This window comes from Quercus lobata, chromosome 12, assembly GCF_001633185.2.
Source record: "Quercus lobata isolate SW786 chromosome 12, ValleyOak3.0 Primary Assembly, whole genome shotgun sequence".
In the NCBI taxonomy this organism is placed as follows: Eukaryota; Viridiplantae; Streptophyta; class Magnoliopsida; order Fagales; family Fagaceae; genus Quercus; species Quercus lobata.
In genome coordinates, this window is record NC_044915.1 from 31,174,776 (window position 1) to 31,297,070 (window position 122,295).

The window sequence follows — 122,295 nt, forward strand, 5'->3', positions numbered from 1 at the left end:
AACTTATTAATCTAACCAGTTTCTGGATTTATTTTTTACTAGTCGAGTTCCTGCAAATCGTGCATTTTGTTAGTTTCCTCCAATATTTCAATAATTTTACTTCTAAAAAACTGTAATATTTAGTGTTCTATTTTATAAACAATCAAAAAGACAATAAAAGTAGTGTAATAATTTGATTATACTATATTTACAAATTTGAAAATTGAATGATGTTGTAATTAATATAGATAAGTTTGTTTCATACCTACTAAAAAAAATGCAAATATCATTTTGATAAATAAAAATACAATATCCTTCAATAATTTTTTTAAAAAGGTAATGTGGACCATGCCACATCAGCACTTTGTAAAAAAATTGTAAAATTGTTTGTGTTTCTAGCATTACTTTTCTTTCAAACATGGCAAAGGAAGCCATGGATAGAGAAAACATGAAAGAGATTTTTTATTCTTTTATAGTGGTTCAACAAGAGGGAGAAACTACTAAAATAGAATAGAACTTCGTAATTTATTTTAATAAATAAGAGAGAAAACACTAAAACATGCTATATTAATTAAGTAAGATAGTGTTTTCTGAATTGTTAGATTGCTTAAAGATCTACAGTGGATTAAATGTGTAATATAATTGTTTTTATATTCTTGATTGTGTGTGTGTGTCTGTGTGTGTGTTTTTTTTTTTTTTTCTTTTGTTGGACCTTGTTTCCATTCTTGCAAAAGTAACTAACTTTGTGCAAGAATGTCATATTTCTAATTATTTTTTCTCATATAAATCTTATAAAACTGATATTAAAATTTCATTATACTTAAATGATTAATACAAAAAAATATATATATTTATTTATCATATTAGTAATCTTTTTAATTACATATAATAAAAACTACAATGTTGGTTATATATAATATCACTAAAAGAAGTTAAGAAATTTAAATGGTTATAACTACTTTTAGTGATTTCACAAGTATTTAATTTTTTTTATGGCTTTTATGTCAATTGTTGTCAAAACGACTAAAAATTCTAAATAAATTATTATTATAAATATAAATATTTTCTCATATAAGTAAGAATGTCATATTTTAAATCAAGGGTTTAACTTACCTCCAGTACTTTTTTAACTAGACATCTCTAATTGTTTTAAATATACAATGACAAGTAGTAATGGGTTTTAATTTTCACCTTTTATTTAGTTAGTGAGTGATGTAGCAGTTTCTCATTAAAACAAAAGAATATTCCAATTAAAAAAGTACCGGAAGTAAGCTAAACCCTTAAATCAATTATTATAATTATAAATAAAAATATTTTCTTATATTCTATATATATATATATATAAAATATATATATATATATATATATGTAGGGGTAAGGGTAGGGGTCCAAAATTGTATATTAGGCCTTGGGCTTTGGGCTTTGGCCAAGAACGTTAATTGTTCTGAGGACGAATAAGCAGTAATGAGGGTGTTAAATTCAGAGTCCCATAAGTAACGTGCAAGTGGAAAGTTTGGGAAAGGTGGTCCGAGGAGGATTGGCTCCTCGGATAAACGAAGCACAAATTAAATGTATATCCTATCACTCAAAGTGACTTTCCAAGAAATGCCACTGAGAGGGACGTGCAATATGAACGTACTAGAAGAAGGGGAGCTCAAAAATATCTAAGGGAAAACTGCTACCACCGCATTAAATTCTCTGCAACTAACTTTCTGACTGCATTAATGTGAAGAAGACTCTTGAATAGTGCTGTCTTGACTACCCCAACTCAGAGAGGGTCTAATGAGATGTCCGATAAGACAAGCACTTAAGTAGTGGCTTAGATGATCAACAAGTGGAGGACCAAAATCGTTCAAAGAGAACTATATAACATGAGAGACCCTCCATGGTGAATGGATCAAAAATTTATAAGAGAAAGCACTGTATCATCTTGAACCAAATCTGTAACCATTCTCAATCAATATATATTAGAACAGACCTCCTCAGATTGTGCCGAGAATAAATTTACTTAGACAACTCCAGTTCTTTCCTGTTTTATTGTTAATTAAAATTCATTCTAACTGTTATCCCATTCAACAGAGCCTAATTCTCCAACCCACTTTCTACAAATTCATTGTATTAGGCTTATTGGGCTTGGATCCAATCATATTTGGGTCCAGTGTCTAAAACGTGTCCCTACAATATTATAAAAGTAATCATTTAAATTCCCCTAATGTACATATAATTAATATATACACTTACTCCATTAGTTAATTCAATAAACTAATACTATGATGTAAATGCAAACTTTTTTGAGGTATAAGCCTAAATAAAGAAAATCTCAAGGAATACACCACGTGACAGAACCTCATGTTCTCTCGCATGAAGTCTTTGCTTTTATATATATTAGTCGCTAACCCATGCGATGTACAGGAATAACTATCAGATGAATTTCGAGGGGAAAAAAAAGGTCATTAATTTTGAGTTAAAACAGTAAGTGCATTAGTATTGATGGAGACAAATAGGTAAAATGCTATATTTGGCAACTTAGCGCATTAGTATTGATGGTGCTAAAAAGCCATATTGCTATTTTTTAGCACCATCAATACTAAAAAACATGTTGCAATGGTGGAGGGAAAGCCAAAAAATTTGGCTTTTGAGCTACAGTGCACTGTAGCTAAGAAGCTAAAAAAAGTATTTTATTAAAATTTATATTATTTTATTGTGTTGATAGTGGTGGTTGTTGTTTATTGTAGTAATATTATTTTATTGTGTTATTTATATTATTTTATTGTGTTGAAAGCTAAAATAAAACCACTGATGTTGGGTGTTTTGTAAAGTGAGATGGTAAAATAGATAAGTAGTTTTTTATAGTGTCAAATTGCTAAATTTATGGCTCCACCAATATGGATGCTGCAAAAATGCACGAAATTTAAAAAATAATAATAATGATGTTGAAAGAAATAACACAGTTTTATTAGTTAGGTAGAAGAAAGCAATGTTGTTTTATGTATTAGTTTTTGTGGGAAAGAATAAAAGACAAAGTGTTGTGTCTCTAGTTTAGTTTGTGTTATATATATAAGATAAGTTGTAATATATATACCAAAATGTATCTACTGAATGAAAATATACCTATTGACGGAAAATGTGCTTATTAAATGAAAAATTGTCTATTGACCGAAAATATGCTTATTGAAAAATGAAAAGATACAACTGTACGGTGTTTTTGAATGTATGCATGGAAATATATATATATATATATATATATATACACACACATATATACACTACTATTTAAAGAGCTTCCCCTATTTGGACCGGATTTTTTTTTGTTCCAAAATACCCCTATAGTTTACGTTTAAATAGGGGCAAAACTTGAGGATAACATTGTAAAAATATATTTCTAACTCTCATCTAAAACATTTCCTACAAAATAGGATCACTCTCCCACTAACCCACTTCTTCAAAGAAACTATACATTTGCTTTTAAAAAAAAAAAAAGTTAAACAACCCTACATTGCTGTTTTTTTTTTCTTTAAAAAAAAAATCATCCTCACATTTATCTTTCTATCAAAAAAATTTATTTTAAAAAAATCCTCAAGTTTATCCCAAAAAAAAAAAAAAAAAAACTAAATAAATATATACACGTTTGATTACAATTTAAACTGCTTTTAACTTCTTTTTAAAAAAATAGAAAAATAAGTTAAACAACCTATGTTACTTTTTTTTTTTTTGTGCAAATTATTAAATTTTACCCAAAAAATAGAAGAACCTCTGAGCACGCGACTAGTGTGTGTATATATATATATATATATATATATATATATTATTGAATTGATTTTAGAACTTGATTCCTCTGATGTAATGACTTCCTGACTTGTTCAATACCTTTTTTTGTTTAATAGGAATCCCTTTCTACCAAAAGAAACAAAGGAGTAAAAGGTGCCTATTCCTCAATTTAGGGGTGTGCAAAAAACCCACCGACCCGCCCAACCCAACCCAACCCAACCCGTCGGGTTAGGTCGGTTTTTAAGACTTGGTGGGTTGGGTTGGGTTATGTGGGGCCAGAGAATTTGTAACCCCGACCCACTATACATTAGGGCCCAAGTCCCGCACCGAGGAGAGACATTGCCAAGGACAGGCAACGAAAATCCAAATGGCCTAGAAATGCAGCCGAGGACGATCCTGTCCTCGGCATCCCAAAACCTAGAAGGGAAGAACGACCCGCCATCAAAGGTAGCCCCCAAAGCACTCCCAAAAGAAAAAGACGAATACAATAGAACTCGCACGGGGGTACAGTGTGGGAGTGATTCAAGGAAAAGTTGTCACATTCGCATTGAATGCGCCAACAAACGTCCTGACCACATTGATGGGAAAAGACCCCTGAACAGTGTGGTTTCGGTTATTGCAACTAACAAAAAGTGGGGGAAGGCGGCTGATGGGACAAACACTCGAGTAGTTACCTGTCTGATCAACAGATGGAAGGTCAGGATCAACTGAGAGGGGCTATATAATGTAAGAATTCATCCACGCCAAAAAATGAGGGGGAGGAAAAAAGAGAAAGAGACAAGAGCATGATGTATCGTCTCTTGGACCATTGTAACCTAGTGTAAAAGGAATAATAAGAACATTAAGCTCCTCGGACGAGGTTCAATGACCGGCGCCACTCAAGCCGTGCCGGAGAGAAAGTCTTCTTGGACAAATTCAGTTCACCTCTGTGCAATCATCATGAACACCATAACTAACTACTACCCGATAACCAAGGTCCAGCCTTTTAGCCCACTCTCTACAAATTTTATTGTTTGGGCCTTTAACGTTCGAACCCCATACTCCTTGGAGATCGTTATAAATTGAGTCCTTACAGGTTAAAAAAAAAAATGGCAAGTCGGGTTGGGTTTGGGTTATAAAATTACTAACCCGACCCGACTCGACCCACCCATACTTAATATATATTTAAAATATATTTTATATTTAATAATTTTTTTTAAATCAATTGTAGGGCACTTATATATATATATATATATATATTATATATTTAATCATTTAAAAAAAAAAAACCAACTGTAGAGTAGCATTTCCTCAATTCCTTCTACTAATACTAATATATATATATATATAAATATATATAATATATTATATAATTAATAAATTTTTTTAAATAGCCAGTTCTTCCTATCTTATATAAAAACCAATTAGTTTACACAAATTCTAGTAAATTACTATTGTTGTTTAGTCATTAGTGTTATTTGCCTTTAAAGAGTTACATTAATACTAATCTTTAGGTTTTTTTAATATATTAATATTTTTTTTTTCTACTCAATTTAATAATAATAATAATTTATCAAACCCATGGGTTCAACCCAACCCATGTAAGTTGGGTTGGGTTGGACTTATGTGATGAGTTGGGTTAGATTGAATTTTTTTTTATCCATTATGATGAATTAGGTCAAAAAATCCCCTCAACCCAAACCATACACACCCCTACCTCAATTCACATTAACACCCTCTTATATAAGGCCAAGGTCAACCAACTGACCATAACTATTGCACAGAAATAAGCAATATATTATAGGTCCTATCATACAGCCCACCATAGAGTTACTTTTATGAGAATATGGTCCTGACCCAACAATCTTTTTTCTTTTTTGAGGACTGACAACAATCTTAAACTAATTATCGGTTCAGACGAAAGTTGATAATTTGTCTTAATAAGCCTTCGCAAGCAGTTTATGGATTTATATGAAGCATACACTGCATTTTTTTTTTTTTCCTCATTCCATAAACATATCAATCAGTGATCGTGGGTCTGTCACATTTTCACTAATATCTAGTAAACGCCAATGTTTAATTAGACAGGAAATTGTGATTCCATTCATATGGTGTTGTATTATTTGCACCAACTGCTCCTTTAATTATCGAACATTTAAAACTGAGGTTAAGGGGAGGAAAGAACCAAATAAAAAGGAAAAAAGGAAAAAATTTCTGTACAAAGATTGGCAGCCAAAATTCCATAAACCCCTATAACCTGCAGGGATCAGTACATAACTGCACTGAACAAAGAACTCATGCTGGCAAAAAAACTGGCGGTAGGAACTGGGAAATCCCACTGTTGAAGCAATTCTTTCACCTCTTTTACTGCACAGCTTCACGTTAGAAGATCATTAAGGAATCTGTGATTAATGACAAACAGCCACCACCAGTGAAAAAGTATAAACAAGATCGCTTCCAGAAAAAACAATGTTAATAGCAGGCTGAAGGAATTGGTGAATTTACAGCCCTTCATCTAATACTTCATTTGCTCATTCTATCCATCACCATTTAAGTCGTCAGAAGAAGATTTGATCGCTTCAGCAGTCATCAGAGCAACCACAGCCTTGTGAATTGCTAGATCTGCTCTGTAAAGCAACCGCTGTGCCCTCTCCCTCTTGAGCTTAGCCATGTTAACTGCATGCTGAGCAGCACCGGATGCATCACGCAACTTAAACTCATCAATGTCAGAACCATCCAACTGTTCAATGCCATGCCTCAGAGACCCATCTAAGTTATTATGCCGCTGTCTTGGCCACTCAGATGGTCCCATATTCCACCGATGAACCCCATTTCTCTTGTCTATTGTTCTCTGATTGTATGAAATCACCACCGGCTGATCATTCAATGCAAACATCCCAAATTTCTTTGATTTGTTCCTCTGAAATTTTGGGATATGATTCCTATCATAACCATCATTGCTCATAGAGAAAACTCCTGTGCTGCTGGCATCCCGCGGTGAAAACATCCTTGGCGATGCCTGTGCCAAAGGGGAATCATCTAGGGATTCATAACTATGACCCGGATATACAAACTTGTCATCCGCAAAGGCAAAACCATTCAATCTTCTTCCTGAAATAACAGATACAACTAAATTAAGGAAAAGGTTACAAGGAAAAATGAGTCTAAATAATATGGTAATAATGTAGAAGTGTAAAAAAAATACCTAAAGCATGGAAACCATCCTGATCCCCCAAGATGGCATTGCTTTGCCCAGAAACTGAAAACTTCCTATGTGACCTTTGTTTTGACCCCCTGTTGGGAACTTCCAAACCTCGTGGCTTCAAACAGAAAGCAAACATGGGTGGCTTTTCAATTGGTGCAGCCTTCTCCTGGCATCCATTAGGGATGTTGGTATTGTTTTTGTTCAAAGCTAGCTCCCACTCCTTCACTTGTTGTTGATACCTTTCCCAGAGCGGTGGCTGAATAAAGCACAATAAAATGAGCCTTGAGATACATTTAGATATAAATACAAATGAACAAGCAGATTAAATATACACAAGCAAAATATCTATCAAAATATATATAAATATACACACACACACACACAAGCAAAATAAACAGGAGTTGCATGAATTTCAAGTCCCAAAAAAAGGAACTAACAAAAGCAGATGACTCCCCCCAAATTGACAATATATATCAGCACTGAATTTTGTAAAATCTAAACGTAATTTATATATGTGAAACTACAAGAAATAAAAAGTAAGTTAAACTATTTCTTTTTCATATTGCACATCAATTCAAATCCGGAAAATATATTCCTTCCATCAGTAGATGTCCAAATCAAATTCCTCTCTTATTCTTTTATTTTATTTTATTTTATCCAGAACCCTTCACTCTCATCTCACATAACACGTGCCCCTCAGTTTCCAAGAGTGTTTAAAAACTCTAAACAATATTACTTCATATCATTTTAATTCCAAAGGTTTCCCTTCTTTGTTTACCACTGATCTTAGTGGTAACTCAGCTTTAACGATTTTTTTTTTTTTTTCTCAAACTTGTAATAGTGGCTTTGTTTACAACTAATCTAAAATTAGTATTAGCGTCTTTGTAAAAAGTAAATAAAATTAAGATTGCTTCAGCAGAAGCTGAATCCTTTAATAACTCAAGTGCACTCTCTACCTAGGGGATTACAACCACTAAATTAGCTTATATCATAGTGCTGAACATAATATCAAGAACAATAGAAAAGTGATTCAGAAGATACCTGAAGATGTCGAATTAAAGGCATTCCCTTCCTCTCTCTTTTTTGCCACCAATGCTCATAAATGGTTTTGATTAGATCCATGGGGCCAACTCCATCCATGAGGTCTTCTATTTCTTCAAATGCAAACTGATCACACTGTTGAGTATAAGCAGCCTTCTCAAACATGTCCATTATCCTTTCAAACATCTCCTCAGGGATCTTTCCAAAGCCACAGTCGTCAATTTCAGAGGAGCTTGGATTGCTCAAAACCCACTCCTCATCATCACTGTCCATGTCATATAAGACACGTGATGGATCCAAAGCCATCTCAACGTCCGTTTCAACCTGCCGGAAGTACTTAGAAGAACTGCGAACAAATGCTACTTCTGTTCCACTATCATAATTTTCCTCTATCAAGCGAACCCCAGGAATGGGAATGTTTTTTATCAAAGCAGCACGAATATTCCGATTGTAACACTCTTCATGCATCTCCTTGAAAAGAGCCCACTGACTCCTATCTGGAAACTCCAAGATCCAATCTTTTCCTCCTTTCCACATCATAGCATGAGTGTAGCGGTTTGTTGACCCAGGCTGCAGAAACTGATGTGCCTTGTATGAATACTTTGTAGTCCCTGAAAGTTTTACAGCAAGCTTCCACTCATTATGATCAAAAAGCTCTAGTACAACTTGTACCCCACATTCTCTCCATCCTCTGTCACCAAGTGTGATTAACACATTTGCATCACAAGATAAAAACTCCAAGTTTCTTTGAGAGCCTCTAGAAACATCTGCTGGTCTCTTCTCATTAGCTCTCCTAATTCGTTTGTGGGGAGGTGCTTTCTGGTGATGACTTCTATGCTTTGGGTTCACATCAAAACCTCCAAGTGGCAATGTGTATGAAACCTGAGTTCGAGGCTTTTTAGGTCCATTGCCAAAACCATTTTGAAAGATGTCAGCCTTACCATCTGACCATCCATGAGAGGGGCATCCATATGGTGATGAATTATTTTTATTTCGATGCCATGTACTCCTGGGAGCAGTGGGGTTGGGGCTGGGGATGATGCCACCATTCATATTCCAAGACAGATCTGTAGAATGTTGAGCACTAGGTAATTCCCCATCATCAGGCTTCTCAAATTGATTAAATGATGGAATTTCAACACCAAGACCATTCAAAAAAGAATGGGAACCGGTATCAGACTTATCTCTATCAACTGAAGGTCTTTGCGATAAAGCACACTGTTCTGAGTCTGAATGATGGTTTTGCCACTTCTGCGGCTGGACAATGGCATCAGTCCCAATGTTTTCAGAATCTCGGGAACCACCAGATGTGCCAGCAATGTTGACATCACCATTTTGGTACTTCCAGGGTGACTTTATCCAATCTTTCTCCCCTGATTTAGCACAAGAAAGCCATGCCTCACAAGCAGTATCCTTAGACAAAGCCTTTAAATTATTCCCAACAGCATCCTTAGAGCAGTCCTCCGCACTAGAACTTTCATCATCAAAAAGACTCCCAGAGTTTTCAGGATGCTCTACTGAATCATGGTCCTGGAAAGTGATACGAGCCGCACAATGTTCCATTAGCAGCTTCAGATGCAAACTAAGAAAGAAAGTAGGAGCAGCAGCAAAACAAAGAGAAAATGGGGGAACTTTCCCGTGCATCTCATTGGGATTAGAAGACAACTGACTAATATTCACATAGGTGCAATCCGTGGCAAAACCCATGACCCTTATACTCTGGCTAGGCCTTTTCCTTAAGCCCTGGTTGGTGGAAAAACTTACAGAAGTTAATACAAATCATAAACTAAATAAAATAAAAGTACCCAAATTTCAATGCCTAACAAGGCTATGTCAACCAAAACAAAATTTTGATTAGTAAGTTATACACACACCCAATGGGTCTTCAACCGATGACCTCACTCTCCACCTAGACTTATAAGAGGAGAAGGTGCCTATTAAGCCAGAGCTCATTGGCAAGGCTATGTCAAAAAATACTAGGGAATGTTTAAAACCTAGAGAGATGGGAAAGAGAGTTGAGGGGAAGTGAGGGCAGAATATTAGTAAATTTAGTATAATCCAGCCACCCTTCCCTCTATGCACCCCACTCCTTCCATCATCCTCCCAAAGGAATTAAAACACGGGTTAGTCTCCTTACTTTATTATTAAACTCACTTGCACTCCAAAACCAGAAGCGAGTGTGCATTGGTTTCCGCAAGGAAGGGGGGTGGATCACTTGAAAATGAAATGCATAATGAAAAAAGGCAATAGATAGCCTAGAGCTAATTACAAAAACAACAGGGAAAGCTATATATTTTTGGTAATATAAGAAGTATAACCCATAAACCACATTCAGAAAATGTAAGAAAAATAAATGGAATACCTTCATAGAGGTGGGCCGCACACAAGCAGAAGTGAGAGGTAACTGATTTCTTCCATTTTGAAATGCATGAATATTATCATAAGTGCATTCTGACAGAGGTAGTTGCCTGGTAAGCAAACAATGCCTCTTAAGTTTACAGTCCAGGTACACCCACTTTGAATTATTCAGTTCAGAGAAGTTGTAGAATGCAAACACAAGTTGTTTTGTCAGATTTTGAACACCTGAGAATTTGAACCGAACTGAAGTTACTGGCAATTGTGAGTCTAGATACTTTCCCTGATCACTAGATCGATGAAATACTCTCAGGACTAAAGAAACCAAGGCTACAGCCTCCTTGAAGCAACCTTCAAACAAGAGAAACCTCAACCCAGCCACATTGTCAACAAAAAGCATTTCCAAATGAACCTTTGGCCACATGGTCATCACAATACCATGCTGAAGAAGAAACCCAGCTCGGAACAACCAAAAGTTCTCTGCTCCAAAATAGTCATTCAAAACCAACTGCACTGGGAAGCTTAAGTCAAACCTGATTTGCCCTGATTTTATTGTTGGAAAAGAAAAATCTAACAACCCAACATTGTCAGCAGACCCCAAAGGCACATCAAAGTCCAACCTACCCAGTGAAACATCACATTCTTCAAAGCCAGCAATTCCATCAACAAGAGGGCCAAAAGAAGCAACAGAGCAAGGTGCACTGCTAGAGACATGATTGTCCTCAAATGCATTAGACAGTTCTGGTGCAGTGCTAAAGACATGATTGTCCTCAGATGCATGAGACAATTCTGGGCCTGTCTTGCGGAACCGCCGCCTAAAATAAACAATAGGCTGTTTGCTATCTTTGAAGCAAGTGGTGCTCTCCAGGGCAGACCTCTTTAGCCTTACAGTGTCACATAATCTCTCTGGCAATTTAGAACTACTAGATAATTTACTTCTATCCTTATCCCTTCTCAATGAAACCTTGTCAGAACAACCATGCAGATGGACAGCTTCATCAGACAAACCTGATGACAAAGGATGCAAAGATGAATCAGATGTCTTCTGTTTCTTTGCAGCATAGGAAGGAGAAGATTTGATTCGACGAGTAGATCGAGCCAACCATGAGATGATGGGCTCCGAGTCCAAATAGCTGCCTATACAACTATCATCCTCAGTAGTCAAGTCTCTCTTTTCCTTCTCTCTTCCAATCTTTGAACCTCCTTTTCCCCCATAAGAACTTCTATTTCTCATAACTGATTTTCTTCGCTCTGCCTTACCAGGAACTTCACTAGGGAGCAGCAAAAGTTTGAACCTCTCATTTTTTAGGTCAATCCATTCTTCATCTCGGTCATCATATTTAACATGATGAAGTTTCCTTTCTTTGTCATACTCATTTACAAGGCCAAAATACCAACTCTGGTCCAAAGGCCAGAAGACCTTAATTCGCCTATTCAAAACCCAATATGCATCCAAGTCTCCATGGAAAATTTCATAAAAGTGGCGCCTTTTCCTCTGTCCCTTCTCTTTATGCTGTTTCCTTGGTCTCAATACTCTAACAGTGGTATCAACTGATGCAGATTCTGATCCAGATAAAGATCTAGACCCACGGCCAACAAAATCCCCACCTGAAGATAGCAAAAAAGACAACCCATCGGCAGATCGCATTGCAGAAGCCTTGCTGTTTGATGAAAACCCAGTACAGCTTGGATCAAACCGGGATGATAGCATCCTTGCAGCATTCTCTTCAAGATTCTCCTCATCATCTTCTTGCGAATCATCAGAGATCCTAACAGAATTATCAGCCAAAGGCACGGCTTCCTTCACTACACTTTTACAATCTGGCGCCAAATTCTTCCTTTTTCTACTATGATTCCTCTGTGGCTTTTTCAACGGCGTATCACCATTGTTTACAACCAAATGACCAACACTCCCTTCTTCCTCCTTCAAGTGCCTATCCAAATTCGACTCACTATTTCTATTTTCCTTAAACTCATCAAAAACTTTCTTTCGTTTAACCTTCGAAGACTGAACCTGGGAGCCCGAATCATCAGGACTTGAATTGGCTACCTGATCAACAAGAGCCACTTTACTATTAGACTTCCCTGCTGGCTTCAACACTCGAGAACCATCAACTTTCTTCCGCCCAACAAAACCCCGCTTACGCTTGGGGATCTGAAATCCATTATCATTTAAACTAACGGAAACACTATTAAACTCGCTACTGCTATTCAATTTCTGACTTGAACCCGACTTCTTCGAGTCCTTCAAATCGTGGGAACCAGAACTCAACTGACCACTATACACTTCTCCATCCACACTCTTTTTGCTGCTGCTATCATTAACATTTTTTAAACTACTCAGAGACACCTCTTTCCTACTCTTCTTTTTCTTCTTCTTCCTGTCATTGTTGTCCCTCCTCTCATCACCATCCTCTCCACCACTATTCTTCCTCTTCTTCAAATTCTTAATATCACCCTCTTCTATTACTCCAGATTTATACAAACTCTTAAGATCCAAAGATCTAGATTTCTTCGGAATTTCTGCGCCATGTGAGTTTTCTACACTATTTTCCATCAACTTTTCCTCAATCCAAACACCCAAACCAAAAAACCCCAATTCTCACATTCCATCATACATGCCCCTACGCATTTCTCAGATCTGTAATACCAAAACCGTACCCAAACCAAAAAATAAATAAATAAATAAACAATCACAGAATAATCCCTCGCAAACCACTCAATAAATTAATCGATCAAACCCTATAACACACGCATTAATATCATTTCTTCAACAACAATCGAACAAACTAAACCCTAAATTTGACAAAAACGTAAAATTCGTATACGTACCTCGACAAACATGTCGCTGAGAAACCGATTCCTCGTAATAATCGAGGAGATCACGAACATGAAACATGAATTAGGGTTTGAATCTGAGCCTTCTGATTTGAAACCCTAATGAAATTCCTCGATTTTCGAAATTAAATTTGGCCAATTTTGATTTTTTCTTCTTTTTCCTTTTTTTTTTTTTTTTTACCGTAAGAGACGGACGAGAGCTAGGGTTTCATTTGGTTCCACGAGAGTAAAGGGTTTAGATCGAAAAAAAAAAATACCAAAAAAGAATTTTTGAGTAAATGAAAATGAAAATTGAAAATATATATATATGGAGGGCTAAAATTACGCTACGTGGCGCTCTGTGTAGCGTTCGATTCCGAAGTTGCGGTGGGGATTTTGTTTTGCCGATTTATAGCCCTTCGATTTATTAACATTTCGGGGTAAACGAGAGAGATCTGAACGGTTATAAGTTGGTCTGGTTCCACGTGGAGGGGTCAGATTCAAAATTGATTTGGGAGATGTATGGTAGTTAAGCATTACGGTTTTTGCAAAAATTTGATTACGATTGAAACATTGAAAAGTTCATTTTAAGCTTTTCCATTTACTCGTTAGGAAATGACGCTGATGGTTTGTCAAATATCGGAAATGCCATTGGGCTTTTTGAGCTCTCAGGCGCCATAAAGAATGGACAGTACCTATAATACTTGCGCCCAAACAAACAAAAAAAGCGCGCATCAATATCACATTCCTACGCGCTTAAGTTTTTGAGGTTGTTGAACTCGCTTTTTCTGAGAACCACGTGGCAATAAGATGGGTTTTATTAGGAAAGTGCCACTGTTCTGAGCTTAGAAGCGAGTTGGTGTTTCTACGCGGGATATACAGCGAGAAATTTTAGCAGAGCTCCAAAAAGCTGGTAGCCGTACTGTGTGACGCGATCAAAGAAATAAAATAAACAGATTGGCTAATGGCTAAAGAGACTGCGTGCTTACGGAAATGTCTGAATGTCTAACTACATTCTTCCACGTGGAAATGGATTTTCATTTTAGTAAAATACAAAGGGAGTGTTTGAAATGCTCAAAAAGTTGTTCAAAATAAGCTACCAAACAGGCCCAAAACATCCCTAGTACTGGCACAATATTTAGAACCCTTAACACCAAATTTTACGGTTAAATTGATTAAAATTTCATATTTTTGGTACGAACCCTAGCACAAAATTTTACACCTTAACATTAGCCCAAGTTTCATGAGTTTTTTTTTTTTTTTTGGTATTTTATCCTATCATAATTATTGCAAAGTTACAAACCTTATACAAAACAAGAGAAAGTTTGTGGTAATCGCATGGATTTTTAAGTTAATTAAATTCCATTGTCGGTGTAATGGTTTTTAAAGTATAATGAGGCCGTTTGGATTCAGCGTTTTTCGCTGAATCCAAGCTGCGTTTTCTGAATTTTTTTTTTTTTTTTTTTTTTACTTTAGCCGCACATTTGGACTAAATCAACTGTGAACAGTGCATTCGTGCACTGTTCACGGACCCACAAATTTCACTTTTTATCAACTTTTTCATAAAAAATGGGTCCCATGATACTATTCATATATTTAAAAATTATTTTGCTACAGTGTTTTCAGTTTCAGTTTTCAGTTTCAGCAAAAATAAGCTCAATCCAAACGGACCCAATAAGATTTAAGAGATCCTAAACTTAAAAAGCAATGCTACTAATACAAATTTTGTCCAACCAAAAATACAAATTTTTGACAACAGTTGCATTGTGAATATGAGTTTTCATCTACCACTAACGCTATGTTTGTTATGACAATAATGTTTTTCAGAAAATGAGTCATTTTCTAAAAAAAAAATATTTGTTATAAAATTATTTCATTTTTTAATATTTGGTAACAACCTTAAATGAGTTAAAAAAAACAATCACCAAACGTCCCTTGTTTAACTTGTTGTGAGATATAATTGTTTTCCAACAAAATTTAATGGAAAACAATTTCTAAAAACAAGCCATATTTTTCTATTGACCAAGTATAGTTTTCCTTTGATTAATTTTTTCTAATGCTACCAAACACTAGAAAATACAGAAAACTATCTTTACACAATATTTTTCATCGAAATAAACGGAGCGTAACAACTTGTCACATTGGTACTTATGAAATATTTGGTGAGAAAATGTTGCGGCTCTAGTGTTATTATGTGATCAAGGCTCCTAATTAGCATATTGATGTCACCCCTATATTGAACTACGCACACTTGTGGGAATAGTAAAAATGAAAGTTTGTGTTTGAAATGTAAGTCTTCCCTTCCATATAAATAAGTTTTTTTTTTTTTTAGAAACAAACTAACAGTTAAACACACACGCGCACACACACTTAATTAGACTCTTTTACCAAACTCAAACACATTACTTAACCCAAAGTATCACTACAAAAGGGGTCTAACTCTTTTAGTAGTAGAGTGGGGCTTTAACCAATGGAAAAGAGTTACACTCAAGCAACGTGGGACAACACCCACTTTATTTTTGAAAGGAACAAACTATCTGTTAAAAACACATACACACACTTAATTACACTCTCTTAGGGATGGCAATGGGGCGGGGCGGGGCCGAAGGATGAGATCTTCGCCCCCGCCCCGCATGGATTTTTCTTACCCCATCCCCGCCCCGCCCCGCCCCGCATGACGGGGAAATTTTCTTGCCCCATCCCCGCCCCTTAAGGCCCCGCGAAGACCCGCGAAACCCCGCCCTACACCGTAAAACTTTATTTCTTGTTAATTTTCCCTACAACTATTACCATTTTTTCAAATAAAATGACATGTTTCAATAATAAAAATATACTTGAAATTATAAATAAATTTATCCTATCAAATCAAACTAATTTTTAGCAAAAACTAAAATATTATCTAAAAACAAGAAAAAAATCAACAAATAAAATAAAAAGAAGTGTTGTTAAGCCAATGCCCACACAAAATTACAAAAATAATGACACAGACACATATTTAGAGCCACAGAGCCGTAACTCATTAAAAAAAAATTATATTATGTTCATGATGAAAAGTAAGTTGAGAAAGACCATATGAATCATTAATGAAATCATCAATTTAATAACATATAAATTTGTTTCCAAGAAAGACAAAAAAAAAAAAAAAAAAGTTAAAATTGGTACCTTATTTCCAACTTTGCTAGAGAGAAAAAAGAGGTAGAGCCACGTTAGGTATAATAAAATAAGCTGATGATATTTTTGTTTAAATAGTAGGGTTTTCGGGTACAATAAAATTACAATTTAACCCTTATTAATGCGGGGCGGGGCGGGGATGGGGCGGGGCGGGGTGGGTTTAAAAAGTGTAAACCCATCCCTGCCCCGCCCCGTGATGTGGGTCTAAAATCTCACCCCATCCCCGCCCCACCACCTTTGCAAGGCGGGGAAAACCCGCACGGGGTGAAGCGGGGAGGGGCGGGTCAAGCGGGGCAGGGAAAAATTGCCATCCCTACACTCTCTTACAAAACTCGAACACATTGCTTAAGTGCGTGCAATGCACAATTTAATTAATGAGTATATGTAAAATAAATAAAATATTGCAAAAATATAATTAAAATTTGATGATAAAATACACGGTAATAATTAGGGAAAAAACATAGGTTTAAATTGATACCCTAATGGTACCAATACCCTTTGTGGTGTTTGGTGTATGAGATTCAAACCTCACCAAGACACTAATTTACATGACTCTTAATTTTTAACTTTTAAAACTTTAGGGTTTAATTTTAAAACGCATCCCAAATTATATAGGATTTGGGTAGCTGTTTTTTAGAAGAGGGGAATTGTGTAATTAATGAAAATGAGGGGATTTTATTAATTAATTGTTTTTATGAAAGTTTTGATACAACTTTTATAATAAATAAATAAATAATCATTTTTTTATTTTTTATAAAAAAATTTCTAAAAGTATTTTTCTAAAAGAATGTTTGTAGTGGTATTAGGCCCAACAATATATATCTATGTATATATTGGGCCGGGTGCCCAATCCAAGGACATGAAATAGTCCGAGGAGGGGTGAACATTATCAGGGGAGTCCGTGTTAGTAAGTGAAAAGGTTAGTTTTGATCATAAGGGTCCATGAGAGTGGTCTGAAGACGAATGCCTCATCGGCTGATCAAAGCCGAGGTCCGATGAGGTGGTCTACCATTCAGGGCAACATTCCAAGAGATTCTATTGATACGGATAAGCATCACAAAAGCACAAGATAGAGGGAAGTCCTAAAATATCTAAAAATAAAGCTGCTATCACCGCATTGAATGCTCTGCACCTAACCAACTGGCTGCATTTATGTGGAGATGATACCTAAACAGTAATTTTCAGCCTTACAGCTACTACTAAGGACTTCAAGAAGGTGCAGATGAGACAATGATCAACACCAGCAATCTACCCTACACGGGGAAGGGAGGGATGAAAGAAGGAAGGTAGTATAAAACAGAAAGAATACCCTGAAAGAAGGGATTACAGAATTAAGAGAGAAACACTGTAGCAATAAAAACTATACTTGTAATCAATTTCAAGAATTATATTCAAGAATTGATCTCCTCGGACTGTGCCGAGGACGATTTTCAGTAGATACAACCAATCTATTTTTACTTTATTATCATTTGAACCCACTATAATCGTTACCTAACTCATTAAAGCCTATTTTTGCAATCCACTCTCTACAAATTTACTGTATTGAGCTCTTTAGGCCTTGATCCTTTTAACTTTTAGGCTTATGACTCAAACCGTGTCCTTACAATTAGGGCCATCTGTGGGAATTCTGGTGCTGTAGTGAGCTCAACGTTCAGTTATGGTAGGTTCAAGACCGAATCTAGAAGAATCTATGGGGTCCTAACGTCAAGATCATTTTGTTAATCTTGAGCGAAGAAGGGACCGGGAGGTTAATGTGTATACCACCCATACTAGCAGGAACTAGTCTCGATGTGGGAGTCACCTTTCTCATGAGAAGAATACCAGAGCCATGCAACTGGAGATTGATCATTTGAAGAGGAAGTTGCGCCACAAACGACAAAGGCGAACTCCCTCCAATTATGACTTCTCTTCTGACAATGAGGAGGATAGTAGTTATAGACTCAGATCAAGGACTCCTCCTAGTGAGTCTTTCTCTATGATGAGGAATACCACCATAAGCGCAGAAGCAAGAACTCATCTTCCAAAGGCTTGGGAAATGATGCAATGAGCAGAGCGCTTAACCAAATTTTCAAGTCACCTTTCACGTGCAGAATTGAGGGAGGGAAACTTTTTCGGCGGTTCACTTAGCCCACTTTCACCATGTACAATGGTCGAACAGATCCTGTAGAGCACGTAAGCCACATCAACCAGAGAATGACTATTCACTCCAAGAATGAGGCCTTGATGTGTAAGGTGTTCCCTTCCAATTTAGGGCCCGTGGCCATAAGGTGGTTTGATAGTTTAAGAGAAAGTTCCATTGATTCCTTTAAGGAACTCACTCGGACGTTTGGATCTCGCTTTATTATATGCAGTTAGGTTCCTCGACCCTTAGATTCCTTATTGTCTATGGCCATGCGAAAAGGGGAGACCCTGAAAACGTACTCAGATAGATACTGGGAGATATTCAATGAGATCGACGGGGATTTTGATGATGTGGCTATAAGGACTTTCAAGGTCAGCCTGCCTGCCGAGCATGATTTAAGAAAGTCCTTGACCAAGAAGCCGGTAAGGAGAATGCGTCAATTTATGGATCGTATTGATGAATACAAGCGGGTTGAGGAAAACCAGCAATAAGGGAAAGGAAAGGCCAAGATTATTCCTTAGGACATGAGGGATTTCAGGTCGGACAAATACAATAATAACAGACCCGAAGGGATTTTGCTAGGCAATCTAGGTCTACGGCTCCTCAGGTGGTTAACACGGTGTTTCGAGAACCAGTACATCAAGTTTTGGAGAAGATCAAGAATGAGCCTTACTTCAAATGGCCAAACAAGATGGGAGGAAACCCCATGAGGTGCAACCAAAGTCTTCATTGCCAGTACCATCAGGAACGAGGACATACCATTGAGGACTGTAGAACTTTGTGAAATCATCTGGAGCAACTGGTCAGAGATAGAAGGTTAAAACAGTTTATGTATCGGCCCAATAGGTAAGGAGACCAAGCAGGGTCAGGGGCTCAAGGGAATGCTTCTTCAAGGCCCTCTTTAGGCACAATTAATATCATTTTTACTGCTCTTGAGAGGATTAGTTCTCATCCCTCTAAGGTGATATCTGTAGCTCGGCCACCTACCGAAGACTCTAATTCTGAGCTGAAGAAAGCTAGAGTGGAGATCCGACCGACATTGATTTTTTCGGATGAGGACAAAGTTGGAACCATACAGCCACATGATGATGCTTTAGTGATCACCCTCAGGATAAGAGGGTATGATGTGAAGAGGGTGTTAGTAGACCAGGATAGCGGTGCAAGGATCATGTATCCTAATCTATACAAGGGGCTGAGTTTGAAACCTGAGGACTTGGCACATTATGATTCACCGTTGGTGAGCTTTGATGGGAAAATTGTAATTCCAAAGGGTTAGATTAAATTACCAGTACAGGCGGGGTCTGAAGTGGTGGAGGTAGACTTCATTGTAGTGGATACTTATTCCCCCTACTCCGCCATTGTGGCAAGGCCCTGGCTCCATACCTTGGGAGCCGTTTCTTCCACCTTGCATTTGAAAGTTAAGTATCCGTCTAGGAACCAGGTTGAGGAGCTAATTGAGAGCTAATCTATGGCTAGACAGTGCTTGGTGGCTGCAATTATGCATCAGCCTGGGGTTGAGTCATCGGCCTCCACTGAGAGGGGCTCATAGCAATCAAGGATCCCGGTTCTATATACGGAAGCGGTGTCAGAAGGGGCAAGGTGCGAGAAACTATAAAAAATTGTTATAGATGGTGATCCAAAGAAGTTTTTTCAGGTTGAAACTTAGCTGCCTCCTCTAGAGAAGGAGGAGCTGATCATGTTTCTGAAAAGGAATATTGATGTGTTCACATGGAATGCTTATGAAACTCCTGGGGTGGATCCAGATTTCATTTGCCATCATCTAAATGTCAACCCGGTTGTCCTCCCTAAGAAGCAACCACCTCGATGCTTATCTAAAGAGCATTCTGATATTATTAAGGATGAGGTAAACAAGTTTAAGCAGGCTGGGGCTATTAAGGAAGTCTTCTACCCTAAGTGGTTGGCCAATATAGTGGCAATGAAAAAGAAGAATGGGAAGTGGCGGGTATGTGTAGACTTCATAGATCTGAATAAAACTTGCCCCAAGGATCCTTTCCCTATGCCTCAAATAGATTAGCTGATGGATGCCATTATAGGCCATCTTCGGATGAGTTTTTTAGACGTCTTTCAAAGGTATCACTAGATACCTTTGGTTTTGGATAATCAAGAGAAGACAGCTTTTGTTACTCCTATTGGGAATTACCACTACAAGGTGATGCCCTTTGGTTTAAAGAATGCGGGATCTACCTATTAGAGGATGATGACCAAGATGTTTGAATCACAACTAAAAAAACATTGAGGTTTATATAGATGATATGGTGGTAAAGAATAAGTTAGAGTTCGAGCATGTTAACGACCTTGGCAATATCTTTAAGATATTAAGAAAACACAAGTTGCGCCTTAATACTTTTAAGTGTTCTTTTAGTGTTGGTTCAGGAAAGTTCTTAGGGTACATGGTCACTCACTGCGGAATTGAAGTCAACCCTGACCAAATTAAAGCAATTAATAGTTTACAGCCATGTTAGAATCCCAAAGAGGTCCCAAAGTTGACAGGGATGACTATTGCTCTAAACCGATTCATTTCTCAGTTAGCAAACAGGTGTAGGCCTTTCTTCTAGTTGTTGAACAAGTGGAAGGGATTTGAATGGACCGAGGAGTGTGTCCTGGCCTTCCAGCAGTTGAAGGAATACCCATCTCGGCCACCCATTATGTCTAGTTCTGAGGTGGATGAGGTTTTGTTTACTTACATCGCGGTGACTTCCTATGTAGTGAGCTTGGTGCTGGTGCAGGTTGATGGTGGTGTGCAGAGGCCGGTTTACTATGTAAGCAAATCACCGCATAAGGTCGAGGTGCATTACTTACTGCTGGAAAAGGTCATTTTGGCAGTCGTGCATGCTACACGTAAGCTCCCCCACTATTTCCGATCTCACACAATCGTTGTCTTAACTTAACTTCCGCTTAGATCCCTGCTTCGAAGCGCTGATTACATTGGAAGAATTGCCAAGTAGGGTACGATCTTAAGGGCTTTTGATATCAAGTACATGTCTCACACCTCTATCAAGGGTCAAGTTCTCGCAAATTTGGTGGCCAAGTTCACTAAATCTCCATTGGAAGAGAAAGTTGAAAAACAAAACATTAATGAAAAATCGGTTCGTGTGGTCTTCTTGCAAGAACCTTTATCCTAAAGGGTGTACGTTAATGATGCAGTGAATCAAAGAGGATCTGGAGTGGGGCTAGTTTTGATATCTCCTGAGAAGATCACCATTGAGAAATCCTCAAGATTGGGCTTCTCAGCCACAAACAATGAGGCTGAATATGAGGCTCTATTAGTAGGGATGACCATGGTTTAGAAAATGAGAGGAAAACAGTGAAGATCTTTTCGGATTCAAGATTAGTTGTAGGCCAGGTAAAAGAAGAGTTAGAGGCCAGGGATGTGAGAATGCAAAAATATTTAAATTAGGTCAGGCACTTACAATCAGGGTTTGAGTCCTTCAACTTGTTGCATGTCCTTAGGAGTGGAAACACACACGCTGATTCTTTGGTCACTCTTGCAACCTCCTCGGCACAGGGCTTACCTCGGGTTATCGTTGTTGAAGACTTGTGCAAGCCTACTAAAATGAAGAAAGAGATGGTTCATATTCATTAGATTAGGATGGGACTTAGCTGGATGGACCCTATAGTACTATTTCTTAAAGAGGATATCTTACCCGATGAAAAGTCAAAAGCTGACAAAGTGCGAAGAAAAGTCATCGATTCTGGTTGTCCAAGGATCAAAAGTTATACAAGCGCTCCTTTTCTAGACCATATTTGCTGTGCATACACTCTAAGGCAGTGAAGCTACTCTTAGAATAGTTACATGAAGGAATTTGTAGAAGCCACACTGGAGGCAGATCCTTATCTCACTGGGCCCTCACACAGGGATATTGGTGTCTAAATATGCAAAGGGAAGCACAAGAGTATGTGAAGAAATGCGATCAATGCTAAAGATTTGCCCCAAACATTCATCAACTAGGGGGAGTCCTTAATTCTCTGTCCAGCCCTTGGCCATTTGCCCAATGGGGTTTAGATATTGTTGGACATTTCCCTGAGGTAGCAAAGAATAAGAGATAGTTGTTTGTGGGCACGGATTACTTCACCAAGTGGGTTAAAACTGAACCGTTAGCAAATATCAGGGATGTGGATGCCAAGAGATTTGTTTGGAAAAACATTGTCACCCGGTTTTGGATCCCTTATACACTCATCTCGGATAATGGTCTTCAGTTTGATAGAAAGCCTTCAGGAGGTACTGTTATGACTTGAGAATTACGAATACGTATTTCACCCTGGCTTATCCACAAGGGAATGGACAAGCCGAGACTGTCAATAAGGTCATAGTAAATTGACTCAAGAAGAGATTGAATGATGCGAAGGGAAAGTGGATGGAAGAGCTGTCACACGTCCTTTGGACATATTGGACCATACCTCGTAGGTCAACGGGGGAGACCCCATTTTCAATGACTTATGGAGTCGAGGCCGTTATTCCTCTAGAGACTAGATTCCCAATATTGAGAACGAGTTCTTTCACTCCGAGCAACAATGATGGACTGTTAAGGAAGAGCTTAAACTTAATCGAAGAGCGGAGAGAGAATGCCATGGTCTAATTAGCGTATTATCAACACAAGCTCAAGTAAGGGTATGATACCAACGTGAAGCTAAGACCATTAGCGCCTGGAGACTTGGTGTTGAGGAAGGTTTTGGGTACTACAAAAAACCCAGCATGGGGATAGTTAAGGTCCAACTGGGAAGGGTCATATCGCATCACCTCGGTGGTTGGAATAGGTGTATATTATCTTGAAGATCTAGATGAAAATGTTGTACCGCATCGCTGGAATGTAAACAACCTGATAATGTATTATTATTAATGAAAGTTTTCCCTATCATATTTTCGTTTATTACATTATGCGTTATACTTCTTATTATTTATTTGCATATCAAACAGAACCTTGGTTATACTTGACTCCTTAGACCATATACTTTGGATAAATTGATATTTTCGATTATCTTTTTAAGTGTTAAATAGAACTTTAGTTATGCCTGACTCCTCGGATCACATGCTTTGGGTAAATTAATACTTAATGACATCTTTCTAAGTGTTAAAAAGAATCTTAGTCATGTCTGGCTCCTCGGACCACATGATTTGGGTAAATTAATACTTAATGACATATTTCTAAGTGTTAAACAAAATCTTAGTCATGCTTGGCTCCTCGGACCACATGCTTTGGGTAAATTAATATTTAATGACATCTTTCTAAGTGTTAAACAGAACCCTAGTCATGCTTGGTTCCTCGGACTGCATGTTTTAGGTAAATTAATACTTATTGACATCTTTCAAAGTGTTAAACAGAACCTTAGTCATGTCTGGCTCCTTGGACCACATGCTTTAGGTAAATTAATACTTAATGACATATTTTTAAGTGTTAAATAGAACCTTAGTCATGCTTGGCTCCCCGGACCACATGCTTTGGGTAAATTAATACTTAATGACATATTTCTAAGTGTTAAACAGAACCTTAGTCATGCCTGACTCCCCGAACCACATGCTTTGGGTAAATTAATACTTAATGACATCTTTCTAAGTGTTAAACAGAACCTTAGTCATGCCTAACTCCTCAGACCACATGCTTTGGGTAAATTAATACTTAATGACATATTTCTTAATGACATCTTAGAACCTTAGTTATGCCTGATTTCTCGGATCACCTACTTTGGGTATATGAATACCTTCTATCATTCTAATAAGTATGAAACAAAACCTTGGTCATGTCTGGCTCATCGGACCACATGCTTGGGGTAAATAAGTACTTCCAATTAATTATTTAAATGTCAAATAGAAGCAGCCACTCTAAATGGCAAAGATTTTCATTATAGTAACATGCTCAAATAGACACTCATGAGCATCACTTAAAGCATTTGCAGTAATACCTGTTACCTGTTTGAGAATAAGTTGTCCATCTAGTCCCTTAGACTTACTAATAAGTGAGGGATTAAGTGGAGTTGGACATGTGTGGATACTACATCATTGTGTGTTTTTAAGATTAAAGCTATACTTTACCGAGATGGTGGACTTGGTAGACTTAACCTGCTTTGCTGCTAATCATATAAGGTGTGATAACTATACTACCACTTATGCAGATAGATAAGCGGAGTTATATCTCATTGTCACATTGATTAAGTGTTAAATAAAACAAAGATTATATTTGGATCTATATAAACATCACAAGTATAAAAGGAAGACTTGCAATTATCATTGAGCCAAGCCTCTGAAAAGGGCCATTAGATTACAAAGTTTTGAAACAAAAACAACAGTAAAAAAAATAAAAAAGAAAAGAAAGACAATTTATGACTTCATTTTTATTACTAGCTTATCCTTTGAATTCTTGGAAGGTTAGGTGGAGGCCGCTATGGTGGATGCAGGTCCTTTGCCTTTGAGGTCTTCCTTGGAGGGTATGGGAAGAGTTGCCAGCACGATCTCCATGCTTTGGGAAGCCTCTTTCTCATTGGGGGGCTCTTGGGGGGTGTCTGAAGGCAGGTGGGCATCCTGGGCCACTTTGCGGTGTCTACTACCTTCTTAGCGTCCTCGGATTACTCTGCCACCTCGGAGGAGATGTTGACTGTGGGAAAAGCTTTGCTTGGGCTTCCCCTGCCTTCATCTGCCTCCTTGGAGACCGAGTCAGGCTTGGAGCCCGAGGATCCCGAGGCACGGATGGCTGGAGGGTAGTACACATTCTCTGCTCTCTTGAGGGCAGAGGAGACCTCAACCCCAGCTTGGTCGACAGTCTCATTCCACACTTGGAGGCAGTAGAATCTGCACACCTCCGCGACCTCAGCCCTGAGGGCTTCCTCGGTCTTAGTCACACCCACCTCATATCCTTCTTGCTCGACTTGCTTTTTGGCCTTCTTGGCCTCCTCCAATTTCTTGATTAAGACCTTGATCTGGCTTCTGGCAGCGAGGTCGTCCTCAGCTTGGCGGAGCAGCTTACGCTGAGCCTTTGCCTGCCTCTCCACCCCTTCCAAAGCGGCCTAGGCACTTTTCTTGTCCCGGTAAGCTTCCACTAACTTAGCAGTTAGGTCTTGTGACTTCTTCTCTGCTAGCTCGAAAGCTTTCACAGCGACAACACGCCTACCCTCCTCATCCTTCATTAACCTAAGAGAGCTGATAAAAAAAAGAAAAAAGAAAAAAAGAAAAAGAAGTGATGAAATCAGTTAAAGTACAAATATAATGGAGATTATTACTATGATAAATGGAAAAGGAAGGGCTGTTAATGGACTTACCAAGGTGAGGTCCCTCTTTAGACCGAGGAATACTTCATGCTTCCTCATCGTTCTGAGGTCAGCCATGTCCCTAGGGAGCAGTAAGACCTGCTCCACTGCATCAGCAACATAACCAACCCTCCCTTACTGGAAGTCTCTGATCTAGGCATCAACAGACAGGGGGGCTCCATCCAGTACCATGGCTGGAGTCTAAGCAGATGTCCCAACTTGAGTTTCAGCTCTCTTATCCACCAGGGTTGGTCCTATCCTAGCTTGTTTAGCTCCTCTCTAAAGCTTGGCCTCCTTAGGTAAGGGGCCCTTCCCCTTTTCCACCACTTCGTGGCCCTTTTAATCCTTCTTCCTTTTATGATCAGCAAGATCTGGTCGGAGGGGTTGAGTGGGTGGAGGGAGAGGAAGCTGGGCTTGGGTGGTCTTCTCGGGTACCTTGCCCCCAGTGGAAGACTCCATCACTTCCAGAAGGCTAGTCCTCTACTTGCATTTTATCCCTATGACTTATGGTATAAAAGAATCCCCTTGTGTTTGGCTTACTTCAGCTGAAGGGAGATGACTGAAGTCACCGGAAAGGACCTCCAGGGATTCGAGTTAGTTGAAAACCTCGAAATTGTCCTCGGAGTTAAGTACTTCAACTATTTTTTCTTTTTCTTTTTTCCTTCTTCCCCTCCGGTGGTTGGCTGTGAGGAGGTGGCTACGTCCTTGGCTTTGTATTGAACGATGGGTTCTACTTTCAATACACCTTGTGGTCTCGAACCTGGGTTGAGAAAGCCAGGCACGACGATGTTGATTAAATGCAAGCAGGGATTTCTCGCCTTTATTTGACACTTCGGTGCTTGAAAGCTGGATGAGATTAGGATGTAGTCTAGAATTAGATGGGCCAATCTCAGTTGACCATCTGTGTGGACGAACACCTCGGCTTTCAGTATCTTGTCCAAGCTCGGCTAATTGACAAGATTGGAGTTGGGGATAGCAGCGCGCTTGTCTGTAAAACCATTAGAAAAATAAGGAAAACATCATTTGCAAAAAAGAGTACAAATCAAAGGAAGAACTCAAATCACAAGCATAAACATAAGTTAATGGGAACAGAATATATCAAGGGAGGAAGAGGTGATTTTCAAATAGTAAACCTAAACCTAAAACTCCACCTGGTGTCCCCTCTCTAGTTAGGTAGGGGAGGCCATCGTGCCACTCTCTCGAAACGATCAAGAAGTCCTTGTCTATGCTCTTGTTTGAATCGGGGAGGCATGAGATAAGCTTAACCTCTGGGTGCTTAGTTTTAAGGTAATACCCCTACCCCTTTAGGTGGTGAAGATTGTAAACCCAATTGACATCATGGTGGGTAAGGTTTAAGCCCATTCTCTCGTTAAGGGTACCTACACTGCCTAAAATCCTAAACATGTTTAAGGCACATTGGGTAGGAGCCATAAGGATTCTCATCCCTCCTTCTATAAAGACAATCATTGGGATTACCACCTCTCCCTCCTGCCTAGCCTCGTGCCATTCTCCTTCCTTACAATACCTAATTGACATTCCTGGCAGAATCCTATACTGAGCTTTAAAGTTCTCTATATTCTCTGCGAAGTCTGCTAGGTAAGCAAATCTACCCATATTTAGAGAAGGGTTGGAGGTGCTAAGATAGTAAAGGAGAAACTAAAAAGTTTGAGGAGGAATAGACACAGAGAAAAAAAAAGTAAATGGAAAGATTTGTAAAGACTTACGCAAAGAAGAAAGGTCTCCTCGGACAGGCTCTTAAAATTTATGTGGGCACGAGTAGATTGAATAAGTGCGCAAGTTCAGTGTGTGAATGCTAAAGTGAGGTGAATGAGGTGTTTAGGTGATATTTATATCAAAAAGAGAGTGACAAGCGGGAAAATTCCCATCAAGTTCCAACAAAATCCTCAGCCGTTGGATTCGCATCGCACCTTAGAAAGTGGGAAACATGGAGCCATAAGAATTCAATAAAGGCGCATTTCGGATGCTGAAGCGTCAAGAGCGTGCGTTGGGTAGTTAAAAAGATACCTACGTAGACAGGAATGATGTGTGACAAGGTATAGGGTCACTGTAGTGACATCGAAATCCTCCTTTCTTCCCGATGAGCCAGAGAGGAGAATTTCGATGAGCTATTGTAGGGGTGTTAGGCCCAGCAATATATATCTATGTATATATTGGGCTGGGGGCCTAATCTGAGGACATGAAGTAGTCTGAGGAGGGGTGAACATTATCGAGGGAGTCTGTGTTAGTAAGTGAAGATGTTAGTTTTGATTATAAGGGTCCATGAGGGTGGTTCGAGAATGAATGCCTCCTCGGCTGATCAAAGCCAAGGTCCGAAGGGGTGGTCTACCATCTAGGGCAACGTTTCAGGAGATTCTATTGATACGGATAAGCATCACAGAAGCATAGGATAGAGGGATATCCTAAAATATCTAAAGTGAAAGTTGCTACCACTGTATTGAATGCTCTTAACCTAACCAACTGACCGCATTTATGTGGAGATGATACCTGAACAGTAATTTTCAGTCTTACAACTACTACTAAGGACTTCAGGAAGGTGCTGATGGGACAAATATCAACATTAGCAATCTACTCTATACGTGAAAGGTAGGGATGAAAGAAGGAAGGTAGTATAAAACAAAAAGAAGACCTTGAAGGAAAGGGATCGGAGAATTAAGAGAGAAACATTATAACAATAAGAACTATACTTGTAATCAATTTCAAGAATTATATTCAAGAACTGATCTCCTTGGACTATGCCGAGGACGATTTTCAGTAGATACAACCAATTTATTTTTACTTTATTATCATTTGAACCCACTATAAACGTTGCCTAACTCATTAAAGCCTAGTTTTGCAACTCACTCTCTACAAATTCATTGTATTGGGTTTTTTGAGTCTAGATCCTTTTAACTTTTAGGCTTAGGACTCAAACCGTGTCCGTACAATGTCCATACGACATTTGTTAAGAAAGTCAAAATTTAAATGTCTTTTTGTACAGTAAGGAAATTAATATACAATAGAAGCCAAAAAAAATGATAATACTATAAATTATATTTAATTGTACTATAATTTTATGTCCATTATTGTTCCTCCAATTTGAATATTTGAAGCACATCCTACCTTAAGGCAACTTGAAGTTGCTCCAAGCCCCTTTAAATTACCTTTAAGCCACTATAAACAAACTTGTTAATAACCAATAAACTTTGAAAGAGGTTCTCATGATCTTAGAAACAAGTTTTATATATATATATATATATATATATTTTGATCAAATTATGCTTTTATTTATATATTTTACGCATTTATAGTTATTTTACTTATATGATCATTACAAGTTATGGAGTAAAAAATGTTATCAACACCCATTCGGCACAACAACAATTTCTTAGAATCAATGATTTAAAGAGTGGAAGATAGAGTTTGAAAAAATAAGTAGAACATTATAATTTTTTAGTGTATATTGTGGAATGCATGTGGATTTAGTGTGAAGATTTCAATTATAATCATCTCAAGTAACTTTACTCCACACATTAGATTAACACTTATTACTACTTGTTTACATTATGCATCAAGAAAGTCAAAATAATGCTCATAAGCCTCGAATGCCATGTTTTGTCCTCAAGATGACCAATTTTTTTTGTTCGTTCAAAATTAAAGCATTTTGGTCATAGGACTCAAAAATTATCAACATAGTTAATTTGGGTAATTATTCATACTCCTAACATACAACGAGGGGGTAATCACTTCTCTAAAATAATACTAGGTCATACTACTTGATGATGCATGAAAATCAGTAGGCTGGAATACTTTGGGTTATGGTGATGGCTTTATGACTTGAAAGGAAGGAAAAGACTGTTAAGGGTGACCCGTGTAACTCGGCCAAGGACCCTCTGACGGTTTAGTTAGTTTTCTCTCTAGAACACAATGATAGGAAACTGTGAATGGTAGAACTTACCTTGGATGAATGTGACTTGATCCTTTTATAGAAAGTTAGGGATTTGTCTACTTGTTCGGATCCACTACCATCATGAGAGATATGTGAAGTTAATGGAGAACGTGGAGCAGATTATGAGGAATCTTCTCCACGTTTTAGAAGTAGTGAATCTTGGTCTAATTATATTGAACCCTAAAAGGTTATCTTTAAAATTCATTAAGTGTCGTCTGGTCGTCCATGCCCTTGGGCCATGGACGACTATCCTAGAACTGGATGACCTCGTTACCTATGGACAAGTCCTATTCATGCTTGCGACACTTTAGTTGGGTTTCTTTCCTTCCAAAACCTTCTAGACGTGGTCTGGTCATGGACAAACCAACACCAACTTGAACCCTATCACTACTAGATGCATAAAAACAGTTTAGACTCTCATTTATTTATTTATTTTTGGTAATCAGTTTAGACTCTTATTATTAATTATAATGATTGTTATTTCATCCAGTGTTATGAATACCGTTTCGGAACCTGTTTCGGTTTGTTCATTGGAATGAAATATTTCGGTACCGGTCAATTTCAAGTACTGTTTCAGAATTACTGCTAAAATATATATATTTATATATTATTATTACTATTATATAAAATAATAAATTTAATATAGTTTTCTATTAAAAAAAGTGGGATTATTATTTTAAAAAAATTTATTTATGATTTTTTTGTAAATAAAACTCACATTTTAGGTAATTGTACACAAATGAGCTTCCAAGAAGCTTCCTATTGACTACTTTTTCAATTTTTCCCATTTTTCAACTTCCTAAATAAATAAATATTAACAATTTTTTAGAATATTTAAGATTAAAATGTATATAAATAATGAAAGATAAAAAATAAAAGCTGAAATTTATTTTTATAAAAAAGCTAGATGACAACGTGGAGTGGAGGAGGGGCAGGGGGCTAACAAGTCAACTTAAAAAGCTGAATTATAGCTTCCCTTTCAAATACTAGTCAGGCTAGTCATGTGAAGGCTCACAAAAGTAAAAATAATATTACAAAAAACGCACAATAAAAAGTTGAACCGGGCAAAAAATAGCCACAACAAGAATTAGAAAGAAAGTTGCAGAGGATGAAACTCACAGAAAAACTGAAGAAGATGAAAAAGAAGACTACTATGATGAGATGCGTTTCTTCAGGTGACTGGTGTTGTGACAAGATGGGTTGATCGGGTTTGATTTCAATACTGGCTGGAATTGGTATACCGGCCGAAACTCACTAAAATCAACCGGAATGACTGGAATGGCTCGGAATCAATCGGAATTCAACCCGAGGTGGAACAAAGGGGTGCTTTGTGCCGGTGAAGTGACTGGTATGAAATTTTCCGGCTGTTTCGGCTAGAACGGAACAGAATCAATAACAATTATTTCATCAAAAAACTATTATGATTGTTATTGTAGATACTTACCATAGATCAAACTTTTTTACTAATAATTTCCAATGAATAATAGTATATTTTTTGAAATTATAAGAAAATCAAAATTCTACTCCATCTAAAATTATATTAATAAAAATTTATAGTAATTTAATATAAATTTTATTTTTTAAAATTATATATCATAATTTTACGTTTTTTTTAGAGAGGGTTTCAACTTATGTCATTCGCTCTTGATGATAACTTTTTATCATTAGACCAAAACACCAATCGATTTTTAGTATAGGTGGAGATTGAATCACAGATCTCTTATTTAACCATAAAATACTTTACTAGTTGAGTTAATTGGATCCTACTTTTATGTTTGAATGTATAAAATTTATATATTACACAATGTACGTATAAAGTGACTCAACATATGTTTGTATGTATTATATGTCATAATAACATTAATATGTGTTTTATCATGTGGCATGGTAATTATTAATATAACTTATAGTTATTTTTATATATCTTTTTAATTAAGTTGTACACAGTATGAGAATAATATTAGTTATTGTATGTATATTTACGTTTCCATATATAATAATATTCTAAAAAAGTATATAAAATAAAAGAATTTAATATTTGTAATTAATTTATTTATAATGTGGTCACATAAACATCTGATTTCTAAAACAAAATTCAGATTAAATCATGATAAATTATTTTTCTAAAAAAAAAAATCATGATAAATTATAATTAAATTAAATAAGTACTTTGTTATTAAATTTTTATACATTAATATTAACTAATTATCATTAAAAATAAACATTTATTTATTTTTATGGTAAAATACTATCTTAATTCCTAAAATTTATCAATTTTTTTCATCTTTAAACTTTAAAAAATTCACTTTTTTAATCTCTAGACCATTGAAAAGTTCGTTTTAGGTATCTAAGCTATTGAAATGTTTTATTTTTGGGTCTCAAAACTATTGAAAAAACTTATTTTTTATTTTTATTTTTATTTTAGACTCTAAACTATTTAAAAAAAAAAGTTAATTATAAAGTTTAAGAATGAATATATATATATTTTTTAAGTTTAGAGATAAATAACAAAATTTTGGTTAAGTTTATGGACAAAAATAATATTTTAACTCGTTACATCACGGTGTATTTAAGCAATTTCATCCAATTTTCGTAGTTCGTAGTGTCTCACGCACACTTCCATAGCCTTCTTCTCGACACAAATATTGTTCTGCCATTATTGTCTTTTTTTGTTTTTTACTTGTCCACTGGATCCATCGTCGTATCGGGACCTCTAAAATTCCAAAACCCCCCACAGCACCATTACGAATAGCTTTCGATTTCTATTTGCCACGCATGGTCACCTCGATCCAGATCTAGGTTCTCGCTCCCTCTTTTCCTCAAATTGGATCCAATTTTGAGCAATACTGATTCCGCGGCTCTAGGGTTTCAGATCTCTCTTTTTCTTGGAGGTAATTTCGTTGCTCTTTTTTTATATATCCTGTTTGGTTGATAAGAAAATGTAGGAAAAATGAAATGTTATGTTTACTGAATTTTACCAGAAAAAAAAAATTTTCAACTCGATTAAAGCTTGGTACACTAGTAGGATCAACTAGGTTTTAATTTGAAGATTTGAAATTATAATTTCGTTTTTATTATTTTGTTTTTCCCTAAGGAATTCAACAATTCGAAGATTGGGATCAACTAGGCCAAATGTGTGTGCGTGTGTGTGTTTTTGAAGCTCAATTTGGTTTTATTATTTGTTTATAAATGTATAGGGTTTATTGTTAGAATAGGTTTAATCTGTGTCTGAAGGTTTGCTGGATTTCAAATTTTGAAGATCTGAATGAATCTTTGTGATTTCAGGGGGTTATGTTATTATAGGATTTGGATTTTAAGGTAGGGTTAGGGAAAATGCATGTGAAATTGGCACCGTTTCGGGATCGGACACAGGAGTTCCAGAGTATAGCCGAGAGGCTAAAGAAGTCGTTTTCTTCAGGGTCGTCGGCTCCGAATGGGCCGAGTAGCAGCTCAAAGTCGGAGGAACAGAGGTCTGCGGTTGCAATTCAGTCTGAGTTCAACAAGAGGGCTTCCAAAATCGGGTATGGGATACACCAGACGTCGCAAAAGCTTACCAAGCTGGCAAAGTGTAAGTGATGAAATTGAAAGTCTTGTACTAAAATTTTATTTTATCTTGCTTATTGTTTGGATTTTAAAATACAATTTGGATGAGGAATTCGTTATTACAATTGTGCTGGAATTTTTGAAGTTGATCTAATAACTGTTGTAAAAAATAAATAAATAAAATTGATAAAAACCATTGTTAGAAGGGAAGAAATGTTAGGACATTCTTCTAATTGGACGGTTGGAGAGTTACTGGATACTGTTGCTATCAATAGTTTTTAGAATTATGGTAAACACATTGTGTGAAGGATGAACTTTGTCCTTTTAATGTGCTTTTATTGATTTGTAGTGGCAAAGAGGACCTCAGTTTTTGATGACCCCACCAAGGAAATCCAGGAGCTGACTGCACTTATTAAGCAAGATATTACTGCGCTAAATTCTGCAGTGGTAGATCTTCAGTTCCTCAGCAACTCTAGAAATGAGAGTGGGAATATCTCTAGTGACACCACTAGTCACTCAACCACTGTTGTAGACGACTTGAAGAATCGGTTGATGAGCACCACAAAAGAGTTCAAAGAAGTTCTTACCATGAGAACAGAGGTAAGGCCAGTGTTGCTGAGTATCTTTGCTTTTTCAGTCAGGCTGGTTATCTCAGTGGGAGTCTATTTCCACCACTGTTGCTTCATATTTTTTGTAATACTATTTCGTTGAAGACTAATGGTATTTTATTGGTTTCTTAAAGAACTTGAGGGTTCATGAGAACAGAAGACAGCTGTTTTCTTCCACTGCTTCTAAGGAATCTACAAATCCATTTGTTCGTCAACGTCCGCTGGCTACCAGGTCAGCTGCTAGTTCCTCAAATGCCCCACCTCCTCCATGGGCTAATGGGTCACCATCTTCATCCCAATTGTTTCCTGGGTAAGAGCTTGTTCGTTGTTTTGGTTTGTTGGTCAGGGACCTCTTTTACTGGGTTATTATTTAATTGATGTATCATCATATAATCCTTTAGATCTGAATCACTATGTTTTTATGATTAATCAATTATTGTGTTCGTTAATGTGTATGAAACGTATGATCTAATATATCAAGAATATGAGTTAATAAAAGACTTCTGTCTAGATTTGGTCTGAATTCTGTTTGGAATCCATTCAGTCAATGTTTCTCTTATCATTTTCCTGAGTTGCTTTCGAAGTTAGCTCTAAAATTTTGCAGTTTGTCATCCCTGCTTGTTCTCTTTATACCTCCAAAACATCCTAAGAAGTTACCTTCTTTTTTCCTCCATTCCTTATGATGCTGAAAGATTGTGAAATGCAATGTAGTTTATGTGGAAAATTGAATTGCAATATATTTATGTTGTTGTATCTACTTCTAAACCCAGTTAGAGGCTTTGTTACTTATCTTGGTTCAATCAAATTTTCCTGTAAAGCCAAGTTCTGCAGTGTTGAGTTGAATTGATTAATTATGATTTTTATTACACCTAAACGAAGATCCTAGGGCCTTCAACTTTGGAAATTATATTCAAGTGAAACTTTATTCATGCTTTTTAAAATTACAGGAAGCAAACAGATGGAGAGAGTCAGCCATTGCTGCAGCAGCAACAACATAATCCACAGCAACAGCAACAGCAACAACAACAAATGGTTCCATTGCAAGACAGTTACATGCAGAGCAGAGCTGAAGCTCTTCAAAATGTTGAGTCCACCATTCATGAGCTCAGCAGCATCTTCAACCAGCTGGCAACTCTGGTTTCTCAGCAAGGAGAGATTGCTATCAGGTTTTACTTTTTACTCTCTCACACTAAAGATATATTATAGTTGACTCTTTCTTTTCCTAACAAAAACGTGAATAACATTTAAAAGAAACATATACAACTACACAAATTGGCAGACCAAAGATTAAAAAAAGGAAGGAAGATCCTCTAGCTTAAGAATCTCAGAAAAAGAAAATTGGTTGGTCCATTGGCTAAGCTCATGTGGCACTCCATTGAAGAATCTACTAACCCAAAAGAAAACCAACCTGGGTTACTCGCCCCCAATGATGGATGCCGTGAACATGGGCATCAAACTTCCAAGAAATAGGACTTCCAGGATTTGAGATACAGCCATTTCAAAGTTTGAGCCTTTGCCACTTTAGATGAACATTAATTTAGTGAGTTTGGTCCAAGCTTTAATTCCCTGACCCTTATGGCTCCTTACAATAATATCTAGGGAAGCCTTATTTGTACCCATGGCTACATCAGCTTCACCCAGTTTTTAGGAGCCTTCTAACAAGCCATTTTAATCTCTTCATGTAGCTCATCCCTCTTTCCCAGCTTCTCTCTGAAGGCTCTCTTTACTTTTCGTGGTGTTTCTTCTATATTTAGTGGCAGAGAATTAAAGTAGACTTGGTTTCTCAACCTCCAAATAATGTGAAAGAATTATTGCTACATGATTGAAGACAAGGCGAGAACTTTGGAGCATCTAAAATGTTTACTTTTTCGTACTCTGTTTCTTTGGGCTCGTATTTGGGGGTGTACAAATTGTACTGTTGTAGCTGATTTTTTAGCTTCTATTTCTTTTAGCTCTTGATCTTCTTGTACTTGTTTCATTGTTCAAAGTGTTCACCATCGTGAACATGATGTTCAATTTTTTTTAATAAAAGTCTTATTACCTATCAAAAAAAAAAAGTGAAAGAATTATTGCTACAAATAATGTGAACTCATATTTTGTCTCTCTGCATGCAAGAAGAGTTGGTGGGGAATGCACAATGGTTTCAATTGACTCTGTGACTGTTGTTGCTATCGTAACATCAAGCTTGAAGCTCCATTTGCATCCATGTCATGCCATTCAAGCTCCTACATAAATTTTAAATGAGTGGAAAGCATTGTTAAATGTCAACTTCCTACTCTATATATATGAAGGAGTTTTGGCCTTTTGTTGTGGTGTAATAGAAGTGCTTTGGAGAGACTAAACAATGAGCTGAAACAAATTGTTGTGTTGGGCTAGAGAGTCACGGAGTTTTTTTGTTTTTTTTGTTTTTGTTTTTGTTTTTTTTGTCTTTTCATCCTTTCAATATATATATATATATATATATATTATATCTATTGCCTAGCTGTCTAGCAGCTTTTCTTTCCCCCTGCTTCTCCCAACCACTTTTGATGCTAATGGACAAAGAGAGAGAAAAAGAGGGAAGAAGAGTAATAGAGGAGAGGTTTGCTGCGGAAATCCAGGGATTGCAACCTGCTTGTGTCATGACTTGAGAAAGTGCTAGTCATATCTACGTTATACCCCAAAATGATTATTGAAGATAAATTTTAGTTCCTCCTAATCGCTTATACACCCCAATTCGACATGGTAAACACCAAATATAGAACTCTTAGCATATGCCCACACAACACACACTTATCCAATCTCTCCTACTTAAATTTCTGACATCCTCGTTTGGGCCATGTTATGCTGTAGTACCCCTAAGCGACATGGTGTAACTAGGTTGTCACAAACTTAGTTACATCTCCGCTATACCCCAAAAAGGGTGGTCAATTTATAATTGGGGCTGCTTGTAATCGTTTATATTGCCCAGTTCGACTAGTAAACACCCTATGTGGGACTAAGCACATGCCCACATAACGCACACCTATCCAATCCAATCTATATAATTTGAGTTATCATAGCTTGATTATCATAAATCGTGCGGAGAGGGCTTGGGTAGAATCAGAGAGAAAGGGGTAGCATGGGAGAGCTTAAACTCCCAACTGATTTTTTTTTAATATACTCAAGAAAAGGACATTTGGAGGAGGCTAACTGACACCAATTTGTGATCTTTAATCAAATTAGAAGGGCATCTGCAACAATTCTCCGTAAGAGCATTTTCTATCTTTCATGTAATCGAACACCCCATATTTCCTTCCATATATTGTAGTTAGCATTGATAACTGATGTTCCACTATATGTCCCGCACTTCACACGTTAGTGTTAATATCAGTTACTTGACTCTTTCGTGAATCATGTACATATTATCATCATAAAAAACTCACAATCCTACTTGACTCTTTCATGAATCATGTACATATTATCACCATAAACGACTCACTATCTCAATTCGCACTTGCTCCGCCCATAATAAATTGATGGAGGGTGAGATCGTGAGTCCAAGACCCACTAGATGCGTTTAACCTACCGTTTCTTTTTTTAAAACTATATTTTGGTTGGAACTGTTTGTATTAGGTAATGACATCAATTAACTGAGTCAAAGCTAATTAAATGATGTGTGAGCTGAGTGTGAGTCTCAAGACAAGTTTGATTAGCTAAACAATGCCAAGTAAAATTACATAGGCTACAACTTTGCTCAATGATTTGGTTCTCTAAAAGCTAGGGTGCATTTTGACAATGTTAGTCTGTCAGATTATAGGTGGAATAGTGAAGGTAGTTTTTGCTGTACTTGCTTTACATCTCATCCAAAAACTCACTGTTTTAACTAGACATGCTATATAGATCTTGAGTTGGCCATTTACCATTTTCTCCAATTTTATTTGTTCCATATCTCTATACATTGTGAGCGTTAAATTAGGTGATTACATATAAGTTTTCAGTTAGAGAAAGGATCTATATTTAAGTTTCAGAGAAATTTAAATCAAATTTCTGATATCAATATTTTGAGGTGTCATTCTCTAAGAGCCTACATCTATAAATTTGACAATTATTTCTCTTTACAAAATTTTACCATTGTCACAATATTCGTGGTGAAAGGTTACAGGCTGAATCTCAGTACCATTCCTGCCTTTAAAGCTCTCTCTCTCTCTCTCTCTTATCGTGTACACATACACATGTATGACTATCCTGTCTTCTTCTGAGAACTTGTCTATTTTTCTAATATTATAAGAACCTCTAATATTTTGTAGTGAATCTCATCAGATGATTGCTGTAGAACTTATCTTTGGTTGGCAGATGATAGTGATCTTTTAATGTCTTTTCTTCCTTCAGTTTGTCAAGACTTAAGTTGGAGATCTTTAAGAGGAACCTTATACTTCTCTGATTATTTATAGTTAAGTAATCAGTGGTTCTGCATGGTTCTTGGTATATGGGAATTGGGACAGATACATGGCCATTGAATCAGTCATAGATAATGTTTAGTGAGAGTTTTCTGCCCTTGTGCATGGATTAGCTAGATGCGTTGATGTCATAGCAACCTAGGAAGATGTTGAAATGCAGTGATTCTAGATCTTGGACCGTAACCGTTGGATTCTTCATTCTTTAGCTATGCAAGATTACACACCCAAACCCTACGACCCTCCCTCCCACAGATTACTTAATTCTTATACATGATATATGTTGGCATTTAAAAAAAAGATTAATGGTGTGCAACTATTTGAAACACTTCTAGTTTAGCAAAAAACAATTCCATGCACATGCTTCAACAGTTAAGAATGTGAGTAGGTTTTCTTGAACTACATTAATATCAATTCTTCATTGCTTTCTGACCCTTGAATTTGAATTTAAATTTGACAATTGATACTGGCATTTTTTTGTTGCAGGATTGATGAGAATATGGAAGACACATTGGCCAATGTGGAGGGGGCACAAGGGGCCTTGCTCAAGTACCTGAACAGCATATCTTCTAATAGGTGGCTGATGATTAAGATATTCTTTGTATTAATCTTTTTCCTCATGGTTTTCCTATTTTTTGTGGCATAATCACTGCAGAGACAGAATTGAAAAGAACAAAAATGTTGTGTTTCTTTGCTGGTGAATAGCCACTTATATTCGTTTCATACCCATTTTGCTTTGACCAAATATTTATGCAGGCAGAGATAAAATTAGTACCGAATTTTCCCAGTATGATACATATGTATGGATACATGTAAGTGTACAAGGTGTTGAAAACAACGATAATTGTGAAAATTCTCCCTTCATCCTCTTCTGGGATTGTTATATGTTTTGGTGTTATATATTATTGTACTTGCAATCCTCACTCTTGAGTAATGTACCTAGGGAGATCTATTGCTTAGCTCTGCTGCATTCTTTTTCTTTACACAAAGGTGTCTTACTTTCATCTCACTCTTGAGATGTGAATTTGTTAGTGTTACTTGTAGCTTTCATGGTGATACATCAAAGCAATTGAAGTTACTTTGGACTTGGGATTCTGATTTCGGAGCTGATTTTCCACATTTTCTGGGTATGTTATGGTTTTAGTACCATGTCATCGCTGCTGTACTACACTTAAAACTTCCAGTGTCTTATATTGCTGCCACCACTGTTGTAGCTGTCGCCACCATCGCCTTGTCACATCATCTTCACTATCACCACCACTACCATGATAATCAACATCCTTGAACCATTAGTATTACTTCACACACCACCATGACCACTAAAATCACTGTATTGTCCTTGCACCATCTTCATTCTCACTTATACATCACTATTCTTATTCTGGAAGTTATACTTCACACTGCCAATGTTGTCATCTCGCAGCCACCCACAACCAAAATCTTTGTTTTTGTTAGAAATGTCTTGGCAGTGGTGAAGGGATGAAGAAGAGAGTAGTTTGGTTATTATCTTAATATCAAAAAAATGAACTCCATTTTCTTATTTATAAAAATTTCGGTAGTCCATTTTTAATAAATAAAATTTGGGAAAAATAAAAACTGTTAGTTTTTTGTCTCTCTCTCTTTCTCTCTCTAATGTTAGTGTCTAGAACTCTTAATGTGATGACTATTCTCATACTAGTGTGTTGAGTTGAGATGTAAAGTTGGTGGAGATAAAACTTGTCTTTTCTCTTATTTGGTTTACGATAGAAAATTGAGAGAAAAAGGGGTGTTTCTGGGTGTTTCTTTACTGGGGCCCACCAATCATCCCCAAACCATAGAGAAAATAAAGAGGAAAAAGTCAAGTTGAATGAGAATGATGCAAATGCCCTTCTATTAATGGTTTTTTTACCTATTCAGCAAAAAAAAAATAATGGTCTTTTACCTTTCTCAATCCAAAATCACTGTCATCTTTGAATACGCGTCTCTAATATATTAATACGTGTGTATGAAGACTCACAAAAATATCTTTTGGTTAATCATTAATTTGAGGTGCTATGCCACATCAACTAGATAGTTTGAGCCTAGTATTACAAAGGATTCTTATCAAGGTAAGGAACTATGGTAATTTAAGATACAAATTGAAATCAAGCACTTTTGATTTTTGATAGAGCTATACAAGAAGACGTGTTTTTATGTTCTTATGGATGCAAAATGGATGAGTAAACAAAAATATAATAATATGGTAATATTTTTATTATATAATAATAATAATAAAAAACTAATTTTTATATACTTTGTAATATGGGTATAAGTACAAAACAATCTTTCCATCTTATTTTTCTTCTCAACCAATCAAATGAAACTTATAATTGTTTTCCATCATTCCACATTTTCATCCTCTTCAATCAATGAAAAACTAAAATCTTTTAATTTCTTCTAACATTTTTCCATCTTCAAATCAAACAAATCATTAGTGTGTAGTTGGTTTTAGGGTTTATAACTTACAACAACATTTTAACGACTATAGGTATGGAGTAATTACATTAACGCTATGTTTGTTTAGGCAAAAATATTTTCTAGAAAATAGGTCATTTTCTAAAAAGTGTTTTCTGTAAAATTATTTCATTTTTTTTATATTTGTTAATTACTTTAAATGAGTTGAAAAACAATTTTTTAACTTTCCTAATTTAGCTTGCAATAAAGTTGTTTTTTTTTTTTTTTTAAATAATGGAAAAAAATTTCTAAATATAAGTCATACATTTTATGTTGACAAAAAATATTTTTCCCTAACATTTTTTTTTTTTTTTATACTACCAAATACGTAAAAGGGTATAAAAGGGCATAAAAGGGCGACAACAAACAGAGCGAAAACAATTACAAACATAAAAGGGCATGATTAATGAAATCAAAATTTCATGAACCAAAGTGTCAATTGCTCCAAACTTAACGAAGTTTATAGAAAAATAGAAGCACCTGATTTTGCAATTTCAAGAAAATACAATATCAAAGTTAGTAATTTTAACGAGTTTGAAGCCCCATTAGATAAAAAACAAACCCTATAAAATCTCCTCTTTCGTGCTCCTCCCCATCACGTTATCTTCTCTGTCGATTTTAGCCCTACTTCCATCTCCTCCCTCTGCAAAACGTAACCAACTCTCATTTCCTTCTCTCTCTCTCTCTCTTCAAAACCAATCAAACCCTAACTTTCTCTCTATAGCTTTCTCTTTTTTGTAAATCCATTCTCAGAGAAAAAAAACCTTCAGCTTCTATTCATTTCCGTCTCTAACCTTCACAATCCTCGCCAAAATCTCTGATCTCCGTGATTTTTGAATATCTCATATATCAAATTTTGTTAAAAAACCAGAATTATAAGCTTTTCTTTTTTTCTTTTTTAATTTTTGTTCTTTTAGTAAATATATACTTACATTAGTTATATATATATATATAATAGTATTTTTGTGTTTTTTCGGATAAGATTTTGTTTGATCTTAATTTGTCGAAAACCCAAACCCTAGAGTTTATCTAAAATCCGATTCTGATTTCATTTCTTTCACACTTGAGCCCCTGAGGTTCACTGAAATTACAGTTATACCAAAACAAAAAACAAAAAATTAACCAAAATTTTTGATCTGCGAGCGATCTGAGAGAGTGAAATGGTGGGCGGCGGAAGCAGAAGAGACGAGGGGTCGTTGGTTCTCAACAACACCAACGTGTTTGCGGCCCTCGACACGCGGCGGAAGAAGAAGAAGTCAGATAAGGACCGCAAAGGCGGCAAGGGCTCTTCCAATTCGAAGGAAAACTCAGGTTCGGCTCCTAAGGAGCCGGAGCCTCAGAAGTACTGGACTCCGGCCCCATTGAATGCCAAATCCTGGGCCGATGTGGATGATGAAGATGAGGATGATTACTACGCCTCCTCAGCTCCGGCACAAGACATCTGGGCCGGGCAGGAGCACGAGGAGCAGCAGCAGCAGCAGAGTACTACTACGGACCAGCTGAGCCACGCCGAGGTTCCCCATTTCATTTGCTTTAATTTTTTGTTTTTTAATATTATTATGAGAAATAAGAATGTCTTAACATTAGGTTGAAAGTAATGCTAGAGGCTGAAAAATTTCGCTATTGTTAGGATATAAAATGCACCTTTCACAACTCTAATTTGGGGTCGCTTTTAAATAAATCGGTTCTCGACTCTTTAAAACTTGTTGTTTACACCCTTTTCAATTACAACCATGTTAATGTCAATGTGCCTTATGTATTTTAGCCTTAATATTAAGGAGGACCCCCAACGTTAGTTTTATAGATTGTAAAATGGGGGGATGAAGGGAGGCATTTTGAGAGGAAAAAAATGGTGCATTTGTTTTGAAGTGTGGATGTTGATCGAGAAAGAACATAGTTGATGATTTACCAATATGAACTTCTTTGCAACTCGGAACTCTATGATGAAAAGATCATAGTTGATGGGTGTGTGCAAAATCTTGTACCCAAGAGGCTGAAGAGGTTTTGGGTGACTTGAAGAAATGGATTAGTTATAGCCGCATGGACTTGCTAAATGATTGATGGAAGTGTTTTGAATGGAATGCTAACCGTAGAAGCATAGTCAGAATTAGTATGGTCTTTGTTGCTTGTTGATGGTGAGGTGGACAGAGCTTGTAAGGTGCTTATTATTATATTCTTGTTAAGCTGTTTACCCCTTTGGGGTGCAGGAATGCATTCATTAGTTGTTTTTTTTTTTTGGGTGTATGTTGTGTTTTCAGTCTCTATAGGCTGTACAACTTCCTGATACAGCTTTGTACAAAATGAAATTAATTGCGCGAGTCTGAAATGTTCTTTGAAATGTAAATGAGTTTTATAGATTATTGCACCCTGTAAGAGAAATAAAACTCTACCAAAGCCTTTTGAGATTACCACATTTCTAAAATTATAATTTCATTAATGTCATGCTTCTTTCAATACATTGCTTCTTATGATTAGCAATCAATTGCTGAATGGTGATGGCACGAACATTTTAGTTTTTTTTTTTTTTTTTGGGGGGGGGGGGGGGGAGCTGTTGGTCTGTAAACTGTTTAGTATTTCTTTATAGAATTAACTTTCCTTTTTAAAGGAATTTGCTTATGTGACTGCAAATAAAGTTTTTGGTTGCATGGTTGGAAATTACTGACGGTTTATAAATTGTTGTCTATCTGTGATTATAGGATAGTGAGAGTGAAGAAGATGAAGGGGATGATGATGTTGAGGAAGAGCATGAACATGAAACTGAGGTTCCAGTGCACCCTGAACCAGAGGCGAAGAAAGCTCTGGAAGTTGTCCCAGCTAAGGAGACAGAGAGGCAGCTTTCGAAAAAGGAAAGGAAGAAGAAGGAGCTTGCTGAGCTTGAGGCCCTTTTGGCTGATTTTGGAGTTTCCCAGAAAGACAGCAATGAACAAGATGAGTCACGTGGTAAATGTGACCTATATCTGTTGATGAAACTTTCCAATGCTTTCTAATTGTGTGCCTAGTTCAGTTTCCAGCTTAAAAAGGTTTTAAGTTATTTTTACCATTTCCACTTGGATTACTTTTTATTTTTACTCTAATAAACTTGAGTTTCACATAGCCAAAAAAAGCCGCAAATAATTTAATAAATGATCTCATTTCAAGAATCTAATGGAGTCTTTTCTAGGGTTGCTCTCTCTCTCTCTCTCTCTCACGTGCGTACACATATGCGCACAGAAAGGCATATATGTGCGTGTGGCACATGCATAGTGAACCACGTGTTTAGAACATTAGGCTTGGTTATTATCATTTTTGGCTGTCCTTGAATTACCACATCTATTATGCATTTTCAGAGCCAATTTACAATATGCACAATTATATGAGTACTTAGTTTATTAGGTATGAGTTGCTTCTCATCATGTTATGGATTTAGATCATTTGATTTGATTTTTATTATTATTATTATTTTAAATTTTTTAATGTGATGATAATTATGCATTCTAAGATTTATATCAGCCCACAAGCATTTACTTAAACTTGTCTTTTGAATCAATAAATATAAATATTGCCTGAACAAAATTTCTTGGCTTGCATTGTTAGTTGATGCACAAGAGAAGAAAGATGGGGAGGCTACTGCAGATGGTGAGAAAAAGGAAAATGTTTCTATGGAGTCCAAGAGCTCTAAGAAGAAGAAAAAGAAGGATAAAACTTCCAAGGAGGCAAAAGAAGCCCAGGATCAGCCCAACAATGCAGACATGACCAATGGTTCAGATGAAGCTGCTGGTACTGAACAGACAGAAGAGGATGCATCTGCTGTTGATGTGAAGGAGAGGCTAAAGAAGATGGCATCTATGAAAAAGAAGAAATCTAGTAAAGAGATGGACGCTGCTGCAAAAGCTGCTGCTCAAGAGGCTGCTGCAAGGAATGCAAGACTTGCTGCAGCAAAGAAGAAAGAGAAGAACCATTACAACCAGCAGCCAGTGCGGTAAATGACAATTTTGTTGTGGAGACTTTTCTTCAACATCTATATATGAACATGTAACTCTCATTGTTCATATGATAGTGCGAAATAAACTTGGCTGTGGTTTTGTGAAAGATGACTTTTAGTATTATTGCCATGGACTGAATGAGGTCTCTTCTTTGGCGTTTTGGATCTTATTGTTGGAAATTGTCATGGGACATATCATTTTGGCAGTTTTGCTCGTTGAATATTTTTCCTTGGAAACTAGAAAGTAGTTCAACTTGATAGGTCTGTGTATTGTTGTAGTTCTCTGGACTTCCCGTTATTGTTCTGATCTCTTATGAAATTTTTGGCACTATGAGAAATTATTGCTATTTATTTTGAATTTTGTGCTACTTGTTGAAATGGTAGTCCAAGCCTTTGCAAACCACTGGAAATTGGAGTTTTGGGAGAGCAATTGCAATATTGAAGTATGAATCTGTAATCCAAGGTAAGAAGGCTTGATAGCTCTTTTTTTTTAAAAATTTTTTAGAAGAAGAAGAAGAAAAAAAAAAAGGCTATCAAGCTATCAAGGTTGGCGGATATCGATTTATCCAAGGTAAGAAGGCTTGATAGCTCTTTTTTTTTTTTTAGAAGAAGGAAAAAAAAAAAAAAAAGAGGCTATCAAGCTATCAAGGTTGGCGAATGTCGATTTTTAACAGAAATGAATCATAAAAATATGTCCAAAATATGTTTTGGGGAGGGGGAGGGGGCAATTCATGGGATTCTGTAAATATTCACATTCCAAAAAGAGAGTTAGAGACAATAGAGATTTCTTTTTCTTTTTCTTTTTCTTTTTGGAGATTGGATGCAGATACTAATTTATAATATGCCATGTACGAAATGAAAACTTCATTCTCAATTCTACAAGAATTTGTGCATTTTGTTTGGGAGTTACTATTCATCCAGGAACGAAGTAGTTTCTACCAAGCAAGTTGGGAATATACTTAGGGAAGTTCATTATGTATGTCGTTAACTTTGTTTAGTTTATTGGGTGAAGGGAATTTGGGGAAAACTATAAGGGGGTCAACTTAGTGTGGTTTGGGTTGATTTCTAAAACCCTAAACCGCTCGCTGAGTTGATCACCATAGTTGATTTTGTTGATGGCTAATTGTTACAATTGATTTGGTTGTGTTACGATGATTTTAAGCTTTGTTTGTCCTCTTGATCAATGTATTTAATGAGCAATCTTATGAACACAACTTTTTCCACGGCCTATTTCTCAACTTTTTTTTTTTTTTTTTGGATAAAGAGCCTATTTCTTAACTTGATGAGGCGATAAGTAGTGACTTTGTGCAATATGGTGCTTTAAATTGATTGGATATTTGATTAGTTGAGTGTGTAGTGTGGTTGTGCATTTGCAAGTCCAAAATTTGATTTAAATTTTTTTTCTCTCCAATCTCGCTCTCTCTCCTAATATAATATAGCCATTTTAGACTTTGCTCTCTCACTCCCTCTCTAATTGAGAGCAGCCATTCAATACATTCACTTGATTATGAGCAACAATATCCATAATGAAGACATTACCTAAAAGTAGAATAAATACAACTCTAACACGACAATTGATGGACAAAACAATTTACACATGTGTAACACACATACCGTGGAGGAAACAAATTTTGCAAAATTCTTCGATTTGAGAGGGAGTGCAAGAGAGACATTGGAGGAAGAAGAGAGAGAGAGAAAAAAAAAGAAAAAGAATTCGAATGTTAAACATACAAAATCATTGGTTTTGAAAGGAAAAAAAAATTGGAATTAAAATGGTCAACATTCAAATTTACTTAAATGAAAATTTAAAAGATAAAATTCCGAACTTCCATGATCCAGATTCCTTATATACTATATAAATTTATTTATTATTATTATTATTCTTTGGAGAAAGTCCTAATATGTATAAATGATTGCATTTGTAATCCCAAATGTGTAGCATAAAAGTGCCAATTAGAAAGGGCTCTAGTGTTGGATTGGAATTGAAGTGACTGATCCACAATGTCCGGCATTTTAGACTAGAGATAAGGTCATTACCGTAATAAAACATATTCTCCAGTGGCATTTTCGTGAACGAAGCCAGTAATATTCCTCTCTCTCTCTCGCTCACTCTGTTCCTCTCTTTCCCACCTAGGCAGATACAAAAGACCACCGAGGTAATGTGCAAAACAACAATGCAAAAGAATTGTATATAGTTAGTTAGGCAACGTTTGAAACAATATAGGAAAGTAGCATCTCGAGTTTTAGAAACTCGAGATCCATAATAGAAACAACCAACATAAATCTCGAGTCTTTAAGACTCGAGTTTTATGCGAAAATTATTTCACCTATAGTGGCGTTTTTAAGTCTTTCAGTGACGTTTTAAAGCACTATAGCGGCGTTTTCCTGGGAAAATTTTTTTCTTAAGTACAGATTTATGGAGTCCTATAGTGGCGTTTTTAAGCCCTATAGTGACGTTTTATAGACCTATAGCGGCGTTTTTATTCAATTTATGGAAATCGAGTCTTTAAAACTCGATTTTCAGCTTATTTTTTTTCCTCTTCAATGTAATCCGCTTACAAATCGAGACTTAAAAACTCGATTTTGATCTTGGAACTCGAGTTTTAAACACTCGAGATGCTAGTTTTCAATATTGTTTTGAAATGTGACAATTAACTAAATTTTTTAATATTTATTGTTATTTAGAAAAAAAATTCAAAGACCACCCTCCACCCCAGCTATTATTCAAGCAAGCAACCGCAAAACAAAACAAAAGGCAGCCACACCACGTGCTCTCTCTCAAGCAAAAAAAAAAAAAGAAGCTCTCAAAGGATCAGAAAAATAAGCAAATCAGTGCCTAATGCTCAATCCTCTCACTTCAGGTTCAATTCTCTTCCCAATCCACCATTTTTTCAACGTATTACTTGCTGAGAAAAAAATTGATGAAAATTAGGTTTTTGTCATATTTCTGTGTTTTGTTGCCAATAAATTAGTTTGTTAAAGCTGCATGGTTGTTTTCGGCTTTCTGGAATAGAAAAATTTCAACAAAAATCTTTGAACTAGTGATTTTTTTTAAGGAAAAATGTTTTTGTTGGTTATTGTCATTGGATTAATCGACGTTGTCACTGTCGGTTACTACTGTATTTCTTTGTTTTTTTTTTTTTTGATAAGTAATGAAAAGTTATTTATTTATTTATTAAGAAACAAAGACAACCTAAGTACACTGGGAATGTAGTATGGAGGCAATACAATCAAAGTCCCCAAATTAGATTGGTCTAACAAAACAGAAATTGAAAAACATGAGTTAGTACTGTATTTCATATGTCTTTTGATATATTAATAAAGTTTCTAATATCTGTTAATGCACTCTTTTGGTTGTTTAAAAACATGATGAATTAACTAAATTTTCGAAACGTATGTATATTTTACTTGGGATCCTATGTTGAATAAGCACATGTACGGCGTACCTCCATTCAAATGAGGCTAATGTGAGAGGTGGCGTCATTTTTAATGATCAGTAGTTTACCTAAGAAGTTATCAATTTTTGAAAGTGTCATTGTTGTTCATTTTGCATTGGTGATGTGTAACGACTTTTTTTTTTTTTTTTTTTTGAATCATCTTTCCATTGAAAAGTTAAAAAAGTTGAGTTACTGAACAGAACAACATGAGTTTTATTTAAGATTCAATGTTTTAGATTTAGTTTCCTTTTGTTTGACTCATTAACTGGAGGTGGTTTGTTTTACTTTCTTAGGATTTGTATGCTTGGCCACTTTGTAATGTTGTGAATTGTTAGGGGGACTGAGAGCGGGTTCTTGGTCCCCGGTTGATGACTGTGCTGTCTGGTGGAGTTCTATGTTAAGGGGAGATAATGAGTGTAAATCTCCATTGCCCGTTTCTTGGGACTCCGCTTCATGGCTCTTTAAATGGTAGAAACAAAGGCAAGTTTGTTTATCTGGACAGAGCACAGCGGGGGAGAAGGGCCTTTCGAAGGTGTACATGTGCAAAACAGGATCCATGGATAACTCAGGTGATTAGGTTCTCAAATTTGTGTGGGCAAAATGTAGAGTTATTGAGGAGAGCCCTTAGGTCAGGATATGAGTCAAAGGTAGAATGTGATAAAGAACCGTTTTTCCAAAGCAAGGCTTTGATTAGGTCATTGTCTCCCTTGTGGGAAGAGGGATTTCTTTTAGTTAGGTGCTCTGTATTTGCAGCAGTGATATCTGGGGTATGCCTGTTGGTATGGTATGGGAAGACAAAAGCAAAGGGTTTTATAGAAGCCAAGCTTTTGCCCTCTGTTTGTTCAGCAGTCAGTGAACATATTCAGCGTGAACTTGAGTTTGGTAAGGTCCGAAGGATTTCACCTTTGAGCATTACGTTGGAGTCATGTTCATTTGGACCTCATAAGGAAGAATTCTCTTGTGGTGAGGTACCCACTGTGAAAATTCGTGTTCATCCTTTTGCAAGTCTAAGGAGGGGGAAGATTGTAATTGATATGCTTTTGTCCCACCCAAGTCTCTTTGTTGCGCAAAAGAAAGATTACACTTGGTTAGGGATACCCACTTCTGAAGGTAGTCTACAGAGGCACCCATCAACTGAAGAAGGGATTGATTATCATACTAAAACCAGGAGGCTTGTTAGAGAGGAAGCAGCTGCTCGTTGGGAAAGAAAAAGAGATGATGAAGCTAGGAAAGCTGCAGAGATGGGTTACATTGTTTCTGAGAGAAGTCCCAGTGCATCTGAAACTGACACTTTAAAAGAGGATGCAATTCATTCAACAGATTTAATCCACTCCAAGTCTTTTTTATGCATGGATGAGAAGATGCACTGGAGTGATCATCATTGCATGGACACTGGTTTTGATTATAACATGAAGCATGCAGATTTGGAGAAATCATTTGGTATTAAGATTCCTGGTTCAGGACTTAAATTCTGGTCTAGAATGATTAAACTGCCTAGAAAGCGCAAATTCAAGAGGAAGGCTAATGGAAGTGACATTTCTGCATCTACTGCTTCTGCCAAACGAAGAATTCTTGAGCACAGTGCATTAGCAGCACTTGCATATTTTCAGAATCTATCACTTGTAAAGTCTGCTGAGCTTTCTCAGTCATCTCAAGATTATAATGTTATGAAACTCAACGCTCTTTTGATGAAAAGTGAGGTTGATGGTCATGCTGGCACTTCTATAATGAGTAGTCATGAAGAAACTTTAAAAGTTGATAACCTTAATGGAAAACAATGTAGAGATTCAGGAGTCAAGGACCTTACTGTAAATAAAAATGATACTTCTCTTAGCAATTTATCTCCTACATCTGTAGGAGATCAGAAAGCCAGTGGAAGCTTACCGTTGGTTGGAGATGTTGCAGGAGCTGCTAACACTAATATGCGTAATGAAAAAAATGGGGGTTTAGGTGTTCATGATGAAAATTTCCAGAGTCAAAGGGGCCAGACAGCTGAAAATTCCACTTTTAAAAAGCTTGAGACTTGGCTTGCAAATTACCATCCAGTTCCCATTTGGCCACTAAGCCTACAATCATATTTTCCGTCTTTCTCTAGGAATGTGGGGGAGCTGTTATCTTATCTTCTCATTGGTCCCATGAAAAATCTGAAGTCAGGCATGGGTCCAAAAGTTGAAGATCTTGCTGCAGAACTTGTTGACGGGCTAGATGTTGTGCAGACTGAAGGCATTGAGAAAATTCTTCCTATTACACTGGATTCTGTTCATTTCAAAGGTGGAACGCTGATGCTTCTCGCATATGGTGACAGGGAGCCTAGGTAAGTGCCATGTCTATTATTTTTATCACTAATTTGTTTTGAAATGTCAGATTACCTTTTCACTGGCTTAGGACATCAAATGATTCATATTGGTTCTTTGTATTCTGGATTTACTTAATGTTAATACTCTTACTATCGTTATTGGATTCTTAAGGGGCTATTTCTTGGTTGGACTATGTCATCAGTGGCCCTACATAAGCATTGTAATATGAAAAACATGGAAAGCTATAATTTTGAAAAAAAAGAAAAAGAAGCTTAAATCAATCAATGAAGGAAACTAATTCACATGTTAGCAGAAAGCCATAATGATTATGCATTTTAGAATACTGATAATCAATGGATTAACCAAGTTCAATGACCTGGTAAAAGTTTCTAATTGGATCAACCATTCATTTCCTGTTTGAGATGATTATAGATAGCAGGAAAAATGTCTCTTGATTAAGGAACCAATGTAGCCAATGATGGTCTGTCTGTGTTACCATGCTGGCAAGAACAAGATTGAACCATGGTGGTCCACCTGCAACCTGGTTATGATATTTAGAGTTTACAATCACTACCAAATTTTTTTGCACATAAATTCAGGTGATATTAGGTCATTGGCCTTGGATTTTGATATAAGAGTGATGAAACAACTTATAAATTTGGTGAGCACACTTATAAAAATAAATAAATGAATAAATCTGGTGAGCACAATAAATTGTAGAATTTGCTTATAGCTTTGCCCTTGTAATGAAATGTCCTCAAATGATTTAAAATTGATAAGAACAGCTGTTGGACGTTTTAATTCAGAGTTTAGACATTCTTCTTGTCTTTGCTAGGTATTATTTTGGGGCACATACCCCACGGGTTGACTGAAACCAGAGTATGTCTGCTTTCCATTAAACTAACAGCATAATAATTATGCATCTCATTTTTATGGATGTAAAAAGTGTTGAGGCATTACAATTTTCCATATGGGCATTAAAGAAAATTAGTGCTATTGGTCTGTCTTGTACAAAATGATAATTAGTGCCAAAAGCAACATGTTCATAAAATAGCTGAATGATAATGTTTTTTTTTTTTGATAAGTAAGAAGAGAATATTATTAATAAAAGAAAAGCAAGAGAAATACAAAGAGTTTACGGTAGTGGACAAAGGAAAAAGGAACAAAAAGACAGAAGTAGCCCCTAAACTATTCTAATAGATGAAAGAAAATCCAAAAGGGTAGAACAATCCGTGAAACCCCAACATCGAGACCAATCAAAGAGGGTCCGCTGGCAAAACTCTAATAACTGAACTACAGTTTTCTCCTCAACCTCAAAAGACCGCCGATTCCGTTCAGTTCAAATAGTCCACATTAAACAGCCTGAAACCAAATCCCAAATATCAGAGTTATGCTTCCCAATCCAATGATACCAACTAAATAATGAGTCCACAGTTGAATCAGGCATGACCCAATCAATTCCGAACAACCGAAGCATATACATTCACAAAGAATGAGTTATCGGGCAAAAAAGTAATAGGTGATCCACAGACTCCGCATTGCAACAACACAAGCAACAATGATTCACCAAAGTGCGACCGTGAAGCATAAGATTATCCAAATTAAGAATCTGACCATGGGCTGCTGTCCACATGAAAAAAGCCACCCTTTTAGGAACCTTAACTTTCCAAATTCCTTTCCAAGGGAAAGTGAAAGGAGCTGCATTTCGAATCTTATGATAAAAAGACCGAGTATCAAACTTCCCACTGCTATTAAGATCCCAACAAAGCCTATCACACCCTCCACCCCTAGGAGTTCGGGTTTGGATGAAATGAAGAAGGGAAAGGGAAGCCGCCAACTCCCAATCATTGAATTCCCTATGAAATCTTAAGCTCCACACTCTGTCATTATCACCCACTGGAGGGCTTAACACATCAGAAATACTAGCCTCCTTATTAGCTGAGCACAAAAATAACTGAGGATAAAGAATTCTAAGAGGAACATCCCCAGTCCACTTATCATGCCAAAAAAGAATGCGATAACCATCCCCCACCACAAAAGAGAAATGCTTAGCGAAAGTGTCCCACCCTTCGCTAATACTCTGCCATAACCCACAACCATGAGCCCTAGAACAAGCTCTAGTGCACCAACTCCCTTTTCCCTCCCCATATTTCATGGCAATGACCCCCTGCCACGGATGCGAGGTTTCATGGCCGTACCTCCAAAACCATTTCCCTAATAGGGCTTGATTAAAAGGCGCCAATTTTCGAATACCTAAACCACCCAACTCACGCGGTAAACACACCTTTTCTCAAGCCACCAATGGATATTTGAAACTCTCAACTGATGAACCTCACAAGAAGTTCCTTTGAATGCATTCCAATCTTGTCGCCATAGCTTTAGGGATAGTAAAAAGGGAAAGATAATAAGTCGGAAGGCTTGAGAGGGTACTCTTCAGCAAGGTGAGTCTACCACCCTTTGACAAATAAAGCCGCTTCCAGCCTGAAAGCTTCTTTTCCATCCTCTCAAGGATCAGATTCCAAATAGAGGCTGTTTTGTACAAAGTTCCCAAAGGCATACCCAAATAAATCATAGGCAGACTGCCCACCTTGCACTGAAGGATATTAGCCAAAGACTGAATATTTCGCACCTCCCCAATAGGGACAATTTCACTTTTCCCCACATTCACCTTCAAACCAGTAAAGGCTTGAAAACAAGTCAAAACCAACCTAATAGAAAGAATCTGCTCTCTAGAGGCATCACAGAAAAGAATGGTATCATCAGCAAATAAAAGATGAAAAACACGGATACCAGTAGAATTAATAGGGCCTACATGAAAACCCTGAATGAAACCACCTTCCTCCGTTTTCTTCAGGATGCGACTTAAAACCTCCATGATCAAAAGAAAGAGAAGGGGAGACAAAGGATCCCCTTGTCTAAGACCTCTAGAGTTACTAAAGAAACCAGCAGGAGAACCATTAACCAGAATAGAGAAGCGAACTGTAGAGACACAAGTCTTTAGCCATCTCCTCCATCTATCCCCAAAGCCCATCCTCTCCAGCAAATAAAACAAAGCGTCCCAATTCATATGATCATATGCTTTCTTAATGTCTAACTTACACACCACCCTTGGAGTATGACATTTCAGTCTACTATCTAAACATTCATTAGCAATAAGCATTGAATCCAAAATCTGTCTGCCACCAACAAAAGAATTCTGTGACTCTGAAATAAGTTTATCCAGGAACTGCCTCAATTTGTTAGCTAACACCTTAGACAACAGCTTATACACACTGCCCACTAAGCTGATAGGCCTAAAATCTTTGATATTCAAAGCATTGTTTTTTTTGGGAATCAGAGATAGGAAAGAAGCATTCAGAGACCGTTCAAACTCAGAGCTCCTACGGAAATGATCAAAGAAAGCCATGACATCTATTTCCACTACACTCCAGCATTTTTGAAAAAAAGCCATAGTGAAACCGTCAAGACCTGGAGCTTTGTCACCCTCCATCTCTTGAAGAACCTTTACCACTTCCTCCTTAGAAAAATCCCTCTCTAAATCAAGCCGCTCGTCCTCCTCAATACTAGCAAACTCTAAACCATCCATAGAAGGGAGCCAATTATCTGACTCAGTGTACAAACTCTGATAAAAATGGACCACCTTAGATCGCACCTCTTCCTCCTCCTCATAGAGAACCCCATCCACCTCTATACCCCGAGTATGATTAGTTCTTCTATAGGAGTTTGCAACCCGATGAAAGAAACGAGTATTATTGTCCCCCTCCTTCACAAATAAAATCCGGGACTTTTGTCTCCAAGAAATCTCCTCCAAAGAGGCAAGATGAGCAATCTCACCTTTAATCTGAATACGACGAGTTTGATCTTTCTGAGAAAGACCTGACAAGTCCCCCCTAGCATCCAAACCCAACAATTCAGATAAAAGACATTTCTTCCTAAAGGACAGATCCCCAAATTCCTCCTTATTCCACTTTTTTAAGTCCTCTTTAAGAGCTTTTAATTTATGAGTCAGAATAAAGCTAGGAGAACCCGAAAAGCAATACCCATTCCACCATTGCCAAACCCTCTCTACAAAGCCCTCTTCTTTCAACCACATATTCTCAAACTTAAAGACACTCCGACCTTTATTGACACCACCCGCCACCACCAAAAGAGGGCAATGATCAGAAACAACACGAGGGAGTACCTTTTGAGACACGTTTCCAAAGTGATCTATCCAATCCATCGAAGCCATGGTTCTATCAATTCTTGACATACAAACTGTCCCCGAATCTCTAAACCAAGTAAACGAAGCCCTTTCAAAGGGTAAGTCCACTAGGTAGTTAGCCTCAATGAAGTCTGAAAAAGCAAACATAGATGGACTAAAAGCCTCACAACCAAATCTCTCACTTGGATACCGAATGGTATTGAAATCCCCAAAAACACACCATGCCGTATTCCACCTAGAGTGCATCCTTGAAAGTTCTTCCCACAGAGCACCCCGCTGATTATCCTCATTAGGCCCATACACTCCAGAACAAGCCCAAACAAAATCATCTACGACCCCCTTCAATAAAACATTAACCGAAAACAGACCAACAGCACAATCAACTTTTTCAAAAACTCTCTTGTCCCAAACTAGTAACACCCCCCCTGCAGTATTGACTGCATCTAGGACAACCCAATCAAGGAATGGACTACCCCAAAGGCTACGAACAACAAAAGAGTTTAAAGAAGACAACTTAGTTTTTTGAAAGCAAATTATATCACACTTCCACTCCTTGAGAAGATTTTTACATACCTCTCGCTTCTGAGGATTATTTAATCCCCTAACATTCCAAGATAGCAGCCGTAAACTCATTTAAAACTGGTAATCGCCCTCGTACCTACTAAGAAGTCTCTATTCCTCCCCTTAGAAGCTACCCCATCATAATTAATAGAAGAAAACAAACCTTTGAGTTCCCTAAGCCCTTTCTGCTTAGAGTTCACAAGACCTTTAGAGGACCCAACACTCACAACATCAACACAGTCTTGTTTAAGAAGACGGAACAGAGCCAGACATTGATCTTCATGCTTAACAATAGGAAAACCCACAATTCTACAAAATTTTTTCATCAGGCTACAAACCCATTTCGAATTTTTTACCTCTGACCCTTGAACCTCTCCCTCATCACCTTCCTGGATCATCTCTAACCCCTTATGATCATTGGGATCCCATTTAGATAGAGGTGAGCACTCCAAAAGACCATTCTCATCCTCTCCATGAAAACAACCACTAGGATTAACTACCCTACTCTTCCACTGAATCAAAGAATGCTCAGGCCCTTCTTGAACCAGCTCAACCCCATCCAATTGGCTCAGCGACATTGGCTGAGCAATAGGATTGCTCCATATCACTCCCTTCTCACTAGAAACCACCGTGGAGTAATCTTTCTCACCGAAACAAAGACCTTCCTCGCAACCCAGACCCAACAGAGGAGAAAAAGAGTTTTGGGCAGAAGAAACATCAAACCTAGGTCCAGTGGGCCTCGCCGTCGCCCCTACCCTCAACACACCAGCCATCGGAGTATGGGTCTCGTCCCACAACCTCCGATTGGTCCCCACCGCACCGGAAAACCCAAAAAAAGACCCTTCCATTGCACTCGCTGGCGTCGCAGTGGTCACCGGTGACTCGGGACCCACCGCCGCAGTCGCCGGCACCTCTTCTGTAACCAGCGATCCAGAAGCCGTCCTCAATGTACCTCTCGAGCTCTCCCCAGTAGCCCACAAAGATTGACTATCAACGGAAGCTTTAGAGGAACTGGGTTTGACCATAACACCCTTAAGTGATGTTACCATGTCCACTGGACGGGCTTTGACAAGCCCACCAGATTGCTTAAAAAGATCAGGCCTGTCACTTAAAACCTTGGGCCATCTAGAATCCTTAGCACCTAGAACAGACATAATACGTTTCCCGCCCTCTAGCTTACACACTCTCAAAGCCAGAATGTCAGGAGTCAGCTTAAAAGTGAAGGCCCGCGTGGGTTTACCATTTATGACTGAAACTTTGCCATTTAAAACAGAACCATTTTCTGAAGGGACTCCAGGAATCCCATGCTGCCCCAAAAATGTTCCAAAATTTTCAAAATTCCTGGACTTTTGCTGGTTGCCTAAAGTAGACAAAAGATTCCCACTCCAGTCATCACTAGCAGATTGACCTCCTCCTCTACCACCACCATTTATGGAGGAAACTTCAGCCATAGAAACCGGTTTAGCACCAGTGAAAAAATTTCTCAACTCTCTCTGAAACAGAGTCCAACCTACACAATTGGTGCTTGCTGGTATCATAACACACCCCCGACGAGCCCCACCATAGTATTCAGCTAAGACCACAAAAACACCATCCTTATTCGACCTCCCACAAAATTCCAACAACTTATTATTTTCCCGGAAACGTTTGCAGATGGGAACTTTCTCCGGCACCCAATCATGAATATCTGCAAAACAAGAAATGATCCACTCCAAACCTTTACGTCCTACCCAAATAGTGTGCTTGACATGCCGGTTGCTTTCATGTATAGCATACGAATCATGTCGCCCACCATTGAAAGAAAAAGAGAAAAACTTAGCATCAATACAGAAAGGAATCTTTCTACCCCCATGTTCTGAAACAGTTGGAGAGGTAATAAGGTTTGAAGCTGGTTTGATAGCAGTTTTAGAAAGGGAGAAATCGGGTACCAGTGGAGTGGGCACAGGAGGTTTGATAGGCAAGGTGGATGGTTGTAAGGGGTGTGACGGGATAGAGGGATGACAAAAGGTGTAAGGTGGCAATCCAAATGGTGGTAGTTGATGTGGAAAAAGAAAAGGATAGGGAGGGAAGGGAGGAAAATGTGGGACAGTCGGTGGTAGGAAGGGGAAGAGAGAGGGAGTTGGGGGAGGTTGGTGGTGAGGGTGTGGGTGAGGGTGGGGGAGGGGTGGGGGAGGGAGAGAACACATGTTCAATTAAGACACTCGGAATGATAATGTTAAGATGGTTAAGTAAAAAATACAAGCAAAGATAGGATTCAAAAGGAGGAATTTGCTTAGATAGGGGTGACCCCTATAGATGAAAAAATGAGGGAGAGTTGCTTTAGAGTTGAGATGCTTTTGGTCATGTGTAGAGGAGAGTGATTAATGCTCCGATGAAAAAGAGTTAGTCGATTCAAGTCAAGGAAACGAAAAAAGGTAGAGGAAGAATCAAAATAATATTAGTAGAAGTAGTAAAAAAGGACATGTCAATTAAGGTGGTAAAAGAGAGTATGTTTTGGATAGGATAGAATGGTGGAAAAGAAAACATGTGGCCAACTCTGATTAGTTTGTTGAGGATCCATAGTAGACCCCAAAATTTTGGGTCTAAGGCTTCTTGGGCCTGTCTTGTGGGGTTGTGCGTGTATATATATATGTCATACGTGAGTTGAATATTTATTTATTTATACATAGGAAATCATTTTTTGAAAGATTCTGGTTTTTATACTTTGGTGGGTCTCCAAGATCTTTTAGTGTTATACTTCCTTCTTTTTTATGTTTATGTGTGCAATTATTTTTATTCCTTGCTGGATTACATTGTACTTGAGGTTTGGATAAAGCTTTTATCTGTACATATTACTTGCATTTTTTTGCATTTGAAGTTCCATTACTGGGTTTCCTCCTTTCATTTCAGCATACTAATTGTTCCTCATATCAAAATAGTTGGTTATGGCTTTTAAACTTGTGCAATCATACTTTGGTAGCTTGTATATGAAATTTGGGTGAGATTTGTTGATTGAACTTTCTGAATTACATCCTCAAACTTAGAATCGTGGTTCGCGATGAAAGGCATAGTAGGATTCGATATGAAACTTAGAACTGTGGTTCATTAGTTAACTTTGTAGCTTGATTATAATTGAAGTGATTATGGATGATATGTTCTGCTAGAAAATGAAATGAAATTGATCATGCATAATGAATTCTTTTTTTGATAGGTAATCAGAGAAATATTATTAATGAAAATAGTAAGGAAAAATACAAGTTGTTCATGATGATGAACAGCAGGTAATGGAAAAAACATACAACAAAGAGAAAGAAATCAAAATGCTATTCTAAGAGAAAACATAAACTCAGAGAGAGAGGAACAATCAGTAAAACCCCAGCAATGAGACCAATCAAAAAGACTACGCTGGCGAAGAACTTTTAATTCTTCCAACATCTTCTCAGTGTCCTCAAAGGAGTGGTGATTTCGTTCCAACCATACAATCCACATCAACCTGGAATCAAGTTCCAAATATTCGAAATACGATTCCCAAGCCATTGATGCCAGCAAAATTACAATCCCACCATTGAGCTTGGCATGACCCATGTATAATGAATTCTATATAAAAGTCTGCAAAGCAATTGAACCATGTATGATTTTTATATAGAGAGATGGAGAACATGATGTAGGACAAAGGGGACGAAGCCAAATCAGATTTAGAATCCTAAAGGGGACAATGGGGATGTATGATTTTTATATGGAATTCATTGCTTCATGCATAATGAATTCTATGATGTTCCAGGGTTTTGAATAGAAATCCATGAACAATGTTAGGACTCTTTATGGGGTGTTTGGGCCTATTTGATGGATGGGTAGTTTAGGGATTTGAAATTTTGGATTTAAGGGTTTAGAGTTTGCTAGGTTTCAAGTTGGAAATCTAAGGATGAAAAAGACTCTAGGCATCATGCCTAGAATTTCCTTAGCATCACATTGATCTGCCATTGCAAGGGGGTACTTTTACTTGGTCAAATTCTCGAGAAGTTGCTTTGAAGGCTAGGCTGGACAGATTCTTGTTTTTTGCAGATTGGGAGGATAAGTTTCCTACAGTTTCTCAAAGACGAATGTCTAGGTTGTGCTCGGATCATTTTCCAATTGTCCTTGAGGGTGGATCTTTCCAGAAAGGGAGTAAGCCGTTTAGATTTGAGAATATGTGGCTTAAGGATGAGGGTTTTGTGGATAGGGTTCGGTCTTGGTGGGAATCCTATCAGTTTCATGGTGCACCAAGTTTTGTTCTAGCCAATAAATTAAAGCTCTTAAAAAATGATTTAAAAAGATGGAACGTGGGTGTGTTTAGTCATGTTGAAGATCGGATTAAAAAATTGTGGAAGGACCTGAGTGTTCTAGAGAATATGGAGGATAGTCGGGGTTTGTCAGTGGAGGAAACGATAGAAGTGGGAAGAATTCGTGATGAGTTAGAAAAAGCTACTCTGTTGGAAGAAATATGTTGGAGGTAGAAATCTAGAGTTCTCTGTGTTAGGGAAGGAGACAGGAATACTAAAATTTTCCACCGTATAGCTAACTCTCACAGGAGGGTTAATTCTATTGATAGGCTTATGGTGGATGGGGAGTTGTCTTTGGACTCGACAGCTATAGCAGATTGTATCTCTCAGTTCTATAGGCATCTTTACTTTGAGGATGTGGCTCATAGACCTGTTTTAGATGATGTGGATTTTTCTAGTATCTCAGTGGAAGATGCAAGTTGGCTGGATAGGCCTTTTGAGGAGGAAGAGGTGTTTAATGGTGATAAGGCACCTGACCCGGATGGCTTTTCCATGGCATTCTTCTAGTCTTGCTGGTGTGTTTTGAAAACAGAAATTATGGTTGTATTCCACAATTTTCATACTTAGGCAGTGTTTGAGAAGAGTCTTAATGCTTCGTTTCTTGCCCTTATTCCCAAGAAAGTGGATGTTGTGGAGGTAAAGGACTTTCGGCCTATTAGCTTAGTAGGTGGGATTTATAAGATTATTTCTAAGGTGTTGGCGAATTGGCTCTGTAGGGTGGCGCATGGGCTTATTTCAGATTCATAAAATGCCTTTGTGAAGGGTAGACAAATTTTGGATTCCGTCTTGATTACTTTTGAATGTATTGATAGTAGATTGAAGTCAGGAGTTCCAGGTGTGTTGTGTAAATTGGATGTGGAGAAGGCGTATGATCATGTAAGTTGGGACTTTTTAATGTACATGCTTCAGCGTTGTGGTTTCTTGGAGAAATGGAGAAAATGGATAAGGTATTGCATTTCAATTGTAAAGTTTTCCATTCTAATTAATGGTAGTCCATCTGATTTCTTTGGAAGTTCTAGGGGGCTTTGGCAAGGGGACTCATTATCTCCATTGCTGTTTGATATTGTGATAGAGGCATTAAGTCGTATATTGGATGTGGCTGTCTCCGCTGGGCAATTCTCAGGCTTTTTTGTGGGTAGTACGGCTCATCCATCAGTGATGGTGTCTCATTTTCTATTTGCAGATGACACTCTGATTTTTTGTGATGCTGAACCTTATCAGATTGCTAATTTGAGGGCGATTCTTGCTAGATTTGAGGAGGTGTCAGGGCTTCGTATTAATTTGGGGAAATCTGAGTTGGTACCTGTTGGTGGGGTGCACAATTTGGAGGCTTTGGTGGGTCTGTTGGGGTGTGGGCAGTCTTCTCTCCCTTTGAAATATTTGGGCATACCATTAGGTGCTAAGTTTAAAGACTTATCTGTTTGGAATCCTATCCTGGAGAGAATGGAGAGGAGATTAGCAGGCTGGAAGAGAATGTATTTATCTAAAGGGGGTAAGGTGACACTAATTAAAAGCTCACTCTCGTCTTTACCTACATATTTCCTTTTCCTTCTTCCTTTACCGGGTAAGGTGGCAAAGCATATGGAGAAATTACACAGAGATTTTCTGTGGAATGGGATTGGTGGTGAACCTAAAATTCATTTAGTTAATTGGGCCAAGGTCTGTAAGCCTTTGCAGGTTGGGGGGTTGGGTATAAGACGTTTGGGAGGCTTTAATTCTGCCTTGCTAGAAAAATGGTTGCGGAGGTATGGCATGGAGATTGATGCTTTATGAAGGAGGGTTATAGAGGCAAAATATGGGAATAGTTGGGGTGGTTGGTGTACGAAAAAGGTGACGAGTCCTTATGGGGTCAGCTTGTGGAGATACATTAGAAGTGGCTGGTTGAACTTCTCTAAACTCCTTGTATATGATGTGGGGGATGGTACTAGAGTGAAATTTTGGAAGCATGTGTGGTGCGGGAATTGTACTCTACAAGAGGCCTTTCTGGAGCTTTATTGTCTTAGTAGGTCGAAGAATTCCTCGGTGGCTGAAGTTATGGGTTGGTCTGCTGGGAGGTTTCACTGGAATGTGCAATTTCGTCGTCCACCATAGGATTGGGAAAAAGAAGCCTTTGATCTGTTTATGGGGTTGGTCTATTCTTCGACAGTGCGGGGGTTTGGCCTAGATAAGGTTTGTTGGAAGCCAGCAAAGAATAGAGGTTTTGAGGTTAGAGGATATTATAGCTTCTTCTACCCTTCTACTACTGTTTCCTTCCCATGGAGAATGATATGGCAATTGAAGGTTCCTCCACGTGTGGCTTTCTTTTCTTGGTCTGCTTCCTTAGGTAAGATCTTAACAACAAACAACTTTCGTAAAAGACGTGTGATAGTGCTTGATTGGTGCTATATGTGTAAGAGATGTGGGGAGTCGGTGGATCATCTTCTACTTCATTGCTCCATAGCTTGGGAGTTGTGGTCTTTGGTTTTCTGTTTGTTTGGTATTCAATGGGTTATGCCTTATACTGTTCTTGAGTTGTTTGAGGCTTGGCAAGGAAAGTTTGCGCGACATCGTCACATTGATGTTTGGAGATTAGTGCCTCATTGTTTGATTTGGTGCATTTGGCGTGAAAGGAATGCTAGAAGCTTTGAGGGTTGTGAATGTTCCTTGCTAGAAATTAAGTCTTTTTTCTTGCACACTCTCTTTGAATGGAGTGTGGTCTTTTCTCATTTTTCTTGTTCTTCTTTTCCTATTTTTCTTGATCGTTGTACTTTTATTTCCTGATTTGTGCCCCCATAGTACATCCCCAATGTACTCGGCTTGGCACTTTTTCTATTATTAATAATATTCTTACGTTACTTATCAAAAAAATAAAAACCCTAAATAGGCTTCATAGCTTCTAATTTAATATATATATATATATATTTCTCCTTAATAGAGAGCATTACATCCATATAAATAAATGACTAATACCTATTCCTAGTGGAACTTGGACCCTAATAATCCCAAACTAAATGACTAAACTAAATACAACCAAAATAAGACCCTATATCCCATCCCTAGAAACAAAAAAGTTACAAAATTGCCCCTTGCACTTGAAATTTAATTATAATTAGCTTGGCTTCTCTTTGCCTGTGTCAAACCATCTTTATTGAGTAGCATGTAGACCCAATATTGTGTTTGATTTCTTGGATTCTTTGGATTGATGTTTTTTGTTTAGGAGCAGCTGAGTATATAGCTTGTACGCTTCAACTGTGTCCCTGAACTTTTATACATCTTTTAAGTTTTAATACGATTACTCTTTTACTTATCAAAAAAATAGAGAGATGGAGAATGTCAATGGACATGTGACGTTTCAAAATCACTATGGTCGTGTGCATGTGCAACTGAGTGGACACTGTAAGATGTGGAAATCGGATGTAGTGTCTGAAGATGGTGGCTGGTTGTCCACAGATGTTTTTGTTGACTCTGTTGAGCAGAAATGGCATGCCAATTTAAAAATTGCTAACCTCTATGTTCCGGTAAGGTATACAGTGAATGTGATATAGTTAAAATTGTCTACATTCTGCTCTATGCATTTGGTTTAATGGATTTTTTTTATGTGCCCTGTATCCTGTTTGTCTTTTTGTGCAGCTTTTTGAGAATATTTTAGAGATTCCAATCTTGTGGTCTAAAGGGAGGGCAACTGGTGAGGTGCTTCTCTAACTTCATCATAATTCTTATCCTTTTCATGTTCCAACGTCTAATGAGGACCTATCTCATATTTTTAGATGTCTTATGACATCCCAATTACAACTCCTTTACTTTGCATCCATTCTAAATTTCAAGAGCTGCTTTGGTATTTAGTCTTTTGTTGGTTTTACTTATTTCCACCATAATTTGGACTTTAGTATGTGGAGAACGTTCTGTTGGAACTTTTTTAATGCTCCCAGGTGGGTTTTGTGTTTAACTCAAAGAGACAAGATGATTGTTCAGGTTTGGGTTTGCTGTGGGGTAGTCACTCTCTGGTTCAAAATGTGACTTTCTCAACTCAATAAAAGAAAGATGCTTCCTTGCAAAGAAAATCAGTATATACAAAAGACGAAAGCTAATTTCTTGTTTGGTTTTTAATTTGAGTTAGATATTTTTAAAATTTGTATTGTGGTACTTTAGTAGTCCGTATTTTGGTCTGCTGAAGCCTACTGAAGCTAAGCACTACATTATAAGCTTTACTCTGCTTACTTGGAAATTGGGATATTTGGACTTCTCTCTCAATAAGTACAGTAGGATGGCTATAAAAAAAACCTTGATATCTCTAATAATATGGTAAAAACCTTGAATAATATATACTATATTATTAGAGATATCAATGTTTTTTGTATAGCCAGCATACTTTATTTATCTCTTCTTTTATAGAGAGAGAATAGACCTTCTGAGATATGCCTGCATGGGGTAATTCTGACTTCAGATTTCTAGTTTAGATGTTGGCCGGGATAAATCAACAGTTGTTTAAGAAATGTAGATTCTTATTGGATGGTACTGCATATGCTGTAAAGGTTGATAATAGCTGCCTTAATGAGTGGTATATGTTACACAACTTGAGACTGTAATTTGGCCATCTATTATATATATATTGTAAAAGGAAAGCGAATATGAGAATTACTTTCACAAGGATTTTGTTTGGTTATCTTATTCACTTTCTAAATATAAGTTGGTGTAGTTTGTAATTATTTTTATTATTTTTCTATATTTTTATTTTTTTTATAAAGTAGTAGTAATTTACTGGGAACAAGGAGATACTTTCAATTTAATCACAAAAGATTCCATTTTTTCTCATAATTTGATTTACTATTGTGGATCAAATATACCATCTCTGTTTTTCAGGTTCACATGTGCATGTCAAGTGGAGAAACATTTCCTAATCTTCATGGGCAACTTGACGTGACGGGATTGGCCTTTCATATATATGATACTCCATCATCATTTTCTGTATGTCCTAGTTTCAGTTGCTGTAAAATGCTTGCCTTTTCTTATTTGAAATATTCTTGCAAAGTACCATTTTATCATATGTTTAGTTTCTCCTTGTTGCTTGTTAGCAAGAGTGCAAGACCTCTGTATTTGTTATGCAGCAGGTTCTTGAATCTCTTGCAGTATGGCTTATGTCAAGGTGATTTTTGCATTTTAGGCTATTGCTAATTTTCTTTTTTGGTTAAGTGTTGGTGGGTAGGACTTTCACTAGTGCTTGTAGGTGATTTTCAGTTTATTGAGGCTTTGGCATGAAGCAATGTATCACTTCATGAGCAAAATCATAACTCCATGAACATAAATTGATGCTTTCTTGTTTTCACAAGCCATTACTGAAATTAATTGTGCTGTTTAGTGGGTGGAGAAATATGTGGTGCTATTTCATAAATCTTTAGGTGCTGGTTCTATTTTGCTGTAGTATTTGTAACTTGACACTGATAATTGGGCTCTCAAGAGTGTCTGTTGATTTGTATTCAGCAGTAATGCTAACTCCAAGGATTGTCTCATCTTGCTTCATCTTCATATCTGTTGATTAAGTTCAGAGAAATTATGATACGGATGACTATATGAGATACTTTCATCATAGTCTTATCTACTGAAAAATGGGGTGCTCTTGATCACCTAAAAAGATTTTTAGGCAGAATTGGCGTAATTACTACCATGAAGGTTGAGGCATTGTGCTGCCAAAAGAGATTATCCTCTGCTTTTATATGCAGTCTGTAGAAAGAAAAAGGGGTTCTTGGGGGGGGGGGGGGGGGGCGCTGATGACAGGATCTTGTTACGTTTGTTTCTCTGCTCATGTTGTTTAGTCAGTTATAGTGTTAAACTTCCCTTTTGAGGTACTTGGTTGGAAAATAGTTGGTTTGAGATCATGGCAACCTTTGGTGGGAGTATCTCACTACTCTTGGGCTTTGGTATAGATTATACATGTATTTAAAAATTTCATTGTAAATGCGCATTTTGGCAGCGATATTTTTTTTCCTTATTCTTGCTGGGTAATTTAGGACTGTTTATCCCATTTGGGTTTGATTTTTGTGTTGGAGTTATATTTTAAATTTGGTGTCTTTTCTATGAAGGCTGGAGCAGGAAATTTATGCATTTCAGGGTAAGCCATATATACATACATACATATATATATATATATATATATATTTTGTTGATAATTGCACTGATTCAGGACAATGAGAAGAAATTGGCTAAGATGGGTGTGACATATCCAATGAAGATACTTATAAAAATAAGATATCCAATGAAGACCAATTTCATTACCATTTATTGGCTGAGTAGTAGGCGTTATAGAAACTAGAGGAAGGTTTTATAGATCTTGGTTTGTTTCTGTGGGAATAGATATAATGGCCTCAGGTTTAATAAAAAGACGTACTGATCTTCTAATCTAGCCCACTTAATATTTGTTGAGTTGTTACTGATCAAAAAATATTTGTTGAGTTGTTGAATGTCATCTTCATACCATGCTTTGGCAGTACACTAATTTTCTATATTTATTTTTGTTTCAGTTTGTTGCATCACGGCTGTCATTGGGTGATCATTCATACCATATCGTGCATGCTTCAGGCTTATACTGATATATTTGTTTCCATCACTGAGTTTCAATTTTGAAAGTTAAATTATTTTTACGAGTTTTAGAATATTATGGTATAGTGTGCATGTCTCTAATGCAGGACATTTCAACAAGTTTATGTTTCCGTGGTCAACGAATATTTATGCACAATGCAAGTGGCTGGTTTGGCAGTGTTCCTTTAGAAGCTTCTGGAGATTTTGGAATTCATCCTGAGGAAGGAGAGTTTCATCTAATGTGCCAGGTAATTCTTACACTTAAGATTGTTCTAGGCCTGGGAAGATGTACTCTGAGTTCAGAAATAATTTTTATCATATGTGAAGAAATTTACTAGGATCAAAATTATTTTTCAACATCTGCATAATTAAATTGTTTTGTTTAAACCTTGAAATTTGTAATCTTGATTATTGGTGTGGGCCATGTGGTGACCAACCTCTCAAAGTGACTTTCCCGGTTTTGTATGAGAATGCTCTTGATCGGGAAGCTTCAATGGAGTCTTTGTTGGTGCGACAGAATGTGGGGAAGAGGAGTTGGGATGTGAGGTTCCTTTGGGATTTTAATGATTGTTAATTGGAGATGGTTGTGGATTTTCTTCATCTTTTGGAGTCTGATTGTGGGTGGAGACTGGGTGCGGTGGAGTTGAAGAAAAATGGAGACTTTGACATTTATTCCTATTATAATGCTTTGAGGGGGGTCTTCTTCTTTCATTTTCCCTTGGAAAGGTATTTGGGGTGTGAAGGCCTTTCGGAGGGTTTCCTTTTTTGTTTGGATGGCAGCATGGGGAAAGATACTTGCTGGCGAGAATCTAAGAAGAAAAGGCTTTACTATAGTGGATTGGTGTTGCATGTGCCATAGTAGTGGGGAGATTGTGGATCACCTTTTGATTCATTGGGGAGGGGGGGGGGTCATAAGTTGTGGAGCTTTGTTTTTAGATTGTTTGGGGTCTCTCTTGGATCTGACCATGTCCTTGACCTTTTATTTGGGTGGAGGTACTGGTTGGGGAAGCATTCATTGGATATTTGGAATTTGGCTCCGTTATGTTTGATGTAGATTATTTGGTGGGAGCGTAACAGCCTTACATTTTTGGATTTAGAGAGTGTGGGGGACCAGCTTTTACCTCTTTTGTAGGAGCTTTTTTTGATTGGGCTTGAACTTGGGGATTCGCATCTAGTGATTATTGATTACATTTTGTTGTTTATAGAGTCCCTTTCTTCTTGTATATAATTGTTTTATTCTTTTTTGTAAATATCTTGGCTACATTGTGCCTTTTTTGCGAAGATTAATGGAACTCCTTTCTTATGCTCTTTTTTTTTTTATAAATAAGAAGAAAATATTATTAATAAGGGAAAAGTATGAAAATACAAAGGGTTCACGGTGGTGAACAAAAAGACACAAGCAGCCACAAAGAAAAACCAAGAAAAACTAATAGACAAAAGGAATTCCAAAAGGGTAAAACAATCCGAAAGACCCCAACACCGAGACCAATCAAAGAGGGTCCGTTGGCATAAATCTAATAACTGAACCACAGTTTTCCCCTTATCCTCAAAAGAACGCCGATTCCGTTCAGTCCAAATAGTCCACATTAAACAGCCTGGAACCAAATTCTAAGCATCGGAGCTATGCTTCCCAAGCCAATGGTACCAACAAAATAATAAGTCCGCTATTGAACCTGGCATGACCCAATTGATACCAAACAACCGAAGCATATTAGTCCACAAAGAATGAGCTATTGGACAAAAAAGTAACAGGTGATCCATAGATTCCGCATTACAACAGCACATACAACAACGATTCGTCAAAGGGCGACCACGAAGCATAAGGTTATCCAAGGTTAGAATCTGACCATGAGCTGCTGTCCACATAAAAAATGCCACCCTTTTAGGAACCTTGACTTTCCAAATGCCCTTCCAAGGGAAAGTGGAAGGAGCTACATTTCGAATCTTATGATAAAAAGACCGAATGTCAAACTTCCCACTTCCATTAAGACCCCAATGAAGCCTGTCACCCCCCATCACCACTAGGAATCCGGGATTGGATGAAATGAAGTAGGGAATAAGAAGCCGCTAACTCCTAATCATTGAAATCCCTAAAAATGCTTAAACTCCACACTCTGTCATTATTACCCACTGAAGGGCTTAACACTTCAGAAACATAAGCTTCTTTATTGGCTAAACACAAAAATAACTGGGGATAAAGAATTTTAAGAGGGACATCCTTAGTCCATTTGTCATGCTAAAAAAGAATACGAGAACCGTCCCCCACTACAAAAGACAAATGCTTAGCAAAACTTTCCCACCCTTCACTAATACTCCGCCATAAACCACAACCATGAGCCCTTCTGCAAACTCTAGAGCACCAACCCCCTTTCCCCTCCCCATATTTCATGGCTATGACCCTCCGCCATAGATGAGTGATTTCAGGCCATACCTCCAAAGCCATTTCCCTAATAGAGCCTGATTAAAAAATGCCAAATTCCGAATTACCAAACCACCAAACTCGCGTGGTAAACAAACCTTTTCCCAAGCCACCAAAGGATATTTGAAACACAACTGAAGAACCCCACAAAAAATTCCTCTGAATACATTCCAATCTAGTCGCCACAGCTTTAGGGATAGTAAAAAGGGAAAGGTAATAAGTTGGAAGGCTTGAAAGGGTACTTTTCAACAAAATGAGTCTGCCACCCTTTGACAAGTAAAGCCGCTTCCAGCCTGAAAGCTTCTTTTCCAACCTCTCAAGAATCGGATTCCAAATAGTGGCTGTTTTATACAAAGATCCCAGTGGCATACCCAAGTAAATCATAGGCAAACTGCCCACCCTACACTGAAGAATATTAGCCAATGATTGGATATTGCTCACCTCCCCAATAGGGACAATCTCACTTTTCCCCACATTCACCTTCAAACCAGTAAAAGCTTGAAAATAGATCAAAACCAGCCTAATGGAAAAGATTTGCTCTCTAGAAGCATCGCAGAAAAGAATAGTATCATCAGCAAATAATAAGTGAGAAATAAGAATACCAGTAGAATTATTAGGTCCCACATGAAAACCCTGAATGAGACCACCTTCCTCAGTTTTCTTTAGGATACAACTTAAAACCTCCATGATCAAAAGAAAGAGTAGGGGAGACAATGGGTTACCTTGTCTTAGACCTCTAGAGCTACCAAAGAAACCAGTAGGAGATCCATTAACCAAAACAGAGAATCGGACGGTAGTGACGCAAGTCTTCAGCCAACACCTCCATCTACCTCCAAAACCCATCCTCTTCAACAGATAAAACAAGGAGTCCCAATTCACATGATCATAAGCTTTCTCGATGTCTAACTTACACACCACCCTTGGAGCACAACACTTTTTAACAGTGTTCAATTAATAGAAATAGCACTTTTTCATCCACCAGGGTGCAGCCTAGTGGTTGGAGGCTTGGATGAGCTCTAGACCCAGACATCCAAGGTTCAATCCCCCACTAAGAGTTTCCTTGGATTATTTGAACAGATTTAAAAAAAAAAAAAATTTCATTTAATATTTGAACCATAATTTTTTTTAAACAACAATTTTGAAACAGCTGTAACAGAACTATCCATATCAACTCTTTAGCAAAAGGAAAAAAAAGTATCCATATAAGCTGGTTTAGATGTAAAGATTAAAGATAATGATGGTTCCCGTTGCTTTATTGGTCTTTGTAGATAAATTGAGATCATATACTTTTCTTCTCAAATCGATGGATTAAGTTTTGTCAATACTAATGGAAGTTCTATGCAGTTAACTAGAATTTTGTCAGATCTAGATTTGTGGTACATAGAAATGTCTTTTGAGTTTTGTCATCATCTTGTTGTATGTTAAGAATCTTTTCATTAATTTATTCTCCCCTGAATAGTACTGCCAGCATTGGAACTATTATTAATGTTAACAGTGAGTTTGGAAGTTTTATTTTGCTTGATATGCAGTATTAATGTGAATATTTACTTCTAAAGATACTGTATCATAAACTCATAAAAGGTCCATACACTATACTTTTTGCTTGTGTGCATACTTTTATACACACACACACACATATATGATAAATAAGTAGTGTAATATTATTGAAAATCAAATAGACTTGATTTTCATGATGATGAACACAAAGTGTCAAAAAAGTACAGAAGTCTCAAAAAGAAAATCTAAGAGAGACTCTTTTTTTTGGGATAAGTAACTAAATTTTTTATTAAAAGGAAATCAAACCAAGTACACTGGGGGTGTACTCAGGGAGAGATACAGTCAAAATAGATTACAATGCTCAAACATATATAAAAGAGAAAAACAAGGAGGAGAATGAAAGGCAACACTCCAATCTTAAAAGTCACGAAGGAAAAAGCTTTAAAATCAAGGATAGTTGTTCATATCCCTCAAAACTTCTAGAATTCAGTTCTTGCCAAAGACACCACAAAATTCAATGAGGCACAGCCTTCCAAAAAGCTATGTTTCTATGCTTGCTGAAAGAACCTTGCCAAGCTGTGAACATATCAAGAGCTCTCTTTGGCATAACCTATTGGAGTCCAAATAAACAGAATGCCATTGATCACAAATCAAAAGCTATAGGGCAATGAAGGAGGAGTTGATCCAGACTTCCACATTTTTTGCACATGCAACACCAATCCAAAACAATAATACCTTTCTTCTAGAGCTTGTCAGTAAATAAGATCTTCTCTAGAGTAGCAGTCTAAGAAAAGAAGGTAACCCTAGAGGGGACCTTTGAATGCCACAGCAATTTCCAGGGAAACGACATGCCATTAGGCGAGGATAGGGAATGATAATAACCACGCACCTCAAAACCCTGACTCTTGGCAGGTGGTAATAAGTGGGTAGAATAGAGAGTGCTTTCTTAAGAGTATCAAGAGAGGTGGTAAGTGGGCGTACTTGCCTTTGTCTAAAAGTGGATGTATAGTGGATCTCTTCCTGTGCTTAGTTGTCATATCAATGAGAGTATATAAGGTTCGTACTCCGAAGTCAAGGCATTGCTTTGAACTTCAACTGGTAGCTTGAAATAGCTCATTTTTTTCCTTCTTTTCTTAGTTAATGTTGTATCCATCTGATAGTCTGTGTACTTTCATGTTCAGGTTCCTTGCGTTGAAGTAAATTCTCTGATGAAAACTTTCAAGATGAGGCCTCTATTGTTCCCGGTATGTGTGTCTTAAGTTTGCATCTGACTTCTAAAATCTGAAAGTTGTTGATTCTTAAATAGTTGGGTGCACTTACTTATATTACTTCTATTTTGGTATATATTTTCCATTCTAGAATTTCTGAATATTGTTTTTCTAAAAAATTGGTATTCTGTATCGTGTGGGTTCTTTGTACAGGCCCAACTATTTATTTTTCTTTTCATTGAACTGAAACTGTTGGGTGCATTAATTGCAGTTATATTTAAGAACTTTTTTTTTTCTTGATCTTTTCTCTTACAAAAAATACATCCATAGAAGTCCACCCTAACCTTTCATCTCTATCTTCACGTCCATTTGCCTTATGTATTTGCTGCAGTTGGCTGGATCAGCAACTGCTGTATTTAACTGTCAAGGCCCTCTGGATGCTCCAATATTTGTGGGAAGTGGAATGGTTTCTAGGAAGACATCTCATTCAGTTTCTGATTTTCCTGCATCATGCGCATCTGAAGCACTGTTAAAAAACAAAGAAGCCGGTGCAGTGGCTGCTTTTGACTGTATTCCACTTTCATATTTATCTGCCAATTTCACTTTTAACACTGATAACTGTGTAAGTTTGTTGGGATACTAAGTGCATATACAAGTTAGATTGGTGCTTGTTGTTCCAAGTACAAAAAAAGATCCTGTAAATTTATTTTGCATGTGATAGGTTGCTGACTTGTACGGAATTAGAGCTAGCCTTGTGGATGGAGGTGAAATTCGAGGTGCAGGGAATGCGTGGATTTGCCCAGAGGTATCTAAAATGCTTAGAAAATAACTTATCTTGCTTGTTTGTGCTATGACCTGATCAATTGAATGGAAACAATTAGTCGTATTCGAGGCGACAACCCTCCAAGAACAAGTAGAAAGGAAAGGATTTTTAGGAATTATATTTGCTTGCCTCTTATTTCACCGTTCATAGTTTAAATACATCAAAGGACTAATCCAAATGAAGAGATAACAATCAACCTTATCACTTATCCTACCCAGGAAACAGAATGAATCCTATCTCTAGGAAGTTTAAATGATAACAACAACCTAACAACATCCTAATCCAAATAATTCAAATACGAACTATCACTTAATTCCAATATTTCCTAAGTTTAACAAACACTTGAGGCAATTATCTTCAGCTGCTACTAAGTTGCATTATTTGTTCCCTTGGCACGCACGTGCTCTGCAAACATAGCATTCCCTTCCCCTAAAAAATGAATCTTGTCCTCAAGATTTAGATAAGAAAATTGATGTTGTAAATCTGTGTAGTGCTCCCACATGGCATCCTCTTCAGCAAGGCCAGTCTGCTACACCAGCGCTTCCTGCAAAATCTTCTTGCCTGACTTAATCCAGCCAAAATCTATAATTCTTTTAGGTTCATGCAGCACCCTACCATCCTCTTTGATTGGTGGTAATTCCGGTGCAACATGATAAAACTTCCCAATTTCTTCTTCAGCTGGAACATGTGAAAAACAGGATGTATCCGTGATTGCTGAGGCAAGGCCTACCTTAAGCCACCTTCCTGAGCCACTCCAACACCTGGTAAGGCCTGTAAAAAATGAGGCAAAAGATTCATGTTGCTTCTGGTGAGTTGATGAAAGGGTTGCAATTTGAGGTAAACAAAGTCACTTGGTTCAAACTCTAATTCGTGGCGATGTCGATCCTCATAATCTTCATTTGATTTTGTGCCATCACCAAATTTTCCTTCAAGAGTTTCAGTATTTCCTCTCATTCCTTCATGGATTGCTCAACCTGAGCTACTGTAGTGAACCCGTGTTCATAACTGTGAACTATGGCGGGTGCTCTTCCATAAACCACTTCGAATGGAGTCATGTGAGTGGCAACGTGATACGAAGTGTTGTACCAATACTCCGCCCATGGTAGCCATTTGAACTGCTGCTTTTGCTTGGTACCTACAAAACAATGAAGGTAAGTCTCAAGGTAGTGGTTAAGTACCTCAGTTTGCCCATCGGTTTGCAGATGGTACACCGAGCTCATACGCAATTTAGATCCTTGCAATCGAAAATACTCTGCCCAGAATTGGCTCGTGAAAACTGGGTCTCTATCTGATACAATCGAGCGTGGCATGCCATGAAGGTGCGCGACTTCCTTAACAAACACTTCATCTACTGTTTTTGCCGAATAAGGATGCTTCAAAGTGATGAAGTGTCCATATTTAGACAATTGGTCCACCACCACCAGAATAACTGAGAATCCATTGGATGTTGGTAGGCTGTTGATGAAGTCCATGGAAATATCCTCCCAAATATGGTCAAGTATCGGTAGTGGTTGTAACAACCCTGCAGGAGAAAGTGTGTCGCTCTTATTCCGCTGGCAAGTATCACAACCCCGAATGTAATCTTGAATTTCCTCTTTCATGCCAACTTAATAGAAGTTGGATGCAATTCTCTTATAAGTTCTAAACATAGCAAAGTGTCCTTCCATGGGTGTGTCATGAAACTCGTGGATCACTGCCTCTCTGTGAGGAGAGTTTCACGGCAAAACTAAACGGCCTTTCTACCAGCCCTGGCGCACTGTGGGTCCCCTTTTGCATAACCTCCTTAATGCTTGACAATTTGGGGTTGTGGCGTGCTTCGTTGCGGATCTCTTCAAGCCACGTTGGTTGTTGATAGGTGATAGCACTCACCTCTCCATGCATCTAGTCCAATGTTCGAATTCATAATCGTATCCCATGAGCTTTGTTGGTCCATAGTGGTAATCTGCTGCTCTAAGAGATATTTCAAGCTGCTATGATCAGTTCGAATATGAAAGTGACGCCCCAACAAATAATTACGCCATTGATGGATTGAATGAACAATTTCCATGAGCTCTTTCTCGTATGTAGATCGTCCTAAGGCTCTACCCGTGATGGCCTTACTGAAGTAAGCCACGAGTTTGCCTTCTTGCATGAGGACCGCGCCTAAACCACTTCCTAACGCATCCGTTTCAACAATAATTTGCTGAGAGAAATTTGGCAAGGAGAGCACTGGAGCTTGTGTCATGGCACGCTTGAGATTGAGAAAAGACTCCCCTGCTTGTTTTGACCACTGGAAACCATCCTTCTTCAAGAGCTTGGTAAGAGGGGCTGCAATGGCGCCATATCCTTGAATAAATTTCTGGTAATAACCGGTCAATCCAAGGAATCCACAGAGAGCGGTGGTGTTTGTCAAAATAGGCTAAGCCTCCATGCTGCTGATTTTTTTGGGATCCGCAGAGACTCTTGCTGCACTAATGATATGGCCTACGTACTCCACTTCCCGTTGTCCAATTAGGCACTTAGTTTGGTTGACATACAATTAGTTATGCAACAAGATGGTAAAAACTTCCTCAAGATGAGATAAATGTTCAGCCCAAGTTTTACTATAAACCAAAATGCCGTCAAAAAATACTAGCACATACCTCCGTAGTAAGGCTTGAAATATGTCGTTCATCAATGGTTGGAACGTGGCTGGAGCATTGGTGAGTCCAAACAGCACGACAAGAAATTCGTAGTGACCATCATGAGTGCGAAAAGCAATCTTGTGAACATCCTCAGGTTGAACCCGAATCTGGTGGTACCCAGATTTAAGATCCAATTTGGTGAAATACGATGTGCCATGAAATTCATCAAATAACTCATCCATGGTAGGAATCGGATATTGATCCTTAATAGTCACATGATTGAAAGCTCTGTAGTCAAGACAAAAATGCCATGAGCCATCCTTCTTTTTCACTAATAGAACAGGCGACAAGAATGGACTAGAGCTTGGTTGTATAATCCCAGCGGAAAGCATCTCCTTCACGGCCCTTTCGATCTTGTTCTTTTGGATGTGAGGGTAGCGGTATGGCTGAACATTAACAGGTCCCCTGCCTTGTTCCAAAATTATTTTATGGTCATGGTTGGGTGGGGGAGGCAAAGTGTTAGGACTACGAAATATGGGCTGGAGTTTTTGTAATAATACATCTAGTTCTTTGGTTTGGACTTGGGCCAAGTCCATCTTAGTGTCATGGATAGGCCCATTGATAGTCATGATGTAGGTTTCCAATCCATTGGCTAGAAGCTTTTGGATGGATTGAATAGAGTCATGTGTCACCTTCCCTGTATTGTCTCCGTGCAACACAAACTTTTTGTCTTCATACCACAACTCCACAGTGAGATTACTCCAGCCGTGCAAAACTTTTCCAAGGCTTTGTAGCCTTTGCATTCCCAAAACAACATCTGAACCTTGTAAATCCAATGGATACATGTTGGTTGAAGCCTCGGATTTCCACAGGTACTGCTATGTAAACTTCTTCGCACTGCAGTTTCTCTCCATTGGCTACCATCACTTGGAAAGCCGCTGCCGCTGCCTTGCAACATTCCATTCGTCTAGCGAACTTCTGTCCTACAAAATTGTGAGCACTTCCACTATCGATGAGAATGTGCAATTGCCTCCCTCTAGATACGCCTGTCACTCACATAGTTCGGGGTGTGGTTATACCTGACAAAGCATGAAGCGAGATTTCCGGAATAGTTGCTTATTCTTCTTCCTCTTTAATTGCTTCCTCCACTTCAGTAGATTCCTCCGCATCCGCTACTGTTTCCAAAATAAACACTTGTTGTGTCTTGCACCTATGTCCCGGTCCAAACTCTTCATCACAATTGTAACATAATCCCTTATCCCTCTGTGCCTGCATCTCTGTCCAAGAAAGCTTTTTGAATGAGGGGCTTCTTTGAGTTCATGAACTTGAGGATGGTGATGACCCCGCCTTTCTCCATCTGGATGGGGGACTTGGTAAAAGAGCTGGCTTGGGTGTTGGTAGCAGTGCAGATTTTGAAGGGAATGACGCACGCTTAAGCTTCTGCAACTTGTCTTCTTGCAAACGGGCTAAACTGGTGGCGTGGAGAAGGGTGGTTGGTCGGAAAAGTTTGACTTTTGAACGATTTTCCTCCTTAAGTCCGCCGATGTGACTTCCAATCAACGCACGTTGAGGCCAATCTTGTACCCTTGCAGCTAATCGTTCAAACTGTGTTTGATATTCACGCATAGTCCCAGTTTGTTGCACTTTGGCTAGAGCTTCATCAAAATCCTCATATTTAGAAGGTCCAAAGCAGACACATAAAGCTTGCGTATATTCCTCCCATTGCACGTTAGGCTGTGTCTTTTCATACCATTGATACCATTGCAAGGCATCATCTTGCAAGTGGAATGAAGCCAACACCACTTTCTCTTCGGCTGTTGTTCTTTGATAGTGAAAAAATTGTTCGGCCTTGTAAATCCACCCAGTTGGGTCTTCCCCATTGAAGTGAGGAAAATCTAACCGAGAGAATTGAGTTTGTATGCCTCCCGTAGGTCCTCTAGTACTGCCTTCTCCATGATTTCGATTGATGGAACTATCACCATGGTTGTCATTCTGGTTGGTTTCATTGGTCCGCTCACCCCTTGCTTTGAGCTGCTGTCCCATCTTTGCTACAACATTGGAGAGGGCATCTATACTCTCATCTATTCTTGTCAACTCTTCCCGCTGGCCATCGACTTGCCTTCGAAATGAATGGTTATTGACTTCTAGAGTAGACAGTCAATCGTCATTGGTAGTTGATCGTGTGGATGGTGGTGGGTTGGAAGTCATCTGGCTTTGATACCAAATGCTATGACCCAATCAATTGAATGGAAACAATTTGTCGTATTCGAGGCGACAACCCTCCAAGAACAAGTAGAAAGGAAAGGATTTTTAGGAATTATATTTGCTCGCCTCTTATTTCACCATTCATAGTTTAAATACATCAACATGACTAATCCAAATGAAGAGATAATAATCAACCTTATCACTTATCCTACCCAGGAAACAGAATGAATCCTATCTCTAGGAAGTTTAAATGATAACAACAACCTAACAACATTCTAATCCAAATAATTCAAATACGAACTATCACTTGATTCCAATATATCCTAATCCTAACAAACACTTGAGGTATTTATCTTCAGCTGCTACTAAGTTGCATTATTTGTTCCCTTGGCATGCACGTGCTCTGCAAACATAGCAGTTTGTGAATTAGTAAATGCATGGATTTGCAGCCCCTTATCCCAAGTGATTGGGCATAGATTATAGATATAGTTGCTTCCTCTCCATTCTGCTGTTTTCCCTTCCAATGAGTTTGATATATGTCCTACTCTTTCTGAATGGGTACTTTTTTGGAAAACCAGCTCATTTTCCCCTTCCTATGGGTGTCAAGAGTGGCCCCTCTGTAGGAGATTTATCTTAGTTTTTTATGATCTGATCGTACCTTGTTTTAAATGGCAGCTGCACCCCCTTTTGGATGGCAGTCATCTTCTTATTTAGTCCTACATGATGCACGTGTAAAGTGTAGTGTCTTAACTTTAGTGGGGTTGCCTGACTGCTTCTAGGAAATTGTTGCTTTGAAATAAGTGGTGATGATATGTCTACTTTTTCTGTTAATTTTCTTGCTGCATTTTGATGTAGAACACTTTATTTTTGCAGGGTGAGCTGGATGATGCCGCAATAGATGTGAATTTCTCTGGAAATTTGTCCTTTGATAAAATTATGCAGCGGTATATACCTGGATATCTTCATCTGATGCCACTAAAATTAGGGGATTTAAATGGAGAAATGAAAATGTCTGGATCTCTTTTAAGACCGTAAGATCCTTGGACCCCCCCCCACCCTCTCTCTCTCTCTCTCTCTCTCGTTAATTAAAATTGCTTTGTTACTGCAATTTGGATGTCCATATACTTCAACTTGGCTTATGTATCATGATTTTTTATTAGGAGGTTTGACATTAAATGGAATGCTCCAAAAGCCGAAGGTTCCTTCACTGATGCTCGAGGAGATATCCTAATTTCACATGACTACATCGCTGTTACTTCTTCTTCTGTTGCCTTTGAATTAACCACAAAAATTCAAACATCTTATCTTGATGAATACTGGCTCAGCACAACAGAGTTTGATGCAAAGAGGGTCATGCCATTTATTGTTGACGGACTTGAGTTGGATTTACGTATGCGTGGTTTTGAATTTTTCAGTTTGATATCTTCTTATCCTTTTGACTCTCCAAGACCAACGCATTTGAAAGCAACTGGAAGGATCAAGTTTCAGGGAAAGCCCTGTAGCAGTTCTAATGAGCACAACCTTGGTTTTGAAAAGAATAAGCAACTTTTGGAAATGTCAGATAAGGGAAAAACAGATGGTCTTGTGGGTGAGGTTTTGATCTCAGGTCTCAAGCTGAATCAGTTGATGGTAGCACCTCAGTTGGTTGGACAGTTGAGCATTTCACGCGAGTGTATCAAGGTAATATCAAAAATTTCAACCCCTACTCAATTTATTTACAAAATTTGATGTTAATATTGTCTTTTTAATATGTTACACTGCTTGGCTCACTCACCAAAATATGAGTATTAGGGTTAAGGAAGAGAAAATAAGACTAGGGAGAGATAGACATTTGAGAAAAGATCTAGGCTTGGTAATCATTCCCTCACCTTAGAAAAATTTTAAATTAGGGTTTATGGCATGATTACAAAAATACCCTATGCTAATATAAAATAACATGCTTTTTGATTAAAAAAAGAAGTAACTTTAACACCCCCCTCAAGCTGGAGCATACAGATGAAACTTACATATCAAGCTTGAAAGACAATTGCTGAAGGAGGCAGATGCTAATGACTTCATGAGAATATTAGCCAAATGATCATCTGAACGAACAAAGGGAGTAACAATCTATTTCAAAAGAACGCATGAGTTAATCGCTCCATGGGAAGATCACCCAACTGATCATCCAAACAAACAAAGGGAGTAGTAATTTGCTTCTTCATCAGTAAATCCTAAATAAAGTGACAATCAAGGTTGATTGTTTAGTATGCTCATGGAACACGGGATTGCTATCAATAAAGATTGAAAAAGCCTGATTGTCACAACACATTTGCATAGAAGTAGGAACATCAACTCCCAAGTTATGAATGAACAAATAACAGATCAATTTCAATGGAGATCATAATTACTTTGAAATAAGTATTCTTCTATCCTAAATAGTGAAAGTTGATTCCTGTAGCAGTGTCATGATTAATTGGTTGGTTTAGTCATCCATTTTTAGTGTAGGTTAACTTGTTGTCAACATTATGGGTGGTATCCGTAGTTTTTTCATTGAATTTAAGCTTTTTCAATTGGTGGTTGAGGAAGGAGGAAACTTTTTCTCCTTACGTATTTTTGAACGGGGCAAATACTTCATGAAGTCAGTATTCATGGGCAAGAATGCAGCTGTATGGTTGGTGAAGAACATAGAACACACGGTGGTCGGAGTCAATCCTAAACAGTTTTTTACGCTTAGGGAAGGAGATGCTGCGTACACTTTACAAAGAGGTTCTAATACCTTTGGTCAGTTCCTTTTAGCGTCTGAACTCAGAGTTGGAGGGCACAGAAGATCTGTTATTTTTCCTAGAGGCAAAGCACAAAATGGCTGGAAGGTCTTTGGGCTTGAACTGAGAAAGATGTTGGATCCTGACCAATATGCTTTAGGTGGTTCAGGTCAGGCCAAATTTGTGTCTCTGCCACAGAGGAGAATGTTGGGGCCTCATCCCTCTCGGTCTTTCGCTGAAATAGTGAAGAGTCAGATGCAGCCAAGGGCTGTGACTCAGTCACAACTCTTCAAAACCATGGTGAAGGATAAAAAAAAGACTGAAGGGGAGTCTGTGGAGAAGCAGAATTTGTCAAGGGGGTTGTTGGAGTTAAATCCGAGATGTTCAGATGCTAAGGTGGGTATTTCCGGTGGGTAAGCCTAATATGTTGGTGGTGGGAGGAGGGGTTAGGAAGAAGCAGGGCATTAATGTGGTGTCAGACTTAGGTGTGCAAAATCTGGCAGAAGATGGGAAACGTATCCCACCAAGCTTCAGTTTGAATTCTAATGCTGAATATGGAAAGAGGAATGCTTTGAGGAGATCTTGCAGGTTTGGGAGTGGTCTAATCGTGGAGATTGATGTGAAAGGTAGGAGATGTGTTTCCTTGGGAAAGAAATAAAGGGGGAGAAAAGAATTGTGGGGGGGGGGGGGGGGGGGGTATCACGGGCTTGTAATGAACCTGGCAAAGGTTTGCTGGGTGTGGGCTCTAATACGTTGGCAGCCCACCAAACTATTAGTAAGTCTAATTCAGGCCCAACCACCGTAAGCCCAATTACTCGAGCCTGGGGATTGTTCTTATAAGCTTGTAGAGTCTTTACCCTCAGTTAATATTCACGAGAAGGCTGGGGAGAGCCCACTAGTATCTCCGACGAGCCCTGGGTTGCCGACACAGGTTGTTGGTGGTCCGGTGAGGTCACAATTGGACTGGGTTCAAGCCGAGATGGACGGAAACAGTGCTTCGGTGTCTTCGAGGAGCTCTCTTAGCCTCGAGGTGTTTGGGTTAGACCCCGACAGTCCCGCGGTGGATGGGTTGGTGGTTGGGATCAGCACCGATGGTCCTGCGGAGTCTCCGTTGGAGTTTGAAGGCATGTTCTCTACTTCTGTCGGTCTCACGGTGACTAGGTTAGTCCCTGACAGTCCCGCGGTGGATGGGTTGGAGGTTAGGACCTGCTCCAATGGTCCTGCGACGGCTCCGATGGAGTTTAAGGGCTTTCTCTCTGCTGGGTTTAACTCCGATGGACCCGCGATGGCTCAGATAGAATTATATGGTTGTCCCTCCATTGGGTTGAGCTCCGAGGACTTCGCAGTGGCTCTGGGCAATACTGTCCCGGCAAATTCGCATTTCTCGATGGGCAAGTCCTTGGCAGACAGCCTTAAGGGACTATCCAGTGTAGGTTTCGTGGATTTTGGGGTCAATAGTGTGGATAAAGTTGGAAGTGTGAGAAGTGAGCTTTTGATTCAAGGGGCGGATAATAAAGGAACCAGGCAGATGGATGATGGTGAGATTGGGCAGCCCAATTTAGCGATGATGGAACTGAAGTCAGGATGTGGCCTACCTGTTTTGGGTGTCTCGACGGTGGAGGAAATGGCTCTCTCAGAAGCGGTTTTGGGTGAGGAGGAGAATTTGACAGTTTGTAACCCTTTGTTTACTATTATCCCTCCAGGGCTGGCTTTGACGATGGAAGTGCACAATAAGTCTGAGATGTTGAATAATTCTGAGGTGTTGAATATTGGAAATACTCTGGATGTTTCTAGTTGGGTGAAGAACAGAATCCCGGGCTTTTGTAAAGTGATTGGGCTTTCTGCGAATCGTCATGAAAAATTGTGTATTGCTTATCTTCAAAGGCTAGAAAGGGAGATGGCAGTTATTAACTAGCAACGGAAGAAAGCTAATGCTATCCAAAAAGCAGCCTCCTCCACGGGTAAAGGGAAAAGAGAGTTGAGGAATCTAATCTCAACGGTTAACTATGATGGGAGACAGTGTGTTGTTAGTGAGGTAGAGAGAGTTGTGGGGCCTTAATAGTCTTTATGAAGCTGAAGATGATTTCTTGGAATGTTCGAGGTTTGAATGACCCTCAGAAACGTTTGGTAGTGAGAAATTTGTTGCGTGAGTGGAAGTGTGATATTGTTTGCCTTCAAGAAACAAAGCTGGTTGGCATTGATAGACAGCTGGTTTGCAGTATATGGGGCTGTCCATATGCGGATTGGGTGGCTTTAGATGCCGTTCAGACGGCTGGTGGGGTCTTGATTATGTGGGACAGGAGTGTGTTAGAAAAGTTGGAAGTTCTGGTGGGCTTATTTTCGGTGTCGATTTAGTGGAAAGGTGTGGTGGATGGGTTTATTTGGGCTTGTTCAGGGGTGTATGGCCCAAACGATAATAATTTGAGGGGTGATTTATGGGATGAGTTGGTTGGTATTCAGCAGTTTTGGAATGTTCCTTGGTGCTGTGTTGGGGATTTTAATGTTGTTTGCTTTCCTAGTGAATGAAGGGGTGGGTCTCGACTTACTCCGGCTATGGAAAAGTTTTCTGAATTTATTGATGATTTAAGCTTGATTGATTTGCCATTGGAGGGAGGGAGTTATACATGGTCTAGTGGCACAGTCCAACCTTCTATGTCTAGGATTGATAGGGCTCTAATGTCTCATGAATGGGAGCATCACTTTCTGGATGTGATCCAACGAATTCTTCCACGAACTCTTTCAGATCATTTTCCTATTCTTTTGGAGGCAGGGGGTATGGTGAGGGGGAAAAGTCCTTTCCGATTTGAGAATATGTGGTTGAAGACGGATGGGTTTGTTGATAGGGTTGACTCTTGGTGGAATCTCCATTCTTTTTCGGGCACACCTAGTTTTGTGTTTGCTAGAAAATTGAAAGTGCTGAAAGAAGACATTATTTAGTGGAATCGTCAAGAGTTTGGCAATATTGGGCGCAGGAAGAAAGAATTATTGGGGGCTTTAGAGGTTTTAGACGCAAAGGAAGGGGTTCTTGGTCTTACTGAGACGGAGAGAGTGGAGAGAAATTAAGCGAGGTCGCAAGTTGAGTTGCTTCTTTCTCTAGAGGAGATTTCGTGGAGACAGAAATCGAAGATGTTGTGCATTAAGATGGGAGATAATAATACTAAGTTCTTTCATAAGATGGCTAATTCTCATAGAAGGTCTAACCACTTAAGTTTCTTAGAAGTGGACGGGGTGATCTATGAGGACGGAGCAGAAATTGCTGCTCAGGTAGTTCAATTCTATAAAACCCTTTATCAAGAGTTTGAGGAGTGGAGACCTTTTATGGAAGGTCTGGAGTTTGATCAAATAGGGGAGTCGGAGAGAGGTTGGTTGGAGAGGAGGTTTGAGAAAGATGAGATTCTTTCAGTGGTTAGAGATATGGAAGGGGATAAAGCCCCAGGTCCAGATGGTTTTTCTATGGCTTTTTTCCATCATTGCTGGAGGGTAGAAAAAAGAGATGTTTTGGCAGTCTTTGAAGAGTTCCATCAGCATTGTAAGTTTGAGAAATCTCTTAATGCTACCTTTATAGCTTTGATTCCTAAGAAGAATGGTGTCTCCAACATTCGTGATTTCAGACCTATTAGTTTGGTGGGGAGTTTATATAAAATTTTGGCCAAGGTTTTGGCTAATAGATTGAAAATGGTGTTAGATCAATTGATATCTGAATCTCAAAATAGTTTTGTGGGAGGTAGGCAAATCCTTGATTCAGTTCTCATTGCCAATGAGTGTGTTGATAGTAGATTGAAGAGTAAGATTCCGGGGGTGATTTGTAAGTTAGATATTGAGAAAGCTTATGATAATGTGAATTGAGAGGCGCTTCTGAAGTTGTTGAAGAAAATGGGCTTTGGGGAGAAATGGTGTAGCTGGATTCGTACTTGTATCTCGACAGTGTAGTTCTCAGTTTTGGTTAATGGGTCTCTAACTGATTTCTTTGGTAGTTCTAGAGGATTGAGACAAGGTGATCCGCTGTCTCCCTTGTTATTTTTAGTTATGATGGAGGTGTTTAGTAAGATGGTGAAGAGAATGGAGGGGGCAAGTTTACTTAGTGGCTTTAAGGCGGATGGTAGGAGGGGTTGAGGGGAATGCATTTCCCACTTGCTGTTTGCAGATGATACTATTTTGTTTTGCGATGCAGAGGTGGAGCAAATCCTTCATGTTCGACTGTTGCTTCTTGGTTTTCAGGCTGTGACTGTTTTGAAGGTTAACGTAGCTAAAAGTGAGATTGTTCCTATAGGGGAGGTAAATAATATGTAGGCTTTGGCAGAGTTTTTGGGTTGTAGGATTGGGGCCATGCCAATGACGTATCTTGGTATGCCGCTGGGAGCGTCCCATAAATCCCCTTTTATTTGGAACCCTATTTTGGAGAAAATTAAACAGAAGTTGGCAAGGTGGAAGAAGTTGTATTTATCTAAAGGTGGTAGGTTGACACTGCTTAAAAGTGCACTATCTAGTCTTCCCACCTATTTCTTATCTTTGTTCACCATTCCTACACATGTGGCCAACAAAATTGAGAAGCTACAAAGGGACTTCCTGTGGGGTGATTCTAAGACACATTTATTGAGTTGGGATAAGGTATGTTTGCCTATTGCTAACGGTGGTTTGGGTATTAGGAAGCTGACCACTTTCAATAAAGCCTTATTGGGAAAGTGGCTTTGACGTTTTGGGAAAGAGGAGAATAGGCTTTGGAGGAGGGTGGTAGCTTTGAAATTTGGGGAAGAATGGGCGGGGTGGACCTCTAAGTTGGGAAGGGGTGTTCATGGGTATGGTTTGTGGAGAAGTATCCGGATGGGTTGGGAAGTTTTTAACAAATATGTCCAGTATAAGGTTGGGGTGGGGGATAGAGTGAAATTTTGGTCAGACAGGTGGTGCGGAGATCTTCCTCTCCTTTTGGCTTTTCCAACCTTGTACAATTTTGCTGCAAACAAAGAGGCATCCGTAGAATCATCTCTGATATGTCAAGGAGCAGGGGATGGGAGAACTTGGGATGTTTGTTTCATTCGGGATCCTAATGATTGGGAGGCAGATGTGGTGGATGATTTCTTTCGATTCTTGGCTTCCTATTTACCTTCTGTGACTGATGGTGATCGTTTGAGATGGATCTTGACAAAAAATGGAGATTTCACTATCCGCTCGTATTATCATAAGTTACATGGCTCTTCTTCCATTGCTTTTCCTTGGAAAGGTATTTGGAAGGTTAAGGCTCCTCGGCGTGTCTCTTTCTTTGTTTGGATAGCCGCTTGGAATAAGATCCTCACGGGAGATATCTTGAGTCTCAGGGGCTTTGATTTTGTTGACTGGTGCATTATGTGTCGTTGCTGCGGTGAGACAGTGGATCATTTGTTGTTACATTGTGAAAAGGTTTATCGGCTATGGTGTTTTGTCTTTAGGACTTTTGGGATTTCTTGGGTTCCCTCGCGTACGGTGCAAGATTGTCTGTTTAGTTGGTGGAATTGGTTGGGGAAGCATTCATCTAACATTTGGAATCTAGTTCTGTTGTGTTTGATGTGGTGCATTTGGAGGGAACGCAATAGGCGGACATTTGAGGATCTGGATAGATCTGAAGACCAACTGCTTGCTCTCTTCGCTGGTTCCCTTTTTGATTGGGCTAGGGCTTGGGGACTCACTTCTAGTGACTCTATTCCTTTTTTACTTAGCTCTCTTCTTCTCTGTAGTTAATGCTTTTTTTGTTTTTCTTTTTGTTTCTTCGTTTTTGTACTTTTGTTTTGCTGGTGTTTTTTTGCATCTAGCAGTTTTTTGAATATATTTTTCTTACCTATCAAAAAAAAAAGTTAAGAATGAGAGATTGAACCATAACATCTCGGAAGCAGTAGGAGCCAGAGCTTGATACTTAGCTTTGACACTAGAATGGGCAACAATATTCCGCTTTTTACTGTGCCAAGTAATAAGACTACCTCCAGCAAAGATACAAAAGCCATAAATGGACTGTCTATCATAAAAACTACCAGCCCAATCAACATCACTAAAACCTATCCTCATCCAAAAGTGCTCTTCAGCTAATGCAAGATACGACAAATAGCTCCATATTGAGGTTGACAGGGAGCATGCATATACTGACTGATCACACCAACTGCATAGGTAATATCAGGATGAGTTACTATTAGGTAAATCAACTTTCTAACCATTTGTCGGTTGCGACCAACACTGAGAAACAGATCAGCTTGCTTGCCATCAAGTTTAATAGTAGAGTCCATAGGAGTATCATTAGGTTGAGCACCCAAGAGACTAGTCTTAGACAGAAGATCAAGGATGTATTTACTTCTATTTTTACTATGGATTGTGATTTATTGTGCTTAACAAGGCTAATGTGTTAACTTGTTTACATGAAATATACTAATGAGAGAGGTCAGGTATTATTAGTCATGGACCTACTCTTTTAATTCTACATAATTTTCTCTGTTCCTGTTTTACTTTCAATAGTTGTTCTGAAATCTTAGCTCTGTCTATGTAATGCAGTTGGATGCCACAGGCAGGCCGGATGAAAGTCTCACAGTAGAGTTTGTAGGGCCATTGCAGCCTGGTAGTGAAGATAATCCGCAAAATGGAAAATTACTGTCTTTTTCCCTTCAGAAAGGACAACTAAGAGCTAATGTTTGTTTTCGACCACTACATTCTGCTAATTTGGAGGTGCCTCTAGTTTTTTTCCTCTATGGGAAGCTTTATATTGTGTGCAGTGTGCTTATTTAAAAGCAGCAATAGTTTGAAAATGAGTAATTTCTTTTTCATGACTTTGTGTGAGGTGGTTGTAGGTACGGAATTTGCCTCTTGACGAATTGGAGCTAGCTTCACTGCGGGGAACAATACAAAGAGTAATTGGTGTTCTTTATTTATATCATTTTTGTGGATAAATATCTACCTTTTTCTATTCAATGCTAAGTTCTTATTTGATTCCATTGTTCCCTGTGTCTCATCCCTCCTTGATTGTCTTTAGTGTGCATGAAAAATCATTTTGAGGTGGGCCTACCACTCAACAATATTCCACATTTGTACTGGGATTTTTTTCTTTACTGGCGGTAGAGAGCAATTAGACAAAAGGAAAAAAGGAGAGGAGGGGGGGGGGGGTTTGCAGGACTGGATCTCAAGGTCTAATTACTTTTGTGCAACATTATATGTTCTGGCTCTTATAAGTATTTTCTAATTTGGCTATAGGCCCGTGATATTTTGATTAAATTTGTAATGCTGCCTTCTGGAAGAAATTCTTTGCTTCCCTTTATATGGATCAGATTTTTCTTGCTGTTTAAACAGTTTATTCTAGTGACTTGGTGGCTTAGGCTTGTGTGAATGAATACAGTTTTTATTTCTTCTTCTTTTAAGTTGGCTAATTTCATGATGTTTAGGATTGGCTACCATCTGAACATAAACAGGATCTTGTAAAGGTCTTTACTTATCAAGAGAAAGTAAATTTAGGGGTGGAGAGGAGAGACAATGGTGACATGGTTAGTATACAGCCAGTAAGAGGAGTTGTCCTAACAACTTTTTTTTGTCTAAATTACAAACTACACCCTTTGATGCAGGACTGTTAAGAAAGTTCAGCACTATACTAGGTTTCTTGATGAATTCTTGAATAAGGAGTGATGTTTAAAAGTTTAGGTTAGAAGAGAATGAATGTTGACGGCTGTTTGGGGCTGAAACAGGGGATAAACAGAAAATAACATAAATAACACTGGGCAATCACACCTAGATCTTCCTAAGCATCACACCTAGGGTTCCTTGGCATCACACCTCGGAGAAGTTTACATCACACAAACAAAGCTTAAAATCAGCTATTGAATTTTATTAATCAATCACAATATTCTAAAATAACATGACCACAAAAGAGCCTTTATATAGAGGCTATAGTTATCCTTTTCCTAGTAGGACTTGGACTCTAATTAACCTATTCCTAGAACGAATAGGAATACTAATAATAATTAAATAAAAGACTTAATAATACGTAAACATAAAATAAGACTCCTGGGACTTTGGTACACCCAAGGACATCCCATTCCAGATTTCTAGAAATTACCAAATTGCCCTTATTCTAATAGAACTTAATTAAAACTGATCCAGAAGCTTCTCAACCTAAAAGACTCAATACTGATAGATTGGAGCGTATTCAGAGGAACTTTTTATGGGGATCTTCAGAGGAGTGTTTCAAATATCCATTGGTGGCTTGGGAGAAGGTGTGTTTACCGATAGTTTTGGGTGGTTTGGGGATCAGAAAGTTAGTGCATTTTAATAAAGTCTTGTTAGGGAAATGATTATGGAGATTTGGGCGAGAAGGCACTCATCTTTGGAGGAGGGTTATTGCATCTAAATATGGTGAGAGTCAAGGGGGGTGGAATACTAAAATATGTAGAAGGGCCCACGGATGTGGTCCATGGCGTGGTATTCATGATGGTTGGGAGAGTTTCTCCAACCATGTGACCTTAGTGGTGGGGTATGGCTCTCGTATTCTCTTTTGGCATGATAAGTGGGTTGGAGATAACTCACTTAAAAGGCTCTATCCTTAGTTGTATGTGTGTTCTAATGACAAGGAAGCTTGCATTTCTGACGTTTTATGCTACCAGGAGGGTGGTAGCAATAGTATCTGGAATTTGAGATTTCATAGGGATTTTCATGAAAGGGAATTAGGGGCTGCCTTCTCTTTCCTTGAGTTCATTCAATCTCGGATCCCTAGGGGTGGTGGGAATGACACTTCTTATTGGTGTCTTAAAGGGAATGGCATGTTTGATACCCGGTCCTATTACAATATTATTAGGGGTGCAGCTGCTTCTAATTTTCCGTGGAAGGGTGTTTGGAAAGCTAAGATTCTTAGGAGGGTGGCATTTTTTGTGTGGACAGCGGTTTATGGGCAGATTCTTACATTGGATAATCTTATGCTTAGGGGGCGCATTTTGGTGAATAGGTGTTGTATGTGCCATCGGAATGAGGAAACGGTGGATCATCTTCTCCTCCATTGTCCGGTAGCTCATTCTCTGTGGGTTTATATGTTTCAGATTTTTGGGACACATTGGGTCATGCCAGGCTCTATGGAAAACTTGGTGTATTGTTGGAGTTTTTGGCTGGGAAAATTTAATTTAGATATATGGAATATGGTTCCTGACTGTTTGATGTGGATTGTTTGGACGGAAAGAAATTGACGCTCTTTTGAGGATACCGAAAAATCCTTGGTTCAATTACAAGCTCTTTACCAGAAGACTTTATTTGATTGGTCTAGGTGTTGGGGCTTTTCGGAATGCTCCACTATCTTAGAGTTTATTTCTTCTCTTAGTATTGCTCTTTAAGTTTTTTCTTATTCTTTGTTGTTGTTTTTCCTTGTGTTCACCATCATGAACACCTTGTATTGGCTTTCATCTGTTTTTTAGTTTGTTTTATTAATATTCTTATAACCTATAAAAAAAAACATCAAAACTAGACCACAATTCTTGAATCTTTGTAGATTTAATCTTCTTTTTCCTTGAGCTCTTCCTTGTCTTCATCACCCTCTTAACTTTGGTCAATTTTTAAGCCAGTCCTCGAATTTACTCCCCCCCCCCCCGGCGCATGCGCACGTCGTCCCAATTCACTCCTTTAACTTCATCTGTTTTCAATTTAGTCATTCTGTCTACTTTTATCTAAATTTTGCCATTAAAGCTCATAAAATGACACAGTTTTTTATTTTTGTTTCAAAGTTACCCCTACTCTTTTTTTCTTCTTTTTCTCCCCAGACACCCACTAGCTCTTCCTTTACTTTGCTCCTCCACCCGTCCCTTTTCCTCTGCCCTCCCTCTGTAGATCTCTTCATTTTTTTTTTTTTTTTTCCTTTTTAAAACTCAATGGATCCAAAGTCAAGAAGCTTGAGGTTGAGATTGGCGGGGAAGCAAAACTTTGGGATGGTGGAGATCGGCGGAAGAGCAAAGATTTTTTTTTTTTGTTTGGGGGGGGGGGGGTGCTAGCCGAATTGGCCAGAGCTGATGAACTTGGCAATAGTGGTGACAACGGAGGGCAAAAGTCTAAAGAGATTCTGTGAGTAGCTTTATCGAAGAAGCTAGGTAAAAATTGGGCACAGTCAATCAAGCATTGCTTGAGAAGTGGCTATGGAGATTCTCGCAAGAAAATAATCACTTATGGAAAAGATTGGTGAGGGTAAGGAAGAGGGATGTTAGGTCTCAAATCTAGTTTGTACAACACATGGGATGGAGTCTGGAAGGCCATTAGAGGAGGGTGGGATTCATTAAGTTGATTTGTTGGCTTTAAAATGGGAGAGGTGGAAGAGTTAGATTTTGGCACAGGCATGATGTTTGGTGCACTAATAATAACTTGGCATCCTTTTTTGCTAATCTATTTCAGCTTTCAGTTAATAAAGATGCTTGAGTAAACTAGTGCATAGAGTTGACTAATGGAGGGGTTCAGGGAATCAAGTTTTTGTGAGGCTTGCTCAGATCTGGGAATTGGAATCTATTACTATTTTTTTTTAAGGTGCTGTATTCTACCTTGATTAGTGTGGGCTGAGAGGGTCAGGTCCTTGGGAAATTAAGCAAAGATGGGTGCTTTGGCGTTTGTTTGTATTTTGAGGCTTTAAGAAGGAATGGTGTTTCTGACCCTTGTAAGACAATATAAAGGTTAAAGGCTCCTTTGAGGCTGGCTTTCTTTTTATGGACAGTTTGGAAAGATATTCACAATAGACAATCTTGTAAATTGAGGTATGTTTATTGTGAATCAATGTGCTATGTGCAAAGAGAATGGGTAGAAAATTGTTCGTCTGTTATTGCATTGCCTGATGGTGAGGGAATTATGGACTTTTATATTTGAGGTGTTTGGTGTGAAATGTGTGATGCCTAAATAAGTTAGAGTGTTTCAATGCTGGCGCGGAAGACCTAAATACAGTTTGGAATGTAGCTACATTGTGATATGGGAGATATGGAGAGACAGGGATAGTTGGATTTTTACAGGAAAAGAGGTGGGTGTTGAGAGGGTGAAATCCAAGTTTGTTGGGACTCATTTTACTTGGTTTTCCTTGGATGGGGGCAGACCTTTGGTTTTATGTGATTCATTGACTTATGGTATTGTATACTTGATTTGAAGGGGTTGGTATGGGTATGCAGCTGATATAATTCATATTACTCTTATTGTACCCTATGTAATTTTTGTTTTTACTACAATTGACATAAAAAAAAAAAAAAAAAAAAAAATCTTGTTTGCGACATAGTTTTTAATCATAACTCCCTGGTAATTATAGGGAAAATATAACTGAAAAAGCTCTCTTGAACCATTTTTTCTTTCTTATTCCTGGAATTTCAAATTTTTATTCACTTTTTTTTATGCATTCTCTGGATTTTTTTTTAATGCAATTTCTGGCAATTATGTCAATGGTGATATGCTGTTTCTTCTTTCCATGCTATTATATTTATATGTGAAAATTTGAAAAGAAAATCTGCCTTTTGTTATTCACTGGAATCTTAATCTGACTGAAGCTTCATGATGATTAGTTTTTAGATGTCAGTAGTAATCTTTTTTCCTGATTTCTAGCGTTTCTCTTATACACTTCCTGTGTACTTGGATTCTCATTTTTCTGTTTTAATGAAATTTTCTGTTATTCATAAAAAAAAGTTGTCAGTAGCAATTTAAATTTGAGATTGTTACTCATCCTGTTGCTGGTTCTATACTTTCAGGCAGAAATTCAGCTTAACCTTCAGAAGAGAAGAGGTCATGGAGTTTTATCTGTGCTTCAGCCAAAATTCAGTGGTGTGCTAGGTGAAGCCCTAGATGTGGCTGCCAGATGGAGTGGGGATGTTGTGAGTACTTACGCTATAGTTTTTACCTTGAATCTATCCTTTTGGCAGGTTCATTGGTTGAGAAATTTAAAACGATCATCTCAAGTGTTTCCTATTATGAGCTTAATTAGTTGCTATCACCAGTGACAATGGTGATAGCAATAATATATCATATAATATATCATCACTATTATTGTACTGTAATAAGGTTGACATAATGTTGGCTCACTTCATAATAGCTTCAGCTTCTTCTCCACCAACTATTTTTATGTAAAGTTATTGAATATCATACTTTATAGGATTTGCCTTAATTGTCTTAAACTCTTCCTTCCAAATGCCAATATGATTATATAGAGGAAGATACAAAAGAGAAATTGTGATAGCGGTGAAACAGGATATCAAAATTTGAGATATCTGGTACTTAAAAAAAAAAAAAAAGAGATATCCATCTGTTTTCCAATCTCTAATCCCTGGAAGTAACAGAAGTAAAAGAAGGAGGCTGTCGTTCAAACAATTGGTATCAAAGATCTATCTAATCTCAATTCTTAAAATACAAAAGTAGGCCTAGATCGCATTGGTCAGTATTGTTTGTGGTAGTAATTGTGTTGGTCGGTACTATTTACATTCTACCACATTTGTACCTGAGTCTTCCAAACAGAACACATGCTCTACCTCCTACGTGTTTTTATTTTTTATTTTTTTATTTTTTATGTTTTTAGCTCTTTTGATATCTTAAATGCTTTTCCACCCATTATTTTCAAAATTATTTTAGATTATATTGCTAAAATATTGGTAAATCTGTTTATTGTCAATTTTCAAAAGCTTATTTTTCCAAAAACAATATTGTTGTTATTGTTTTCTAATTTTTAGGATATGAGAATTATTCCTCAGATCACTTTATAAAAAATTTCTGAAACAAAGTTATGGCTATATGTTGCTGCAAAATAATTATATTATTTTCATTTGTTATGAGCTTCAGTATCTATATCAGTAATTTTATTTTTATAATTACAGCATTATGAATGAAATGTTTGATGTTGTACTTGTTGAATAGATCACTGTTGAGAAAACTGTTCTGGAACTAAGCAGTAGCCGTTATGAGCTTCAAGGTGAATATGTCTTGCCTGGTACCCGAGATCGAAGCCCTGCTGGCAAAGAAAGGGGTGGCTTGCTCAAAAGGGCAATGGCTGGGAATCTGGGTAGTGTCATATCTTCTATGGGAAGGTGGAGAATGAGACTTGAAGTTCCTAGAGCTGAGGTTGCTGAGATGCTTCCACTTGCCAGACTTCTTTCTCGAAGCACAGATCCTGCTGTTCATTCCAGATCAAAGGTTGTATTCCACTTAAATTTGTTGGAGATGAATGTATATCATCAAAATAATCTGGGTGTAGTTTAGTAGCATATGGTTGCTTGAAATTGACTTTAACTCTCTAGGATCGGAAGTTAGCTTTAGCACAAAATTGATATGGGTAATATTACCAAGCAAGGATGAGTACTGTTATTCTCCATCACATTGGTTTATTACAAATTCCCCTACTCTGCAACATTGTCCCTCGGGAGAATATGTGGAAGCATCAAATGAATAGATCGTTCACACTTCTGTAACTTAGTAAAATCTATGTTTAGTTTGCTATAGCATTGTGTTTCAGATTGTTAGAATTATGGTGAAGTAATTAAAATTCACTATTTCCTAATAGTTTTAGGTTTTGGGACAATTGGTAATTTAACATGGTATCAAAGCAGGAGATCTTGAGTTAATCATTGTCTTCACTCTACCTCTCATTTATAATGTTAAATTCCTATGTGTTGGGCCCCCACTTATTAAGAGGAAGTTTAGGCCCACATGTGAGGGGAAGTATTGGAATTATGGTTAAGTGATTAAAATTCACAATTTCGTAACAGTTTAAACTTTTGGGATAGTCGGTAATTTAACACAGATGACCATGTTGTACTGTACAGATGAGCTGTGTCTGCACATTGGGATGGATTATGAAATTTTTTTTCTTTTTCCTTTTTACATTACTCAACTAAGTCTTGATCCCTATTAATGTGTAAGCATGAAATTTTTATTTTATTTTATTTTTATCTCTTTCCTTTTGTCCTTTCTTTGTTTTTCAGCTTAATAAAAAATTAGGGGAAAGAAGATATATATATATATATATATATATGTATGTATGTAACTGTAATATGTACATTCTGAGTGTGTTAGGTTGTAGTTATTTTAGGAAGGATGGAAAAGAGTGGGAAAAAAGGGGGAGAGAAAGGAGTATTTTCGCATGTTTGGTAGGAGAGAAAAGAGGATGGAAAATGGGGTGGGGTTTTATTCTTTCCTAGCCCACTAAACTTAATCCCTCCAAATTGAGAGGAAAATATGGGTGAGACAGACAATGACTATTTTGCCCTTCATTTGAAAAAAAAAAAAAAAAAAATTGATTCTTATATAATTGGAATATAATAGTAAATTGCTTCAAATAACTATTTCTTTCCTCCCATTTTTCTTCCCTACCAAATAAAGGAAAGATACAGTAAGTTTCCGTCCTCTTACTATTTAATCCTTCCTACCAAACACATAGGACCATACTTCCACTTATTCATCATTCACTGAGATATTTGTAGTTTTGCTTGCTATAAATAATAATTCTTTAGTATTATAAAGAGAAGAGAATACTGATTATGCATGTCTATGACTGAATGCAGGATCTCTTTCTTCAGAGTTTGCAGTCAGTGGGATTATATACTGACACTGTTAATCAATTGCTTGAGGTACTCTGTTGATCAAAAACCATATGTTCATTTATTATCAAAATACAATATTTTATGCCTCTGACTTGGTGCTTCAGGATCTAATTTGTTCCTTTACCTTCTTATTGGTAATAAGATGAACCGCATTGAAGGTGCCTGAGGCTCAAAGTGTTTTGTTATTTTAAGGGCTGTATTAATATTTCAGGTTATACGGGGGCATTACACTTCTTCAGATGAAGTTATTCTTGAAGACTTAAGTCTTCCAGGTTTAGCAGAACTTAAAGGTCGCTGGCATGGCTCTCTTGATGCAAGTGGTGGAGGCAATGGGGACACAATGGTAGATATCTTTAGCTCCTTGCATACCATAGCCATAGACGTATTTGTTGAAAGAGGCCAATGGTTAAATGTGGATTACTATACTGACAAAAATACATTACCATCTAGACCATTGGATGTTGGGTTGCATAAAAACTTGTGCTTGGAATAATGAGTTTCTTTTGTAAACTTCTCATTTTGCAGCCACCAAAAATGTTACTCATTAATACACTTATACATTACCATCTAGACCATTGGATGTTGGGTTGCATAAAAACTTGTGCTTGGAATAATGAGTTTCTTTTGTAAACTTCTCATTTTGCAGCCACCAAAAATGTTACTCATTAATACACTTATCTAACCTGAAGGAAAAAATAATTATTTGATTTGCAAACATGTTGATGTGGGACAAGATATGGGGTTTAATTTTTATCATTTGTTAGTTTTTGAATTTTTATTCAATTGTCATTATTTTAGTATTTAGGATTTTATTTCCTTGATTTTAGGTGTGTATTTAAGGATTTCCTAGTAAAATTAGGGTCTTATTATGGTAGGGTATCAATTAGGATCAATTGGAAAATTTTTATTTGGAATTAAGTTTTCTGAGGCATTTAAATAGGTCTGCAATAGGTAAAACGAAAATTAGACTTCAAAATATCAATAATATTTTCCAGAGAGGTTTTCTCTATTTTTTTGGTGGATTCCAGGTTTTCCTTGTGGATTCAAGGAACCCTTTATGAATTTAAGGGTTTCATTAAGCTAGAACAAGATCAAGCCCCTTACTACATTTCCGTTCTGCATCACGTCTTAAAATTCACCCATTTTTTTTGGTAATTTACCTTATGAAATCAGATTTTTGAATATTAAATGTATAGGTATTATGACTCTTACTTTTTCCTTCTACCCTACATTTCGATTTGACGAATGTGTGAGATTGTGTATCTGTTTGTTTGTGTGTTTGTGTGTTTGTGCATGTGTCTCTGCAATCCATGATTTACATGTCTGAAGTTTACCATTCTGCCATATACATACTTGCATTTTGAGTATTAGATTTTTATGTATCTTTGATATGAAAAAGTTCTTTTAAGTTCTAAGGTGGCCTATTGGATCTCTAAGGCTCCTTTGGGGATTATTTTCACGTATTTTTTTACACTTTGGAGCACCATTGAAAAAAGGTTTCTATGAGTATTTATATTTTTTGGTTAAGATAATTTTCATTTCATCACTGCCATTAATTTTTTCTGGACTTTGCTTCCAATTTTGTCTTCTGATAATTGGCTCTCTTGTTTTCATTCTCAGGCAGAATTTGACTTTCATGGGGAGGATTGGGAGTGGGGTACCTATAAAACTCAGCGTGTTTTGGCAGGTGGTGCATACAGCAATGATGATGGTTTGCGCCTGGACAGAATTTTCATTCAGAAGGATAATGCCACAATCCATGCTGATGGAACTTTGTTAGGGCCTAAAACCAATCTTCATTTTGCTGTTCTAAATTTTCCTGTTAGTCTAGTCCCTACATTGGTTCAGGTCATTGAATCCTCAGCTACTGATGCTGTTCATTCTTTGCGGCAATTGATAGCACCAATTAGGGGTATATTGCACATGGAAGGAGATCTTAGAGGGAGTCTTGCAAAACCAGAATGTGATGTGCAAGTCAGGCTCCTTGATGGTGCCATTGGGGGCATTGATTTGGGACGAGCTGAAATTGTTGCTTCCCTAACCTCAACCAGTCGTTTTCTATTCAATGCAAAATTGGAACCTATCATTCAAAATGGTCATGTGCACATTCAAGGAAGTGTCCCTGTTTCTTTCCAAAATAATATATTACTAGAAGAAGATATTGAAACAGATAAAAGTGGATCAGCTTGGATCCCTGGTTGGTCAAAAGAGAAGGGTACAGGGTCTGCTGATGAAGCCAGTGAAAAGAAAGTTTCTAGAGATAGAAATGAAGAAGGTTGGGATACTCAATTGACAGAAAGCCTTAAAGGTTTAAACTGGAACATTTTAGATGTAGGAGAGGTTAGAGTTGATGCGGATATTAAAGATGGGGGCATGATGTTGTTAACAGCTTTGTCTCCTTATGCTAACTGGCTTCATGGCAATGCTGAAATTATGCTCCAGGTGGGCCAAGTAAAAAATATTCTGCATTGGCTCATTTATATATATATATATATATATATATAAGCTCATACTTGCAATAATTTTTTTTTTTTTTTTTTTTGAGGTAAAATTGCAATTTAAAGTGATTAGTTAGAGTCTGCTTCCCTAACATTTGGGTACTTGTTTAAAATAAATAGGTCCGAGGTACAGCTGAACAGCCAGTGCTTGATGGATCTGCATCATTCCACAGGGCGTCTATATCTTCGCCAGTTCTCCGAGAACCACTGACAAACTTTGGTGGCACGGTTCATGTAAAATCCAATAGGTTATGCATCACTTCACTGGAGAGTAGAGTGAGCAGAAGGGGAAAGCTGTTTGTGAAAGGGAATCTGCCCCTCAGAACCAGTGAAGCATCCCTTGGGGATAAAATTGAATTGAAATGTGAAGTTCTGGAAGTACGGGCAAAGAATATTTTAAGGTTTGTAACTATAACTTCTAATGTGCTCTACCTCATAGTAACTAAAGTTTGGGTATATATGTGCATGGCTATATGCTTTACATGGTAGAATATTCTAACATGTTTTACATTTTATGATAGTGTATTGGTTTTTGTTTTGTTACTATTCAAAATAGAAATAAGATATCTATCCTCTTTTAAAGTTTTTTTTTTTCCCCTTTGAGCTTATAATTCACAATTTTTTTTTCTTTTTTTTTTTAATTTTTTACTTTTGATTTCTTAATAACTGCTTTCTCTGTTCATCTTGCCCATACAGAACTAACATCTTCTAAAATCACAGTGGCCAGGTTGACACTCAGATGCAAATAGCTGGTTCTATATTGCAACCAAACATTTCTGGGAATGTTAAATTGAGCCACGGAGAAGCATATCTACCACATGACAAGGGTAGTGGAGCTGCTCATTTTAATAGATTGGGATCAAGTCAGTCCCAGCTTACTAGTAGTAGCATCAATCATGCAGTTGCTTCGAGATATGTTTCGCGGTTTTTCAGTTCAGAACCTGCTACTGCATGGACCAAATTCTCCCCACCCACAGGTGATACATTAGTGTTTCATAAGTTCCTTTTTGATATGTAAACCTTTTACGTCAATGATATTGCAATAAATGCAGTAAGATGAGATTTCGCTTGATCACATGGATTTAATTTTTGTTTCCATGGGGCACTGAATCATTACTCAAGGTTTAGCTTGAAGCATTTTCTCTTGTTGAAAAATGATTTTTAACAAAAAACTGGCCTCTCAAAGCTTTTTTTTTTTTTGTTTTTTTTGTTTGGGGGGTGGGGGGGTTCGTATCTCAATCAAGTTTTTGGAAAGAATTAATTATCTTTTGTAAAGCACCCTTCACGGTACTTATCCATTATATTTGTTTACAACTACCTGGTTTACCCCTTATTATCTATTCAAACTAGATTGGAAAAAAAATGATATATCCAATAGTTTTTTCATATTGAAATTGGTCTTCTGATAGGAATTATCAAGTTCAATTGAAATGTGGGAAGCTAATATTTAAAAGGTACTAGAGATAAACTTATATATAAATGAATTATTGTGTGCTCTTTCATATTTTTATACTCAGTTCCAGTATGTAATGGTTTGGATCAATGTTGTTTCCAAGAATTTTGAATTAATATTGTAGGAATTATAGTTAAATGATTAAATTCACAATTTCCTAACAGCTTCAACTTTTAGGACAATTAGTAATTTGTCATAGTATTAGAGCAAGAGGTCTTGAGTTCAATCTTTGTCACCACTTTACCTCCTATTTAAAATGTTAAAAATCCCTCGTGTTGGGCCACTTATTAAGAGTGAGTCTAGGCCCACATGTGAGGGGGAGTGTAAGAATTATGGTTAAATGATTAAATTCACTATTTCCTAGTTGCTTAAGTGATGTAGGAGGCGGTCGGAAGACAAATCAATAATATTTTATTTGATTTTATGTATCAAGGGCAATTTTGTAATTTCCAAATATTTTGGGATGGGCTATGCTTACCGTCCACTGGGTCTTACTTTAGTTTTATTTTAAGCTTGGTTATTTAGTTGGGATCAGTAGTAGTAAAAGCCTAAGGAGTCCAAGTCCAAGTCTAATTAGGGTTTTAAGAAATCCTAGTTCAACTAGGATTAGGTATTATGGTTTGTTTGGATACCGTTTATTTTGTTGAAAACTAAAAACTAAAAACTGAAAACAATAAAAAAAATAATAAAAAAGTTATTGTTCGCCAAATGGTTACTGTAGATATGCCTATTTGCATCGTTCATGTCCCATTAAATAAAAAAAAAAAAAAAAAAAGGGCCCGAAACACGTTTTGACACAAAACATGGACGCAATAATCAGTACCCAAACGGTACCTTAGTGTTTTATTTAAAGAGTTGTAATACTTTCTATTGAGTTAATTAATGTTTTCAGAATTTAAGAGCTATGAAGCTTTCTTTTAGGATTTGTGTGATGCAACCTTCTCCGAGGTTTGATGTCAAGGAACCCTAGGTGTGATGCTTAGGAAGTCTAGGTGTGATTCCTAGAATTTATCTATATTCTTTAATTTTACTATTACAGTTAATGTTCACATCACTGTTCCCAGCAACCCAATCTTGATTTTCACATTTGTTTTCATTCCCAAACCCTATTAATCCTTGTCCCCTTTGGAAACCCTATAATCCCTATTATTTTCTAGCCTATTCCCCACCAAAACATAACCCTAATTCTTCAAAACCCAAGCTATACCAGATCTGCCCTGGGTGTTCTAAATCAGATTTTGTTGTTCCCCCTTGTCCTACGTCATTAAACTTTTAGAACAATCGGTAATTATCAAATATTATTGTATTGGACGTTAAATTGGTGGGTTTAAGATAAAAATAGCAGTAGGGTTCAGATTTACATGGATGCATTTGAGAAGTTCTGGTTATTAATTTTATGGGTTTTAAATGAATACATAAAAGCATAATCAGCATTTATGTTGTTATCTTGCAAATTTTATTTTGTTTACATTGTTTTTGCACCTTGACAGTTAAATCAGCTGAAGTTGGAAAGGAAATAGAGCAAGTAGACATCAAACCTAATGTAGACATCCGCCTCAGTGATTTGAAGCTTGTTCTGGGACCAGAATTGAGGATAGTTTATCCTTTGATTCTTAATTTTGCTGTTAGTGGAGAGCTTGAGCTAAATGGCCTGGCACATCCCAAATGGATAAAACCTAAGGGCATTCTAACGTTTGAAAATGGTGATGTGAATCTTGTGGCAACTCAGGTGAGTCCCATGTTTCTTGACTTTGTAGTGCAAACATTCTTGTACAGTGCTTGTTAATCTTAGTTTTTAGTTGGCTGGCTTTTTACTTTTCATTGAGAATGTGGAGTTGACCTTTACAACTTCAGGTGAGGCTTAAGCGAGAGCATCTGAATGTGGCCAAATTTGAGCCTGAGTATGGTCTAGATCCAATGCTAGATTTAGCTTTGGTTGGATCTGAGTGGCAATTCAGAATTCAAAGTCGAGCCAGCAAATGGCAGGAAAAACTTGTGGTGACCTCAACACGTTCTGTGGAACAGGATAGCTTATCACCTACTGAGGTAACATCCAATACTCTGGTTGGGTCTGAAATTGTGGTTCTCTCTTATTTATGTTAAACAGTTCGTCCTGTCTAGAGCCTTAACCCCATCAATTACTTTCATGCAACATTAAAGATTGACCTGTTTCAAAATAATGGTTAAATAATTAAATTCACAATTTTCATAGCTTAAACTTTTGGGACAAGTAATAATTTATCATGGTATCAAAGTAAGTGATCTTGAGTTTGAATCTTGTCTTTGCTCTACCTTCCATAAATAAAAAATAAAAAAATACCATGTGTTGGGCTCCACTTATTAAGTCTATGCCCACACGTGGGGGAGTGTAAAAATAAGAGTAATGCTACAGACACAAAATTTCACAATATTTTTCATAACAGTTGAGTAGGCAAGTTTTTACTGGTTTTTATTTGGACCCACTACTAGTTCGTAAGAATAATAGTTAAATAATGTAATTCACAGTTTCCTAATAACTCAAGTTTTTGGGACTAATGGTAATTTGTCAACCTATAGAGTTTTCTATGCAGTACAAGAACACAATTCTTCAAATAATGAAAAACACGATTCAACAAATGTTGTAAATTTTATCTTTGAATATCTAAAGGGTTATGAGCTGATGATCAACAGTACTCAAGTAGAAAAGAAAAAGAAAAAGAGGCAATAGCTATCAAAAAAACAAAGAAAAAGAAAATAAAAGATCAAAAGGCTTTTCATAATTTTTTTAATATACATAATTGCCAACGAGAAATTTAATTATTATAATTTACAACTTTATGTTGATAATACCGCCAATCTAGAAATTCTATTAGGATAATTGAACCTTCCTGAACTGTACATTTCTCGGTACGTCACATTCATGCATTTACAAAATCACAGGAACAAATCAAAGATCAAATTATACACTGCTTCCAAACTTATTATCAAACCAGGTTTTCAAATTTTTCCTGTGTTTTGAAAGCTTGCCTCAGGGATGCAGAATTGTACATAAATTTGTTGCAGCATGTGGGTGAATTTTTATCTATGCAATTGGAGCATTTTCCTTAGAGTTTTTTTGTTGTTACGTGTCATTTCAGCATGCTATGAAGTATTTTGGGCTGGTAGAAGTCTCTTGGTTGAATCTACCTCCAACTTGATCATGAATTTAATTAATAGTTGCATTTGCAAAAACCAGATTGAAATGATGTTCTAGACTTAAGGTGATTTGATCTCAGTTGCTTTTTCATCCACAGGCTGCTAGAGTCTTTGAGAGTCAATTGGCAGAGTCCATCCTGGAAGGTGATGGTCAGCTTGCATTCAAAAAGCTTGCAACTGCAACACTTGAAACATTAATGCCAAGAATTGAAGGGAAGGGAGAATTTGGCCAGGCTAGGTGGAGGCTAGTATATGCGCCACAGATCCCTAGCTTGCTCTCTGTTGATCCTACAGTTGATCCTTTCAAATCTCTGGCCAACAATATTTCATTTGGTACTGAGGTTGAATTTCAGTTAGGGAAACGCCTTCAGGTTATCTTGAAACTCTTTACACTGCATTCAAATTTTAATATTTTGATACTGATATGTCTAATCAGATATTTTAGTGAAAAGGTGAATCACTTGAGTTGGATCACTGATAATTAGGGGAAAAAATTATAGAACTTTTAGATTATCATATGGACAAGTAAGCCCTTCTTTTCTCTTCATACCATTGTAGGACTAACGACAATGGCCACCACTTTAACATTTGGACTGAATAGTTTTATCCTAAACCTCAATGCCCATTTTTTTTGGTGTTTATACATATCGTATATATATATAGGGGCTGTTGGAACAGCTCAAAGAATGAAGAATGTGCTGTTTTGGTGTTAATTTTCTCTTTGATTAATTTTGATTGTTAAGTTACACACGAATTCAGTAAGTCTAGAATCCACTACACATAGAGTCTTAACCCACTACCTCGCCCTCCCCTGTAACTTAAGAGGGGAGAAGGTCCCAGTCAAGTTAGAGCTCATTGGCTCATTGGCAATTCTCGTTGATTAATGTTGAGAAGAGACAAATTTTGTTATTATTTTCCTTGAATGGTTTATTTATCATCTAATGCACCCATTCTTACCTTTTCCTCTATTTATTTTCTTCATAGGCTTCCATTATTAGGCAGATGAAAGACTCAGAGATGGCAATGCAGTGGACCTTGATCTACCAGCTTACAAGCCGCTTGCGAGTGCTCCTACAATCTGCTCCATCCAAACGCCTTCTCTTTGAATATTCTGCTACATCACAAGATTAACCAACTGGCCATGTTCTGCCAACTAAAATTTTGGTACACCACATATCTCCCCTCAAGCTGTGATCAGCATTGGTCATCTGTAACATATTTAGTATTTGGCCCTTCCTACATTAATTACACCCTTCTCCCCCTAAATGAGATAAGAGAAGGTTTGCATTTTTTGAAATGTAAAGTTATTGTGAATAGATATTATTCTTTGCAAAAAAAAAAAAAAGCGAGATTGTTCATATTTTTGGCATCCTTCCTTGTACATAGTTCAATATTAATGAAAAGAAAAATTTGCATGATTTCATTTTTTCTAAATGAATATCAACAATAAAATTTACTTTTTGTATTAGCTTTTACCCGGTTATAGCAATAAATTGCATTTCATCTATTTGTGTGATTCAAATACACATCCAATACTAGGGACGTTGGGGTGGTGCATATTGAAAAATTAAAGAAATATTTGCAATTAATTGATGATATGTTCGGCCTCCCCTTCAAAACCTGTGACCCACGCTTGTTGTGAAAAAAGGGGAAGGGAGGACGATTCCCGTAGGATCGAATAATTTCACACATCTGAGTGCATGCCCTCAACTAGAAACCATGTGAACAATTTCATGCTTCCATGGATTCAACTTAATTTTCCTGTTTGCAAATGTTTTCTACCGTAGTCCAATTTGTGAACAAGGGACCTCCAGCTTGTGGCCCAAACGCATAGATTATTGAACAAGCCGTAAATGCTCATGTGATAGATTTGCCTTTTAAAACCTTTTTCATAATGTTTGCAACAAGCTTAGTTTTTGGTTTTGACTTTTGATCTATTAGGATCTCCATGTGGCTTTGAATTAGAGAGGAACTCTTGTACAATCTAAATTTATTCTTAAGAATCTAAAATGAAAATTTTGGTTTTAAGGATCTAAAGATGTGCATGATTCTTATGAGAAAAGAAAGGAAACTAAAAAGAATGCTCAAATTCAGTCCAAGGGAATGGAAGCAATGTTAGTAATCTTTTGTGATTTTTTTTTTTCGCTGCTCATCAAGGGAATGTAGCCTGTAGGTTAGAAGAGAAAGTTGAGCATCTTAGACTAGATCATGGACAAAAACGTAAAAAGTAACATATTCGAACTTAGTATCCGTTTGGATGTTGCTGAAACATGGTGCGTCTGTGTTTTACACAGTGGGACCCACGCTACAGTGCCCACGAAATAAACGCAACAACTTCGGCTGAAAGGCATAAAAATAGAAACTTGAACGCACCGTTTCAATAAAACATTGCATGCGTGTACTATTTCAATAAAACTAAGCATGTACTGTTCCTTTTCTTTTCACTATTTTTTTTGGAAGGACTCGTTCTTCGTGTTCTTCATGTTCTTCCTAGAACATGATTATTCATGTTCTTGAAACCCAACCCCATCAAAACAGAAGATCAAAACAATGAAACCAAAACCAAGATAGAAGCCACCAATCTGAGATTAAACCGATCAAATCCATATGAAAAAAAATCAAACCGATCAACCCATCAAACCCATATGAAACCAAAACCAAATCAAACCCATCAAATCCATATGAAACCAAAACCAAATCAAACGGATCTACCCAACAAACACAAATGAAACCCATCACCAATCTCAACCTCACCCAGCACCACCGACTTCCCATATCAAACCCATTAAACCCACTGCCGATCAACCCATCAAACCCACCGCCGAACAACCCATCCACCACCACCGACTTCCCATATCAAACCCATCAAACCCACTGCCGTTCAACCCATCAAACCCACCGCCGATCAACCCATCCACCACCACCAACTTCCCATATCAAACCCACTGCCAATCAACCCATCAAACCAATCGCTGATCAACCCATCCACCACCACCGAGTTCCCAAATCAGGAAACTAAAACATTAGTTCTTCATAAGACCAAACCCCATGGGAGAAAGAGAGAGGATGCTCCACCTCGTGCATATCAAAGAGAGAGAGAGAGAGAGAGAGAGAGAGAGAGAATGGTTTAGGTCGAGAGACCATGCTCCCCATCTCTTCTTTCAATTAGTGTTGGGAACTCCTTCACACTAGGCCTCCAAGACCTAGATGACATTTCACTTCTCAGTGCCGAAAAAGCTAATGATTTTTTATTTTTTTCAAATTTTTATGTGGCTACTGGGAAAGGAGTGAAATAAAAAAAAAAATTAAAAAAAAAAATGCGCTACAGTAGTTTCAGCCTCAAAAAATCAGCTGGCATTTAAAATTATTTGCTACAGTATTTTCAGTTTTCAGTTTAAAAGTTTCTTTATAAAAGAATAACACTTGATTGTCAAAATTTTTGGTTTTTTCCCTATTATTAAGAATAAATTAAAGACAAAAAAATAAAAATAAAATGGTTCACCAAAATCTCCATGGATCCTTATATGGAGGGACATAGTATTCTGTGGGAGGAATGAGGCGAAAAGAAGCCACGGTTTTCTCCAAGAAAGGCCCCATCTGCATCACACAAAAGCCAGTTTAAGCTCAGATAGATGATAGACCTCGTCTCAGTATTAAAATTTATCTTTTAATAAATAAAGATAAAATCAGCGAGATAGGGTATTTGAATCTCACGCAAACATGAACTAACTACTAATGGTTCTTTATGCGTTCTAAACAGACTCGTTTCAATTGATATGCAAATCAAAATGGTGTAATATCAATCATCTAAGGTGTAAATAGTAGTACCCCTCAGACCTTGCAAACACAAACTAACCTAAATCCCATTACACTCAAATAAAACACTAAACACCAATTAACAAACTTACAAATGAGACTCAGAATTCTAGAGCCCCAATACTCAATAATAACAAACCCTCAGCTCACAAACGTGGGTAACTTTCAATCCCAAAAGAATCACAAAACTATTCTTAAAGAAACCTTATTCATGTTTTTCTAAGAAACTTCTCCTTTTTTATGTGAGGACTTTTGGGTTAAAGTCACTAAACTCTTTGGAGTACTGTTTATATAGAAGGCATTTTCTAACATTCCTATTAGCTATACTATTACGGTTTGTAATTGCTATTGCAGAGTAGCTTCATACATGTGATTTTATCTTGGTATTAGCGGTATGCTCATGCTATGCACAGTAAATATATAAAAAATATCTTGCATATATTTTTGAAGTTGCTCACCAAAAATTGGTAATGAAAAAAAAAAAAAAAAACCGTCTTAAGTCATGTGATGAAGTGTCTTTCTCATTGTGAGGTACAGGACTAAAGTGAACATAAAACACTGTATATTTATCAAAAGCAAAAAATGTTCTTCATGTGTCACTAACATAAGATGAGAGCTCATCTCTCCCTTAGATTATGTTTTCATTTTCATAATAAACATGAAGAAAGCATAGCGTGTAAGACTGAATCTTTGTCATATTTTAATATGTATGATATGATAATACAAAAAATGTAATTTGACACTTAAAAAAAAAAAAAAAAAAAAATTGCAACATGTGGCAAAACCTTAAACTCATTTGACCAGAGGATTTAGTTTTCATGAGAGTTCCACCCTCCCTTAGATTATGTTTCCATTTCATTATTTTGTTTGGATTATGTTATGAAGAAAAAAAGAAAGAAGCCCTTATATAACGTTGCAATACATGGAGCAGCCTCAAGCCCTCTTGAACAGAGGCTTCAGTTTTCAATAAATGTATTTAGATTATTGATCTACTGGGATTTATATAAACATCATTTTACAAGTAAAATAGATAGGAATTGTAATGCTAGCAAAGTGTGTTTAGGAAAGAAAATGAAAAGGCTAACAACGTGTGTGTTACATGGTGAGTGTGTGTTTGTGTGTTTGTGTGTGTGTGTGTGTGTGAGAGAGAGAGAGAGAGGGATACCTTGTCCCACTGCTTGTTAAGGGTTGAAGCATTTAGAGAGTACAAGTAACCTGCAATTAAGTTTTGTCAAGTCATATGAAAAATCTTGAAGTGCAAGAATTATTATCACAAGCATAAACTGAAATCCCTGGACTAGAGCAAGTATTCATCTACAATGAACAAATTAGCTTACCCATGGAATCTAACAAATAATCACAGTACAGTAGACATAAGCTCAAATTTTCCTATTGTAGTTTGCCCCCACCAATTTGAAATTGAATATGACTAAGCTCACAAATTACTGAAGCGTTTCTTTCTCTTTCCCCCCACCCTAACACCCCCCCCCCCCCCTACCCCACAAAAAAAAATGTACCTCAATGCTTCAAGCACTCGATATATGTATTTCAAAAAATCTTCAAGAACAGGATTAACCAAGACAGTAACACATAATTGGAAAAGGCATGACTAAGTGTTTTTAACATTCTTATACTTGCACAACAAAGAATAGTAGAACTGAGAAATAATTGGGCCATACCATCTCGTTCGGCTGTTGAAGCAACATAGTGTCGATAAAGGTTTGATCCTTGAGCCTGCACATTTTAATGGAAGCATTGATGACACTACAACAGCATATTCATATCTTTGCAATGAAAATTGCTACCAAAGAAATAAACACTTACAGTTTTTGTAGGTGATTTGCGAACAAGGTATTCATAAAACCAGTATGGCTCCCCATCAATCTAGAAAAAGTAATTTAGATCAAGTTCTACATACACATTAAGACACACGACACATATGAGTGTGTGAGATGTATGCATATGCATCCAAGTACATAGAAATGAAATTTATGATGACGATTTTGGCTGTGTAAATTAGGTCAATTTTGGGACACTATAAAGTTACATAAATTTTGAGAGCTTACTTCACTAGAATGTGCATCAAGAACTGAACTCTCAGCCATGCGCTGACTTGAGGTGACTCTCTGCAAAATATAGTATCAAGTTAGTTCAAAGCATTATTGACTTCCATCAAGTCAAGCTTTTGGAAGGAAGGGAATCCAACAAGAGACGACAATGATCACAGCAGATGTAGCTCTATGATGGACCATGTCTACTATTGCTTCATCCAACCATCAAACCACTTATTTGTAACCAGTATAAATATATAGACCTCATGAATTTCACTTCATAACAATGAAAAGGCTATATAGCTTTTCCTTTGCTGTCTTAAAACATTTAAATATGCATGCACATACTTCAAGGGCCATTGTCAATTAGCATAGAGAGCTTTTTGAGGTTAGCCGGTAAGAACTTAGATCTCCCCTCTAAGGTTTGTAATCCAACTTAAGTCTCAGGATGAAATCTAAGACATTAAATGGGTGAAAAATCTGAAGTTGCCTAATAAAACTTCAAGTCTTTTAGTACATTGCTTATGCTCTCCTCTTTATAAAAGTTCTTCTTAAACAGAGTGCTAGCCCCACCAAAATGCATTTCCTTAACATGAAGGGCTAGATCATATGAGACAGGCAGGTTCAATTACCAAGGCAGACTTGTCAGACAAAACAGAATCAGCAACATCTTTCGCAATCCATGTCTTCTTGTCCTTTGTCTTTAGAAACTGTGAATTCGGGGGACCTATCTGAATCAAAGCACATAAACTAACCTTGAAAAATATCCGAAAATTATTTAACTAGAAAGTACATGGTTGTATCAAAAGTTACCGAGACAGATATGATGAGGTTATCGATAATGTCAACACGCTCTGATACAATGCGTAGGCGTGCATCGGCTGTATGATATTCAAAAAAAACATCTGGTTAGTATTAAATATGTGAGCAGACTGCATTGCTTCGTGTTTTTCATAGATTGTTATAAAAAAAAGTTCCTGAGCAATGTACCAAAAACCAGGACTGTTGTAGAGAAGTAGCATCAATAATCCAATTGCAAAGAAAAGTTAGCTGAACTTACGGGACAGTGGTGCAGCCGACGAGTAGCGTTCTGGCTTCCTAGATTCCACCCTTTAAATATATGAAAAGAGTCAGGTTTCCTACAATTTAAGGACGCACAAAAAAACTAAAGAATTACCAAAAAAGGAAGAAGAAGAAGAAGAGAAGTAACTGCCAAGAGCCTTGTAGCTTAGCTGACACTTTCTAATGTTTCCAACGGAGACATTTAGGGTTCAAATCCCCCCACCTCCAACCATGGAATTATCAAATAAAAAAAGAGAAGTAGCCTGCTTTTACATAAATTACTTCAAGAATCAAGACATTTTAATTTTGGGAAAGACTATCCTAGAGGTTCTGAACAGAAAAATCCCAATTGTAAACAAAGAAAAAATTGATTGCTTTGGTGAATTTAAAGTATATGGTTTTGAAAATGTTTTAAGAAATATAGAAACGGTTATATATTTTAAATGGTTTGAATATGAGACGAACTTGTGAAAAATTTCATATCTAGAATCCGATCTTCTCTAATCTATATAGCATTGAAAAAGACGTGTTGCAACACATCCTTAGATGCTTAGGAACAATTAGCTAATTCATAATGAAAATATTTTCCAGCATCAAAAAAACAAATTGCATAATTTTCCCTTCTGTTTTAAATGAAAAGCCTTCAAAAATTTTATTTATTTATGCAGAAGACCTACCATTTGAAGAGGAACTTCTTGGATGGCAACTCCACTGGGTACAAATAAGAATAGGAATTTATTTCATCAACTAGTGGAGCCATTTTCAACTCTTCCCCAGCAAGAGAACCTGCAAGAGAGGCTTAGTTAAATGAATTTTAAATTCATTTAAACTCTTTGAAATTTTGACAAATGAACATAATTTAGAATGTACAGAAGAAGAAATGAATAAAAAATCAATTTCCAAAGTCATTCCTATATAAGAATATCCACCCATTTGCCCATCGAACCTCTAATTTCCCTCTAATGTTTTTGTTTTTTCAAAGTGTACAAAGAATCTAAAATAAAAGCAAACACAGCCTAGCTTTAACCAAAAAAAAAAAAAAAAGGTGAACAGGTGCAAATTACCTAAAGTTGGAAAGATTAAAGAGAATGAGGAAGATAGGCCGAAGAGCACCAAATCCCTTCTGCAAAACCCATTTTGGGAAGTGGGTTCTGAAGTAGCAAATGCACATGGTTGGAATTTGTCACGTATTCTACATTTCTTGTGCTTTAGCATAGTTCTGGTCAGGTCTCTGATTGCCAACAAACAACACAGCATTAGACCCAAAAAAAAAAAAAAAATCTTGGAGAGGGAAAGACATGCATGCATAAACAAATTCACACATACATATATACCAAAAAAAGAGAGAAACTCAGAGAGAGAGAGAGAGAACCTGGAGCAGAGGTTGTGTTTAACAAGAAAAGGGTGGGTGGGTGTGGAGAGAGAAGGAGAGGGAGAGAGAAGAAGCATTGTTACTTTCTGGAAATTCTTCTTCTGGTGTCTTTACTAACTCTTTAGCTTCTCAGCTGCTCACCCACTTGGATTTTGTACTAGAACCCAACTACATACACACAATCTCCGAACTATGCTACTTTTTGCACTTTGAGAAGTGAGAAGATACCTTAATAGATATGGTTTGGTTTGGTTTGGATTTATCATCTGCAGTTTGTAACGTAGGATTAAACTGACCAATAAAATGCTGCCATGTCATGTCAGTCGAAAGTTCCAACACTCATCATCTTCTCTCTCTAACAACGAATATTTACCAGGGCAAACCAACGGCGCTTTCGGCATTAGTAACGGTTAAACCCATTCTAGATAAAGATCATCCAAACCGGAAACATTTGTGACCCAGTGGCCAAACCAGAGCAAATGCTTTTCTTTTTCTTTTTCTTTTTTATTTATATAAAGAAGTGTAATATTTTAGAAGACTATTCCACTCTTTTTTTTTTACTCTATACAAACTTATTAGTGATCTTCGAGTTTACAATATATTTTTCAACTTCATTAAATTTTTAAACTCACCATCCTTTGTCTCGAAGGAACTAGCACAAATACTTGTATAATATCTACGTGACCAACAAATTAGTAATTAGTAATAATACTAACAATAATAAAGAATACCAAGAGTTTTGCACTTTAATTGGCAACTCCTAATATTCTTAACGGATGCATAAAATATAAATTGTCCACCCTATCATAACTATAAAATTAAAAAATAAAACACTAATAAAAAAACAAAAGTAAATAAATGGTACTTTTTTATGAACAAATAAATGGTTTTGTTAATGGTATCTTTAAGGCATTTGTTAATGAAATATTTTTTAAAAAAAAATTGATACTGCTTTTATGGAAAATATAAAAAATTGTCAAAAAAATTAGTTATTTTTCTTTTTAATCTATTCTACTATTTAAGGGGTTTTCCTTGTTGGGTGCTTCATTTATGTGGTTCAAAAATACATCTTCACTCTACATTTAAACAAAGACAGAACTTAAGGACAATCTGATAAAAATATATGTTTAACTCTCACATAAAACTACTCATTTTCAAAGTCCTATATTTTAGCCTCTTCTATATCTCCCATTTTTAATATTGAAATTTAAGTTCTCTTCCTTTTTCTTTTTTCTTATTTCCAAAATGAAAAGGCTACACAGGGATCATCAAAATTTTATAAGTTTGACACATATTTTTTCCTAAAAATTACTATACATGATCTCTATTTAGATAACTCACACACATTTGATACATGTTTTCCTAAAAATTAGTACACACCATCTGCGTCTTTTTTCAATTTCTTTGTGTAGGCCTTTGGATTGCATCAACTTTTTACTCACTTCATCACCATCTTCAATTTCAATGAGGTTTGTTTCCTTTGACATTGTTGATATTATTAATTTTTTAGTTTGTGTATTTTTGTTTCCATAATTTTTTAATAATCTCATGCTTTTTTTTTTTTAATCTTTTCTTCTTTATCTCTTTCTCAAGTTTATTTCCACAGTTTCTTTGATCTCCACAATTTTTTTCTCACTTCATTACTAGGGTTGTCCACGGGTTGGGTTGAATTGGGTTTGTGCTTAAGCTGCATCTGACCTAATGTGGTCGGTTGGAGCAGCCATCAACTTGTTGCAGACTGAGAGACTAGTCGAATCGGGCGAATTAAACCTTCAACAAGTGGCGGATGGGTCAGTCTGAGTCAGAGTTTTGAGAAAACAATGAGATTTCGCCAAATCCAGCAAAAATCTCATCAGATTTTATGAGATTTCGCCAAATTTGATTGAAATCTCACAGGATTTGATGAGATTTTGTCAGATCCGGTCAAAATCTCATCTAATCTACTTGATATCTTGCCGAAATCTGGGTTCTTTCGCTAGGATCTAGAAATTTTTCATCGGACTCTATATTTTTCACTAGAATCTTGAAATTTTCTGCTAGAAATTCTTAGTACGTCAGTTGGTTTGGGGATTTCTAGTTTTGGGATAAGGAAACTGAAACCAACCCGCCAAAGTTAGTTTCTAGTGGTGAAGGCTCACCACAGACCGCTAGAATAGTTGAGTCGGCCGACGTCGGATTGAACCCAGTCAATTTTTTCGAGTGGGTCGGGTCTTCGAATGGCTTTGGACAACCCTATTCATTACCATTTTTCTTTTCAAAGAGGTATGTTTCTTATACAAGGAGTAAATATGAGTCTGCAAGGATTTGGGGTATGTTTGGGCAAATTGTTATCTTCTTCATTTAATTAGTTGAAAGTGTATACTTCTCTTCTACATTGACAGTTCGAAAGTCAAATGTTAAAGAGGAATCCTTAACACCAATGTGATTGTGTTTATATTTAGGTACATGTTGATTTAATTTGGTGTATTCATTTATTTCCTTTTCAAGAACTTGATCCATACATCTTTACAAATTGGGTGGAACCTTGGAAAAGTGTTATTTTTTGCAATCAAAGGTTAATGTGAATTTTGAGTTGTGTTAAAACTTAAAAGAGATAAATTAATGAAAAATTATAACACTAAATCAAAAAAAAAAAAAAAATTTCAATACCCATAATATTTTCACAACAAATTTTAAGTAGCAAGTCGTTATTAGTTATTACAAGTAAGCCAAAAAAGGAATTTAAGTTATGAATTCAAATTCTAACAAATAACAACTTACAACTTATGATTTGTTGTGAAAATATTATAAAAATAACACTTTTAAATGATAATAAAAAGAGCATCATCGCTTGCACGAATCGTGTGTGTTGAGGCTATTATCTGCTAAAAAGTTTCTACAAATATTTAATTTTAACTTAAACTTTGTTTCCATAAATAAAAAGCCTAATAAAGCCACCGTTCGTGTCACAAACACCTTCCCAGTAAGCGAGTGAGTTCTGATCTTTTTCAATAGACCGCAAAAGTAGGTGTGTCCCAAATCCCAATAAGTATATACTCTTATATGGTACAACATACTAGCATAGTATATACCTCTTACTTTCTCTCTCAATCACAATTTTTTCTTTCTTTCTTTCTTTCATTCATTCGCTTTTTAGTGTTTGATTTCTCATCTCAACAATTTTAGGGTTTCGTTCCCAATTTCGATTTCTCCTCGGTGAGTTCCGATCACTATTTTTTCCAATTATTAATTTTTTTTTAGTGTTACATTTAATTATATTATTGGATTGCTATTCATTACTTGAAAAAAAATAATTTTGATTTAAAAAATGAAGAAGATTTAAGAAATTCAAACATGGATAATCAATTTCAAACCTTTTTTTTTAAGCTTAGTATTATCAAGTTCTTAATTGGGGTGTTAGTGTTTGTTTCTGCGATCTGATATAATGTGCTGTGCAAGATCACTTTTTGTTGTGGGGATTCAATTGGGTCTATGATCAATAGCTTAGGAATTTGATGAAACCAACATTTGATTTGATTAGGAATCTGGTACAATTCATGCATGCAATTGAGAAGTTTATGGACATGAAATATTGTAATTGCGTGGGTTTCAATTAGTTCAACTGGCAAAGTCTCTTGTGATCAAATAATGAACTTGGTTTCAAATTCTGAAATTGATTGGTGTGTTGGCTTTAGCAATCATCCTGGATCGGACTGCAGGTTTCAAATCTAAATGTCTTCTAATGAAGTATAATTTTCATGAATATTTTAGAAATTGTGAGTACTTATTCAAGCTTTCTGAATTTTCTAGTTGAAAGATGGTTTTAAATTTGTTAACTACATGATTGGATGACATGCTAATGTCCGTTCGAGTACTTTCATGATTACTTGAATTTCTTTGCACTTACAGTGAATCTATAATGTATACAATTTGTTATGGCTTAAAACTTTGAATTTCTGTTTCGTTGAAGTTTATTTATTGTTGTGCTGTATGATGTATATACTAATATGGATTTTCTTTCATAAAATATTTTGAAGGGAACGGTGATCTTTTTTGATGAACTGAAGCAATGAAGCAAGGAGTATCTTCCCTGAATCCATATGCAGCATCGTACATTCCACTATCCAAAAGAAATGCAAATGATAGAACTTTTGAGACAGCAAAAGACTCTAGGAGCGGCAATGAGTCTTCACGGTTTGTAACCCCTGAGCAACTCCATTACAGAGCTTATTATGACTCCAATGCTCATGGAGCTGAAAAAGCCCCTATTCCTGATGTGGGGTCTACAGTGAAGAGCCACCATGCATATGGTTATGGTTCATCACCACAAAATGTAAATCAAGCTGCAGATAAGCAGATGCTAGATGAATTTGACATTGATTTGGAATATCTTCAGATGTCATTTCCTGGTATATCTGATCAGTCCCTTACTGATGTTTATGCGGCAAATAGAGGTGACCTGGAAGCCACTGTTGACATGCTGAACCAACTTGAGGTGTACAAGTAAACTCTTTAATTTTGAAGTTTCTAAATAACATTCATAACATGTATTAGGTGATAGGTGATTGAAGTAGATTACTATTTCTTTTTTTGGTCTTCGGGGCTGGTTCAGTTCTTTACCAACATTCCCACTTCAGATTCTGGCACCACAATCACGGTATGAACAGTGCTGGCCTATATATATTTAATATTGGAAAACTTGAACAACTTAATAACTTTCCTGATACTACGGTGTGGTGTGACTATAGCCAGCTACTATTATCTTATTAGTTTTTGTTTATGGTTCTGGATTCAAGAGAAGGCAAAAGAGATCCATCTCTTGGTGCCATGCCCATGACTAATGGGCCAAAGTAAATCTAATAGGAGTTCTAATCATATGCTTTATTTTCTGGACATATAAAGACTAGCAATATCTTTCTAGTAGCCATTAACTAGTCATTAGAAGTATTACCATGAGTTAGTCATATATGCTCCCTTCAAATTACATGCTTAAATGGAAATCATTACTTAGGTGGATGTATTCATCTTGTTGACGGCTTAGACATACTCAATCTGCTATTATTATCAAGCTACGATGTCTTAGAAAGTAAGATTGTATGTTCTATTTCGCTTTATGTCTTAAGGCTTGGTTGTTGTTGTGGAATAATCTCTCTCAGAAGACTGACTTACATATTAAGTGTTTACCTTCATTATTATTGTGAGCTTTATTCATATTGTAATATCTTATGCTTTTACAGTCATCTTTCTAATAAGTATTATCTTCTGCTTACAGTGTTACACTGTTGAGTCTTCTGAAAGTCTTCCAGACACTCTGGACATTGGCGATGTTTCAGAATTTGGATCTTCAGCTGATTGTGCATCACTGAAACTGAAGACCGTAAAGGGCAAAGCCAGTGCTGCTTCATCCACCTCCTAAGGTTCATCAAGATTATCTCCTGATTGATTTTGCAAACAACAAATCCAATTGTTTGTCAAGGCATGGTTGGTCTTGTGGATAAGAAATATATAAATAGGGGATTTTCCTCAGAGATGGAGACATCAGTTGTTATCGTTGTATAGTTCTCAGCTGCTTGATTCACCCTTCTCTTTTCTTTCAAAGGCTCATTGTTTTTGATTGATGGGTCAGAATCCCCCTGTGCAGTTATTATGCGGATTGCAGTTTTTTCTTTTCAAAATGAAAGTCATCTTTGCTGTTTTGCTTTCCTTCTTTGTGCTCTTGTCTTGGTTGGGTAGATGCTGTGTAAGCGGGTATCATTCAAATGTCACCTGAAGATTTGAACGCGTGATGCTTTAAGCTTGTGTATTGTTTTGTGATGAAATATAGCGCAATTTCCAACCTGTTGATTTATGATGTTTAGATCAGTCGCCTATTCACCTAGGCTATCATGGCTGATAGCTGATGGGGCTTTATCACTTTTAGTCTTTTACCATTCCGAATTACTGACATCTCTAAAATGATTCAATAATTTTAGAGTTACAAAGAAGTTCACTAAAATGTAGCAAGATGTTATTAGTAAAAAAGACCTAGATAAAAACCTGAACAAATTGTCAACTCAACTGTTTTGAAAATTATTGTGCCTATAACATTAATAAAAAAGACCTAGATAAAAACCTATACAAATTGTCAACTTCAACTGTTTTGAAAATTATTATGCCTATAACATTACTCTCTCTTCTATCGGCTTGGTTTTTAAAACAAAATGTGCACATCTTGTCAAAAAATGTGTATTGATTTGTTTCAATTCCAAAGAAATGTGTACATCTTGTCAAAATACAAATGTGTATTGATGCATTTCAATTCCAACAAATGCACTAGGCAGATCAATTTCAAGAAATGTGCACATCTTCTTATCAAAATGTGTATTGATGTGTTTCAATTCCAACAAATGTGTTTTCTTGTCAAAATGTATATTGATGCGTTTCTATTCCAACAAATGCACTAGACCGATTTGCCATGAAATCTTCATCATTGTTTAAAAAAATAAAAATGTTTATCAGTAAGAAGTTCTTATATCTCATCACTTGTGAGTTTAAAATTATGGGTTCGAGTAGTGACAAGTCCCACTATTGCTCGGATGGTCTCACACCAAGTCAAATTTGAGTTTAAGTAGTGGTGGCAAAGACCACATCTACCTTATATCTCATCACATTGCGAGTTTAAAATTGTGGGTTCAAGTAGTGGCAAGTCCTATTATTGCTCAGATGGTCTCACATCAAGTTAAATTTGAGTTTAAGTGGTGGTGACAAAGACCACATCTACCTTTTGTCCCATCACCTTGCGAGTTTGAAATTGTGGGTTTGAGTAGTGACAAGTTTCACTATTGTTCGGATGGTCTCACACCATGTCAAATTTGAGTTTAAGTGGCGGAGACAAAGATCACACCTACCATTTTTTTTTTTTTTTTTTAATGATTATATAAAAAAGTGGTGTGAGAGTGAAAATAATGCAAGTATGCAACAATCTCTTAAAAAAATATACGATAACACAAAGAGGAGAGGAGTAGGATTACGACCCAGACAGGTAGCATAAACTAAAACAACATGGGACGTGGGTTGTTTGGGTTTCGAACATGGAATTGGAGGCAAGAAGAACAGTTTCAAAGTGGGGCTACAGAGATTTGGGTTACCCATATATAGACTCAAAAACATCTCGCTCTTCAAGATGCCACGTGGCTGAAATTTAAAAGGGTAAAAACATAGCTTGTTCAAGTTCAAGGTGTGTCCTCAACGACACCGTTTTACTGCCCGTTAAACCTCTTGTTCTTTCTTTCATTCATTCTCAATGGCAGGTCATGGCTAGGGTTTATGCATCCTTCAGAAGCCTCAAACATTCATCACCGCTCTTATCTCATCTTCCCATTCTTCCATAGGAGTCATGCTCTGTTTGGTTGCCCAGAAAAGGTAACCAAAAGAAACATCAAATTTTTCATTTTTTTTTCTTTGCTCTTTGAATATATTTCTTTAACAATTTTGAGGCTTTGTTTATGAGTGTTTATTTTCTATTTGTTTTTTAAAATTTTAGTTCATGCTACATAAAGTTAAAATCTTTTTAATTGATTTATATATACACTCTCTGAGACCAAACTTAACTCTTAGGCTTCACTAAATGCAATTCTACTTCAATCCCTTTATCTTTCAGGTTATTTTGCTTCAAAAGCTTGACCTTTTTCTTTACCCTGCAATGCTTCTTTGTGCAATTCCTAGAGTTGGTTATTGCTGCAGAATTGTCAAAACTGTGCGTTTCCTCCTCAGTTTTTCTTCATCTTGTGCTCTTAGAGCTGTAGAATTTGTCGAAGAGAGTAATACCCATGATTTTAATTACGCCGAATTACAGAGTAGAATGCAGAATTATGCCATCTCGGGTCACTTTAGAAAAGCTCTGGAAACTCTGAATTCAATGAGAAATGTACCTGGAAAACCTACCGTGTATGACTATAATGCTTTGATGTACTGCCATTTGAAGTCGCGAAATGTGTTGTTGGAAGTTTTGGTTGAAGTTTATGTTGGGATGAAAAGATTTGGGCCGGCCCCTAATGCGTCTACTTTCAATACGCTTCTTAATGGGATGATATCTCTTGGTAATTTGAAAGATTCGTTTTTTATTGCCAAAGAGATGTGTGAAAGTGGATTTGTGCCATCATTTAGTTTGTTATCAAAAATGTTGAAAAAATCACTTGGAGTGGGAAGTTTGGATGATTCACTTGGTGTATTTGATTTGATGTTGAGGTTGGAGTATTTCCCGACTGAACCCACCTTGAACCTATTGATTTCTATGCTCATCAAAGCTGGGAGGATTCGAGCGGCATTTTCTGCGTTCTCCGTTCTTTGGGGCAAAGGCTATTTTTGTAGTGTATATAGTTATAATCTCATTCTTTGGGCTTTGTGTAAGTCTGGTCAGATTTGTACAGCTTTGGCATTGTTTTGTTTGATGAAGAAGAAGGGTGTCATTCAGAATGTGTGCTCTTATTCTGCTTTAATATGTGGTTTTGGTAGAGAAGGTTTAGAGGAAGATCTTTTTCATTGTTTAGATGTAATGCAAAGTGATGGTTGTAAGCCAAATGTCAGAACATACACTATAATAATTAAGTTTCTTTGCGATGCTGGGAGGTTTGAGGAGGCACAGGAATACTTTGGTAGGATGGAAAGGGAAGGGTGTGACCCAGACTTGATTACGTATAATGTAATTCTCCGAGAACTTTGTCATCTAGATAGAGTGGGGGAAATTTCTGAGCTCATTCAGGTGATTGATCAAAAAGGGTTTTCACCCAATCCATATACATTTTCTGCCTTTGCTGGAGGCATGTTAAAAGTAGGCAAAATAGGAATTGCTCAAAAAATATTGCTTGATGTGATTTCAAGGGGATGTGGTCTGGATGTTGCTGTATATAATATATACTTAAATTGTTTATGTTGTGAGAATAGATCTAGAGAGGCATTATCTTTGTTGAAAGGTATGAGAGAAGGTGGTTTAATTCCAAGTAGTGTGTCTTATAACACAATTCTAAAAGGTTTTTGTAGAGAGAATAGTATTGAAGAAGCTTTGGAGCTCTTGGACAGTTTTGAGTGGGTAACAAATGGGCCAGATGTAGTTTCCTTCAATACAATTTTGTCTGCAGCATGCAAACGAGGAAACTCTTCAATGATTCAGAGGATTGTGTTTCGAATGGAGTGTGAAGGGGTTGAGCTTAATGTTGTCAGTTTAACATGCCTGATTCAGTATTTCTGTACAGTGGGAAAATTTTCAAAATGTTTGAATTTGGTGGAACACATGATGTGTAATGGCCCTCAACTCACAATAATTACTTTTAATTTGCTTCTGGACAAACTTTGCAAGAATGGGTTACTAGGAACTGCCCACCAGACTTTCAAATATCTTAGGAACACTGGGTGTGTACCCGATACAACAACATATAATATTCTTATACATTCTTCCATAAGGGAGGGTAATAACATGCTGGTGGGCCAATTGTTTAGGGACATGTACAGCCAGGGGCTAAAACCAGATGTTTATACCTATGGGTCTTTAATTGGTGGCCTTTGTAGGGAAGGGAAGATAACAATTGCTCTCCAGCTTAGGGATCAGATGCTAGGGAATGGGCTTACTCCAAGTATTACAATTTACAACACCCTACTGGGGGCGATGTTTAGGACCAATAAGGTTTGTGACATCATTTCATTATTGAAAACTATGGTAATGGAAGGGTGTCAACCTAATGAGGTAACTTTTGAAATTCTTAACCAAGCAATGTCAAAAGGTTGGATGAAGAAATATCCAAAGTTTGCGAAAGTTCTAGGGCTTGTGATAAAAGAGACTCAGCACGGAGTGATAACAAGTTAATTGATTTGGAGTCTTGGAGCTTGCTACACCCACATCTTCTGAATTTCCAAGAAAATCAAACCTGTAGTCAGGTATGCAGGATCCTTGTTGCATATGTTTTATATCTATATTTATATATATATATATATATATATCTTAATTTTTCAGATTTGAACACCAAGAGACAATTTTTAACATTCCACGTTCATTCTTACAATTCTTTCCCTCAATTTTTTCGTTCAACTTGTGCCATTCATGGACTCAAATGTCCATATAGCTTAAGCAATATATGTGATGTAAATATATATGTTTAAGGGTCCTTTTGGATTGAGGGACAGAGAGAGAGGGAGTAGAGGGGAGTAGAGTAGAGTTGGCCAGGAATTAGCTTATCTCCGGCCAACTCTACTCTACTCCCCTCCACTTCACCTCTCTCCCCCCTCAATCCAAACAGGTCCTAAAAGTTTTCTGGATAAACTTGTCTCTAGTATGATTGTTTGTCACATCCTTTCGACATTTGAATTACTGTTAGAGGTCCCGTATGTACTATAGTCTCAGGATAGGTTTACCAAGCACCAATTCAATTTTTCCTACTATGAAATTAATGGTAAAAGGTGTACGTTTTCACTGATATAGTTTGGATTATGATACATTTTTTCAAAGTTAGTAAGAGGTAGACAGCATTGACTGGGATAAAATAAGTAGTAAAGTAGGACAGGATTTGGAAAAAAACGTTATTGAATTTTTTGCTTGGTTATGCCATGTGTAAAGGGGTATGAATCTATTATCAATCATCTTGGAAGTTGCACTTGAATCTTTGGATGCACGATGGAACTGTTAATCTTGTGCTCACTTAAACCGAATCTCTCTTTCCTTGCACACTCATCCCTGCCTCCATTTTTTTTTAATATTTTTTTTTATATTTGTGTTGGATTTACTAAATGCAGTTGTTAAATTCAAATTTTTATCAACTGTACATTTCTGAAGGCATGAAAGCAGATACTGAACTGAAAGAGTTCCACAGCCTTGAGCACGCATGGATGTCTTTTGTGGATGGAACAAAATGGAGGGCATTGTTTCACTCCCTCGCAAAGAAATTGCTGCACAGCTATATGTGCAGACCTTGTGGGGTTCCAAACTGTTGAAATTGGGGTATGTAGTGACTACATGGTAATTCCATCTCTTTATACATATTCAAGTAATTATTCTTCTCGTGGCTGCAATTCTGTTGCTCATAAATATTTACTGGAGTGTATCTCACACTTAGCAAGCAGGTAATCAGGATCACTGGTCTGGCACCTTATTTTAGTTTGAAAGTCAGATTCTTAGCTTATTTAATATAGCTTGAATTTTTTTATATCTTTTTTCATGCTTGGTTTAATTGCTTCCACTTAAAGTTCGCACCCCACCCCACCCCCCCCCCCTCTTTTATCAATTTCTGTTCTTTTATCTACTCTGAAGTGTATATGCTGACACAGTCTCATCTGCATTGCGCTTTCCACTGCATCATGAAACTGGCATGATACTTGCCACCGATGTTAAAGTTGTTCTATTATTTGACTAAGTGGTTTGATTTTAAGCAGCAATATGTTTGAATGGGGAATGACAGGAATGACTGGTGAACCAATGAAGTACATGATACTAGGAGACTGGAAAAAGCCAGAGTGGCCTGTGAGAGCCATTATTCCACAACAACTTGAGCAGAATCTGGTCAGTCCTCTATATGACTATTGGATTGAGTTTCCAATCATGTGCTGTGTCATGGCTAATCATCACTTCTCTTCTGCTGCAGATATTCTCATTCACCATATACACATGCACCCAGAGAACCGCCACCAATAATTAACAAGTGCATTTCTTAAACAGCCTAGAATTTCTTTTTTTCAGCCTTATGGTTGGAATAAAACCTCATGAAGATGAGTCCACTCTTCCATTTTTTCTTCTATCCTCTTTCACGGAGTTAAATCTACATTATGCTTATTGAATTGACACTGATATCTAAGGAAACCTTTGGACAACATAGATTTGCCCTTGTATTGGTAGTAGCACTTTAATGCTGACTTGAGTAAAATCAGTATGTTGATTTTTAATATGAAGCACAGTGATCATTTTAGAGAATGCCTAAAGTGTTTCTGCAGGAGGCAGGTACATAGACATGGTCTTGTTACATGTAAAATGTGTTGTATTTTTAAGGATGTTTGGTTATGGAAAATAGCCTTTTCTTATGTTAAACATTGGCTAAAATCAATTTTCTGTTGTAAAATAGCGGAAGCTCAAATTACCACGATTGATTGTGAAAATATTTTAGGCTTGTGAAAGATCTCCAAACTAACAATAGGAACGAAGAAAATTAATCCAAAAGAAAATAAACACAAAACATCAAGATTTATGTGGTTCAATAATAGCCTACATCCACGGGCAACGATGAACAAATTTCACTATAACAAATTTGGGATAATACAAATTGATGTAGAGGCACTCTCACAAACCCAAATTCCAAGTACACCCAAATAACTCTCTCCCACAAATATAAAACCAAAAAACCAAAGTTCACAAATATCAAATACCAATTGCGCACAAACCAAAGAGAGAGCCACAAATCAAATCCAAAAGTTGCAACGTACTAAGAGAGAGCAAATCACCAAACCGCAAAACCAAAACTAAGCGGTAACAAACTTCTCTCACTATTCCAAATTGCAACCCACAAATATCAAATAACCAAACGAAGAGAAAGCCTTTTTCTCACACACACTATCTTCTTTCTATCTCTCTCTCTCTCATTTTCTGTAGTGGCATTATGCTTATATGGGAGACTTGAGTCGGCTAGTATATCCAAAACCAAGAAGGACTAAATTTCTTTTCCACACACAAAAGGAGAATCACTCCTATTCTAAATAGAACTTAAAATCAGGTGGTAGACAAGACTTCTAATAAAACTTGATAACTTCAAACAACAGTAACCTAAAAGGAATAAAATTTCTTCCTTATCCAAATCCAACAAGGAGTCGAACTTCTAATTCAAGCCATATTCTACATTTTCATCCAATGCTTTCCCATTTTTTATTAA

The 122,295-nt window shown here is 37.2% G+C and overlaps 7 protein-coding genes across 18 annotated transcripts; 5 read left to right on the forward strand and 2 right to left on the reverse strand.

Moving 5' to 3' along the window:
* Positions 1–5,801: 5,801 nt before the first annotated feature.
* On the reverse strand, positions 5,802–13,435 carry LOC115971926. Of its 2 annotated transcripts, none has more exons than XM_031092031.1 (5): positions 13,160–13,435; positions 10,335–12,968; positions 7,973–9,502; positions 6,932–7,187; positions 5,802–6,837 (listed from the first exon to the last, which is right to left on the reverse strand). In XM_031092031.1, the coding sequence occupies exons 2-5, from the start codon at positions 12,882–12,884 to the stop codon at positions 6,263–6,265; spliced, it is 4,911 nt and encodes a 1,636-aa protein (XP_030947891.1). In that variant the 5' UTR covers positions 12,885–12,968; positions 13,160–13,435; the 3' UTR covers positions 5,802–6,262. The 2 variants fall into 2 exon arrangements, with proteins under 2 accessions (XP_030947891.1, XP_030947890.1); XM_031092030.1 differs by having other exon boundaries at positions 7,973–9,715.
* An 18,787-nt stretch (positions 13,436–32,222) lies between these two features.
* LOC115971369 (syntaxin-32) lies at positions 32,223–39,091 on the forward strand. The gene is made up of 6 exons (XM_031091249.1): positions 32,223–32,531; positions 32,926–33,208; positions 33,533–33,783; positions 33,926–34,101; positions 34,739–34,957; positions 38,693–39,091. The coding sequence occupies exons 2-6, from the start codon at positions 32,974–32,976 to the stop codon at positions 38,850–38,852; spliced, it is 1,041 nt and encodes a 346-aa protein (XP_030947109.1). The 5' UTR covers positions 32,223–32,531; positions 32,926–32,973; the 3' UTR covers positions 38,853–39,091.
* Positions 39,092–41,253: 2,162 nt separating this feature from the next.
* LOC115971490 (uncharacterized protein DDB_G0286299-like) lies at positions 41,254–44,997 on the forward strand. Of its 2 annotated transcripts, none has more exons than XM_031091444.1 (3): positions 41,254–42,192; positions 43,375–43,618; positions 44,264–44,997. In XM_031091444.1, exons 1-3 carry the CDS (start codon positions 41,839–41,841, stop codon positions 44,638–44,640), a joined length of 975 nt encoding a protein of 324 aa, XP_030947304.1. In that variant the 5' UTR covers positions 41,254–41,838; the 3' UTR covers positions 44,641–44,997. The 2 variants fall into 2 exon arrangements, with proteins under 2 accessions (XP_030947304.1, XP_030947303.1); XM_031091443.1 differs by having other exon boundaries at positions 41,256–42,192; positions 44,252–44,997.
* Positions 44,998–47,341: 2,344 nt separating this feature from the next.
* LOC115971016 (protein TIC236, chloroplastic) lies at positions 47,342–102,494 on the forward strand. 2 transcript variants are annotated; one of them, XM_031090679.1, is made up of 24 exons: positions 47,342–47,500; positions 48,370–50,390; positions 62,735–62,933; positions 63,046–63,105; positions 64,276–64,380; positions 66,096–66,236; positions 71,086–71,148; positions 71,504–71,734; positions 71,834–71,917; positions 77,617–77,774; positions 77,904–78,423; positions 85,995–86,165; positions 86,288–86,347; positions 91,172–91,294; positions 92,328–92,603; positions 93,971–94,036; positions 94,221–94,352; positions 95,630–96,451; positions 96,628–96,908; positions 97,228–97,484; positions 99,451–99,689; positions 99,815–100,006; positions 101,215–101,505; positions 102,119–102,494. In XM_031090679.1, exons 2-24 carry the CDS (start codon positions 48,487–48,489, stop codon positions 102,263–102,265), a joined length of 6,522 nt encoding a protein of 2,173 aa, XP_030946539.1. In that variant the 5' UTR covers positions 47,342–47,500; positions 48,370–48,486; the 3' UTR covers positions 102,266–102,494. The 2 variants fall into 2 exon arrangements, with proteins under 2 accessions (XP_030946539.1, XP_030946541.1); XM_031090681.1 differs by having other exon boundaries at positions 101,233–101,505.
* Positions 102,495–104,465: 1,971 nt separating this feature from the next.
* On the reverse strand, positions 104,466–109,823 carry LOC115972467 (psbP domain-containing protein 5, chloroplastic). 2 transcript variants are annotated; one of them, XM_031092765.1, is made up of 11 exons: positions 109,436–109,823; positions 109,128–109,294; positions 108,741–108,849; positions 108,062–108,111; positions 107,815–107,882; positions 107,634–107,711; positions 107,017–107,076; positions 106,775–106,834; positions 106,630–106,684; positions 106,116–106,165; positions 104,466–104,731 (listed from the first exon to the last, which is right to left on the reverse strand). In XM_031092765.1, the coding sequence occupies exons 1-11, from the start codon at positions 109,510–109,512 to the stop codon at positions 104,633–104,635; spliced, it is 873 nt and encodes a 290-aa protein (XP_030948625.1). In that variant the 5' UTR covers positions 109,513–109,823; the 3' UTR covers positions 104,466–104,632. The 2 variants fall into 2 exon arrangements, with proteins under 2 accessions (XP_030948625.1, XP_030948624.1); XM_031092764.1 differs by having other exon boundaries at positions 107,634–107,732; positions 109,436–109,817.
* Positions 109,824–112,385: 2,562 nt separating this feature from the next.
* LOC115971803 (polyadenylate-binding protein-interacting protein 5) lies at positions 112,386–115,256 on the forward strand. 2 transcript variants are annotated; one of them, XM_031091856.1, is made up of 3 exons: positions 112,386–112,630; positions 113,452–113,917; positions 114,687–115,256. In XM_031091856.1, the coding sequence occupies exons 2-3, from the start codon at positions 113,484–113,486 to the stop codon at positions 114,778–114,780; spliced, it is 528 nt and encodes a 175-aa protein (XP_030947716.1). In that variant the 5' UTR covers positions 112,386–112,630; positions 113,452–113,483; the 3' UTR covers positions 114,781–115,256. The 2 variants fall into 2 exon arrangements, with proteins under 2 accessions (XP_030947716.1, XP_030947715.1); XM_031091855.1 differs by having other exon boundaries at positions 112,388–112,630; positions 113,452–113,909.
* Positions 115,257–116,453: 1,197 nt separating this feature from the next.
* Positions 116,454–121,341, forward strand: LOC115971833 (pentatricopeptide repeat-containing protein At1g09900-like). Of its 7 annotated transcripts, none has more exons than XM_031091902.1 (6): positions 116,454–116,630; positions 116,704–116,815; positions 117,054–119,323; positions 120,216–120,380; positions 120,812–120,938; positions 121,021–121,341. In XM_031091902.1, exons 2-3 carry the CDS (start codon positions 116,720–116,722, stop codon positions 119,250–119,252), a joined length of 2,295 nt encoding a protein of 764 aa, XP_030947762.1. In that variant the 5' UTR covers positions 116,454–116,630; positions 116,704–116,719; the 3' UTR covers positions 119,253–119,323; positions 120,216–120,380; positions 120,812–120,938; positions 121,021–121,341. The 7 variants fall into 7 exon arrangements, with proteins under 7 accessions (XP_030947762.1, XP_030947761.1, XP_030947763.1 ...); XM_031091901.1 differs by having other exon boundaries at positions 116,454–116,602; XM_031091903.1 differs by lacking the exon at positions 116,454–116,630 and having other exon boundaries at positions 116,639–116,815; positions 120,176–120,380.
* Positions 121,342–122,295: the final 954 nt, after the last annotated feature.

What these genes read in the sequence shown, in the direction of transcription:
- LOC115971926 (XM_031092030.1), bottom strand. Translation starts at nt 12,884, where the DNA reads ATGGAAAATAGTGTAGAAAACTCACATGGCGCAGAAATTCCGAAGAAA. An exon ending in TGCGGCCCACCTCTATGAAG is followed by an intron (nt 9,716 to 10,334) that starts GTATTCCATTTA and finishes TCCACCAACCAG; the next exon opens with GGCTTAAGGAAAAGGCCTAG. An exon ending in GGATGGTTTCCATGCTTTAG is followed by an intron (nt 6,838 to 6,931) that starts GTATTTTTTTTA and finishes CTGTTATTTCAG; the next exon opens with GAAGAAGATTGAATGGTTTT.
- LOC115971369 (XM_031091249.1), top strand. Translation starts at nt 32,974, where the DNA reads ATGCATGTGAAATTGGCACCGTTTCGGGATCGGACACAGGAGTTCCAG. An exon ending in TCATCCCAATTGTTTCCTGG is followed by an intron (nt 34,102 to 34,738) that starts GTAAGAGCTTGT and finishes TTAAAATTACAG; the next exon opens with GAAGCAAACAGATGGAGAGA. An exon ending in CAAGGAGAGATTGCTATCAG is followed by an intron (nt 34,958 to 38,692) that starts GTTTTACTTTTT and finishes TTTTTGTTGCAG; the next exon opens with GATTGATGAGAATATGGAAG.
- LOC115971490 (XM_031091443.1), top strand. Translation starts at nt 41,839, where the DNA reads ATGGTGGGCGGCGGAAGCAGAAGAGACGAGGGGTCGTTGGTTCTCAAC. An exon ending in ACCAGCTGAGCCACGCCGAG is followed by an intron (nt 42,193 to 43,374) that starts GTTCCCCATTTC and finishes CTGTGATTATAG; the next exon opens with GATAGTGAGAGTGAAGAAGA. An exon ending in TGAACAAGATGAGTCACGTG is followed by an intron (nt 43,619 to 44,251) that starts GTAAATGTGACC and finishes TTGCATTGTTAG; the next exon opens with TTGATGCACAAGAGAAGAAA.
- LOC115971016 (XM_031090679.1), top strand. Translation starts at nt 48,487, where the DNA reads ATGAGTGTAAATCTCCATTGCCCGTTTCTTGGGACTCCGCTTCATGGC. An exon ending in CGGGCAAAGAATATTTTAAG is followed by an intron (nt 96,909 to 97,227) that starts GTTTGTAACTAT and finishes CTAAAATCACAG; the next exon opens with TGGCCAGGTTGACACTCAGA. An exon ending in ATAGCTTATCACCTACTGAG is followed by an intron (nt 100,007 to 101,214) that starts GTAACATCCAAT and finishes ATTTGATCTCAG; the next exon opens with TTGCTTTTTCATCCACAGGC.
- LOC115972467 (XM_031092764.1), bottom strand. Translation starts at nt 109,512, where the DNA reads ATGCTTCTTCTCTCTCCCTCTCCTTCTCTCTCCACACCCACCCACCCT. An exon ending in TGTCTGACAAGTCTGCCTTG is followed by an intron (nt 107,077 to 107,633) that starts GTAATTGAACCT and finishes TATATTTTGCAG; the next exon opens with AGAGTCACCTCAAGTCAGCG. An exon ending in TTAACAAGCAGTGGGACAAG is followed by an intron (nt 104,732 to 106,115) that starts GTATCCCTCTCT and finishes TGTGTGATGCAG; the next exon opens with ATGGGGCCTTTCTTGGAGAA.
- LOC115971803 (XM_031091855.1), top strand. Translation starts at nt 113,484, where the DNA reads ATGAAGCAAGGAGTATCTTCCCTGAATCCATATGCAGCATCGTACATT. An exon ending in ACATGCTGAACCAACTTGAG is followed by an intron (nt 113,910 to 114,686) that starts GTGTACAAGTAA and finishes TTCTGCTTACAG; the next exon opens with TGTTACACTGTTGAGTCTTC.
- LOC115971833 (XM_031091902.1), top strand. Translation starts at nt 116,720, where the DNA reads ATGCATCCTTCAGAAGCCTCAAACATTCATCACCGCTCTTATCTCATC. An exon ending in TGTTTGGTTGCCCAGAAAAG is followed by an intron (nt 116,816 to 117,053) that starts GTAACCAAAAGA and finishes TTTATCTTTCAG; the next exon opens with GTTATTTTGCTTCAAAAGCT.